Consider the following 143,193-nt stretch of genomic DNA (forward strand, 5'->3'; position numbering starts at 1 on the left):
CCCAGAAGCACAGTCTGCTGGGGAAGTTCTATTGCCCCAGGCTGAGCCCCCCACTGTGCTGATTAGAGGCTGCCCAGGCTGGGCCTCCCTGCCGTGCAGATTGGTAACTGCCCCCACAAAAGCCCTGAACTGCAGGATGTGGCTGCGGGACTGTTACAGTTTGCCTGCGTCACTTCCGGATTTGAGTGGTTACAGGCAGATCTCGTTGGGTTCTGGCATTTTTAGAGGACCCTCTGTTTTAGTCTTTAATTTCTCTGCCAGTTTACTGCTTTGTAGTCAAGGCAGAGCAGTTAGCCTATAGCAGAGTCATCTCTATAACTTCTCTAGCCACAGAGATCACCCTTGCCCCTGGTCTGCTCAGGATGCTAGCCTCTTGCTGCCTGTGCTAGTCTGTTCCTGGCCCCTCAAGACAAATCTTTCCTGGTGATCCTTCAGATTGACTTCAGCTGGTAAGCTGTAGTGCTTCTAATCTTCATGAATTTAAGCAGTGAAGAGCTATTTTTGAGACTGAATTAAATAGTTGGTTATGAGGGGAATGAGAGGAGCTTACAGAGTCATGTGTGCTTTCTCCGCCATCTTGGCTCCCCAGCATTGACTCTTGCAAAACCTTCTGTTCCAATTTTTCCCCTCCTTCCCCCCCACTCCCTCCCCTAGATGGCAGGTAGTCCAATACATGTTAAATGTGTCAAAATATATTTTAAATCCAACATATGTATACATATGTGTAGCAAGTTATCTTGCTACACAAAACAAATCAGATCTAGAAAAAAAGAAAAAAAAACCTGAGAAGGAAAACAAAAATGCAAGCATACAATAACAGAAAGAGTGGATATGCTATGTTGTAGTCCATACTTATTTCCCATAGTTCTCTCTCTAGGTGTAGCTGATTCTCTTCATTACTGCACAATTAGAACTGGTCTGAATCCTCTCACTGTTGAAAAGAGCCACATCCATCAGAATTGATCAGCATATAATCTTGTTGTTGAAGTGTCTGATGATCTTCCAGTTCTGCTCATTTAACTTAACATCAATTCATGTAAGTCTCTCCAAGCCTCTCTGTATTCATCATGCTGGTCATTTCTTACAGAACAATAGTGTTTCATAGCATTCATATATAACAATTTATTCAGCCATTCTCAAATTGATGGGCATCCATTCAATTTCCAGTTTCTACAGGCAAAAATATTTGTGAAAATTCCCAGGCCCCAAGAAGAGATGTTTAAATCCACCTCTCAAGAGTTATGAATCACCTCTAAAAGACCATATTGGCCTCCAAGAACTTTTCCTAATTAAAAGGTTTTAACAAATCAGGATTCCTAATAAACTTTGTGACTTTTAGAACCTAAAAGAATCAGACAAGGAGGAAGTCAATGTCATAAACTAAGAATCTCTCCACTGAAACACACTGATCAAAAAAAAAAAAAATGCTGAGCCAATTTTTAAATGATAAAAGTGCATAAATGTGTTTTGCTTTTCTTTGCTATAACTCCAGTAAATACATTCATTGGGATTAATAAAGATTTTACAACCCATTAACCTGTAATGGATGTAGCCTTTGGGTATGAACAAACAAATTTATTTATTAATGTATTATAAGAATTTGTGTACTATTCTTTAAACAAACTATTAAAAGGTTTTAAGCCAAAATAATAACAGCAAAAATAAATATCTGTGAATTTATGCATCAACCTTCCTAGATATATTATCTCCATATCCAAGAGAAATTGAAGAATAAAGAAAGATATGACCAGTGCAATCCACCATTGGATCAAGAGCATATGTAAGATCACAGATTTAGAGTTGGAAACAACCTTAAAAATCATCAAGTTTAACTCCTTCATTTTACAGATGAGGAAACAAACAAAGAGATGGTTAAGTGACTTGCCTGGCTTCACAACAATAATAAATGTATAAGGTATCAGATATTTGAACTCCAGTCTTTTTAATTCTTAATCCAAGATTCTACTACAATTCTCCAAAATGTTGCCTCATGCTTTAGAGCTAATAGCTAATAAGCCCTTAGGGCAGGACCATCCATTTGATGGTAGTCCTGGAAAATTGCCAGCACTTCAGAGTTGCACCTAATTTGCACAAAAGAATTATAGCAGGTCTATCATCCTTTAGGCACTAGAATGTAGAGTTTCCAAGACTAATCAGGAAATGTTCCAAGCCTGACTCAACCTGATGTAATACTCTTTTAACCTGATGTAATGGTCTTTCAATAAAATTGTGATATAGGTATAGTTTACCTCTACATCTCCCTCTTTCCCTCTAATGATTTCCCCTCCCCCTGCCAGGGCCATTTCAGTATTCCATCATGGGTAAGGGTTTAAAGTGTGATAATTCCCCGTTCCTAAGGACATTTGTATTTTTACATGGAGCTCAAGGGTCAAAGGAATGAAACTGTATTTGTGAAATGATAGTAGGAAAAATACTTGTTGGGTTGGGGAAAATAGCTGCAGGCAAGCCCTCGAACTGCATGACACAGTCAAATGACTCATTTTATTTACATGTCAGACTTGCCTGATCTCTATTACATAGAAGCAAGCTATAACGTCTTAATTTTCTTAACAGAGCTGTTTTCTTCTCCTCAGGCCCTAACAGAGAGAGAATATCTATTGTAATTTCAACCTGGTCTTCTCCCCCACAGGAAAATTGTAACGATCATAAAGACCAAAGGCTTAAGTTCTCATGGGTAGCATCATCCAATAGGCACAGCTGATCCATAAACTTGGTAGCAATGAACTCCACCCTTGTAGGTCCGTGGGGAATTCTAGTAGCAGAGTTTCAGATTCAGACACATATTCTGGCCTAGAAAAACTGCTTACTTTTATTATGAACCTCCGAAAGATTTGAGGGGGAGTAGGGAATCATTTGTAGGCTGTGTGTGTGACCCAGTTGCTTCAGTAACCATAGGATTTCCTCATCCTTCATCATTGCTATCTATAACACCCCCTCCTCCACCCCAACCAAAAGCTAGCATTTTCTATTTTTGTTTGCTCCTATTGGGCCTACAACTGGGTGATGTGCTCTGAATAGTCACATTTCACTCTCTATAACTTCCATGACTGGATTACTCCCCTCCATATTAATAGCACAGTAGAAAAAGAGGTGGGGATGTTGTCAATAGAGACATATTTTCACTGATTCAAAAATAGTGTAGAGGAAAGAACGAAATAAATTAAAGGACAGTACCACTATATATGTGCACTTGTGCTAAGAAAGTGGTTGTTTGATCCTTGTACCTGAGGGGATTGAAGCAGAAGATGAACCCCATGAGAAGATCACCAGAGTGGTGGTCTGAATAACATCGTTCCATTTAATACTGGGATGGGAGTGCTTTGGTAAGGCTTTTGCCACAAGAAGGAAGCATGATTTTGCTACATAAATACTAAGACTACAAAGGATAGAAACTTCAGGGAGGAAACTAGTCCCCTTGGAAATGATTATGTCAGGGCAAAGACCCAATACCCCTATTCCTGTTATTGTTCTGGTTATTCTGGTTGAGCAAACAAGTTGTTGGGATAGATACACAAGTTTAAGTTCATACACATCAGTGTTTACTAGGGATATCAGATAGATAGCCCTACTGCTTCAGAATGTCAGAAGAAAGTGAAAAATGTCCTTAGAACATTGGGTGGGACCCCCTTCACCAAACTTCTGAGAGAACATAGGCAAGAGTCTCACAAAATGGCCAACTATGTATGGCTTGTGATGTGAATTATTAAAGGGAATTCCTGAATCAATGAGATCACATTTGAGTAAGCTATATTTGTCCTTCAGCCATTTGCAATTTTTGTTTTGCAATTAATTGATTTAAAAAATCTACTTCAGACATATGAGAGATTTTTCTTTATGTTGGATTGTGCATAAAATTTCTAACATCATTTTGATCATATCAATCAATTAATAAACATTAAGCACCTTCTATGTTCCTACTACTTAAACTATCTATTGTCTTTGCTTACACTGGTTTCAGATGTTTTAGTGGATTTTCTCTCTAAAACAGATATTTATTCATCACAAAGCAGTATTATTTCACTATTAAAATGAGAGATCAAAATTGAAGTTGAATTCAAATTTTAGTGGAATTATTGAAATTTTCCAACAACTGCGTCTCTTGTCAATTATTTTAATCTTCTAAATATTGCAATTCCTTTGTACTTAATGTAATAATGTTAAGAAATATAACACTATGGAATTTTTAACTTCCACCAAAAGATCACTTAACTTCCAGTTTATATACTTCATGTTAACTACAACAAGCAGCAAGCTGTAGTTCTACAGTCAAGAGCTTATGCTGAGATTAAATGTGCCCTTGTACAAACACCTACTAAAATGCTACATTGATAGCCAACTCAAATGAATTCACTGTATTCATCTCTCTTTTGTTGACCTTGGTTTGAATTTTTACACTGAAAAACTTAGATGGATTTTTTTTTAATCTATAAATAATTTGGGCCAATTTTTCAGTATCACTCTCTGGGTGTTTTGATCTCCCAGACTGAGCATGTCCCACAATTTGGAGAACTTCTGCCTTCATTTAAAAAGTGTGTCTACATTGGCTAAGGGAATGTGGGGAAACTGGGACACTAATACATTGTTAGTGGAGTTGTAAACTGATCCAACCATTCTGGAGAGCAGTGTCTCTAACCCACATGGGCAAAAATGTTTGTTGCAGCCCTTTTTGTAGTGGCAAGAAACTGAAAACTGAATCGATACCCATCAGTTGGAAAATAGCTAAATAAGTTATGGTATATGAATGTTATGGAATATTATTGTTTTGTAAGAAACATTCAGCAGGATGATTTCAGAGAGGCCTGGAGAAACTAACAAGAATTGATGCCAAGTGAAATGAATAGAACCAAGAAAACACTGATGTGTGTTCACAGCAACAATTGGAGAGACCTGTGATGGGAGAGTATTTTCACCTTTTTGTTGTTGTTTGCTTGATTTTTGTTTTCTTTCTCAATTTTTTCCCTCTTTGATCTGATTTTTCTTGTGCAACATGATAATTGTGGAAATGTGTGTAGAAGAATTGTACATGTTTAACATATCTTTACTTGTTGTCTAAGGGACAGAGGGGAATGGAGGGAAAAAAATTTGGAACACAAGGTTTTGCAAGGGTAAATGTTGAAAACTACCTATGCATATATTTTGAAAATATCAGTGGCATAGATTTGAGGCTTAGTAACAGATTAGTATGAAGGACATCTGTGGACAGATGAGTCTTTTCCATTTTCTTTAAAGTTCATTATGTGAACTTACATACTATGTTTCTTGTAGATTGAGCCTTTTGGGCATACTCTGAAAAATATCCAAGTGTCAACTTCAATTTTGATCTCTCATTTTAATAGTGAAATAATACTGCTTTATGGTGAATAAATATCTGTTTTAAAGAGAAAATCCACTAAAACATCTGAAACCAGTGTAAGCAAAAACAATAGATAGTTTAAGTAGTAGGAACATAGAAGGTGCTTAATGTTTATTAATTGATTGATATGATCAAAATGATGTTGTAGAAATTTTATGCACAATCTAACACAAAGAAGAATCTCTCATATGTCTGAAGTAGATTTTTAAATCAATTAATTGGCAAACAAAAATGTCCTATTTTGTATTTAAATGGATCAAGGACAAATATAGCTTACTCAAATGTGATCTCATTGATTCAGGAATTCCCTTCAATAATTCACATCACAAGCCATACGTAGTTGGCCATTTTGTGGGACTCTTGCCCATGTTTTCTCAGAAGTTTGGTGAAGGGGGTCCCACCCAATGTTTTTTCACTTTCTTCTGATATTCTGAAGCAGTAGGGCTGCCTGTCTGACATCCCTAGTTCCTAATTATTTTCTCCTCTTTTTATATCCTTTCTCAATGACATGTTTTTCTCCTGTTCTAAGGACCTCATTACAGACTATGTGCTGCTATTTCTTTTTTTGTTGTTGTTGTTTTAGGCTTTGTGATTTATTTTTTTAAATAACTTTTTATTGACAGAATCCAAGCCAGGGTAATTTTTTACAACATTATCTCTTGCATTCACTTCTGTTCCAATTTTTCCCCTCCCTCCCTCCATCCCTTTCCCCAGTTGGCAAGCAGTCCTTTACATGTTGAATAGGTTACAGTATATCCTAGATACAATATATGTGTACAGAACTGAAGTGTTTTCTTGTTGCACAGGGAGAATTGAATTCAGAAGGTATAAATAATCCAGGAAGAAAAACAAAAATGCAAGCAGTTTATATTCATCTCCCAGTGTTCTTTCTTTGGGTGTAGCTGCTTCTGTCCATCCTTGATCAATTGAAACTGAATTAGCTCTCTTTATCGAAGAGATCCACTTCCATCAGAATACATCCTCAAACAGTATCGTTGTTGAGGTATATAATGATCTCCTGGTTCTGCTCATTTCACTTAGCATCAGTTCATGTAAGTCTTGCCAGTCCTCTCTGTATTCATCCCGCTGGTCATTCCTTACAGAACAATAATATTCCATAACGTTCACATACCACAATTTACTCAACCATTCTCCAATTGATGGGCATCCATTCATTTTCCAGCTTCTAGCCACTACAAACAGGGCTGCCACAAACATTTTGTATGTGCTCCTATTTCAACAAGCATTCGAATAAAAATCATATAGAATTCATCCATTAGTACACATACTGTACTGTACTAATAGTACAGTACAGATAGACAATGAGTTGGGTCCAGATAACATTTTATAGCTTATTCACACACATCATTGACCTCTTCATTGCTTTCTGTCTAATACCAACACTGGTAAAATACTAATATTAATAAAGTCTTTTGCTTTCACAGAAAGGTTGAAATCAGTAAAGGAGCTTTATAATTTTCTAAATTCATGTTGGCCAATTTTCCTCCTGTCCAAATCAAGTCTCCACTAATCTATCCTTACTATCTGTCTCAGATATATGTATTAATGGACAAGCTTTATATGGTGTCTATTCAAATGCATGTTAAATATGGACAATAAAATATTCCTCATACACTTGATCTTTCCTGTGTGGATATACAGGTCAAACTCTTTTTAGACTTTCTTTTCCAGAAAACTTTGTAGTTAAAAGATGCTGATGCTCCTTTGATCTCATGTAGGCAATATGTTGTTAAAACTGATGTTAGGGAAGATTTCTTGCTTTACAAATCTATTGATTAAGAGAAAATTTCAATATAATTAATGGATTTTTTTAATGAGAATAATATAACCTGAGAAAATTGTATTGGTCTCTGCATTGATAGAGCTCAGCCAATGTGACAATGAAATGAAGGTTTATAAACAATAGTTAAAACTGTGATTTCTTAATTGGAAAAATTGAATGATTTATAGAAAATCATCAGTATTGAAAAATATGAATAATTATACACAGTTTTTTCAAATCACTATATAATAATCAACCATAAAAACAGTTCTTTAAACAAAAACTACTTACAAAATTCTGTGACTATGAGAGCAGAACACAGACAAATTCTATGTTACTGCAAAACATAATGGCTTTCATGTGCTAAAGTATTCTGGGGAATGTTTGAATTGAGAAAATAAATTGTTATTTTCCTTATGGATTATAACAAAGATGAAGCAAATTAATTTAGCAAAAAAAATTCCTCCTCCCAAATATATATTTTCACAGTATATTTTTGAAAAAGTGAATAAATAAATGCAAGGTTTTTAAATTCATACTCTCAGTGCAAAAGACAAATTGAAGTATTTTTCTTTAAATTAGAGATATATGGATAAGTTTACAAAATTTTATCTTTGTATTTCCCAATATTAAAAAACCTGCCCTACAAATAAAATAGAAAAAATGAAAGACTTGTTTCTTAATCACTTGATTACTATATGAAAGCAATTCTCATTGACTTTATAGACTTTCATAGTTTGAAATATGAGTGGGTAAGGAATACACTTACCATAAACAATATGATACAATTTGTCTTATTCAATATTTGAACCTGAAAATATTATTTTGTTTGTTTTTGCTAGGATGGATGGAATTATCTGATTTATCAAAGAAAGTCATATAAATTTTTCCTCCATCCATTACATTCTGTTAAAATTTAAATATGTAATACCTTAACCTAGCCACATCTATTAATACATTTGTTAAGTGTTTTATTGCTGATCCTTTTCTTTTTCTATACCATTGTCACTACTTATTGATTTTACTCTCCCATATATTTATTTGTTATTTTAAAAACATAATCAAACAAAGCAAAGATATTGGCCATTTTTGAAAATGTCTACCTCACCCATAATTCACTGTGTCTCAGTTGAGCGGCAAGAACCTCCATTCTCATTGATCAGAGTTCCAAATACTTTCTCTGTTGCATTCTTTATGTTATAGTAGTTATTGTATATATTGTTTTCCTGGTTCAGTTTACTTAGCTCTGCATCTTTCTAAATTTTCTGAATTATTCATATTTTTCATTCCTTATGTACAATAATATTCTATAACAATAATATGCCAGAATTTGTTCAGTCATTCTGCAGTCACTTGCCTCCCAGTTCTTTCCTACTGCAAATAGAGTTGCTATAAATATTTTTGTATATATGAGTTCTTCCTCTCTGCCTTTGACCCCCATTCTGGGTATATTCCTAGCAGTGATATTGCTGGGTCAAAGACCATAATCACTTCCTCAGAGAAGAATAAACTAAGGAAATAAAAAATATATGACTTAAGTTTCAAAAAGAGGAAGAAGACTTAGTAAATATCAGGAAAAGGGCACATGTAGGGAAGGAGTTGTTGAACCAGGGAACAGGTTAAGGCATTAGGAATCAAGAGGCAGCATAGTAAAATGGGAGGAACACCAAATCTAGAATCAGAAGAATCTTGAGTTCTGACAACTAATTGTATGACCTCGGAACAGGTAGAACCCCTTTGTTCTATAGAAATGGAATAGTAATAATTATCTGTTGTGAGGATAAAATATCATAATAAATATAAAATACTTTGTAAATCTTAAAAAACTGCATAAATGTCAGTTATTTCATGATGATATGCTTATCCATTTTGTAGTTCTTTAAAATGAGAATTATTATAATTCAATTCATCTATTTTGTCTCACAATTTCATTATAGTTATGATTGCTAATTATCACTTCCCCCAGTTGTGTAAGATTTAACAATACCCTGTCTTCTAGTTTTTCTATGTGGTGTTTGAAGAATTGATTAATTTGATAATTATTATGGTTGTTATTCCTCCTTTGCACTGAAAAAAAAACAAACGACATCACAATGTTAGGGTCAAGTATGAACTGAGACCTGGGAAAGCTTTTATCTTAAAAAGTTCATGGTGTATCACTTCATCTGGGGCCATGACTTGTTGTTCTGATCTATGTCTTGTCACTGGACTCCAATGACTACAAGAGAGTGAGGATGATGACTTTGCCTCATTTAAATCCAATTCACTTTCAAGTCAAGCCATCCTCTGCCTGATGTCATTGGTCCTCTTCAAGAATGAAGGATGAACAACAATGGTTTGATTGTGGCTACCCAGTCCAATATGAACTCAGAAGACCCTTCCACAGGTTGAACACAAATAGTCCACACGACTATTTGGAGTATGTATCTCTCTAAATTTGAATAGCTAATGTTTCTTTTGAGCTACTGGAATTCTGTTTTGCTTAGAGGAAGCACTTTTCTTTGATGTGGCATGCTAAACTGGACAGTCTGCTGCCAGCATCTCCCATGTCTCACAATAGATACTAAAGTTCTTCAGAGAGTATTGTTGCATCACTTCTTCTAATCTCTATAGAAGCACCTTGTACAAGTTCTCTATAATATAATCTTTTAGGTAAATGTTTGGCATATATGTCGCCAGCTCATCATAGTCGCACTTTGCATTAGAGTTTGAATGCTTGGCAGTTCAGTTTAATAGAATATCTCAATGTCCAGTTCCTTATCTTGCCAGGTGATCTTCAGAATCTTCCTTAGACAGTTCAACACAACTTTAAAACACTTTCCACACAAATAAAGTCAGATTTAATCAGTTGGGAAAATATCAAGTGCTCATGGGTAAGCCAAGCAAATGTAATAAAAATGACAGTACTACCTAAATTAATCTACTTATTTAATGCCATTCCAATTAAACTCCCAAGAAATTATTTTACAGATCTAAAAAAAATAACAAAGTTCATCTGGAAGGATAGTTTGAATGGAAGCAGTTCAATTTCCTGGCATGGCATTGAACCATATTCTGTGTTTCACAGGCATATAACAACGAGATCAGCACAGTGACTCTGTAGACCTTAGTTTATTATTCAGTCTACTATCTTTCCTTTCCTACTACCTTTCCTTTTCCCCACGTTCTTTCAGACACTCCCAAACACTGAGCTGATAATGACAATATATATGTCAGCTTTATAATCAATATGGACATCCCTGGAGAGTATACTGCCAAGGTAAGTGAACTTATCTGTGACATTCAAAAATTCTCCATTTGCTGTACTAATGGTTTCATGCATGAGTGGTGTGATGCTGGCTGGTGGGTAACCTCTGATTTTTTGGTACTGGTTGTCAGGCCAAAAGTAGCACAAGAGGCAGGCAGAGAATCTATCCATACTCTGGTGCACCTTAGCCTCAGATGCTGCATTAAGAGCACAATTATTTGTGACCAAAAATTGTGCACCAACTCTCCCTCAACTTTAGTATTTTCAAGTTAAATAGTTTACCATCAGTGTAATAGTTGACATTTATACCATTTTTCTTTTTCCTGAAGACATCTGACAACATTTCAGAAAACATCGTGCTAAAAAGCATGGGGATCAAGCACACATCCAGGTCTTACTCTTTTGGTATCTTGGAAAGCATAAGACCATGACCTATTATCCAGAACTTATGCAAGCATGTCATCATGAAACCAACATAACACTGATGAACTTCTCTGACCAATCAAATTTTCCATCATCTTCCACAAGCCCTCACAACTGACAGTATCAAAAAGCCTTGTTCAGATCAATGAATATTGTATCCTGACCTTTGCTCTATTTCTGGCATTTCTTCTGGAATCATACACCAGAAAATACCATGTTGACTATTCATCGGCCTTTTCTGAAACCACACTGGCTCTCAGGTAGATAACCATTTTCCAGGTGAAGGATGGAACCATTAAGGAGGATTCAGATAAGAATCTTGCCAACAATAACTAAGAGAGAGACTCCCCACTCCCACCCCTGTGACTGTGCCTGGACAATGTCTCTTTTTCCTTTCTAGAGATCACCAATGGAGGCATCCTTGTTCCTCTGGGGGATGATCTCCTCTTGCCATATACCCTAGAAATTTTCTGCTAGTTTCTTTGAGTAATACTGCAACTTGTTTTGCAAATTTCTGCTGGGATAGAATCAGTGTCAGGTGCTTTGCCACACAGGAAGAGTTTAATGGCATTTAATATTCCTTCTTCTGTTGGAGATTCAGCTATGGAGTGATTACTACAACCTGAGGCATAGGGTCAGTGACTTCAGCATTAGTTGATGACAGTCTGTTGTCACTACGGAAATATTCAACCCATCTCTCCAGGATTAAGTCCTTATCACTGATCAGTTCAATCAGCACTGAGTAGTTGAGATACACCAAATCATCCACAAATCGTCTTTGACTTGTGTGTGAATTTAGATTTAAGTAAGGCAAAGGTGCACAAAGTTGTAAGCTCTGCTCTCTCTTCCAGAGTTATCTAAATGTAGTGTAAAGACAAAAATCAGGGCAACTTTTTATGGTCCAGCATATAGTCGGTGACTTCTACATCTTCAATGCCCTAAGCTCTAAGCACTCTACAATGCCTGCTTCTGCAATTTTCATGGTCCATTGGAACAAATTTTTCTCATCTGCCCAGTCTATCAGGGGAAGTCTTCACATGTTTGGGATAGACACCCCACTAGCTCACTGATTGGTTTAAGATCCCCTCGGTTACCCTCAATTTGGTTTAGATTGTCTGTTGAAAGGATTTTAGTAGGATGTGGTCACTGTGCATGCTACAGCTTCTTGTAGTCAGGTGAGAATTGGGTAATTGGCAAATTCAAAAGGTGGTTGAACAACTCTGAAAAAAGCTTAGCAGGCCTTCATACCAGAGGTCTTAGTCCTCTCTGAATATTTCAGAGACTATAGCATGAGATGTTGATCTATTCTCATTTTCAAACAAGCTCTAATCCAGTTTTTCCGATAAATTTATTAAATAATGAGGACACTCTAGTGTTTTGTGATCCTAGGACTGCATCTTATTCTAATTCATCATCATTTAACATGTTCCATTGATCTCCTTTTCTGTTTTGTATTCCAGCTATGTAGTATAGTGAATAAGCACACTGGGCCTGAAATCAAAAAGACTAAAAAAATCAGAGATTCTGGAACCAGGGAAATGGGAGCAGTCACTAGTTGGAGAATAGCTAGCAAATTATGATGTATAAATGTGATGGAAAACTATTATGCTATAAGAAATGATAAATGAAAGGAGAAACCTGTGAAGATCTGTATGAACTGATGCAGTATAAGATGAGCAAGAAGCAGAGAAGTGGTTGATAGTGGTGATGATAACAACATTATAAAAAATAAATAACTTTGAAAGATTTAGGAACTCTGATCAACAGAATGATTCCAGAGGACTCCTAATGAATCATGTTACCTACCCTCACACAGAGAGTGATAGTATATGCAGATTGAGACATTTTTTTTCTTGGACATGACCAATACTTTTCTTGTTTTGCATTTGTTTTTCTTTCTCAACTGAAAAACTGGACTCAACTGAAGGGGGGAGGGATATTGAAAAAAAATAAAATCTAATTTTAAAAAAGACATTCCAAAATATGCACCATTTAAATTACATAAAACAGATATACAAACAAGCAGACATTAGACAGGATTTTGCCTGACCTCTTCCTGTCTTCCTTCAGAATCAACACTAGTTCAAACTTCTGAATGGATTATGGAGTGACAAAATCCACTATTATTTGGAGTGTAAACAATTTTTCAGCATAAGTTATCTTGGAAGGACTTCAGGAAAGGTCTTTGTCAATTGGAGAGGGGGAACATGGCCCAGCTCAGGCACAGCACAGGGAGGCTTAGGGTAGAAAGCCTCCACACTGGGAATCTAGTGGAAGGCTCATAGCCAAAACACAGCAGCATTGGCTACTCTGTCCTCATTGAGAAGCCCAATGAATCAGCAACCTAGCTGTGACACTTCCAATGCAACTACAGAAGGCAAATATTGAGCCCCCAAACCCTAGTATAACAAGCAGGAGTTGGCCAAACCCATCCAGCAAAATAGGAAAATCTGTAGCACCACCAGTCTGAGAGCAGTCAGTGAGAAGCCCATTTTGCTCAGCAGAGGAAGTTTGGGACAATCTCCCCTGTCTCATAGAAGTAGACCTCAGTCTTTTAAAATGAGCAAAAAAGCAAAAAAGAGCTCTGACCACAGACAGCTACTATGGAAACAGGGACGTACAGAATCCAGAAGAAGACACTAAAAGCAAAGTGCCTCTAGATGAAACCTCAAAGGGGGACATGAAGTGATCTCTAACTCAAAAGGCTCTCTTGAAAGAGTTCAAAAAGGATCTTAAAAGAGAGATCTTTGCAGGAGAGTTTGGAAAAGGAAATACAGAAATTGACTAAAGAAAATAACTCTTTAAAAATACATTTGATGAAATAGAAAACGTGTGTGTGTGTGTGTATACCGAAGGAAACAACTTTTTTTAAAATAGATTTGATGAAATAGAAAAAGAGAACAACTTGTTAAAAATAGAATTGGTGAAATGGGGGAAAAATCCAATGAACAAAGCAACTTCTTTAAAAGTACAATTGGTCAAATTCAAAAGGAGGTTTAAAAAAAAGCTAACTGAAGAAAATAATTAACTAAAAATTAGAATTGGATGAATGGAAGTGAATGACTCAATGAGACATCAAGAATCAGTCAAACAAAATCTCCCCCAAAAAGAAAAAATAGAAAAAATACTTCATTAGAAAAACAACTAATCTGGAAAATAGATCTAGGAGAGATGATCTAAGAATTATTGGACTATCTGAAAATCACAATGAAAAAAAAAAGAACCTGTACAACATCTTTCAAAAAATCATTAAGGAAAACTTTCTTAATATCCTAGAACCAGAAGGTAAAATAGCCATTGAAAGAATATGCTGATCATCTTCTGAAAGAGACCCCAAAATGAAAACTTCAAGGAATATTATAGCTAATTTCCAGAATTATCAGAACAAGAAGAAAATATTGTATTAAGAGGCCACAATAGGATTATCCAGGACCTAGCAGCTTTCACTTTAAAAGATTGAGAAGCCTAGAACATGATATTGCATAAGGCAAAGAAGTTTGGACTTCAGTCAACAATCAACTACCCAGAAAAACTAAACATTATCATTCAGGGGGAAAGATGGACATTCAAAGAAAAGGGAATTTTCAGTTATTTTTGATGAAAAGACCAGAAATGAACAGAAAACTTGATCTTCAAATATAAGATTCAAAAGAAATATCAGAAGGTAAAAAGCAAAGGGGGAAATATTAAGTTTCTTAAAGGTTAAAATGTTTGCGTCCCAAAAATGGGAAGATGATATGTTTAACTACTAAGAGCTGTATCTTTGTCAAGGGCATATTTAGAGGGTATAGGTATAAGTTGACTTTGATGATATAAAAAAGACACTAAGGTTGGAAAAGGGATTGTACTGGAAGAATAGTAAAGGAAAGGTAAAATTGGGTAAATTACATCACATGAAAAGGCACAAAAGGCTTATTACAGTTGAGGGAAAGAAGGGATGAGCATTGTTTGAATCTTAATCTCATCAAATTTAGCTCAAAAAGAAAATATCATACATACTTAGTTTGGCATAGAAAGTTGTCTCACCCTGTAGGGAAGTAGGAGGGGGAAAGGGGAAAGGAAAGGGAGAGGCTAATAGAAGGGAGAGCAGAAGTAGAAGGGGGAAGAGTTAAGAAAGGGGAAGGGCTAAAAAAGGGAGGGCAGATTGAGGCAGGTGGTGGTCAGAAAAAAATTACATAAAGCCACTAGAAATAAGTGGTCATTTGGAGTTATGGAATTCCTTTTACCCTAGATCTGGCAATTGATATGCAAGTGTAAAGTATCCAAATGAGATGCCAAATTTGGAGGGAAAAGAATCAATGGGTCCTTTCCAGGTTTCGGTTTCACTTTGTGTTTGTGGCAACCAAGATATAGGCAGGTACTCATAAGAGTCCTTGTCACATTTTCTAGTTTTATAGTTTTGTATTGTAGTTATTTATGTACTTGTCTCCCCACACTAGAATATTTTAAGCTTCTTAAGAACAAGAACAGTATCATATTCATTTCTAAACAACATTTAGTATGATGCTATATTGGCTGAAGGGTCAGGGAATTATAATAAAATGAGTGAATGTGAAGTTAACATTGAGTTCAGATCATAGATAAAATAGAAAAACAGGACTGGACTGGACTGGACTGGAACACAAATAATGTAAGCACATAATTGTGTGTATTTATGTATGCTTTTGTGTACAATGCCACTTTTTGCTTGCTGCCTATCTTACTGAATATTATAAAGTGCACTATAGTATAAGGCCCCCCACCCTACAGAACTATGTGCATATATGATATAATGAACACCTGCAAAATCGTGTAAGCACAGGCCTCATACATGTGCTGTATATGATAGCTTGCAACACTTACCACAAGCCCAGCCAAGTCCATTTTTACCCTCTCAACCAATTTTGTTGCCCAAATGCCCTAAGCATAGACCTTAAAACTGAGGGATAAAGATAACATCTCAGAAGCAAGACCTTTCATGTATGAAACCACAGAGAGCAAGCTGTGCTCTGCCCACAGCTTCATACTTTGTAATGGTTGATGTAGCCCCAAATGATGTGCACTCTGGGAAGAGCAGGACAAATAATTTGGAATCCAGAAGCAGTCTTATATCACACTAAAGAGGACCTGGCAGGATGGCAGGCTTGGAGTGTATCTCCTATTTGAATTACTGAATAAAAGTGAAAATAGAGACATTTGATTATTTTCCTTTAGAAGAGAACTTAGTGTTCATTGCCATGCAAATTTCTGAGGTGAGAATCATTAACCATTTCCCCACCTTGGCTTAAGGTGATTATAGTATCTTCTCTACTCCTCCCCTACTACTGCCTGTCCAAACCAAATACTTTGCTCATAGCAGATGTCAAATCAATATTTATTTAATAAATTGGATGAAATAAGTGCTTCAGGAAGTCTGATTTAAGTCTTCAAATACACTAATAAAATATTTGAACTTATAGTATGTTTATATCAAAATGCAGTGGAGTTAAGAGAGAGAATTAGCAAATACGTCTAGAAAAGGGACTCTTAACCTTTCTTCAGTCATGGATCCCTCTGACAGTTTGGTGAAGTCTATGGACTCCATTCACAGAATAATATTTTTAAATGCATAAACTAAAATACAAAGATGTGAAAGCAATTCACAGACACCCCCCCACACACACAGTCTTTTGTGGGTTGGTGGACACTGGATTAAGAACTCCAATTTAGAGGGTATTTAGTCTTTCTTTTTGTGAAGGATATGTTGGTGGTGATAGTTTGGAGTGGATTTTCTTTCTGTTTTGGAATTCATGTAAATCCACATTTGCAGCACAGTAACTCTGACCTAAGAATTGGAAGATTCACTATATCTCAAAGAAATAAAAGAGGGAAAAGATTCATATATACAAAAAATATTTATAGAAGGTCTTCTGTGGTAGCCAAAAATTAAAAACTGAGGTATTTACCAATTCGGGAATGGTTGAACAACACATGCAATACATGTGTATATGATGTAATACTAAAAGAAATGATGAAGAGAATGGACTCCGAGAAACACAAGAAGCCTTGTATGAACTGATATAGAGTGAAATCAGCAGAACTAAAGAACAATTTATATAATAACAGCAACATTGTAAAGACAAACAATTCTGAAAGATTTAGTAACTCTAGTCAACACAATAGCCAACCACACAGTTCTAAAGGAATGAAAATACAACATGTTACTTAGTTTCCTGATAGAGAGGTGATGGACTCAGCACCGACTGAAACATATACACACACACACACACACACACACACACACACACACACACACACTGTGTACATGTATATAAAAATACATGTAAACATACATTTGTGGTCAATGTGAAAATTTTTCTTGGCCAGATATGTCTGCAACAGAAGTTTTGTTTTTCTTACTTTCTAAGCAAAGGAGTGCTGGAGGGGTGGAGGAAAAAGATAATCCCAGATCAGAAAATTAAATTAAATTAAATTATTGTCACAATATAGTGGGAAGAAAACTGAATATGAACATAGAATTTGGATCCCTGAAATTCTACTTACTATCTGTGTTGTATAAATCATGGGCAATTTATTTCTCCTTTCTAGGCTTCATTTTCTTCATTTATACAATACTGTTCTGAACTGCCTACATATTCTCAAGGACCCCTCCTAAATCTGACTCTCTCTACACTTTTTAGAAATTTACTTTAGGTCAAAGGAGATGAACAGACAATTTTCAAACAAAGTAATTAAAGCTATTTCTAGTCATATGAAAAAATGCTCTAAATCACTATTGATCAGAGAAATGTAAGTTAAGACAATTCTGAAGTACCAATATACACCTCTCATATTGGCATGAGTAATGAATTACAAGAAGAGATAATGATAAATGTTGGAGGGGATGTGGGAAAACTGGGACACTAATACATTGTTAGTGGAGTTGTGAACTGATCCAACTATTCTGGAGCATAATATGGAACTCAGCCCAAAGAGCTATCAAACTGTACATGCCCTTTGATCCAGCAGTGTTTTTCCTGGGTTCTGTATCCCAAAGAAATCATAAAAAAGGGAAAAGGACCTATATGTATAAAAATGTTTGTAGCAGCCCTTTTTGTAGTGGCAAGGAACTAGAAACTGAGTGTATGCCCATCATTTGGAGAATAACTGAATGAATTATGGTATATGGGTGTAATGGAATATTATTGTTCTGTAAGAAATGATTAGCAGGATGATTTCAGAAAAGCCTGGAGAGAGTTACACAAATTGATGCTAAGTGAAGTGAGCAGGACCAAGAGATCATTGTACACAGCAACAAGATTATGTCATGATCAACTGTGATGGATGTGACTCTTTTCAACAATGAGATGATTGAAGCCAATTCCAATAGGCTTGTGATGGAGAGAGTCATCTGCATCCAGAAAGAGGACTGAGGACTGAGTGTGGATCCCAATATAGTATTTTCACTTTTTTGTTATTTGCTTGCTTTTTAATTTTTTCCTTTTTGATCTGATTTTTCTTGTCTAGCATGATAAATGTGGAAATATGATTAGAAGACTTGCACATGTTTAACCTATATTGGGTTACTTGCTGTTTAGAGGAAGGGAGTGAGGGGAAAAGAGGGAGAAAAACTTGGAACACAAGGTTTTGGTAGGGTGAGTATTCAAAACTAGCTTTGCATCTATTTTGAAAATAAAAAGCTATTAAAATTTAATTTAATTTTTAAAGTTATATATAATTCATGTTGGGAGAGAAAAATCAGAACAAAAGGAAAAAATCATGAGAAAAAAAGGAAGGAAACAAAAAGGTGAAAACATTGTGATTTGCATTCAGATTCCATAGTTCTCTCTCTGGATGAGGATAGCATTTTGCAGCTAAAGTTTACTGGAATTGCCTTCTATCACTGAATTACTGAGAAGAACCAAGTATTTTACAGTTGATCATCCCACAATCTTGCTACTGCCATATACAATGTTCTCCTGATTCTGTTTACCTCATTCAGCATTAGTTCACATAAATCTTTCCAGGCTTTTCTAAAATCAGCTTGTTCATCATTTTTATACAATAATAACATTCCATTATTTTCAAATACCATAATTCAATTGATGGGCATCCACTCATTTTGCAATTCTTTGCCATCAGAAAAAGAGCTGCTATAAAGATTTTTGAACATGTGGATCCTTTTCCATCTTTTATGATTTCTTAGTGGCACTGCTTTATCAAAGTGTATGTACAGCTTTATAGCTTTTTGGGCATAGTTCCAAATTGCTTTCCAGAATGATTGAATTAATTCACAACTCTACCAATAATGCATTAGTATCCCAGTTTTTTTCCCATACATCCTCCAATATTCATCATTATCTTTTCCTGTCATCTTATGTTAAGGACCATGCTTAAGTGAAGAGGCAGGTCAATTTTCCGAGAGCCTCCGAAGCTGTGGATCATAACACTTGAAGGAGATGCAAAGCAGCCTTTGCTAATGCAGGTGTTCTTTGTGGATTGGGAATGAAATAAATTGGAGGCAAGAGGGAAGAGGAGAGAGGTGAGAGAATGCAACGACCTCTCAGTCTCCTTGTATCATCATCATCCACTCAAATGAAGAGATCCATTCTACAGGTCTAAGTTAGGCCTCCAACAGCTACTGGCAGGTAGCTCCTTATCACAACAATTTGATATGCCTCTATACACTTTTGATCCAATTTCTCAGACAACAAAAGACAATATAATTTGCATGTATGTAAAATTAAGGCCCAAATCACCACTGATACATTTCTTAGATGAGACACACCTAAATTGTTCAATGTGTAAAAAACAGCAACCAGATGGCTGCATCTGGTCTGATTAGGTGAAAAACATGATCATACCCTCTGAGGACTTCATAAAACTGAGCTGATTGGATTAAAAGAGAGAAGAGATTTGGCATCAGAAAATAAAGAGAACTTCCCCTGAAGAATTTTTGGAGAAAATCACCTCATCTTTGACCTTCATCACTCCCATACTCCCATGCTTCAATGGAAAACCTGATGAGCTTCAAAGGATCTGGGGAATTAGGGATCCTCCATGTTTCCATTAGGATCCTAGAAGCATCCCTGGAAGAGCTGAAAGAAATGACTTTATTGAAAGCCAAGGTCAGACAGGACACAAATTCAATGCTGTACAAAAAGCACAGATAAATAGCTAAATCATAACTAGCAGAAAGTTTTAAGAATATCAATAAAAGGACTTCTAGATGCTGTGAGCTATTCCTTTACTATGTGTGCTCTCTAAGCTTAGGTATGCCTACTACGACTTACTATTTACTGATGGAAGAAAGTATCAGACCTTTGGAGAGAGATACAGTAAAAACTGTTCTTACTTTATCACTCTTTCACACACACACCACACACACACACACACACACACACACACACACAGAGAGAGAGAGAGAGAGAGAGAGAGAGAGGACTTAATTTTCTCCAATCACATGTAAAAACAATTTTCAACATTCATTTTTTTAAATTTTGAGTTCTCAGTTCTCTCCATCACTCTCTCCCTTCCCCTGCACTCATTGAAAAGGCAAGCAATTTGACGTGTTTGTATAACTCTTTCTGAAACTTGATCTGAAACTAATTGATATTAACTGATAATCATTGTAGAAAATAAATTCATGGGGTAACTTATAAGCTATATAATATTGAAAAATAACCCTCAAACACTCAGACCTAGCCCTAAAGCCCTAAGATATTTTGGAATCCAACTCATTAGTTCAAATGAAAGTTCAAATATTGATATCTCAAGTGAAAAAATATTTGTAAAATACTGAGCACAGTACTTGGCACATAAGAGGGGCTATGTATATACTTGTTCCTTTCTTTTTCCGGATTTCTCTCAAAGCATGTACTACATTTTTAAACCTCTTTTTAGTCTTAAGAGGGAAATCTTAATAATAAAAGAAATTCAAAACAAAATGATACCATTCACCACATGTCCTGCAAAGTAGCAAAAATAAATCCCAAAATGACAATATTGCATGTTATAGAAAGACAGATTGTACAATGATAATGCACTGTTGGTGAAATTGTGAAGTGTTAACAATTTTATAAAACAATTGGAATTAGGTGAATCAAGTGACTAAAATATCCATATCTTGACCCAGAGATTCCATTGATGGGCTTATACCCTAGAGAAGTCATTGATAAGAATAAAGTCTCCATATATTCTAAAGTATTTATATCGACATTTTCTGCTATATCTAAGAACGGATGGGGAGGAAGTAGACGCCTGTCAGTTTGAAGAATGGTTAAACAAAGTGTGGTATAAGAATGTGATGTGATATGATGTACTGTTAAGAAATTATCTGTGTAATGAACACAGAAAAGCATGAAAAGATCTCAGTGAATTGATGCAGAATGAAGTAAGCAGAGCCAAGAAAACAATATAATCTATTTTTCCTGTCCCAAACTCTCTGCTGACCTCTAAACTTACATCTATGTCCCTTGAACTGGATATCCAGGAAATATCTTAAACTTAATATATCTAAAACAGAACTCAATATTTTTTCCTCAAACCTTCCCTCAACCTCTCCTATTTTCCCTATTACTATATAGCACATCTTCATTCTCTCAGTTCCTTAGACTCATAACCTCAGAGTCATTCTGGGTCCTTTACCATCTCTCACTCCCCTATGTCCCCATAACCAAGCTATTGCCAAGGCCTGCCAATTTCATGTTTGTTATATCTTCTGAATACTTCCCCTTCTCTCCTCTGACACTGCCACCATTTCACTCTTGTACAGTTCCTCAACTTATCACCACAATTACTGTTATAGTCTGATGGTGAGTCTCCCTGCTTTGAGTTTCCCCCCACTCCATTCTTCAATCTCCAAATTTTCCTAAAATGCAAATCTGATGGCATCACCCCTCTACTCAATAAACGCCTGTAGCTCCCTATTGCCTCTGGAGCAAATACAAAATGCCCTGCTTAATATTTAAAGCTCTACAAAATCTAACATTCTCCCACCTTTCCAGTCTTCTTACACTTTATTCCTTAGCACATATTTTTCAATCTAATGACACTGGTCTCATGCTTGTTCCACAAACAAGACATTTCTTAACTCCCAGTATTCTCTCTGGCTGATCCCCATGTCTGGAATACTCTCCTTCCTCCACTCTGATTACTGACCTCCCCATTTTAATTGACCTCTCTGGCTTCCTTTAAGGGTCAACTAAAATCCTTTCTTTTATAGGAAGCATTCTGCAACTCCTTTTAATTCCAGGTACCTTCCCTTTGTTCATTTTTTTCTATTTATCCTTTATGTAACTTGCTTTGTATAAATTTGTTTGCCTCTTCTTTCCCTTCCTCTTTGAAGGCCGAGACTGTCTTTTGCCTTTTTTTCTATTCCCAGTGCTTAGCACAGAGCCTAACATATAGCAGGTGCATAAAGTAATTGTATTGAATTGAATTGAATATAAATATCTATATGAATGATACGATCAATGAAAAGTGAAGTAAGCAGAGCCAAAAAAAATGTACACTAACTAAAAATGTAAGGGGAAAGTACAACTATACACCAAGAAATCAAAAGTAAATGTAACACATTAATAAAAATTCAATAGGACTTGAAGAAAGGGAATGAGAGACATCCCAAACCATCCCTGGGGGTGGAGCTGGGAGAACCATTTGTGTCTTATGTGGCACAAGTTTGGGACTTTTTCAATGCATTGATTCAGTCATGCTGAATTTTTTTCTTCTCTAAAAATGCTATTTGTTATATGAGATGGTTCTCTGTGAGGGAGAGGGAAAGGGATACTGTTGATAACTCTGACTAATATAAGAGACAGAATATAGATATCAACAACAACAAAAAAAAGAGAATAGATTTCTTGAAAAATTTGTAGGGAGAAAATAAAACTATCCAAGTTATAATATTTTATTAAGTTTTATTAATGGTAGCATGATGTAGTGCTAGATTTGTAGTAAGTGGATTCAGATTCCCCTTCTGACATTTAACTAATTGTGTGAATCTGGGCAAATCAGTTAATTTCTCTAGGCCTCAGTTTCCTAATCTATAAAATAGGGGTATAGATAGTTGTGCTCTACTCACAGGTCACAAATTCAACAATGTATGTAAAGCTCTTTTCAAAATTTAAAGTTCCATATAAATGTCAGCTATTTTCAGTAATGTCCTCCCATCCCCAAGTGAAGTTCTATAAGGTGTGTTTTTCCTATTCCTTGGAGAATTTTGAACTCTGTCTTTGTCAGCATAATATATAGCCAATATCCAACTGGTGAGATGAAAATTGAACATATGTGACACCTAACCATTGCATCAAATGTTGAAGAAATGAATGATAGGTCTTATCTATCATTTATTTGTCTCATGTGTACACCCAAGCCTAATACAGACATTTTTTATTTAATTATTCAGGAATTGGCATATGAGATGCATTATCCTATTCTCCTGGGGTCTCTCCCTAGCAGAATATATGCAAAGATCAGTGGTTACCAAGTACATTTTTGAACCTTGTTAAGGTGTTTTTGACCATATAATCTCACTTGAGAAGCTTTCCCATCGTCTATTTTCCATTCTAAATTTTGTCATATTTGCATAACTCAAATTTTTTTGAAATTTCAGGAAATCTGCATAATTCTATATTTTTAACAAGTAAAGCAGTATAGCTAGCTTGTGTTGTTTTAATAAATGCTGATTTAGACAGCCAGATGAAGCTAATTTTTTGTGCCTTTCTTCATCCAGAAAATCTGTAAACTAATGAAGTATCTAGTTCCTACCACAAAGTTTTTTGCAGGAGAAATAGTTTGATTTTTCTTATAAAATGGATAAATTCCTGAAAACCAAGAGGCAAGCCAGGAAACATAATCCCTGAAGATAAGAAACTTCCAATAGTCCTCCAATAGCTTTACCATTTGACAAATTCCATAATGTCTTTGGAGATATAAACACAGCTGGTTCAGAAATTTGCAAAGGAACCATATGCTATTGGAGAAACAGATTATTGCAGTGGTATGCATTCATTTTTTGCAGTCAGAACATAGATGAATTGTATGATTTGATGGAATTACTCAACTGTACAAATTGTTTTTGAAAAATCACTTCAGAACATTTAGAGAAAAAAGTTTTCTTCCTTTACTTGAAATTAAAAAAAAATACATTTTAAATTTGTCTTGCAAAGCTTATATTATCTGTTGTTTTTGTAATTTCTGATCTATAATTCTTTCATGGAATATATTATCTGTGGTTGTAGTGAACAAAATGGTTCAGCTATTTAAAACATAACAAGTCTCCAATGTAAAGGAAGATGTAAATATTTGTTTATAAGAGTAATTATGCTCATACAAATCATTAATTATGGACAAGATTCTAACTATTATCTTTAGGAAATTTAGGAATTTAGGAAAATTCAAATATAACTCAATTCAACAAACATTCGCTAGGAGTCTAGTATATGCCACGTACTGTACAGATACAAAGCTACAAAGTCAAACAGAAGTAGTCCCCTCTGAATTCTATCTAGTTATAACAAGTCTTAGTATAATCATTCATTAAGACTTCAAAACTTCTTTTTTGTAGATGTAGTATTTAGTCTAATATCAGATTTTCATATAGACAGATTTATACCTAAATGAAAAAAAGTCATCCTTTCCTCCCCACCCATATATCGAAAGGGATAGCTTCTGTCTCCTTTCTGTAACTAGAGAAGGAGAGAACTGGACTGAATGAGGTCATCAGAATACTATTAATCAATTCTTATCTTTAAAAAATTTAGATTTTGCTTGGGAGACTATATGAAACCCATTAGCATGTTTGTGACAACTTTATATATTATACATTTGAGCTCATGTACTGATTATAACCTTGAGTCTTTTTCATTTTCTCTGGTTCTATCTCTTACTAAATTTCTGTCCAGTTGATAACATTTTCTCTAAACCTTCCCCTCTTTTTTTCTTTTTATTTAATTTTTAATTTATGGAATAAAAGAAGCATTTCCATAACATAGTATAATGTTTAAAAGACAATTGCACATGAAACTGCAAATCTATCACATACAACTTAATATTTCTTTTTTTTATTTTTAAAGCTTTTTCTTTTCAAAATATATGCATAGTTTTCAACATTCACCCCTGCAAAATCTTGGGTTCCAATTTTTTTTCTCCCTCTCTTCCCTCCTCTTCCTCCCCTAGATGGCAAATAATCCAATATATATTAAACATATGTGATTTTTCTATATATATTTCCACAATTATGCTGCACAAGAAAAATCAGATCAAAAAAGGAAAAAAACAATAAAGAAAACAAAATGCAAGCAAATAACAACAAAAAACTGAAAATACTATGTTGTAATCCACACTCAGAACCCATAGTCCTCTCTCTGGGTGCAGATGGCTCTCTCTCTCACAAGACCATTGGAACTAGAGCAAATCACATCAATGTTGAAAAGAGCCACATCCATTAGAATTGATCATCATGTAATCTTGTTGTTGCTGTGTACAATGTTCTATTGGTTCTACTTCACTTCATATAAGCCTCTCCAGGCCTTTCTTAAATCATCCTGCTGATAGTTTCTTATAGAACAATAATATTCCATAACATTCATATACCGTAACTTATTCAGCCATTCTCTAACTGATAGACATTCACTCAGTTTCCAGTTTTGTTTTTTTTTTTTTTGCCACCACAAAAAGGAATGCTACAAACATTTTTGCAAATGTGGGTCCTTTTCCCTTTTTTATGATCTCTTCAGGGATGAGCTCAGTAGAGACATTGCTGGATCAAAGAGTATGTACAGTTTGATAGCCCTTTGGCACAGTTCCATATTGCTCTCCAGAATGGTTGGATCAATTCACAATTACACTAACAATGTATTAGTAAAATTCCCAGTTTTCCCACATCCCCTCCAACATTTGTCATTATCTCTTCTTCTCATTTTAGCCAATATGAGAGGTGTGTACTGGTACTTCAGAGTTGTCTTAATTTGCATTTATCTGATCAATAGTGAGTTAGGGCACCTTTTCATATGACTAGAAATGTAAATCTTCCCCTTTTTCTAAACAAGCACTACCATGTACAAAGAAATCAGTTGCTATACAAACCACAAAGAGGTATGAAATATTGTCCATGTCCCTAAAGATCATGTAATCTAGTTGGAGAAGTAAGACATTTATTAAGAACTTATTATGTGCCAACAACTCTGTTAGACTCTGGGGATATGTTCTGGATCAGGACTGATTCAGACTGGTTCAATACCTCAGATATGAAATTAGAACAAAATAAAATACTCAAAGAGTACTAGCTCTGAATGAAGTTTACTCAATAATAGGATGAAAAGGTTGTTTAGTAAGGATATGACATTGGTTCAATTAGAATCAAACTCCTTCATTGCCATTAAAAGTAAGGGGAGAACTCTATCATAGCTTTGCATTCCTCAAATTGTGGAATAGAAATGTGGCATCACGCTAGCATGGATTTAAAGGTTGGAGAGAATCTAAAACATCTAGGCCAATGTCTTCCTTTTAGAGGTAAAGAAATGGAGGCCCAAAGATATTAAATGATTTGTTCACAGTTAAACATTTCTCACAATGGAAATGGATTTGGTCAGAATGCCAGTGGACTCAAAGAGAAATGTGACATTTTTCTAGTCTAAGGGATGCCAATCAATAAGTTGGACTTTTTATTAAAAAAAAAACAAAAAACAAAAAAACAAAACTTTGATCATCATGAAGCTTCCTTAAAAGTTCGAACTTCAGTCCTCTCAAGCAGACAAATATCAGGGATGGTTTTCTTACCTTTAGAGAACATTATTTTGTTCTATCTCATCTTATTTTGCTCTATTCTCTTGTAGCCCAGCCTACTTAGCAGGAAGACAGGAGATGTTGCTCCTGCCACAGAATACACACAAAAATAAAATGGTATCTTCCCTCAAGGAGCTTCCATTCTATTTGAAGTACATTTCTTTGCAGGATTCATGTACAGAAATGAAAAAAAATTGCCAAGATATCAAGGTGATGGATGGGTTTGCTATTTGTGGCTGATAAAGGGGCTGGCCACATCAATGAGATCATGATTCCATCAAATAATGAAAGGGCTAAATGAGAGGACTCTAGAATTGGAAGAGACTTTAAACAACACGTGGTACAATTTTCTCATATTACAGCTGAGAAAGGAAAATTACATGGCTTCCTTAAAATAACATGAATACAGAAATTGGATATATGCCTTTTCTTTTTAGGAAATAAAAAAAAACTTTATAACAAGAAATGAAATTATATTTAATTCAACAAGTGTTTATTATGCCAGGCACGATGTTTGGTCCTAAGAATACAAAGACAAAAATAAAATAATCTCCCTGTCCATTTGGGGTAGCTTAATTCTACTCCTGATATATGTTATATAACAAGTATGCACAATCCTTTTTTATGTTCTAGTATGTATGTGGAAATGCCTTAAAAAGAAAGTATTGTAACAATACAAGAAAACATAGAACAAATGCCAAAGGATTAGTACAAACAGTAAGTGGTGTAAAAATTTTGAAGAGAAATTATTTACAGTTAATATGATCAAAGAAGAATTTAGAGAAGAGGAAGAATCTAAGTGGATGTTAAACAGTTAATCTTGGTTTGTGGGTGAATTGAGATTCAGAGAGGTCAAGGTAACAAGCATCTATTGAGTGCCTACTATGTATTGGGCACTAAGCTAAGCTTTGGGAATACAAAGCTAGTTGGCAAAGTTGATAGAATGCCATGCTGGGAGTCAGGAAGATCTGTGTTCAAATTTAGCCCCGGATATTTACTGGCTGTATGACACCAGGGCCAGCTCTTTATTTATTTAATCTAGCAACTCTGCAATCTATACTGCTATATTTAAGTATAGGGATAGCAAAAAGCCTTAAATGCCAGACTAAGTAATTTAAATATTGTCTAGAAAATAATGAAAAGCCATTGAAAGCTTTCAATCATGAAGAAGATACTGTTATAGGAAAATTGACTTAGAAATGGTGTTTCAAATTTATTGAAATAGGAAGAGGTAGGGAGGCAGAGAAACGAGATAGGAGGCTATTATAATAGTATGGCATGAAAGATAATAACTTAGGGAATAGAAAGGAAGAGAGAGAGTTGAGAAAAGGAAGAAACACAATATAAGGGAAAGAGCATCAAATTTGCTGGAAGGGAATATGGACTCAAACCCTAGCTTACTACTTTACTACATTTGATAACTTGGGCAAGCCATTTCATTTCCCTTTCCTCAAATATAAAATTATATCAATGCCCACAATCTCCAAATCTTCTCTAATTCTAGATACTATTATCTTATGAAGTAAAAATTAAGTATGTGGAGAAAATCAGTGATAAATCCTCTTTCATACCTGTTTATCTCTAAATGTACTTTGGAGTCATATCAGAAGTATATGACCCTTTGGAACTCCATTTGGGGTTTTCTTGGCATAGAAACTGGAAGGCTTTGTCATTTCCTCCTTCAGATTCATTTTATGCGGCAATCAGAGGGTGTCTGAATCTGAATTTGAACTCAGGTCTTCCTGACTCCAAGCCCAGTACTCTGTCCACTGAGCCATACATTATTATCATCATCATTATCATTATTGTTAGATAAACTATTAGTAACATTGTTGTTATTACTATTATTAGATATAGTCCATATTAGATAGAGTTCTCACTCCTTGATCAGATATGTTTTTCAGGGAGAGCTACATCCCATTAGAACTACACTTCTGTGTGTTTTAGGATGCAAAAGTCAAGAACAGGTAGGACAATTAGATGAACTTCTAGATGACAAATTTATTTATAAAGTCTCTCTTTTGTTCATATTCCTTTATTGTTCACACAGAAAAAGTGGAAATTGATTTAAGTTTCTTTTGCCTCATTTATTTTTTTACCTTCAAGATAGCTGCCGGTTACATGGCATGGTTATATTGTTTTCAAAACATTTAAAGTATTAATTCAATAGTTGAAGGGAACCATAGGTCACCCTCAATGCTGATCATATTGATATGTTATAAAAAGAACTTTGTGCTTATGGTATGTCCAACTAGACGACAAATGTTTACAAAATAGGAAAGGAAATTAGCACAATGCATTGCATATATGTATATTTCAATAATCTTTGATAATCTCTTCAGCAGTACAAATTGCAAAACATTCTGTTCCACTCTTGTTCATATCTTCCTACAAATACTCCACAAGAGTCCATCAAGGGATATGCTGATAAATGTTTAACTACCAGCTGTTCAGGAAAGAAAAAGTATTATCAACATTTTTATAAATTTAATCTGCATTAATATTTTCTTCATCACTTTCTTAAGTCTAGACAATCAATCAAGACCTAATTTATTATTTTTTGATTTCTGAGTTGTAAATGCTCACACTGAAAATTTAATATTCAACTCTCTCTCTCAACAATAGAAAATGATTCCAGCATATCCCAAAGTCCACTCAACATATTTGAAGTCTTTCTCTAGATCTCTTGATATATATGACTTGAATACCAATGAAGCTGTCAAAACATTATAAAATGGAGACTCATTGTTTCATGTACAATGCCCTCTTTTGTATTCTGCCATATATATGGAAATGCTCTTTTTTGTGTGTTTAAATTCAGAATTAAAATTTTATCTTTATTAAGCCACTTGATTGCATACTCAGAAAGGAAAAATATATAGGGATCAGAGATATGTTCTTGAAAAGTTGCCCATAAATATGATTTTTGAAAAGTGAATCATGTTTACTTGTAAAGCAAGGAAGAATCTTTCTATAAATAAAAATACTCTACAATAACAACAAAAATACCAGTGGAAATGTCTAATTATCCCCTACTCTAACTATCGGACCATTCTACCACTTCCCCACAAATATGTCTGATATTATTCTTAACACCTTATCTCTACTCTTCCTTCTTGGAGATTCAGGATAGTAAATGCCATCCATGATGCATTCTTTGCCTTTTGGATGGCCTTCAATTTCAATTGTTCAGAGACTATGACCATTTAGCATTATAAGAAGAACACTCAAATTAAAAATAGTAGCTTTTGTTCCAGACAGAAGTTTGACATCTTAATGCACAAGTTCTCAAGGAAAATTCTGACCACCCTCTTCTTACTATTCATTTCTGGGTCTAGACTATTGCTCATCCACAGTGTTAATTCAAGACAAATGTTGAGCTGTATGAGTTGTCCATACGGGTGTATAACATAGCCTTAGCAGTCAGCTTTCTTTATCCATTTCCTCTTTCCTATGTAGTTAAGTCAAATTTTTGAGTAATTTTGGATGTAAATTTAGAAAGTTCTGCAATGTTTCAAACTGCAAACTCATCTTCAAACATGAGCAGGTCAAAGACCTCATTATCTTTAAAGGATTCCTCTTTGTCTTGGACTATGCATTGGACTTCAATCATGACAGCAGGAAATACCACTTATAAGCATATATCTCCTTGTTTTAGATCTCATCAGGAAGAAAAAAAAAAAGATCTCTGCTGTTATTTATTTCACATAACTTTGTATGATTCTAGAAAAAGTTCTTAGTTGGAACCTTCACTAAGCTTTTTTCTAAATTTGGTTTTAATACATAAAGGTGGGAAACAATGATTATAGCCATTGTTTATGATAAAGATCTCATTTCTCAAATATGTAAAGAACTGAATCAAATTTATAAGAATATAAGTTAGTCCCTAATTGACAGATGGTCAAAGGATATGAATAGGCATAAGTTTTTAGATTTAAGTTTTTAGATGAAGAACTTAAAAGTATCTTTAATTATACAAAAAATGCTCTAAATCACTATTGAGTAAAGAAATGCAAATTAAAACAACTCTGAAGTATCACTTCATATCTATCAGATTGGCTAATATGACAGAAAAGGAAAATGACAAATATTAGAGAAAATGTAGGGAAATTGGAACACTACTGCATTATTGGTGCAGTTGTGAGTTGATATTAACCGTTCTGTAGAGTAATTTGAAACTATTCCCAAAGGGCTACAATACCATGCATACTCTTTGATTCAATAATACCATTACTACATCTGTATCCCAAAGAGATCATAAAAAGGGAGAAAGGACATGCATATATAAAAATGTCTATAGTAGCTATTTTTGTGGTGGCAGAATATCAGGAATTGTGGAGAGGCCTATTGATTGGGAATGGCTGAACAAGTTGTGGTATATAAAGAAATGATGAGCAGACAGATTTAGGAAAACCTTGGAAAGATTTATATGAACTGATACTGACTGAAATGAATAAACCAGGAGAATATCGTACACAATAACTGCAACATGGTTCAATAAACAACTATGATAGACTTAACTCTTCTGAGAGATACGATGATCTAAGACAACTCCAAAAGATGCATGTTGGAAAATGCTATTTATATCTAGAGAAAGAACTATGGAGTCTGAATGCAGATTAAAAGCATATAATTTTCACTTTTTTGTTGCTTTTTCTTTCTCATTCTGATTGTTCTTTCACAAAATGATTAAGGTGGAAATATATTTAACATGATTGTATATGTATAACCTATATCAGATATCTTCTTGGGAAGAGGGGAAGGAAAGAAAGGAGAAAGAAAAAATTGAAAATCAAAATCTATTAAAAAATGAATATTGAAAACTTTTTGCAAAGGCATTAGTTAGCCATACTTTCTGGATAAATGCATAACAAATTACTTTTCACTAAATACTGAAAATATTAAATTGTAATAGAAGATTTATAAGTAATAAGAGAGAGAATAATGGAAATTGTGGGAAGTAAAGTTAGTAAATTTGTAACTGACAGTTATGATCAAATCCTCTGTGAAATTGATGAGATTATGTGGCTGACAATGTCTAAGTAATTGTTTCTGATGCTATAAAGCAAATTGATCTTTCCTCTGCTTCCTGAGCTATGGAATTTCTGTTCCATTTAGAACTTAACACCAAATTAACTTTTGTAACAAAACAAAAGAGTACATCTTATTATTATCATAAAAGTCAAAGTAGAAGGGTTGATACTGATATAAAAAGTTACACATAATTGTTGGAATATGCAAGTTAATAATTCATTTAAAGCCTTTATTAAAGTTTGAAATGAAAAAAAGAAAACTGTATATGTAATTGGAAAAAATAAAATTCTATTAAGTGCAAAAACAAAAACAAAACAGAAAAATAAACTTGTTTCTTCTTCCCATGCTTCTTCCTGATTATACAAGATAGGCTATTTGTAATCCTCTATCTTTTCGCAACAATATATGAGTTGAGTTGCCCTTCACTTACATAACTCTCTGCTTAACAAGAGTTCCTGATTGTGGTAGTTTCTAGGTTCTTTTGGCATCCTTAATCTTATGGAATATTTACTCCAATTAAACTTCCTGAGGAAATAGTAATAGTTTGTATTGGTATCTGTTCTTTTATCCACTTCCCACTTTTTAAATCATGAATAGTTTGTCTGAATAAGTTATGTTGAAATTCTTTTATTTGGCTGTTAGGTCTTCTATTTATTCTTTCTTTTTATTTTTTTTTTTTTTTGCTATAACAAATTAGTGGGCTGACTGCACAAACAGCTGATTTGAAAATGACGATCAGCCATCTCCTATGTGTTAAAATATAATCAAGTGAGGACAAAGAAATAGAAACTAAGTGGGTACCCACTGACTAGGAATCAATTGAAAAAAAAATCTATGACACAAATGTCATGGGGTATTATTGTACATTAAGAAATAACAAATATAAGGTATTCAGAGAAAATGGGAATGATGTATGAAGTGACACAAAGAAATTAAGAATCAAGGGAGTGATACATACAACGTTAATACAATGTTGTAAACAAAAGGAATCATTAAGTTGAACTCTGAGCAACTGAAGAATCAAGGACAGAAAAAAATTACTGTCCAGAAGAATGGATAATGAAACAAACTGTTTTCATCATGAAAGAAATGCAAAGAGATACTAGGACAGGCTATTACACATGTGATTAGAAATAGTCATTATATTGGGTAGTTTTGCTTAACCATTTTTATCTGTTATAAATAGAGAGTTCAATCTAAAGGGGAAAGGAAAGTTTGTTGTTGTTTTTAATTTTTCTTTCCCAGCAATGATTTTGATATCAAGAAAAAAGTACATTATTAAAATGTGTTTTTAAAAGATATAAGCAATTTTATTATTTTATTTTATTTTATTTTATGCAGGGCTCACCAAGTCCAGCTCCTCCCAACATTTTTTTAATTGTTCATGATACACAGGATGTTTATGTCACAAATATATAAGTTTGTGCATAGTCTATAATCCTTTGGTCTTTCCCATTTCTTATTCTTGAACCTTTTTTTTAATCAACAAGTCCTTAACTCTTATCTTTCATTTCCACATTTGCACTGAAATTGCCAAGCAAATATATGTTGATTTCATATGGAAGGTGTTAAGATTTCACAGAATTTTTCTACTTCCTCCTCATCCTCTGCAACAGATATTGGCAATAAGCTACAACTATCTTCATGGTGATTTTTTGGCAAAAAATTATCATGAACACTGCACTATTAAATGACCATGTATCTCACAAAATGATGATGCTGTTATAAAACCAACTCCTTTAGGTACTTTTCCAAGAATAACCTGGAAGCCTGTTATTCTTCTAACAGTAACTTCTTTTCAAATGAATGAGTGAATAAATAAAACATTCATTAAACACTTATTATGTAAATGTGCCAAGAACTGGGATTATAGATACAAATTCTGTAAATCAGTCTCTGCTTTAAGAGAGCTCATATTTTTGTCTTTTACTAATATTTATAGTGAGAAAGTCAAAATTGATGTGATTTCCTTCCTTAACAGTATGTTCACTGGATAAAGGTCCTATATTTAAATTTCCAAGAATTAATATTTTTTACACAATTATTTGTATCCTCTGATACTTTTTTTTCTACATTCTTCCGGAAGAGAATTGTACAGAACTAAGGGGCAGGTTGTATTCGTTGTTTTATGAATAGCTATGATTGTCCGTCATGGACGGACTATCAAATAGTCCATCTATTTGGATGAGCCTGTCTACATTTAGAACTGCTTTTTCACCAAACAAATATAAGCTGATAGGTTTAAAATGTTTATTAATATTTTACTTTATAATAATTTCCTTATTTATTTTCCACAATTCCCAAAGATTCTATAAAAAAAAATTAACCAATGCAGCAATTGTGTGTGTTTTTGTTACATTTGGCAAAAGTAATATTCTGATCTCCAGAGTCATTATTGGTTATTGAATTTATTCTGAGCTCGATTGCTTTTTATGTTAATTTATAACATTATAATCATGTATATTCACCCTTGATTATATTATTCTAATCTGTATCAGGTCATACAAATCTTCCCATGTTTCTCTGAATAACTTACATTCATAGTTTCTTATAATACAATAATATATAGTTATACCCACACACAATTATTAAACAATTCTCCAATTTATGGGTACTCACTTCATTTTCATGTTGTGTTGTTGTTGCTGCTATCACGCACAAAAAAAATGCTGCCATGAATAATTTTGTATATGCCATAGCATTCTTTTTCATCTTTACCTTCCTTAAATCACATGCCCAGTTGTACGATCATTGGATTAGAGGGTATGAACAATAATATTAATTTTTTTTCACAAAATTCCAAATTGCATGCCAGAACAGTCAATACAATTGACATCTCCACCAATAGTATTTTAATATACCTAAGTTCCAATAGCAATTCCAACTTGGATTGCTTCTTACTTTTGTCTATTGTTGATTCCATACTTAAAACCTTTGAGCAAGATAAAACATTTTGAGACTTATGTTGTGCTGATATAGCTATTGAAAACTCAATTCATTTCCATGCCACAATAAGCATCATAGAGGACTTTGTGGGATTTTGCATATAATAGGTCAATAAATATTTATTGAATTGAATTACTAGATATTTTTAGCAAGCATAAAGAATGAAAATGCTTTCTTGGGGTTGTTTGCCAGTCCCTGTAGTTTTATTCCTTTTAAGAAACATTTTAAAATCAACACTAGATTTGTTCATTCATGTTATGTCAACATGGCATAGAAGAAAGAGACCTAGACTTGGAGTCTGGAAACACTTGAGTTTGAATCCCAGACCTTTCACTTAGCTAACTATGTGACAATGAGAAATAGCTGTAGTCTCACTGAACTTCCTTGTCTATTTGTAAAAGAGTAATAACTTGCATAGTACTCCCTCATAATATTTCTATGAGACTCAAATCAAATAAATCATTTTGTTTCAAGTGCAATATAAGCACCAATGATGATTGTAGTGATTAATAGTAGTGGTATCTTTTTTCCTATATTTGTAACTTGGAGAAAGAACTGAGGGGAAAAGGGAGCTCTAACTAATCTTAAATCCTATCCACTGGCCAATTAATTAGCCAAAAAAATGAATTACTTATACCAAATTGCAGTGGAAGATTTCAATATTGAAAGCATGGCATATTGCCCCAAATGTCTAGGAAATGGGGCAATACCCCATCATTTTACCAACAATGTCATTTAAACCAATGAAGACAAAGCAGAAAGGATCTGGAATACCAAGATATTGGGCTTGCAAAGAAGAATTATTGAAACCTATGAGACCCCAAATAGATGGTGATATGGAGAAAAGAATACCAAATATATATATTCCACTAGAATTAGCCAGGCCCAAAAAAACTGATCTTTAAGGGACAACTTAATTTCATTCAAATTTATGTAAAGTTTCAACTATTCCCAATTAATGTTGTCATAGTAGTATTGCAAAACTAATGGTTTGGAGTTGCTAGAAGTATAAGAGGGATACTGGAGGATTTAACCTATACAGTCTTTATGCCAACTATCTTCTTCATCATGATATTTAAAATGTTTTATCTTCCATTTTGTTTACATTATTTACCCTTTTCTTTTGCCTTTCTATAGTGTTTTAAACTATGTAGCATGAAAAATAGGAAATTTCTTGGTTTAAAAGATAAAATAAAATGGTTAAGTTGGACTTTACTGTCTATTTATTTCATGTTCTTGTCTACTTTATATTTATAGAATTCCAAATAATTCCATAGATGAGCATTTGACTTAGATGAGCATTTTGAATAACTTGGACTCATGTCCATTCTGCTTTCATTTTTAAACCACAAATAAAGATTCAGCATTGGGTACTTTTCTGGTGGAGAAGCCTGTGGTCAGACCAAGCATTTCTCTCAACTTGATCAGATCCTGAGGTTTTCAAATCCAATAGTCTGCAAATATAGAAGATTTATTTGACCATGAGCAATAATTAAGAACTCCAGAGCTAATGCAACTCTTCAGAGTCTCCTCCTATTGGAGATGACATGATAACCAAGTATAACCTTTTCTAATCTTAGGCTATACCACATTTGAGGTTGGGACAAAATAAATCCATCTTTTTTAATGTAAGTTACATTGGTTTGGGTTTTTAATTAACAAGCCTTCGTTTGCCATTATTCATATCATGTATCTTTGATTTGTAGTTAAATGCTTTATTTCTTCATTTTTATAACAACTGTCCAGCATCTAGAAAAGTACACACACAATTATTCTGTGAAGACAAAGGGACATTGAAATAGTCAACCAGACATAGTTATAAATGTCCATTGTATATTCATCCAGCAATGAATCTCTGAGGATTACATTTACATTCATAAGTTAGACTGTGGAATAAAAAAGAAGTTGTTTTCAACAGTTTTGCTGTTGGAATCATAAGCATCCTATAACAGGGGAAATTCTTACTTTAAATAACATTGAGTTCAGTCTACAAAGGACTGTGGAGTGAAGGCATTGACCTTAATTATGGGAAGTGTAAGATTACCTAAATGATACACTTAGCCTTTTAACATTGATCAGATTTGTGGAATAATTGCTTAATCCTCTCCCTTCACCTTTTCTGGGTAGTCTTAGCAATACTCTCTTCCTTTTGTTTGAGCTCAACTTCCTGCTTCATTTCGTAGAACATAAAACATAATATCTTTACGTCTATCAATTGTTTCCATTTATTCTTATTGCTTATTTTCTATCCATCTCCAGTTGGTGCTCTCCCCAGCTTTGAATATAGATATATAGTGATTTATTCCCATTAAGAACCTTTTTAAGAATTCCCGGGGGCTAGTAAAAAAAAAAAAAAGCCAATTATGATCTTATCAGAGAGCAATATTATACTTAAATGAAAATAACCACCCTCATAGAGGAAAAGTCCATCAGGGAGCTTTAGAATTATGACTATTTTTATTGTGGTGGGGTTTGGGGTTTGGGGTTTCCTAAACTGAAATGAATTTCCCATGGAGAGGGGCTGGTGAGTTAAGGAAGTAGTCATAGATGTTGGTATTTTTTGTTTTGTTTTCTTTAGGTGTAGATCTGAATGCTTATCAAAGAACAGAACATTGTAATGTCAAAGACCACCAAGGGGAAGACCGGAGGTGGCTGTAATCTAGCATTTCACAACCCTTTTGAAAAAGCAGCAGTTCACAGGAGGGGTAGCTGTTGTTTTTAGCCAAGACCTAATTAACATCAAGTTATTGAGAGGCAGATGGTTAAACAGAAGAATATTGACAGATTTTTTTTTTATAATGACACCTTTCCATCTCTTTTGAACTCCCACTAAAAAGTCAGATTTCTTTGCTAAAGTAGCCAATTTTACCTCTAGCAGTTGTAGTAGCCTTTATTGAGCAAAGAACTTTGAGTAAATACATTTTATAAGATAGTCAGTGATCACAGCCATTTCCCTTTAGAATTTATTTTTTCCCCTGTATTAATGGAAAAGACAAGCCTTCAGTCTTCATCTTTTAGACTTCTAAAAGGTTTAGACATAAACATTTGACCAAACACACTAAAATCCTCACATTTATTTAGATCTTAATACATAAAAGAATTGAAGTATTTATCTGGATAAGTCAGTTATCAAACTTTTTCATCAGAAATATTCAGATAATTGAAGTATATACATAGGCAGAAACAGAAAGTTTCTTGAATCAGCTAAGTAATTATTTTCATTCTTTACCCAGCATCTCCATGAAAAGTTAGAAGAATACTCTTGTTTCCCACCTAGCTAGCTACTCAGTTTGAGTGGGAGGGAATTTAAGAGTTCTGATTGTTGGGCTTTCCCCATCTCCTTTTGTAATGCTTGACTTTGGAAATGTGAATTCATATGCTCGATCCTTTTTGATGTGCAACTGCCTTTTTCAGAGACCAAACCAACTATAGAAATCTTCCTGTCATTCTTTCTCCTCCTTTTGTAAGAACCCAAGTAGAGGGGAAAAGGAGATGGTCTTACTTAGGGATTTCATTGCTTTAAAACATTCCCATTTCAGGTGAGCTAACCCTGTAGTAAAGTGGTGCCTACAATCCCACTATAGAGTATATTAAGTTTAGATAATAATCCAGATAATTTATAAAATAAGTATTTTCTTCTAACTACTGAGCTCTTTCTGGCTATAGCATTATTGTCTTTTGAACTATTCAAAAAATTGTCACCCAATTCCCTGTTTGACTTTGTACGTATAAACAGTGTGCTCTGAAGAATCAATGCAATGACAAGAAACATATTAAAAGTAGTAAAACAAAAAAAATAGAAATAGCTTTGAAAGGTAGAAAAGAAAGAATAAGGAATTGCCATGAATAAGGATTCTATAATTTTTATTATAAAAAAAAGTCCCAATTCACTTAGCATGCTATTTTGGTAAATCATTTGACCCAAGTTCATTGCAGGCAAATCCTGTTAAAAATATACATACTATATATTTACACACAAATCCAGGTAACAAGGCTAAAGTTGAGGTGTAAATCAATTTCTAAACCAGTTGTTTTTGTCCTTATAAAGTCAGCTACTAACTAAAAATGGATTGTATTTTCACTCAGGCATGTGGAGAGGTAGGAACAGCTTTAAAAGAAGAGACTTGTAGTGCAAATGTTAAGAATTTCATTGAAGCAGCTCAGCTCTTATCAATGAGATCCTTACTATCTTTGGTTAACCTATGAGGCCATGGTTGTTTCGTTGTCACATAAAACAAAAAACAAACAAACAACAACAAAAACAAACAGTTTGTATAATACAGAGGAGATGCAACACTGGGAGCATATAGGGGACTTGGGAAATTCTAACAATATTTAAGCCTCCCCTTTAAAACCCAGAATTGTGTAAGGCTTGTTAGAAAAGGTAGCAGCAAGGTTGGACTGGCAGCTAGGAACCAGTTTCCCTGATAAGACACATAAATAAGAGGTAAACAAGTTGCTTAAAAAGGCATCAAATTAAGACCAATATGCACACTACTTTGAGCAGAGAAATGATCACACTGTACTTTCTTTTAAAAAGCAAAACCCTCTCAGGGCGACCTTCTAGCCGACTCCCAAAGGAGCCTGGTAAACCTAGAGATGCTCCGGGTTAGCAGTACAGTCTCAGAGATTTTCTGCAGCCTCAGAGACTTGCTCATGAGAAAAGATCAAGTCAGTGCTGAGAGGCTTTCGAGTTCATTTATGAAGAAGAGTCTTTCGAGGGAGCAGGACTCTCTGCATTCTTGCCAGGCTTTGCAGGGCTCATACCTGACACAGAAAGCTGAAGAGACGTTACAGGTGATGTGCTGGCCAACAATCCCTCTCTTTCTCTTTTCTTCTGTTTCATTCTTCGGTTTTGGAACCAAATTTTGACTTGAGTGTCATTCAGCTGCAGGGAGTGGGCTATTTCTATGCGGCGAGCCCGGGTTAAGTACTTATTGAAATGAAACTCTTTTTCCAGTTCAGTAAGTTGCTTGGTGCTGAAATTTGTGCGTATCGTGCTCGAGGGGCTGTGTACTCCATACTCGGAGAGTTTGCCTGGAATGTATACAATGAATCAGTGAAGAAAGATTAGGAGAGAGACTAAAAGAAGGCATAAAGAAAACAAAAATAGAGGTCCAAAGTTAGCTATCAAACTGTTCTCCCCGAATCAAAGCCCTCACTCAAGGTGAACAAAAGCGTGAAGGTAAGTGAACCCTTATCTATAAGGAGTTTTCTCACTTCGATTTACTGAGAGCTCTGGCTACATTCTTAGTTTGAAGTTAATCACGAGTATCAATGTTGAACTTAGAGACGTATTCAATGAAATTCTCGTCTTTCATTGGCCTGGATGAGGTGAGACCTGGCTTCCCTAAAAAAGTTGATGTTTTAAGTGAATACTTAGACAACTCTTTGATTCAAGAGGGAAGAATGGGTAGCTAGAGGCATCAACTCCCAAAGTTAAGGTTTACTTACTTTTCTTGGGGGCGTTTCTTTTCACTTTCATCCATTCAAAAGTGCTAAGGGATGTGGGAAGTCCCGAGGCTGGAGACACTGACTTGGGGTAAGAGCCGGGCGCTGGGGAGACTGCCTGGAAGCCTCCGGCCGGGCTATCCATTTGCTCTTTGAGACCCTGAGGGAAGGGGCTGAGCTCGCCAAAGGCGCCGTAGTCCACTTGGCCACTGAGAATGAAAGAGCCACCGCCCGAAAAGACTGCCGAAGTGGCGTAGTGAACTTGGCCGGCCACTCCGTCTTCGGCCGGGGGCCCGAGGCTGCCAGCGAAGTCGTAGGCGGAACCCTGTGGCAGAAAGCTGTAGTCTGCAGCAGGTGCGGCTCCCGTCTCGTAGGCGCCTTCAAGGGTGCACGGAGCAAACGGAGGGGGGCCCGAAACCCGGGTTGGGGCTGGGGGCGGCGGCAGCTGCGGCGGGGGCGGCGTCGGAGTAGGAGGCTGGGGCTGGGGTTGGGGCTGCGCCGGGGCAGGAGGCACCGGCCGAGTCCCAGCCGCGGCGACGGGCAGGCAGTTCACAAAGGCGCCCTCCCCGCCCAGGGGAAAGGCAGGCTGCAAAGCCACAGGCCTGGGATCTGAGCGGCAGAACTTGGGGGAGAAGGTGAGCACCTCTCCGCACGAGATGTATTCCAGGTACGAATTCATGACCCAGTCTGACGGCTCAAGGGCAGCAGGTGGGGCCAGAGGGACTACAAGGCGACCCCGGAGGCAGCGGGACTGTCCCGGCTCCACCGTCTTGTCTTGCCTTTGACTGCCTTGCCTGCCTCGCCTCTGCTACACCAGCTTCTCTCGCTGAGCCATTGCAAGCGGTTTGGGAGGTAAATATTGCCCTAATATACAGCCAGGGGCGGCCACGTGCTGCCTACCGGCCAATGATTGTCTTCTCCGCAGAGCACACCGCACAGAGCTTGGGCGCTGCTCGCACGCGCTGCTGCCAGCCCTGGAGGCAAAAACTTTGCCAGGGGAGAAAGAAAGCCCTTAGCCAATGATCGTTCGACGGGATTCTGGAGACCCCCCAAGACTACTTGGGAGATCGACCCTTCATGGGTTCTGAGAATTTCGAAGGGAGGAGAGAAGCCGGTTACAAACTGAGCCTAGGACAGGTATGAGGCGGGGATGGGGAGGAGGGGAAAGGAGGAGGGAGGGAAGGAAGAGAGGAAGATGGGACAGGAGCTGGCTGGCTGGCTTAGTGACCAGCGAAGGACCAAGACTCCTGAGTTTTCACTAGACTTTTTTTGGATTGAGTGTGTGATGGCTGGGTTTGTGAGGGATTAAAACGAAGTAAGAGACTGGAGTCTAAAAGGCTACTCCCTGACACTACTAGAGGGAAAACAAAGTCACTCCTTTCTCTCCTCCCTTTTTTCTCTCCTAGTGCTTCTTCGCTTACAGTTTTATTGGCACCGGTGTTTTTATCCTTCTCCTCTCCTAAATCTGGACCAGATGTTGGGGGGAGGAGGGGGGTCCTACTTATGGGATGCTTTGCTATGGAGTTTGCGTACCTGGGCCTGACGTGGCATCAGCACATATTTCTGACAGCTGTTTTCAGCTTTTCTAACAAAATTTCCCTTTCACCTCTTTCCACTTTTTGTTATTGAGGTGATCTTCCAAGGGTTAGTAGGGAGTGTCTGGTTTTCACTTAGGTAAAAGTGTTACATCTGTTTGGAAATTCGACAGGTTCTCTATTCTCCTCTTAGACCATTTGACCACAATTGCACAAATAGTGGAGAAAGCTTTCTTGCTGGCAAAAGATCCACTTTCCTCTCTCCTCTCCTCACATCCGGGCTTCCTCTGTCAGAAGCATTGTCAATGCATCACAGCCGCATATGTTCTCTCTGAGGCGTTTGGCTCGAGGGCTAAAAGGCATCCTCGCCTGGTTCATATTGAGGAGGCTTGGATGTTCTTGGACCTCGCGGCAATTAATGCTCCTCTTCCATCAGATAAGTGCTGTGTCGTCTCCTGCGAGTGAAATCTGAGGGCTTACAATGTTAATGGGCTCAAGTCTTTCCCTAGATAATATGGTTTGTTTACTGAGTGGGGAGAGACGGGAAATAAAAGTACAATTGGCACCGGAAATAAAGGAGAGAAGAAGGGTTACAAAAAGATTTTTGCCTCATCAAACTTTCCAATTTCACCTCTTTTTGTTTTTAATTTTGATGTCCTTGAGCAACAGAGAAAGGAGAGAGATAAAATAAATTGACATCTCCCTTAAAAAAAAAATAAATTAAGGCTAGGGAAAGTTGTTTTCTTGTAGCAATGTAAATGAAACACGGAGGCAACTTCTTTTGGCTTATTCAAATGAAAACCTGGTCTATTACACACTATTGCTGAGGAAGGTTTGTAGGTTTTCTTCTTGTTTTACTGATCCTCTTACTGAGAAGTTCGTTTGAGCCCTTTCCTAATCTACCACTCTGTAGGTAGACTCTGTAGGTCTAGTAAACATTAAGGTGTCTGTCCAGACAGTCATTTCCATATAATTATTGAGATAATGTGTATAAACAACGAGGTTCAGTAGCTGCAAATGGCCCAGGGGCTATACAGTTGAGCTGGAACCAAGATGGAAAGGGAAAGTGGGGAAAGATTTAGGTATTCAGGTGGCTTGTGAAGCTAAATCCTCTTGGATTTGATTGAAAAATGTCTTGATTCTGCATTCCAAACAGAAAGACACCCATTGACCTTGAGCTTAGTGCTTTCAAATAGAAAAATAGAAAAAAGTATCCAAATAGAAAGTCAGAAAATAAAATTTTAAAAGAGAAAAGGATTCATTTCATGACCCATAAACACAAGAGCAGTGATAGAGAAATGTTCCTTCAGAGTTCAAATTCAAAAAGTCTTCTTCATCCCCCAACCCCTTTTGAACTCACAGATGCTAATTCAATATAGTTCCAAATGTCCCCACATTCACTCCAACTGTGACATAGCAATCATTTTGTGGGGGAAGGGAGAACCAACATTCACAGTACTTCATCAAAAAATTCTGGGATACTTTTAAAAGGTGCCTACACATATCAGCCTCATCACAGTTACAACTCAGTTCTAAGGGCTCTGGGGCATACTACTAAAGATAAACAAGAAAACCAATAGTTCTTAAAATGAGAAGGGGTAGTCACCAATTGCTACAGAAAGTTTAGGACAGTTAGAACATTTAGAGCTCATCAAATTGGGGGAATGTCTAGCCTATTGAATTGATACCTGTTCTTACATGATCAGGAAAATTGGACCAAGTTGAGCAATTCTTCAACTCTGGTAGGAACAAAGACCAAAAGTATATGGCTAAACATGCCCTAATTCTGGTTATGGATCAGATTCCTTTTATTATGTGGCTTTTTATGTTTGGTAAGAGGAGGAGGGGTGGCTGGAGGCTTCCTTGAAGCAGAGTATAGACATTTATTCTGTTTAGTTTTAGAATTTGGGGTACAAATAGGAGGAAAGATGGAGCATCAAAGAATAATATAAATATTTTAGTTTCACAATGAGGGGGGCAGTTAATGAAGATGCCATTTTTAGATGGCTGTTGGCATCACATGAGAAAATGATTTCATACAAAAACTAACTTTTCTTTTAGTCATTCTCTTCTCCAATACTACTATTAATAATAACAATAACCAGATGATGATGACAACGATGATAGCTTTGGGATCTTTTGATGAATCTGAGGATTGAATGAAATAAACTCTGTCTAGTCTTATTCCCCAAAAGGAGCTTCTATTGCAACAAAAACAAAATGTTTGCGAGCCAAACAAATCAGGGAAGCACTTCTGGCCTGAATCATTGAATCATTTTCTCTCTCCCCTTTCTCTCTCTCTGTGGTAAAAGGAATCTCTCTCTCTCTCTCTCTCTCTCTCTCTCTCTCTCTCTCTCTCTCCCCATCCCCCCATCTCTTCCCCCCCTCTCTCTTTCTCTACTCCCCCTCTCTCCTTCCCACTTTCTCCCCACCCCCCATCCTACTATAAAGCTACACTGGAAAAATCCCTGTTTGAAATTTTCCAGAGGGTGGGAGAGTTTTAAATTGGCTGCAAATGAAAGAAGGAAAGATAATGACAAATAAGTAAGATTCACAGAAACCTAAGGAAAAGTTGAGGTTTTCCTCTTAAATACTCAGAGAAAGGAATGACAATAATGGAGTGCCTTTTTCCAACTTAAAGATTCTCTGGAGCTCAGTTGTCCTGCTGCGTCCCAGTACTGAGGAGACTTCCTCTCAGTTGGAATTGACAGCATTGGGACTAGCCTCAAGTCCTGTTGATGTAGGAATGCTTTGATAACTCCCACTGCCCTATTCTTCATAGTTTCTACCACTTTCAGACATTAAGTGTTTTAACTGATTTAAAAGTGGAACCCTTTTTACAGAAAAGGCCAGAGAGATACAATTTCCTCAACCTTTAAGATTATTCGTAACAATTCGCTTAAAAACTCCTATAAGCAATAGCTTTATTACAAGCATGTCTCCCTTTTTCCCCCAGTCACTTGCATGATCAAACTGTCCTAAGAGAGATTTCCCTAAACCTAAGAGCAAGTACACATTGGGGAAGCCAAGTGTGTGTCTAATAGAAGTTTTATATTTCTGCTCTCCCTCTAAATCCTTCTTACCAAACAGACAAAAAAACAACAACATAACCCTAAACTATTTATATTAAAAAATGAGTACTGTTTTCAAGAAATCTGAAAATCTTAGCTGATGGGGGATGTAGTGAGGTAAGAAGTAGGGAGGCTGAAGCTATAATAATAATTTGCATTTATATAGAGATACAGGGTCAATAATGCTTTGGTCTCACAGCAACTTCTCAAGGCAGGCAGGGCACCACCCATCATTATTCCTACCTGTAGATTAGGGAACTGTTCTATTGAGAATTTACAGCTAGTAAGTGTAGACTCCAAAAATCTCATTCGCACTGTCTTTACACCAAAACTCTTTGCACTATAGCATGAGGGAGTAAAGGTACAGGCAGTCTAACCACCTAACCATCATTAAATTTAGGACCTAATGAAACAATTCCTATTGAGAGGGATATCAATTCATAGTTTAAGTAGTAGGGAGCAGTCTGATGAGTGTCAAAAATGCTGGAAAACTCAGAAGACTTGGGGTACAATCTTTTTATTACTTTCTAGCTATTTGGTGATGAACACTCACCTTCCCCAAAAATAGGGACATTTGCTCTGCCTACCTCACAGAACTGTTGAGAGAGATGCTTTTTATAAAGATGAATCTGTATTAATTGTGAGCCAAATTCAAAAGATGTTTGCTGCCTGAGGATAAAGAGAACAGGAGTCAGATCAGTAGAACTAGTTGAAATGTGAGGGGCCAATGGGGCTAGGATCAAAATAAGAAAGGGAGACAAGTAGGAGGAGTCAGAAGAGGAGAAGATCTAAAAAAGGGAAAAAAACAGAAACATTTGGAAGACCACTAAAGAAATTTTTGAAGCTACTTGTGTCAGGCCTCAAAGTAAGTAAGGGCAAAAAGAGCCAAACTGAGGACTTTTGAATTAGGGAAGTCAAGTTTTGTCAGGTTTTTATGTCAGAATGTAGAAGCAGATTGTTCTCCATACTTGTGCAAAACGTGTATTTAGCAATTCTGTGAGGTTAATGGAGTACTGTGTCATTAAACGTTTTCTCATCTCATTGGGATCTCTTTGGAGATGTCTGAGGCTCTGAGAAAAGAGAAAGGAGTAAGAAAGAAAGAGGGGATGGACAGAGATAAAGAGGAAAGAGGAGAAGGAAATGAATCAAGGAAAGAGGAAAAAATAAAGAAAGGGAGAGAAGGGAGAGACGGAGATAGATAAGCTCCATTTCAACTCTCAACAGTTAGATTTAGGTGGACTTTAGGACAGGAGATTAGCAAAAGGATTGATTTGAGTACTCCCATCTTTCCCTCTCAGTGTGTTGGCATAAAATTGGTCTGTGGATTTTCTGATCTGCTTTTGACATTTTTTTCTGCCTAGGTCCATGCCCAAACTAGAAGAAGAAAATTCTTTCCTCCCATCAGGGATCACACTGGTATGTTAAAGAAAGATTGAACTAGTTGGTTGTTCCTCTAAATTGCACTCTCAAATGTCCTGCCTTCAAGAAGAAGACTCTCAAAAAAAAAAAAAAGTAGGTGGCTTCCTTCTTCCAATCAATCTGACTCTGGGTATTGCTATGAAGCTGAGTGTGTGGACCCTGAAAATTTAATCTTGTCTTAGAAGCTGGTGGTGCAGTAGATACTATGCTGGGTCTAGTATCAGGAAGACCAGAGTTCAAATCTGGCCTCAGAAGCTTACTAGCTGTGTGACCCTGTGCAAGTCCTTTAAATCATTGTTAGTTTCAGTTTGCTCAATTATAAAATGGTAGTAATAACAGTACCTACCTCCAAGAGTTGTTATATCAAATGATATGATATTTGTAAAGTGCTTAGCTCCTTAGTGTGTCTAAATAAATACTCATTCTCTCCCTTTCCCTTGTCCTTGTTACAAGATGTAGAAATGAAAGACTTGGATTGACTCTTCAGTCCTATACCTTCCCCTGTCCAAAGGGTGAAGGAGCTCTTTTAACTTAGTTACTTCAGATCAACTGTCTGGAGAGACAGTGAGAACCCTGGAAAGTACAGCTTAGACCTTAGCTCTATGGGGAGAGAAGTTCTATTCCTATGAAGATGGGTCAAATGAAATCAAAGTTTAGGATTTACCTTCCCTAGAATTAAACTACGCCCTTGATTGTACATGTATAATCTATTACAGATTGCTTACTGTATTAGAAAGAAGGGAAATAAGAGAGGGAGGGAAAAAGAAATTGGAACATAAAATCTTATAAAAATGAATGGTTAAATTCATAAATGGTTAAATGTAAAAAAAAAAACTCTTTGCATTTGGAGAAATAAAAATCTCCTTGAGGAGATTCTCTGGTCATTACTAACTAAAAATAATATAAAAGTTTGGGTGAAAGATGATGAAAGAGAAAGAAAATGGTTTAGAGCAACCCTTCACTACAAATAGGAAAAGAACAATATTTCTAGAGAAAAGGTAGTATTCTTTTATTTTCCTTCCCTCCCTCCCACCTCAGTTCTTTACCTATCAAATGTCTGCCTATCATCATACTGGAAAGATTTGGAATTTTAGCCTTGTGATGGATTGTATATGTGTTAATCTGGTATCCAGCAATAGCTAAGCAGAGAGATGCCTATCTACAGAAAGGTAAACAATTATTTTTAACAGAATTTTTATGTGTTTGTCATTGTTGTAGAATTTATATTATTTTCAAAGTCTAGAATAGAAAAACAAACCTTAAGGTCAGAGAATTTTTTTTCCTCTCTTTATATCCCCAGCACAATATCTGCCAAATAAGAGATATTATATATAAGCTTTCTGATTGCTTTTTAACCACAGTAACTCATGAACACAAATCAATTAAGATGGAGCAGGATCTGTGATATATCTCAGGGAGTAATCCCTTGTATGAAAACAAATTCATGAAATTCAGAATTGGAAAGAACCTGAGAGATCATTTAATCCAGCCCAACACATATTTAACTAAGAACAACACTCCCCACTCCCACAACATTACCAACAGGTGGTCATCCGGCTTTTCCTTGAAAACGTCTAGTGAAAATGATCCCACTATCACCAGAAGTAGCCTCCCTAGAGAGTATTAAAGAAGTTTCTAGTCTGATCCTATGTACTTTAATTAATAATCACCTGCCATTTAGCTAATACCCTGCCAAACTTCCTCGGGTTCTTGTACCTCAGGAGGCAATGTTACTTCAAATAAGATCCCAAATTCCCTTGGATTCTTTTGGTGGGATTGGGAATTGCATCTTAGCCAAACTGGTTGCTGGCAGAGATAGAGACCTGCATAATTCCTTCTGGAATTTGAAGAGGATTAACTACAAGGCTTGGCATGATAGGGGGAGGAAAAAACGATTGATGTATCCCAACTAAGAACAGAGGAGATAAGGAAGGCACAAGACTGAATGTCAAAAATCCCCAGGGATAAGAATTTTAATCCAAACTATCAATAATAGTAGGTGAGATTAAAGTTATGAAAAGCTTTACACACTAATTGATTCTTTTTTAAATTTTTTTTCATTTATTTAGTATTTTATTTTCCCCAGATACATGTAAAAACATTTTTTACATTTGTTTTTAAAACTTTGAGTTTCAGATTTTCTTTTTTCCTCCTTCTTCATTTCCCCTCATTGAAGAAGAAAGCTGTTCCATATAGATATAGTCAGGCAAAACATTTCCATATTACTATGTTGTAAATATATAATAATAATCATAATAAAACATATACTCCTCCCAAAAGAAATCCTCAAAAAAAAGTTTTTTTTAAAAAGCATACTATGCAATCTCTATACAGACACCATCAGTTCTTTCCCTGGATATGGATACCATTTTCCATCATAAGTCCTTCAGAGTTGATTTGGATCATTGTATTGATTGAACAGCTTTATTGACTCATTTTCTACAAATCACCCAAAATCCTGTGTTGCAGTTATCATATTCATTTTCCAGATGAAAATACTGAGGCTCAGAGAGATTAAGTGATTTATACAATAATAAGTAGAAAAACAGGACTTAGAGGGATGTCTTGTGTGATTTCTACTACATTAATGCTTTTCAATGTGTGTTCTGTTTCATCAAATAAGTCATTTAACCTCTGTTTCTTGTCAATACAGAATTTATGAAGTGTAAAAGTGCATGACATTGTAATGAGCTTTGAATACTTCTTTTTAGGAGGAACAAGAGAGTGGTGGAAGCAAAGTAACCTTAGATAAGGTCCTTCTGCCCCACAAAGGAGATCATTAGATGAATCTCAGTGATCTGGAACTGAGGAAGACATCTAGCCCAGCCCCTCATTTCTGAAGAGAAAAACAGGTCAGGGAAGTTGGACAACTTTCTTGGGGTCACCAAGGGGAGTTGCCTTCAGAGATGGAGTTTGAACTTAAGTTCTCCCATTCCAAAGCCCTGCTAGTTCTGTGGTATTTCCCTCCTCCATCACCAAATAAGAAGAATGTATGTGTAAATCACAAAGGGAAAGGGGAAAAAACCTGAAAGTAGGTTTGTTAGAGAGGGGATGTCATTGGCATTCTGCTCTTTAATGGGTCTCCCTCCTCTCAGGTGATGTAACTAAAGCTTTACATAATTTCTTAAATACCTCCTAAGGAGGAAATAACAAGTGGAAAAAATAGGCTTAAACTTTCTGCCACCTAACAAAAAAAAAGAGTTTACCCTGCAGAAAGAAGTGTTTTGTTTTGTTTTTTTAATGGGCCCCTTTTGAATTTGGTTTATTAACCCTCTCAAATAGAAGAATCTTGTTAGATTTTAAGACCAGTTGTAGATTCATTTATGTCTTGTGAATAATAATAATCTGAGGGTCTAGCACAGTGTTCCTAGTGCCTAGGATAATGTCTTACCCAAAGAAAATGCTTAATAAATGTTTGTCCAAGCAATCAATAAGCACTTGTTAAGAACCTCCTATATTCCACAAACTGTGCTAAATTAGATTTAACTAAATGTGAAAGAAGAATTTAGAGATCCTTCCCATTCCCTCTCACCCTCCCCCTGGCCCCACAAGCATACACATTCACACATAAAAAAAAAAAAAAAAAAAGAAAGAAAGAAGCATCAATTTCATATTGGTAAATTGTTTTAATGATAATTTTGGCCATAAAAATGCTTAAGGTTACCTTCAAGTTCAACCACAAATTTCCCCTCCTTTTTCCATTTATATATATCTTTTGCAAGTAAGTTAGCTAACCAATCATTTTTAACTCTGCCCTTGAATATTGAACTTAAGTATTTTTTGTCGATTTTTAAAATGAATTACTATCTTCTTTGATTCTAATTTTTATATGCTCTTTGCAGAGATTTCTTTGCTGATGACTGAGGGAAAAGAAGAGTTGGGTGTTTGCCGATAAAAGTGGGGACAGTCTCTGTGTTTATCTATTTGTATGTCTCTGTCCTATGCAAGTGTGATGAAGAGTGGGGGAAATGGATCTGGATGTGTAGAAGAGAGAGTTGAGTAATAGCAAAAGTGGCGTTTGGCAGGGTCTCCCTGTGGGTGTTCCTTGGGTGGCAATGTTTGGCACAGGCAGTGTGACAGAGATATAATGGGAATGAAAGGCTAGCGGGGGGCTGGTGCGGTTGCTATCTGTGGTTACCCAGATAGGTCCCTTTTTACATTCCTCTTGTTACAGAGAAGAGGTTTGATCTCTACTCCCCTCCCTGCTGGAGCTAGGAAGCTGCGGGTTTCGCCCGTTAGCTCTGTCTCCTCTGCTTGTGGTTTCTGGTCGGTTCCCAGCTGGCCCAGACTTGCTCTCAAGTAGGAGGAACCGCTGTCGAGTAAGAAGTGCACATCGGGTGATTGATGAACTCTTAATAGAACCAGCCTCCCTCCCTTCACCCCCTCCCCACGCACACACAACACCCCCCTCTATCCGTCCCAAGCCACCTTCTTCCTTCTTACCCAGGTCTTTAATTCGGCTCCTTGCTGAGAAGGCAATGCTTCAGTCAGTAAGGCTGATTTACTCACCGTTTGTCTTTCAGGAAAAATTTCAGGTAGTATTTAGTAATATCCACCTACTACCCCTCCCCCAAGCCTTACATATCACATAGACACAGTCTATAACGTCGATATTTCGTGGTCACAAACAGATGCTAATGAACGTGGAGTCACGTAGGTATCCAGCCGACCAACCCGGGCTCATAGCTGCAGAGACGGGCCTCCTTTGTGCCTCTAGTCTGGGGAGGAGACAACTATTGTTCCCAATGGGGGAAGGAAGGACGCTTGGGTAGACGAGCCCCGGTCAGCTACAACCCCTCAGTTTCTCGTGTTTACCTCTCACCCCCGCGTCTCCCTCCCACCCACTTCCAGCTCCTAGGCCTTCCCTTCTAAGCCTTAAAAGCGCCTCGGGATGCTGCAGGGAGACTGGGAAACGTTTGCAACGAGAGGGTGTGGCTATTTCCTTTGTGTTTTGTCTGCAAATAGCTGGCCATTGCTAGTAAGAGACTGGGAATTGTCCTACTGCTGAGAAGGAGCTAGGGAGATGGTATAGAGATGGAGAGGAAGGAGATATTACCAATTCCTTCCCTTTGGACTCACTTGAAACCCATTTTATTCCCTAGCCCTTGCCCTTCTATCCATATTCCCAGTATACAAAAGGAAAGGATCAGAGAGCACCTTCTACAAGGGCTTTATATTAGGAAAGGAAGAGGAAATTACAAGGACTTTTAATCTTTACTATAATCTGGCAAATATACGTTGGGTGTTTCATCTTAAATCCTTATTGGAACGTATTAAGGCAAGTTCCTCAAATTTCAGACTGGTATGGAAGGTATGTTTGCTTCAGGTCTACGGCTTTCCTTACATCCTAATTTATATTGGTGTCTCTTTCAAACACTTTTTCCTTCACATACTCTTTACTTCAGTCCTACCTAGGTTTTTACTTCTCTGATATCTTGTGAGCTAGACATAAGTAACCTAGACTTCCAGTCTAAGTTCTTCTTCCCGTAGAATGCCATGCTGTGAGGGATTCTCTCTGTGCAAATAGTATCTTTTTCATGCCCCTGGAAACTGCTAGTATAATGCATTTAATTGATTTTACCTATGTCTCCTTATTGTTTCTGCCTGGTGACAACTTCCAAACTTCTCTATTTCTAGTGCTGGCATCATCATATTCAAAGTCACTTAGACTTCTAGCTTTGTTTTCTCTACTCGATTCCCCTCTTCAAACCATTCTTCATGTTGTTGCTGAGGTGATCTCATTAATGTATAGGTCTTATTAAGATCATCAAACTCCAAACTGTTCATGATTCTCTACCACCTACTAAATAAACTATGAACTTTTAGTCCTTACATTTAAGACCATACATAATGTAGTTGCAACCTACCTGTTTTGTCTTATACCATAATGCTTACTTTGATAGTCCAGCCAAACTATACCATTCTCTGTCCACCTCATTCTTGTCTGACCCTTCTGGTCCTTGTGTCTTTGTTCATACTATCCGGACTTCCTAATCTCTTTCTCCATTTGTTAAAGTTCTTAATTCTTTCCAAGCTCAACTATATCCTCTAGAAGGAAAGAGTGGCACTTACCCTGGACCGCTCCTTTGTAATTATCTCATTCACATCTATCCTATTTATTTCCATACATATATTTCCCATCACCACTATTTCCATAAAATTATAAGTTTCTTGAGAACAGTCATCAGCAATGTGCACATCTTGTGCTGAACAACTGCTTTCTAAATGCCTAAATATCTGTGAGTCAACGATTCTATTCCACTGGCCCTCAGACCATGAACTGCAATGCCAGGCTCAAGTACTTTTCTACTTTGGAAGCGTAGCAGTAGGGCAGTAAATGTTGACATCTTTCCTGACTCCAAATCCAACCCCAGATAATCATCTAAGTATTTGATCTTGATAAGCATTGTCACTTTTGATTTCGATGGGAAAAGGTTTTGAGGAAGCAGAAAGATGCAGCTAGCATGACACAGCAAATAACAACAACGATAATTATAATAATAAAAGCACTACACTTAGAATCACAAGCCATAGTTTCAAAACTGTCCACAACAATAGGGTGACTGAGGGCATTGAAAGTCAAATGTTTCATTTAATGTGGGGGCAAATATGTATTAAAGGCAAACCTTGACCTCAGGTTTTCCTGACTTCCTATCCACTTTCCCATGCTGCCTTATTATTACCATTATCACCTTTATTCTACCTTTGTTGTACCCATTCACCCACCAAATCCCAACTAAGGCTCTGAACATTCTTCTCCCCATTAAGCTTGCTCACAAAGGACCACTAATAAATGAATTACTAAAAATAATAATACAAGATCTCAGAGGGGTAAACCTCATTTCAATTCCCTTGTGTATCTCCTGTGTCTTTGGGATGAATAAGCTCCCTTGAATCACTATGCCATTCCTGTATCCATGGTGATGTTCACCATCATCATAAACTCCCTTGTCCTCTCTAAGATGGTTATGCTGTCAGCCTATTGGGTTACATTACCTTCAATATCTTTTAAAAATTCTGTTTTTCAGTTTTAAAGCAAATGACCTGAAGAAAACTAATAATTTCCTGTTGAAGAAGACTGCTGCCCTATATAGAACCCAAGGAGATTTCACAACCACCACTTTTTCTTGTAAAGTAAAAATAAGCCCTTTGGTTCCACAAAACAAGTCTATGCCATATGTAGTATTGGGAGTAAGGGATGAAATGTTCCTCTCATCAATGTCAGAAACGGGAATGGTTCATATTAGGATTCAGGTAACTTCCATCTGTGGCTCCCCCGACCTCTACCTTTTGTATAAAAACCCCAACAGATGGAGAGCTTAAACTCACTAACCGCCTGTCCCAGTATATTTCTTCTCAGGACCATAAGGCTAGAGACTGAGAAGAGAAGACAAGAGTAACCAGTATAGGTAATCACTATCTTTTAATATCCCTTACAGATAGAAATTCGAAAAATCTTGTTCAGCAAGGTTAGCAGCCTCTAGGGCTTCAGAAACCAATTCAGTTGATGTGCTTCTGCAAGGGTACAAGGCAAGGAGAAAAGAAAACAGAACTCTCTCTCTCTCTCTTCCTCCCCCACTCTCTTTCTTTCTCTCCACTCTCTCTCCCTTCTTTCCTCCCTCCCTCCCTTTTTTCCTCTTCCCTTCTCCTTCCTCTTCCCTTTTTGAGTTTCTCTTGGTACAAATAGATGATTGACTTCATGATTCTATCAGAGGCAGATTTTTCTCTGTCAGATCTCTGGATGAGATCAGGGTCTGAAAATCAGCCACTAGAATCTGAATGTAACAGCTCATTCTTTCCTAGTCTCCCTTTCCTAGGCTCATAACTGACACTAACCCTTAGATTTGTATACCCACACCAAATCTAATATGTAGTTGGACATATAGAGCTACATGGTCTCAGTTTCCTTGACTGCTGTGACCAACTTTGTCCCTTCTTTCATTTTTTCTGTTCAGTCCTATTCCTCTACCTTAATGAACTGAAAATGGTGAGTGGGTCGATGTGTTAGATTCCCTAACAGGGGTGCACAAATTCTCACCCCCAACTCCCACATCGCCTTTGCCTAGTCTTAGGAAGAACCCTCTGGTCTGACTTGCTTCACTATTCAGTCCCAGTGATCCTGGGGTCCTCTCAGGCCCCATCTCACCCACACAGGCCCACAGCTGCTTCCCTTCAACCTTGTCTTCAAAGTTGTTCAGAGAGATATTTCTCCTTCTACTTATCCCTTCGAGAAAGAAGAGAATAGACGTAGGAAGAGGGAGTGTCTGGAATCCCGAGAAGTGGTTCCTCCTCTTTGGAAAACTTGTGGAATCTTCCAGAAACCAGGGCCTAGGTTTAAGGACCATTCCCTTCTCTTGTAATCCCATTCCACCGAAACAGCTCTCCTTTGTCTGGTTCCCACAACGGCGATCCTTTAGAAATCGGCCAACACAAAGACGCTAGCTTTGCATCCCTTATCCCCAGCAAACCTCCTCCCACACCGAGCCCAAGACCTAGTCAACTCTGTAAGAGATCTCATGGGACTTTAGACTGAGTCTTTGAGTTTCGATCCAGCACCTCTTTAACTGATCCCCTCCTTCCCGCCCTCCTCACCAATCCCCAGCCTGCAGCGGGCGATGGAGGACTTCATTTGCTTTGTGTTTCTTTCGAAACAATGGCCAGAACCCAGCCCAACCATGTGTGCTCTATGGCTAGAATAACCGGTTTCTTTCCCAAAAATTTTTCGGCCAAATCACTGACAGAACAAAGAAGAGTTTCCAGGCAGTCTGGCCTCAAGACCCAGATTCATTCCGCGATCCCTGGGATTCTTCCGCTTCTCCTTCCCCTCCCCCACCATCTCTCCCTCTTCTTTCTTTATTTCTGAGAACTGGCAGTCGAAGAGGCGGTTTTGCGCCTCGGTAGATAGAGCTGCTTTTGTGAGCTTCTCGAATTAGGCTGAAAACTAAGCCTCTTAGGCGAAGTTGAGTCACGGGGGAAGTCTGGGATGGGGATGAAGAAGGCACGCTGGAGACGGGGATCAAACCCTGAGAGGTAACTCTTCGAAATAAAGGTTTGCAGACTCTTGCAGTTAAGGAGGGCATTTTATTTTGCTTGGGTTCTGATGGTTCATAGCATTAATTGCAAGTTCTAAAGGAGCTGAATTTATGATGGAGACCAAGGCGGGTAGTTTATAATTGATGAAGTTTTAAATGGATATGTGGAGAGTAGGGTAGGTTAGTATATGCCAAAGTTGCTGCTTATATCTGTTTGTATCCCTAAGTCTCTGTCTATCTCTATCGGTATCTGTCTGTAACACACACACACACACACACACACACACACACACATACACACACACCCCTCTGTTTCCATTCTTTTGTGTGATAATCTCCAAATGGCAGCATCGCTGCTTGAGAAACATTTCTTTTAATAATTCTCGACCGCTCTCCTATTTCTCTCTCCTACCGCTACTGCCCCCACCCTATGCGGTGAGAGAAGGCGAGAAGAAACCGAATTTACTTATCACATGATCCCTCACACCAATGACGAGAACTGGGAATTGAGAGATTTTCAAGCTTTGTTGGCCCTCTGAAATTGGGTGGGGGGTGGAGTTGGAAGGAGAAGGGTCCGGGAATCCCAATTTTCACCACCTGGATGGAAGTCAGGGTGGGCAAACCAGTCCTGTAGGCCCCAAGATTAAACCTGCTTTTTCCAATGACCGGGATACAGAAAAAGTAGATATGGTTAATAAACATGTATTTGCCTAGAATCTGAATGCAAGAGGAAGCATTGATATCAGCCAGAACAGATACCATTTAAAATCTAATCCATGAAACCCTAAACTAAAGATAACATTTGAGTCTTTGCAGATACCAAGTATCTGAGTAGACTCAGCAGACACTCCTGCGGTCACATAACACCCTAGAAAACGCCTGTGGCGATGATGCATTAAGTATTTTTTATCATTAGTTTATTTTTTATTATTAGTTACGTGAGGAAGAGGAGATAGGGAAAATAGTTGAAATCTAAATAATCTGACAATTCGTCTATTTAATATTTAGCCAGTTAGTATAAGGTTAATATAGTCCTTATAAGGCAATGTGCTTTTTCAGAGATTCCCTAATAACTTTAAAAATCATTTCGTTCTGAATAATTATAGATTTTGCCTATTGCTGCAGATTTCCATAGAAAATAATTTTAAGTCTGAAAGTGGGTAAAATATACCTTCATTCGAAGCTATTTATTCTTTTGGTTTGTTTTCACACATCTATAACATGAATATTGAAATATATGCTCCTACTTGGATCAAATGAAATGAGAATGCTTTTGTTTTCTCCAATCTAACATGTTATTTTCGAAACAGCACAAAGAAAGCAAATAACTAAATGTTATTTGAAGTCATTATTATTCAGCGAAACACAAACATCAAAGAGAAAAGATTGCTGTTGGACCAGAAGATGAGGAGTTAAAATATTTCCTACAACAGGCATTTCACCTCTTGTCACCAGAGGCTGGAGATAGGAGCTGCAGGATTTGTCAGACCCAATAGAGAAAGAAGAGTCGGAAGACTTCGCTGGAAATACTAAAGAACTGACCCGTATCTGGAGGCGTTTTCAAAGAACGCCCCTTAGAGAAGATGATGTCAGTTATAATGGGTCTAGCCAATGATATTCAATGATATTTACAAAATGTTCGCAAATCCAAAATGTCATGGCGTCTTAGGTGAAGGGGGGAGGGAAGAAAGGGGAGAAGTAAACGAAGTGTTTGTTGTTTTCGGTTCTATTAGTGAAACTTTTATTATTTTACATTGTAAGTTAAAGTTTGTTTTCCTTGGAAATGACCCACTGGCTACTACAAAAGAGAACGAGGTGAATCGTGAACAGCATCATCTAAATAAAAAGCTTCTGAGCACATTTCCACGGGATTTATGAGTGGTGGGCTGCGGTTTTTTTTTTTTTCTGTGCCTTGTGTCTTTTCTTTGATTGTCATTTTTCTTTCAAAGTTCCTTTTTTAAATATATTATTAATTAATGCACAAAAGTAAGCTTGAGTCTCCCAAATTGAAATGAAGTCTACAAAAAAATCGATTCCTGCCTAGTAGAAAGACGACGGTAGAAACAACAAAGGAGAGAGGCAGCAGCATTGTGAGTCCTTCCGGAAATCTCTAATGAAATCATCACTATTAAAACGGCTCTTAATTCCTGCCATCTAGGGTTTTCCTCCTCTAGTTCGAAAAGCTGGAATGTCGGAAAGTAACCCCCATAAAGACTTGGGGCTCTGGCTTCCCATCCGCAAGCAATCGTCAGCCTCAGAAGGGCTTTGTGTCCCTGTGTGTGTGTGTGTTTTTTTTTTTTTTTTTTTTTTTTGTTGTTGTTTGTTTGTTTTTCAGCAAGAAAATGGCAGCGTGATCTGCTCGCAAGGCTGCATTATCAAAACAGATACACTTCTAACTGAGAAACGTACTTTTTTTTATTCTAAGTATTTGTTCAAATGGTACCAGACAACTTGAAATTAATAAACCGTGTGTGGTGTGTGCTATGTGTTCAGAAAATGCAAAACCGCCTTTTCGAAATGTTCTGTGCCACTCTATTCATGAATTACAATTTGCGGTCTTAATTAATCCTCACATAAACTACAAACACCAGCCACTGTTACAACTGTTCAAAACTACTCTCTCAACTAGGTTCAGACCAAGTAGACTAAATAGGTGAAACGTAGCCACCGCGGACCTGAATCGATCTCCCGAAGATACGCTGAATAAACTCTACAAATATACACATAAATACATTAAGACGAGGATAAATAATCCGTGATACAAAATGACTCGCTTAAAATAATAAATACATATCATTTAGTCCTATGCAATCCTTACATTATTGAGGAATCATATAAATTAACGTCTCTGGAAATAAGCTTCGATGCAGGCAAGAAAGATCCCATCGCTCACACTTGGTCTACATCCCCTCTGCATGACGTGCTAACTCTAATTGATCTAAGACTTACCTTCCAGTACATCATTACCAGATTATTAGTCCCTTGGTTTGCAGTATATTGCACTGTCATGCTCACAGAGGATCCTTTTAGTTGATTTATGAAGAGTTACCCCAAAGGAGGAGCGGTTAGGAGAAGGGAGACCCCTCCACTGCTAGACTGTGGGCCCTTTGAGTTACAGGGACCAGGGAACGTCAAGGGAGTGGAGAAGAAAGGAAAAGGGTAAAACAGGCACACAAACAAACAAACAAACAAACAAAATGTTTTAAAAAGAAAATAACAAACCCAAACCAAAGTGAGGTAATTCAAACGTGAGTCCGTCGCTGCAGCGCCCTCCTACAGGACCGGAGCCCACTACAGATGTGTCAGTTTGGGGGCTTCTTGAATCCTTCCCTGAGATGTATGGTGAGACGTGAGATCTGTGTAGGTGGGGTGGGGGTCACACGGTCCGTGATGGTGGTTGCCCGGGATCTGGGCGGCGCAGCTGTAGTCCACGCTGGCCGACGAGGGATGGGAGAGGTGGCCCAGGTTGAAGACTGGACCCGAAGCCGGCATGGAATCGACAAAGTTCCCACCGACGTAGACCGGGCTGCCCTGCAGGTTGGCGTTGGCAAAACTCCCGTTGCTCTGCATGGGGTGGTGCTCGTACTCAGGGCCTGGGTATCGCTTCTGTTGTGGGAGGCAACTGCTGAGCGGCGCCGTGTAGGCGGCCAGGCCGTACATGTTCTGCTGGGACTTGGCGAAAGAAGGGGGCGAGGGAGCATCGTAGCCCAGCCCCGGCACTGGGGGGAGCTGGCCTGAATAGCCCACGTGGTTAGCCCCGCTCAGTGGAGGGCTGCGCTCTGGAGACTGACCCACAGGCGAGTGCATGATGCCCTTGGCCTTCTGGTCCTTCTTGTACTTCATCCGTCTGTTCTGGAACCAGATCTTGATCTGGCGCTCGGTGAGGTTGAGCAGGTTGGCCATCTCCACCCGGCGTGGACGGCACAGGTAACGGTTGAAATGAAATTCCTTCTCTAACTCCACCAGCTGCGCACTTGTGTAAGCTGTACGGACCCGTTTGGACGCCGGACCTGGTGGGCTCTTGTCCTCACAGCTCTCACCTAAGTTGAGGAAGAAGGGGAGAAAAACAGAGAAAAAAGTGGATGGGTGTCAGCCTCACATAGAAAGATTGAAGAATTGAGGCAACTGAAGATAAAAGGAGATTCCTGTATTCCCTTTCCACCTTTTCCCAGTCCTCCTCCCCATAGTTGCCATTCCCTGGTTTGAGCTTCCTGACGGGATAGAAAGAGAAGTTAAGGTTAAAAGAAAGACCACATCGGTCTCTAACTATTGAGGATATGGCTTTAGACTCTGACCATTCCCATACCCCCTGAAAGTAACATTTCCAAATTTATTTTAGACCCTAAGGCATTACTCTGGGAGGGCCCATATGTTCCCAGATGTTTGAATGTGGAATAGAAATAAATGGTGAAATAGAAATAAATGGTGAAATACATTTCACACCAACAGTCCCTTCTTATCCTTCTCAACCCCAGTTCTTTGGCAGGAAGGCTCAAACTAGTCTTCTGAGTACTGAATATTGTTGTGCTCACAAGTGTTATGAGGTGAGACTATTTTGAACAAAGAAAGTTTCAGGCGCTGGAGAACTAGTTTCCAAACTTCAGCTCATCTGCAGATTCAATAGAAACTCCACCCAGAGAACAAAAAACTGGGAAAGCTATTCTTGGTCTTTAAGGAGGCTCTTTTTGGGGGGGATGAGGGTGGGGATGGCACTTTAAATGATGCAGTTCCTCTGAGAGAAAGCTCACTCAAAATTCCCACTGGTGAAAGTACTAAAGAGAGGAGAGGAAAGAAGGTATCAATAGAGACACCCATGAAGATGCCCAGAGGTTATTCTTCTCCTTGGTAAGACAGGGAACAAATGGAAGGTTGAGTGTTTCTTGAACACTTTCTCAAGTCTGGAGGGCAGAAAAAGAAGCTTAGTGGTTAGTTGACCTTTCTTAGGGAAAAGAGAGCAGAGAGCAACAATAAAACTAGAAACCTGACACCAAGTCAGATTCATTGATTTCCCTAATGCCTTGGTCAGGAAAACTATGTTTACCCAATATTTGCAAGCCAAATTAAAGAATGTAGGACACCACAGAAGCCAAGAGTGTTGATCACAGATCAAAAGAGGCATACCCTGACCTACTCCTATTCTTTTAAAAATAGAAAGTCCTTTTTTTGTCCTTCATCACCAGACTATCATCTCTTTGTAGTATTTCCTACAGTACCTAGTACAGTAAACTTTAATGTAATACACGGTAAATATGTGTTGGATTGACTTGAACAAAAGACACTTTTCCTTAGTTCTGTTTCTCTCATGATTCTTCCTTAAGTGAAGGAGTCCCAGGGTTATCTATAGCTGAGGCTCTGCTGCTCTTTATGACACCCCCCACCAAAAAAAATTAAATGGTTTTTGGCCTATCTGACAAGGTTGGATGGGTTTGAGATGATTTGGGGACCATTCACTTGGAGAATAGGATAAAATTAAATAAAATAATTCAAAAGGCATAATTTCATCACCTACTGTGTGCAGAAGTGACTTCACACTAATAATGATTTCTATTCAATTCAAATATTTGAAGGAATAGAGATTTACTGTTGCTCTGGAGGAAGCAGTTAGGAATAGTGACTGGAAATAGTGGAGGTAGATTTCTGCTCAGTGTAAAGAAACATTTTCTTACAGGTAGAGTTGTCCAGTAATAGAATAGAGTTAAAGATATTGAATTCCCAAGTTTGAGGTGTTTCAGCAGAAACTATATATGAAAGAAGTACACCTGTCAAAGATGTTGGAGAGGTGGTTTCTGAATTAAGATCCAATGCGATTATATGGTGTTTCAGGTGAGCCCTTCTAACTCCATGAGTCTAGGTTGGATAGAATGTCCTTGGATAAGATGGGAGTTAGATTATGGGACCTTAAAGGAAAAGAGCAAATGGATGGTTACCTGAAGTGGCACAATTGCTCTTCTGCTTGGAGTTCTGCCGGGATTCCTTCATCCAGGGGAAGATCTGTTTGCTGATAGTAGCAGAGGAAGAGCCAGAGGCATTGGGGCCACCTTTGGCCTTCTTGACTGGGGTAGCACCACTAGGATTTGTAGGTGAGGATGGGGGCAGTGTAGGTGGTGGGGGTGGGGGTGGGGGTGGCTGCTGATCTGTATTCAAGCCAGGGGGTTGACTGCCACCCCCACCAGTCTGGCCACTCCCACCACCTGGACGCATGCAACTACCATTGAGCTCCCCACCTTTGTGGGTTGGGGCACGGATTGGTGCTGAGCTCTGGATGGAACAAGCAGAACCTGTATAATCAGCATCCAGGGCTGCAGGGGCAGCAGGGGGTGGGTAAGGCTGATGAGTAGACCCATAGCCATAAGTGTCAGCAGCTTTGCTGTAGCCATAACCCCCAAAAAGGCCCGTGTTCTCATAGTAGGCAGTCTTCTGCATTGTGCACTCTGGAATCTCTGGGGCCTGATGACCCGACTCAAATAACATTGACTGCCACCTTCTCCTTCACCTTCACTTCCAGCTCCCAGTGACTTCTTGGATGGGCTATGGTCCCCAGTCCAGGGAGCAACCTGCTGGAGAGAAAGAGAAGAGAGCTCAATGAGATTGTCATTGGCAAGATAAGTCAGTACAGAATAGATATTACTCCCTTCCACTCCCACTTGGGTCCTATTACAATCATTTTATTTATACACTTTATTTATTTATTTATAAAATGATGTTTTTGTGAAATTAAGGTTCTTGTGAAATTCAACTTGTCTAAACTCTTGTAAGAAAAAGATTGTTTTTTTTTTCTTGAAAAAGAAATGCATTACTCACTCTATCTCTTTCTCTCTGTCTCCTTCCCTCTCTGGACTTGCCTTCAAAGATGTTTTTATTTTTCCTCCAACACACTAGTGTATTTCTTAAGCCATGTAGAAAAATAAAGGTGGAGTTTCCCTTGAAAATATTTCTACTAGATGAAGCTTCCTTCAATGAGACCAATGAGACCCTTAGAATGACAAGATTTCCTATGGATGGTTATTTCTGAGTCTAAGTCATTCGTGGAACCACAGGAGTCATATAAACCTGAATGAGGTCTTAAGGTTAGAAAGGAAGAAAAATAAGAAATAAAAAATCTGTTAAAACTACTAAAATGGTCTCAGAATTACATCCAATGATTCCCTACTTTTATCCTCCAACAAAATCCTCTATTATTTCAAGGTTTTTTTATCTCTCTTTATAACCTGAAATGAAGGTTCTTTCTTTCCCTAATTGGAAAGTTGTGAGTCTTAAATGAGTGGGCTGAGTAAGCATAGGTAAGCTGGTTTTCAACTTTTTTAAAAATTATTTTATCCTAGATCTAGTCTATAAAGAATGGTGTTTATCCACCTTTACTTTGATATAGCATCTCTATGTATGTGTGTCTCTCTGTCTATGTTTTGATCTCTGTCTCTGTGTCCCTACCTCTGTGTTTCTCTGTCTCTTCCTCCCTCCTTCCTCCTTCCTTTCCCCTCTCTCTTGTTCTCTCTCTCTCTGCCTGTCTCTGTCTCTCTGTGTGTGTCTCCCCCTCCCTCCTTTCCTTTCTATTACTGTTGCTCTCTCTGTGTCTGTCTTCAACAAGAGAGTCACTCATGACATGATGGATGGAACCAGAATTAGAATCCCCCCCCCAATAAGGAGAATTCCACCCCTATTGTAACTCTTGACTCTTGATAGAGGCTTCTCTCCACATCTTCTACTCCTTCTGAAAGATTCCTAAGAAGTTAAAGTATAACTCATAGTATTCCAAAACTTTTGTTTGTATGATAAAGAAAATACATAGGTCAGCTCCCTTGCCTTAATTAATGATCAATTTCCTTAGTTTAAATCTTTGGATCTCTTCTCTTCAGACATCCCCTAAGCTTCCATGTAGGCAATTAAGATAACCTGAATTACTTATACAAGTTGCATTACTTAGCATGTTTGAAGCATTTATTGGTACAAAAAATTTCCTCAGTTTGCTTATTTCTTTGCCAATTTGCTGCTTTAAGAATCTAATATCAATCTAACAATAAAAAATTCTTCCTCAAACTCTAAAATTCTAAACTTGAAATCAAAATTTGATTTTGATACATATCTTAAATAGTTACTTGAGGAAAGACAGGCTAGTTAAGAGCACTTTGCAGATCAGTTGGTTGATCTGAAGATGATACTGAGAAAGCAATGCTTTTTGTGTTTGAATTTTCACTTTCAATACTTTCTTGACATTTATGCAGATAAACATTCTCCAGTTTTCCCATGATAAGCAGTAATTATCTATATGTATCTAAAACAGTTGAATCTTTATCTACACATTTCCTTTTAATGTCTACATCTTGTGCTGATAATTAAAGTAACTAAAAAGAAAAATGACAGCTATTTTTTTAAATCATATGACCAATACAGGGTTAGATAATTCATAGGAGTCAAACACTAGGTTTGAGGAGGCCTTGGCTGAGGAGGCTTTAGATTTTTCCTAAGAGTCTTCTTTTCATTCTTTAGAATCCTGGCATTTTATGCATCTAAAAGTTAATGGCTGAGATTCTGATCGCCAAAACTCAAGAACACTTCAAACTTTTCATACTGCCATTCATCTAGACAACTATTATAGCAAATAAACAAATATCCCCTTTCTTTTTGTAAGGTTCAGGAAAAAAAAATTATTTTCAGACTTATGCTATAAGCACATTAATCAAATTAAAGTAGCTGCTTAAGACAATCTTATATCTATAGGGGAAAGCATGTATAGTATCTTTCTATTTACAATATTATATGCTTACAGACTGTATGATATTAAACATCCATAAAGTATTTTCTAGAGGAGTTATGTGTTATGTGTATGAGGCCTAAAAGTATAGCACAAAAAATTCAAAATTCAGTACCTTGGTTTCCATTGTCTTAAAGAATTTTATGAGTACTTCAATTATTATTGGTTAATTGTACATTCTCTAGCAGTGTGCACGGGGCCACCACTTTTTATTGTGTAGGGCCTTGTATATAGTGCTTCCAAAAAAATACTTCTTTAAAAACAAGAAAATGAGAATATTGCTGAGGAACTAGTTGTTTTTTTTTTTTTTAATTCTATTTCTTTTCAGAAATCTTTACTCCTTATGAACTCTGCTTGAACCTAAAAAGGAGGAATGGGTCATAAATCACTTGGACAATGGTCAACTGTTCAGTGGCTCATCTTTTGGATCCCCCCCCTCTTAAGTTTTTTTTTTTTCACCCTTTGGTACCTTAGTACATTTGGGCTCAGCAGAAAAATGCCTGGGGTAAGACCATATATGGGGGAGGCACAGAAAAGCTGGGTTTCTGCAAACAGGCTGCAGGCTCGTCCCAGGAGCACGACCCTGCAAAAAGGGCTGGAGGCTAAAGCCGAATGAACCTTTGCCATATGTTGCAGGCAATAAAATCAGTTTGACCCACCCATCCAATATCTGACTTCAGGCTGCCCAATCCTAAGAATGTCCTCCAACCCAGAAATGGGCCGTGTGTCTTTTCTTCCTGTTCCCAGGGAAGAGCCTAGCCTGCTTGGTAACTCCAATCCTTTTAGAAGTTCAGTTTGAAGGCAAGGGAGGCAGCAGGAATGTGGCGCCAAACGGTCACCCCCCCCCATCCCCCACCCCCCCACACACGTACCCACGTGTAAGAATACAAACTTCTCTCTTGACAAGTTCCCGGCCTCCCAATTGCGTTCGATCCGACGTCCAAACATATTCATATGAAGCAGCTCGGTACTAATACTTGCTCACTACACTTAATTCTGTTGGGGATCAATACCTAATATGATACCGAATAAATAAAAGGCAGTCAGAGCGGCCAGTGGATGGGGTTATTAAGCAGCCGGAGCTCTCGCGGTGCATATCAATGCACCTGTCATTGCGCCTTGTAACAAAATTTATGACTGCTAGTACGACGGGCAGTAAACGCTTCAGTAAGGAATGAAAAGGAAAACACTTCCCAAGCTCTCTCGCACTTTTCAGAAGTGTAAAACAGCCTCCGCGTAGGAGGGAGACCAGCAAAAGAATTCCCGACGCCGCACTTTTTCCAGCTTGGCCAACAGGAAGGGGAGATCTATATAAAGTGGTCCGATCAGTCCCCCGTAGCTCTCCTCCGCCAGGACTCAGACTACATCATCCCAGGGCCCAGGGACCATTGTTGAACCTTTATTTCTCTCCAAGGACGAAGAGCACTTTTTTCTACAGGGCATTTTGGAATGGAAAAAGTTCAGGGCACCTAACGGATACTACTCTACCCTGCACCTTGTCCTACCCAGAAGAACTCCGAAATACGGACTCTTTCTTATTTGTGGTGCAGTTACAAGAGGGGCTGCGATGGGGGAGGGGGGCAATCGATGGGATTTGACAAGAGCCGCCATTGTTAGTAAATTACGTTCTTTTTATAAATTCCATGTAGGTCTAGAGGGAAGTGGGGATGGCATATTGGTTCCTTCTGCTCACCCTCTGCTTTTGATAAACAGGGATTAAGAAGTCTACTGTGCATATTTCTTTTCTTAAACATATATGTTCTATGACTTGGGTGTGTGGCTTCACATGCCCTTTTGAGGAAAGACTGCTCCCTCTCACTCCCGTTAGAGTTGTCTAATATTTCTAGATCTTCAAATTTTCTCCCTGCAGTTTCAGCTCCTAAAAGTTAATTGTTTTATAAGGCAACATTTTCAGATATTCTCAAGTTCTTTTTCCCACTTGGTTATTATAGGCAATGCCAATGCCAATTTCTGGGCTAGCAGTTTTAAAATCACTTATTTAAAACAGATAACTCAAAACCATAACACACCCTACATTTAAGGCATGAGAATTAACGCCATTAAGTAGCAACATATTGTAAGATTGGTGATTGGTTATCATGGAATAATGCTACAATTCACATCAAGATCAAAGTTTCTGTTTTGTTTTACGTCTGTGATGTAGGAATGCTGGGGTCATATCCCTAAGTGGTAAGGTGGGTGGAAAATATGTGGAATTAAAGAAAACACTCACCACGATTACGTTTTTTCCCCTTGAATTTTGTCTTTAACTCTTTTTGTAGGATCTTCAGGTTTCTCTTGATAATCCGAGGAAGAGGATCTGGAACAGAATGGAAAACTCTCAGCGGAAGCTGTCTCTTCTGCGCACTTACACACTAATGTGTCGAGAGCCTTTTTCCCCCTTTAAGAGCTTCATAATCTCTGTGTGTGTGTGTGTGTGTGTGTGTGTGTGTGTGTGTGTGTGTGTGTGTGTATTACACTGTTCTAGCCCTAATTCAGAGGGATAGATTCAGCAAAAGGAGAGGAGAATTGGTTTGGTTTGGCGATGAATAAAACTAAAACCTTTCCTACAGAGTACTTTGGCTGAGGGGAAAGATTGGAGGGCAAACTTTTGCCGCGCCCTGTCAGATTTGTTCGACAATGAAAGTCCAGGGCATAAAGCGAAGGAATCTTGGAAGTTCTGAGAACAAAAATCTTGAGATTTCATCGCCCTCGCAAATTCGGAGTATGGAGGGGGGAAATTGCACCCTCTCTCTTCTTCCTCTCCCCTTTCTCCTAAACCAGACTGCTGGAATAAATGCCTAACTTTCATAGAGGCCTAGGGTTAACCACAATCCCAGGTGAAGAAAGGAGCTCTGTGAGAATGTACGCTAACCTCTGGGAGCAGACACGTGAAAGAATAGATGCGCTTGGAAGGGAACTTTGAGGTAGGGAATAAGCAGAGTTGGAGATCCATAACTAGAAGGAGGGATGGGGAAGGAAAGTGGCATATGCCTATTCTGGGCCAAAAGATAAAACAACTGCTGAGCTCTCCAGTGCTTCCATGGCTCCCCTGAGGAGGCACAGAAAGAAAAAAAAAAAAAGAATGGAAATTTACTAGCAAGCTCCCAGATGCCATTATCCGGGACTCTTGCTTGATGTAAAGAGGTGGCTATCTTAGGTCTATCATAATAAACAAAGCCCTGGAATCGTTGCCCACATCCACTCAACGCCTGGACTTCAGTTTGGCGGGAAACACCCTAAGAAATGAGAATGGTTCACAAATACAAGAATCGTTCAAACAGACCACCCCAATACTACCGCCTATCAAAGCCTCGGGTCTAGGGTGAGGGTGAAGGAAATTTGATAAAATTAGGTGAAAGGAGGAATTTCCCCCCTGGCATCCCGATTCTGTAATTTGTTGACTCAGTACTTTGAAAACATTAACCATGTTATGGGGGAAAAACCCACACAAAGCATCCTGGCATTATAAAGACAAGATCTCGCAACCATAAGCCTTTGAAATGACCTTTGGCTCGAGTAGCAATAACTCACCCCTTAATGAACACCCAACGGAAGCGCCTCCAAGAGATCCCAACACCACGGGGCTCCCAACTTTGCCACCAGTTCCTCTAGGTCCCTAGCCAGTGCCTTCTCGAAATAACTTGGCTTGGGGCTGGTCACAGGAAGAACAAACGGGAATTTAGGGGAGTAAGGGGAGCTGAGTGTCTAAAGCTCCATTTTTTCCTAAGTCCTTGGTCCCGGGCCTATCCCAATAACGTTTTATATAATATATTCACGTGGGCGGACATCAACTTTAAGTGTTTTATTTATTTTTTTCATTTTTAATGCGGTTCATTAAGACTAGGAGCCTTTCCAGAAGAAGACATTGAAAACTGAAAGGCCGTCAAACTCTCCCCATTCCAGCCGCAAGAGATTTCAGCATACCGCTAACATTTTTTTTTCTTAAAAAAAAAAGGTGGGGGGAACAAAACCCAAAACAAAATCCTTCTTTCTTTTTAATTTTTTTAAACCAACGGTTGACTAACTAGGTAAGTTTTCATTTTGTATTTAATTAGTTATCGACCTGGGATCCCCATGGCTACCATTGAGAATCTTTGTAGTAGAAGCTGATCTAGCTTAGTCTGAGGGACGGGAAAAGGTAAAGCTAGATAAAGTTGGCCAAGGTCTAGACTTCAGGTACCCAGCACCCAAACCTCCATCTTCCTTCTGGCCCACCCACCGATGAGGAAGATCCCAACTTGGTGATCTCAAAAGATCAGATGCTCCTCGCACTGGCTGTGGGCCATCCGACTGTAGCATCCTTTCCAGGAACAAGATGTGGAAGCCCGAATTCAAAGTTGTCAGGAAAACAATTCCCGTCCCCAGCCCCTAAACCTCCTCCTCTAGCTCTCACTACCACCCTCCCCGAGAAAATCTTTAGGATTACTCAGGCATAGACCCGATCTTGGCATTATTGAAATTTTCGGTGAAGTTATAAGTGACTGCATCTATGGGGCCAAATGAAATGCTGGTGGCGGTAATTGGATTCAGCTGACTAACTTGGCAGACTCACAGCTCCGAGGCATAGAGCTAAGAAAAATGTCCAGCGCCTTTAAGTTCTGATCAAGCCAGGCACATGCAATGGACAAAACAACTTTGTTGTCTCTTCTGATTGCTGCAAACGGCAGGAGGGGACCCATCTAGAAGGGTATCACCTGAAAAGGTCTTTCATACCCTTGGACTGTGGGCTAGTTTGGATCGAGTCATCTCCCCTGTTTGTGCTGAAGATATTACAAATATAGAGGGAAGAAAGATGAGCTCCCCCCTCTACCTACGATCCTAAATCTCCTTCTCAGCAAAAGTGGGTCTTCCCTACCCTAGACCACAGAGAAGAATCCAGAGGAAAAGCCTCAAAGACAGTTTCAGGGTTTTGTCTGAAGCTGAGAACCAAAATAATAATATAATAATGTTCAAGCAAAGACTAGGATGATGAAAAAAATATAGATGGTTTTCTATTTAGTCTAATTACTTTGCGGAAGCAGTGAAATGGGGTGAGGAGAGAGACCCAGAATCACCTAAAACCTCTCTCAAGATAGTAGTCACCAATAAAACTGCTGAAAGAAAAGGTTAGAGTCCGTTATTAAAAACACTTCTTGGCTTATATTATTTTATGCTCTTAAACATGTTGGGGGAGGAGTGGAGAAGATACTTTGATAGCAATTTCATACAAAAAGAAAAAATATTAGCCCAACAGTTGAGAAAAAAAAAAGTCCCATCCATGCATGTGGAAAGGTTTATAGAACAATGCATAGAGGCTACATTGCCACTGAGTTTATTTAAATACATATAAATCAACCTTCTTGCACCCTGCCCAACAGCCCAAGACAAGGAATTAATATGACATTCCATCTTACTTTGTCAGTGACAGCCTTTAAAAAAAGTTTCTTTTTTTTTTATTTACTTCATTTTCATCCTCTTTTTCGAACTACAGTTTGACCCCCACCAAGTCCTTCCTCCAGCTTCTCCAACCCCTCCCCTAAATTCATCCCCCTCCCTTCCAAATCCGCCACCCCACCAGCCAGTCTAAGAAGGAGGTGAATATCTTCTCCTAACCTTTGGGAACCCGGGGAGCTCCCCCACAAAGTGCATCTCATTACGATTAATCATCGTCCTCGATGTATATGTATAAGTGTATATAGGTCTATGCGGGCTAGCTAACAAATTGGCAATAATCAAGATCACAGATTACACAAAATAAATCATATTTAGTATCTCGCTAAAGGCAGCAGCGTGCGGCCCTGTGCTCAAAGGTTTCCATTTGTTTGTCATGCAATTGCTTACCTGGGTCTCAATTTATCATAAACCTGGTCTCCTCAGTCTCAATAAGTGCGCCTGCAGTTGTGAGAATATATCCTTCACCCTTTGTCTGCAGACAATACTGTCCTAAACCTGATCTTGCGGCTTTACAGACATTTCCATATACCCATGCAGACTGTATTCCCGATAGAATGGAACCAGGCTGAGGTTCAACGACCAATAAAGGCAGGAAGGATGGAGTTCTCAATGTGGGATACAAACCCTTTCCCAATGCCATCCGCCGCCCTCCAGCGCTGAGGTTGCCTCGGGTGCCTCTCTATCCCCCACCCTCCTCTCCTCTACACCCCCCCCCCCGGAGTCTGGGTTTGTTTTGATTTCAGAACGTGGCCCTCTATGAATTTGGAGCGAGCCCCAGAAACCCCCTCACGATCGGAAAATACAAGCGCTGCCTTAAAACGGGAAGCATATTTGTTCACGTGATCCCGAGAGCAGATTGTTCTGATTGAAGCTGAAACTTTCACGTTGTCCATCCCCGGAGCACGGGCATGGCTGGGGGGTTGGGGAGGGCTTGGTGGAAGGAGGAGGGTCTCAGGAGGTAGTGGGCGCGCAGGCACCCCGCGGCTCCAATCCCCGGGGTGGGGGTGGGGTGGGGGTGGGAAAGGAGTAAGAGGAGAGCACCGTAACCACCTTGCAACTTTCCGGCTCCCTTTTGAGGGAAAGGAACCAGCTATCTTGGGGGAGAGGGAGAGAGTCTTCTTTCTCTGGCCACTCAGGTCCCTTGGGCCAAAGAGGCCTGGTGGTTTCCAGTGATTGCAAGACTGTCTCTTCACTGAGAAATTGAAGGGGTCGATCAGAGTCGAGCCTTAGAGAGCTTGCCCCAAACCAGCTCTCCTGCGACACAGACGCCCAGCCATTCCGTTGGCTTGCATTGTTTACTACGGCGCTTCTCTCCCTCTCTCTTCCTTGTGGGTAAAACAAACACATAGGGTATTAATTAATTTGAATGGCAGTTTTGCCAGGCTTTGCTGATCAAATAAATGATTAATCCGCCACCGGTGAGATGGGGAGAAAAGAAGAGAGACTTAATTCTGAGTTGATGGGGGTGGGGGTAGAGGAGAGACGAATCTGCACCCAGCAGCAACCCCAGTGCCTAGATTGAAATGTTTCTCTTAGAAACATCCTCTCTATATCTTCATTCTTTCTCTTTCTTGCTCTCTTTCTTTCCTATTTTCCCATGTGCAGAGGAGATTTCCTGGAGCAGCAGAGATTGAAGAGCCCTCAAGAAAAGCGTGATGTGGGGCTGAGACAAGTCGTTTCCCCGGGGGTGGATGCGTGTGACTAATGTGTAGTGTTTATCTACAGAGATTCTGAACTTCTCAAGCTCTCTCCCCGAATATCTTCATCTCCTTTGTTTCAGGTTTGCCGGTAACTGAAGCCCCCAGAGCTAGGGGCAATGGTTGGTATCTGTCCTTAGGTCCCTTCCCGAGCCCCAGCCCGAGGCCTGACAGTAATGTATGACTTTACCTTCCGAACTAGAAGTGGAATGTAGCATTTATCTAAATTACATTGCTTTCTATGACTTTTCAAGTCAGTTATAAAAAGATTGGAGTTCAATTATAAAAGGATAATAGGTTCCGTGTAAATAATTGTTAGCCGATTGTTCTTGTTGGCTTGTTTGTTTTTTTCTTCCCACGATTTGCTCTCTCTCTTTTTGAGGAGGAGGAGGGTGGTTTTAAACCACCCACTGAAAAAGATATCGTGGACTCTGCCTTGAAATACAAATGCCTAGGAAGAAAAGACTTTCTGTGTGTTTTATTTTCTGCCAGCCTTGACAGTCATACACGAATCTGTGTTTATTCACCTAATCACCTACACATAGACATGTATGAGGAATGTATTATAATCCATCCCATACACATCCTCTATACACTCGATTTATTTATTGTAGACAAAGATATACACACATATGCTGCTTCAGTCCATCTCTTGCAAATGATTATGAATTTCAAATCTTATATCTACATTTCAATTAAAATTCCTCTTTTCGGAGTGTGTTCTTTGTACATGCATAAACAATACATAATTTGGACAGAATGAGAAAGCGCACAAATTTCCTCTCTCCCCTCTGAATATTTTTTTAATTGGGAAAAATTAAATGGAAATAGATGAGGCAACAACTAGCACACCCACCCACCCCTACCAAAAAGGTGGGGGGAAGAAAGGGCAAAAAAAAAAAAATCCATCAGCCTCTCTTCTTTTGTTTAACTTAGTGAACCTCTTCTCAAAGTGAGCTTTCTTGATGGGCTTTCTTTCTGGACCCAGTAGATGGGTCCAAAGCCATCTTTTCCTCCCCTCACCGAATTCCAGTCTTTCTGGGGAGGAGCGGGAGCAGACGGGGAGCAAGTGTTAATCCGTAGTCGGAAAGGGAGGGCAGCTTTGCAGGGAATTTGTCTTAAGGAAAGGATCTAAGACTTCTTCAATCGGAGCATATGTTCATAGAGCAATAAAACGGAAAGATTTACAGTCCTCGCCCGGCCCCCAACAGCCTCGCACCCTTTCAAGAATTACTTACGATGATTTATCACAACAACCCGGGCAATTGTCAAACTGATAAAATATCCCGAGCCCGGTGCCCAAGGAGCCCCGTTCTTGGGAGAGTAGTGGGATGAGGCGCGAGGGTGGGGGATTGGGGGGGGGAGGAAGAGGAGAGACTGTAGTCCAATCCGGCATTTTGCAATATTTTCCCCTCTGGATCTAAAAAGGAAAGTTGGGTGATTAAGAAGTGGAGAGATAAAGGGGAAAGTAAATCTTCATTGAGAAAAATATCCGAGCAGTTCCTGATAAGAACCAAATCTGTGCCTGAGTCACCAGCAAAACACATAAACATTTGTCATGTTTGAATAATTGAATTAATGTGTTATTGTTTGAATGTATAATTCATAACGGGGAAAACTTTGTCTCCGTCCTGCCAGAAAAAAAAAATCCACCAACACACGTATTTAAAGAAAAGGAGGAAAAAAAGGTGGGGGGAGACATCAACAACCCACGGAAGTCATAAAAACTCCCAGGGAGGTATCTGAAACAGGATTCCTGAGAAGACTCTATTAAAGGGAATTCCAAAGCAAGAAACAGAATTTTCTTTCTCAGAGGAAAAGCTAGACTTGCCTGGAACTGAAAAGGTGCTTCTCTCCCAGGCCCCCTTTGAAATGTTTAAGAGCAGGGGATGGATGGATGGATCGAAGAGAGGTGAAACACCGGGCCTAGGGAGAACCAGCATTGCCTCCCAAAAGAAGGTTTTTGTTTTGTTTTTGGTTTGGTTTGGTTTTTTAATCTAAAATTATTTGTGGAGAGGATAAAGTCTCTTTTTCGCTAGCCCCTTTCCCCTCTTGTCTTCTCATGCTTCTCCCAAATGGGCTATCTGTCTCCTAAAGATAGCCAAATCTCCACCACGAAAAATAGATGTTTTTTTTCCTTCACTTTATTCACTTCCCCCGTTCTGGAAAATTGAGAGGAAAAGACAGAAAGAAGAGCAAAAAAAAAAAAAAAAAAATGCCTACCCTGAGTGAGGGAAGCATCAATGCCTAGATTGGGGGGGGGGGGGGGGAGTAAGCAACTCGGAAATCATTATCTGTTGGTTAAAACCTGCCTTGGGTAAAATTTCAACTCGATTTTATAGCCTTCTATTATGACGCAAAGAAAAATTTACGACCCTCGCTTGAAAAGAGGTCCGGGGCCTTTTCTCACCGGTTTAAGAATAGGCAGCAGATGCCCTGACAGCGAGCATTGTTCCCAGTTACACCAGTAAATCTAAGCTCCATTTCAGCACACATGCAAACCCCACAGCCTTGCCATTTTCTTTACAACTCTTGCTATCGCCAAGCAAAACGTGCGCGTACATACACATGCACACATATAGAACCTCTGGCCGCTCTCAGCAATTTTTCAAAAGTGCAAAGCTTTTCTGAATCAAAGGTCACTATATAAGCCTCTAACAACTTCTCACTGTCGTACAATTCCAAATCAGGAAGCCAAGGGAACTATTTGTCAACCCCCCTGACAGCTAAGTTCATTAAGGATTTAAATCCGAAGAAATAAAAGTAGTAAAATGTTTACATACCGAGCTGCTCTTTCTCGCCTGCTACAGAGGGTTAGGTGTGCAGAGAAAGAGTCCGCTCCCTCCCTTTGTATATTATATTCTTGGGATCTCTTCAGTTTTCAAGTCTGATAGAGTCCTTTGCTTGGCAGATTAATGACGAGTCCGTGTTTCTTAAGGGACGTGCTGAATTAATTATTTCGCAAATCACGTGGTCGGGACTTGTAGAAATCTATTCTTATCATCTTCCTTGCACTTTGAAAATTCTCCCCGTTATGAATGGCCCTCCCTAGGCTGCTGGTGATCCCTACGATCGCCCAGTTCAGGGGAAAGGGCTGACAAACATGGCCGTTGGAGGCTGTGTGGAAGGGCTCTGCTGGGAAGGTCCTGGCTTACTGTACTGTACAGTGAATGGTGTTTGCTGTTGACTCTGCTTTTCCTCCCCATTCTTTCCTTAACGACTAGTGGTGATATAATATACAGAATTTTATTGATGTATTGGTAGTAACAGGAGGAGCCATTAAACAGAAAACGGTCAAAGTATAATCATAAAATGTGTCTGAATATTTAAACTTATGTCTGTGCACTTATAAATACACATGTACACGCGTCTCTGCCGAGCTCTTCCATATATTAAGCACACATGTCTTATTTTATGCATTGTGCTCATTTCGTGTCTCGAGCAAGCACCATCTATTTTTGGACTCCTGCCTTGGCTACTCTTCAAGGAAAGACAAGTCAAATATGAAAAATACTCTCGATAAAAATAGCGCCCGCCACTTTTTATAGCAAGGGGTGTTTATTGTTGCCTATGGAGCTTCTATCACGGGAGAGACAAGGAGAGAAGGGGACTGGACTGGGCAGTCTCAGAAAAGTTTTTCTCCAAATTTTTAGTTTAAGATGTTCAAGCAATTGATACAATCAGCCTGCTAATAGGGTAGGTTTGGGGGTGAGGGGTTATTTTTTGTGTGTGTGTGTGGGGGTTTCCACGATCTAGTCTCTTCCTTCTAGTTGTCAATTAACAGCTTGAACTCTATATCCATCTCAGAATCCAGTGCTCTGTGGGGCTCCAAGGTTCAAGAAGAAGGTGGGGGTGGAGAGAAGTACTTTCCTGACGGTAATCAGGTGGGAAACAAACTTGGAAACCAGTCCTTTAGTATGAGCTGGTCAACTATTTTTCCCAAAAGAAAATAATCAGACAGTACCTGGGTAACTTATTCTAACCTAAGGCTCTTCCCCAGCAACAGCATTCCAGTCAAGGTGATTTGTCAGATAGTTTAAAAGTAGTCTGGTGAAAAAGGCTGTTAGAGTAGGGCACCCCCCCCCCAAAAAAAAGGAGGGATTTTTTTTAAAGGTGTACTTTGGTACTCTGTTTTTTAAAAAAAGCAAAACTAAGGTAAGTCCAGTTTACTCCTCTACCCCCATTATTGCATCATTGCGGGGAATGACAAATAAGTAAATAAGTATGCAGATAAACAAGCAAGTAAACAAGCAAGCAAGCAAATGTTGAAACTTAATTTTCAAGACTTACAAAGACTGCTTCTGTCAAAGCAACAAACAGAATAGGTTTCTCTACACCTTTTATTATTTCAAATATATATGAACAAATTACATCAAAACTACAGGCAACAATCAGTATAAATAATACTTTAATCAGTGGCAGCAAAACCATTGGTAGATTCTATAAAAGCATCTTATATGGACAGATATCATAGGTGTTGCTTGACGATGTCATAACAAAAGGCTGCAAATACATATTGGGATGTTTGAGGAGCAGTTTCTTCAAGAAAACATTCCTCTTTCACTTTCAGTCACAGAATCACCCCCACCAGAATTTAAAACAACAATAACAACAACATAAACAAACAAACAAACAAAAAAAAAAAAAAAACACTTCTGGCTCATATTTTCTGGAACAAAATGGGAAAAAAAATAATAGCAAATGGGCCATAAAGCTCATTTTTTGTCGAGCTTCCCTTTCAGTAGGAACACAGATGGAAACTCTCTTCTTACTCATTTTGGCTGGAACCACAGAGAGGGTTTCCTGAGGCCACTGGCCTAGTGTGGGCCTCTTCCAGCAAGCCCAAATGGATCCTTGATCCCAAGATGAATTTAAGAGTTGGGTCTGCCCTCACATTCATCCAGTATATATTAACATTTCAAAAGCCCATCACTTGAGCCATACAAGGAAAGTTGAGACTTATAAACAAAGAGGTTGTTTCTTTGATTAAGTTACTTTCCAGAGTATTAGCTCTAAGTAAGAGAAGGAGCCTTGGCTTTTTTCCAAGAAAACATACTTGTGTGCTTTCTCAGCCAGAGTAAGGGAGAGTTGAGTTAAGCAATTGTGACATTTGGTAGAAAGCTGGGTCTAAGTAACCTGAACTTCTAAGGGGGTGGGAGGAATATCCCTGTGGCTGGACATCATGCAAAATAGATATTTCACGGAAAAGCTTCAAAATAGGGATGTGAATTTCAGAGAATAGTGAGAGCAATGCCCAATTTGCCTAAGGAAAAACCTTTACAAATGCTGCATCCAAATGGTCTCCATGTCAGAAAAGAGAGAGGGAGAGGGAAGGGTAGTTAGAGTCCAAAAGGTTAAGGGTTTAGAGGTCAGTCCTCCCGGCTGAAATACAGCTAATCGAATAGAAAATTTGTCCTCTGGATGAACCTGTTTCTGTAATTTAGCCGAACTTCAGTAAAATACCTTTTCAGCTTCTCAACGTGAAGGCGTCAGAAAAAAGACGTCTTTACTATGTATGAACTCAGTGCTTTTTGTCATAGAAACAATGATGCAAATAATGCAGGAATATCCATCTTTAATATCACGACATGTAGATATTCAAGAATTGCCATGTGCAAGTCTGAGAATCAGGCTCACCCCAAGGAAGAACAAAGAATTGTCTCCAGGATAAAATACAAAAGACCAAGTCTTGGAAAAAAAAAAAAAAAACTTTAGAGGAACCTATTTTCAGCCAAAGAACTCAAATTAATTAATACCTGCTCCCAGCTTTGGGCATGAACCGTACTGAGAAGCAAACATATGCCTTGAACTGACATTTTCTCCATTTCAGCCTATTTTTAAATTACCTATAGAGTTTTCCAAAATGTCTGGAGAAATAACACAATTCTATGATCTCTCTTTCTCTTAATTCTAATCCCTCCTCCACATTTTCTCCTTCCTTTCAATTCTGTAATGGCTCAAATAACTTTATTTGGTGATTTTATTTTAGAAACCGAGAGAATTGAGGATGAGTGTGTGTGTGTATAAAACATGAAAAGCTTGGTTTCTAACTAGCTTTGGAAGAACCTTTCCATTTTCCCACTTATATTTAAAGGGTTAGTGTTTAAAACACGCACATACACATACACACACACACACAATTTCTTTTTAAATCCACAAACCTCTCTTAACAGAGAAGTATAAGAAAAATGGCAACAAATCTCTTTCCCGTGGTTTGAGTATTTTTCATGTTATTCTCCTGCCGAACTCAAGGTGAGACATGATTTGAAAACGTTAAAAGGGTGCAGTAGATCACCCAAGACTAGGATATAAAAGATTCACTTCTATTTAGCAAAAAAGGCATTTTCTCCCCTCCTGGAACTAACTTCCTTCTATTCTTGACCATTTGATTCAATTTGCTTGCCTTCTTATTTATTTGGACAGCATTCCCCCAACCCCACCCCCAGCCCCAATATGTTTTCCAGATTTCTGGTAAGACAATACTTTGCTAAACAGATTGGTGTGCAAGGTGAATTGTGCGTTGGGAATCGAGTTAGAAGGTAAGAAGATCTCTACCATGGCACCGAAGAGTGGGGTTATTTTGTTTGGTTTCCCCACAATGAAAATGTTTGACCATTTGTTCCCTTTTTAAAAATCCCACAAAAGCGGTTGTGAGTAGAGCGAAGAACCAGTTGTGCAGTCTAAACACATTTTAAAGAAATTGACTTTGGGTCGATATGTATTCTCCCCCTCCCCCCCTTTTTTTTTTCTCTTTATAAAAGGGTTAGGGCATTTCTCCCACAGAAGATAGGGAGGAGGAAGAGAGTACTAAATGCCTGGTAAAGTGAGAAATCTAAGCCGTACAAATTCTGTATGATTTTCCATAAGAAGGAACCTTGAGCTTCAGCTCCTCTGCTTAAGACTTTTGGCTTAACGCACGTATTAATGTGTGTGTGTTCCTCTAATCGACAAATAAATAAATACGTAAACACAATCTGAAAATAAAATAACCCGTTTCCACTTCTTTCCTAGGTATTTCTTTGGGGGTTTCTGAACATGAACGGGGGCTTTAAATCATAATCCGGCACAAGAGAGAAGACCCAAGAAGTTCACAAATCCTGTACCCAGCTCAAAGCCCTTTGCCCTGAACTCTCCTACATTCCATAAGCCCTGAAACTGCATAAGGTGGGGGATGAGGGTAGGCAGAACATCAAGACTGATACTGGCATAGAATCAAACCTTCACTTTAAAATTGAAAACCGAAAAGATGCAATTTCCATTTGTGTTTAATGACTCGTCAGATTTTTATAGACTCAGTAGCTCCTTCGATATATAATTATATATACATACATACACACATATATAATTATATATCTCTCTATATAATTTTCCCCTAAACTTTCCACTTCCTGCCTGGAGAGTTTGGGGGTTGTGCTAGTATGAAGAATGCCAAGAAAGTCTGAAGTACCCTCAGCGAGTCCGCTTTGTACAGCACAGCACCTTAAAGCAAGCTGACAGCCTGGGGAGGCTTTGCCTGCTCCATGCAGGTTGTGTTTGGATCATATCAGTTCTACACACAGCACAGTTCAGAAGCAAGGGATGAAATTGGGGGGAGGGATGGGAAAGATTGGAAGGGTGGGGGTGGGGGGGAGATTTCACCTCCTCTATAAAGTCGTCAAGTCAGTGTGATGGTCCTTGGACACGGGCTGTAAATGCTGATTCGAGGCAGCCGAGGAAGACCTGCCCTTCGTATTGGGCAGTTTGTGGTCTTTTTTCCATTTCATCCTACGGTTCTGAAACCAGATCTTGATCTGGCGTTCAGAGAGACAGAGAGTGTGGGCTATTTCGATCCGACGACGCCTCGTCAGATACCTGTTAAAATGGAATTCCTTTTCCAGTTCTAGGACTTGCTGCCTTGTGTAGGCTGTTCTGGATCGCTTGGGCTCCCCTCCGGTGTAATTAGGATTCACTGAAGGGGAACAAAAGAAATACACGTAAATGTAAGCTACATAAGAACAAGTTTAGTGCAGTTCAATCTGAGCTTACACTCCATTATGATTTTTAAACAATCCTCGGGCGCGCGCATAGACGCGCGCGTGCACACACAAGCTTGTAGTATATGGGGTCACTAAATCCCCACCAAAAAACAAATAAACAAACCCAAACACCAACAACAAAAAACAATAATTATGAATGTTGGAATCTCTAAATTTTGTAAATTACACTCCTCCCCTTCTTTCATATATATTCTCCTTTTAAAAATGGAACACACCCCACCCACCCCATCTCCCCACCCCCAGATACAGCCAAGAAACCACATGGCCAACGGCCTATTTCCTCAGCTATAAAAATTTATGGGGAGAGTAATTGCGGCATCCATTTAACACACGCTCATGCACACACATACATACACACACACATACACACGTATTCGGACATAGTCCACAACTCCTAGCTGGATCTAGGAAAGCACTTGGGGGTAACAACCTCAGGGATGGTAAAACTGGGGTGGGAGGTGACAGAGCGATTGCAGTCAGAAGAGGAACCTTACCGGAATTTACATGCACTTTCTTCATCCAGGGGTACACCACAGCGGGTTGTTTGAGGGCCGTCCCGTTGGGAGGTTGCTTGAGGCTGGCCGGCTGGCTGCAGGCCCGGGAACTGGGAATTGGAGGCGGGGGACAATGCTCCCCTTGGCCCGGGTAGTGACTCGCCGGGCCCGATGGCTCCTGTCCATGACCCCGCGGAGGCACCGTAGAGCCTTGGGCATTGCTACAGCTGAAGGGTTGCTCGCTGTAGTTTGACCGTGGGTAGACTCCCTGATGCTGGAAATCCGAACCCTGAGAGCCACTATAATAGTCTGAGCTCTGCTCAGCTAGGTAGCTATTCTGCAAATATTCCTCACAAGGAGGAAATTTGGGGTCCACATACTTAGAGTTCACCATATACGAACTCATGGCCATTAATTTCTGAAGGTAGAAAATACTAATTTTTCTCGTGTTGTCTTTTTTTCTCCTTCCATAGGGCCCTCCTACTTGCTGTCAACTGAATAAAGTTAGGGGGCCATGTGACCGCCCCAGCCAATGGCGAAGGAGGAAGTTTATCACCGGATTTGTGAGCATCTCATAATTTTCACAAATTTAACTAAATAATATACGTGTAATCAAGTGACTCCACTCTATGCATTTGGTCTTCCCAGCCAGATGCTAATATGGTAGGACGATTCATCACTCCAACCCCCATCTCCTTTGCCTCTCAGGTAATCCGAGCTTTTGTTTGAAACTGACTTTTCTAACCTTCCATGCCCTTTCCACTAATCCCCCAGAAATCATTCCCCGGCCTTTCGCGTTACAGTGGTAAATAAAACAACCAGCCAGAATATATAACTGTATGCTAAAGGGATTGAGTCTGGGAATGGGGGGTGACAACAAGACATTGGGGAAAACGTGCAGAAAGAGAACTGGAAGAAAGATTCCACGCCCAAAGAAAAGCCATCAAACAGAAGGGGAATATGATGTACAATAGATGTGTCTTGGCTTTGTCTCTCCGGGGTCACCCAAAAGTTACCAGAATCTAGTTCGGTTGAATAAAATTAGGCAATCAGTAACTCCGAATGCACTTAGCAGGTCCCCATACAGAAATTCACACAGAAAGCAGGGCAACTCTCGTTTGTGCTGAGAGTTATCTCCCCCATTCCCGCCCTCCCCACTTCTTTACGATTGAAGTTACAAGCAGTTACATTGAAGACTGCGTAACACCATCCCAGGAAAGCATCCCAAATTTAATCATATAAACTTCCCCCATGCCCATCCGTCTGCCTTGAGAAGTAAATCCAAGCTGATATCTCTCGTGCTACTTTGCAGATAATCCAGGAGCTTAAAAAAAAGTAGCCAGGAAAATTCTTCACATCTACCCTCTCAACTCTTTTTTTTAAAAGTGCTCTTTTTTTAGAATTATTCATTTATCAAACTATTTTTCAGATCGTCCAGACCTACCATGTGACTCAGTTTTACAATGACCAGATTTTTTAAGCTTATCTATAATTCACCAACATTAATCCATATTCTCCATGTCCTAAGATGTCAGTAAATAAGACGGAGCTAGCATGACTTGGATAAATCTCCAATAAAGTAGCATGCATTTCATTTCGGATCCCCAGACATTTATAATTTTAACCATTTGCAGAAATGTGAAGTTTTTGCATCGACCATATATTCCCCTAGAATCGAATCTGTGACTATGTAAATACCACACAAATTCGGTTCTACAGGGTATATATAGACAACGTAATAACATTCTGTTAATCATCTACCATGTAATCTGCCAGGATCACTGCATTTTTTTTTCTGATTTATCTTACTTTCTAAATCAAAACTATTCTACACTGACCAAAGGCTGTCATCCTTCATTGAAATTAGTCTAAAACTGACATTCAGGTAGTCTACAGTTTGCTGAAATACTCTTTAAGACTTAAGAACAATTTACAGCGACTAATTCAAATATCCTTCCTTCTCTGCCTGAGGAAAATCTGAGTGGGATTTAAAGCCTCCATGGAGCTCCTCTAAGGAAAAAAATGAAGAAAGAATAATAATAATGATATTAATAATGACGACCCATTCTGGAATTGACAAATTTTCCCCTACTCGTGGCCATCCGAATAATCTCCTTAAGTAACATTTTCAGAAAGAAAGCAGACACTATTTGGAGAGATAAGAGGAAACCGAGAAGCGCGTCCACCAGCCCCTTCCCCCTAGTTGAAGAAAAAGCTGGTTTGGAAGCTAAAGTTAGTTTTCAGAAAAAGAAAACAAAACAAACAAACAAAAAAAAATGGTTCCGTTTACCTTCGCGTCATTAGAGTGCCTTTCTTTTATCCTGTCCAACTTCAGGCAGTAAACCTAGGGTCGAATGCTTTGCTCAGGCAAATGTCCTTAGGTTTAGTGGGTAGCGTTTATGGTGAAGGGCAGGGCTAGGGGTCATTCGAAATCATTTACAAACATATCACAAAGTTTCATTATTTTTGCTTTGTCGACAGCAGCACACAAGAGTACAAAAGTTCATGAATTGCGCCTGCCCCAACTTCTCAGTGCTGTCCAGGGATCAATCCCTCAGCTCCGGTCGGGTTTTCAAGTAGGGAAACAAGGACATTCAGGAGGATGAATTTCAGAACAAGAAACATGGCCCATCCTTCTTGAATTTTTTTCTATACAGGGTTATAAGCACGAGATTTTTCTTTCTCTTTTTCTTTTTTAAAATCTTTGAAATATATAAAACACTGCACTTGGATGGGAAAAGGGAGTAAGGGTTAGGGGCGAGAAGCAGTTGCTAAGACTATTGCGCTGTTCCTACTTGGATGAAAACTGTCCTCCACCTACTCTCACCTCTCTCTTTCTCTCTCTCTCTCTCTTTTTTTTTGTCTTTGTCAACTAAGTATATGACCTTAGAATCTCTTTGTTTTTGCAGTTTGAGGGATTTAATGGTGATGATCCTTCTCTTCTGCTTAACGTTTCTGAAGAAGGCTCTCCGCCCCCCCCCCCCACTTCACTGAGCCAGTCTGATTTCTCTTAGGCAACCCCTCCTTCCCCAATCTCCAAAATAAAATAGAGTGTCTACATTTGACTCCTTTACTGGGCAACGAGGGTTCTTGATCTCATCCAGAAAAACCGAGAGAGATGGACCCAATGGGCTAGGCAATAGGAGAAATCCGGTACATTTTCATATTTGTGAGACGCTGTGACCTGCATTTCACCTTACTGCACGACTTGCTCAGACAGGTCAAAGCCAGAGAGTTATTGATGAACAAAAGCGTTAAATAGTCACCTCCTGTTCAAATGCCCACACAAACGCTTTTGATCTATCAGGCTTTTTGTGCTAGTATTCATATTCGGTATGCTAAATGTAGATTTGGAAAAAGGGAAAAAGTGATTCAGAAATATAAGGGAAGCCCAAGCCTCATCTGCCAAGAGCATAATTTGCAGTTCAGCATGGAGGAAAGCAAGGAAAAGGTTACCTATGAAAGAGAATGTTAAACCACAGAGCAAAGAGAGTCATTTAATTTCATCAAGGACATCTTGTAAAACGGGAAAAATCACAGAGCAGAATTTGCAGCGCAAGGATAAGCTTGGCGTGATTCCTGAAAACAACCCGATTATCAGGAAATCTGCCTTTCTGTGGGTTGTGAAAACCTGTGTATATTATACATTTATGTTGATATATAATATATGTGTGTACATATATATATATATATAATTTCTTTGCTCTATATTGTCAAGGATAGAAACTGTTTTAAATAGAAAGAGGGGTATCTGAGAAGAATTTATCTTCTGCAAACTTCATTTTCCTCTTAGACAAAAATTAGCAGGAATTTTATAATGAAATCTTAGATTATCAAGTCTGCATTCTCTTTCCTTTTCCTTAAAAACAGAAATAAAACCCTTCATCCTAATCTAAATGAAGATTTTTTAAAGAAGACCTAAGTGGAGGCCTCAGAAATTCTGGTGATCTCGTGTGGAATAGCCAACCCCAGGGCGACCAAAATTACAGCACCTAAACCTTAACAGTGATTGCCCCCATTCTTTCCTTACATTCTATTTGGTCCATTCATTTTTCTTGAAGCATTGGAAGTATCTTCAGTTGCTTTATGGAAACTGGATGGGCAGTCTAACAACATACCTGATAATAACAGCCACCCCGCCCCCTTGCATCCCCAAATGTCTATAAGCCATATTTATGAAAAGCCCATGAATATATTCCTCCCTCTGCAGATGTGTTTCTAAACCAGGAGAGCCCGACGAAAGAGTAATAGGGACTCTTTTAAAGGAAAAGAAAGGCAGTTGGGCGTAGGTTAAAGGAGGAGTGGTCGGGTTGTTGTGAAAAGTCTATGATTTAATTCTGTGATTACAGTGTTCGCACAGGGAGGCGCTGCATCACTCTAGCATGTTAACAGGGTAACACTGTTAATTAGTTTCAAGCACTTAAAAAGGAGTTTAAGATGCCACCTACCACCTGTGCTGGATGGTAAGTGCTTGGAAGAAAACTCAGTTGCAAGTTTCCTTGTCATAGGTGATTGCTAAAGAGTCCAGTAACAACAGGTTCAAAGCAGCTCATGCTCCACGATTCAAATTACCCTATTTACCCCAATGCAGGAAAGGCAAGCTTCATTCCTCCTCGCGGATGTATTACTCTTCCAAAAGCATTTAACAGTTCACATTTCTAGCAATTCAAACTTTGGTGAGGAGGTAGAAACAAAAGGGTACTTACAGTAGACGTCTTTCCATTGTTTCGAACCTGTTGCAATAAAAACGTGGGAGACTGTTAAAATTCTATTTTTAAAAAGCAAGGTACTTTTTCAAGACTGCAGAGCAAAATATCAAAGGCCTATCAGGTGTCCTGCCCAAATAAAAGTATGTCTCCCACCCCTAGGCTTTCCGAAATATAGAGCACCTGAAAGTTTCCTTCCAAGTCAGAACCTGCAGTCCCATTTGGGATACACTTGTGTAAAACAGTCTGAATCCTCTTGGGCCGCTGAATCCCTCTCTGGTTTTCCTTCACTGGCTCAAACTACTTGGAACAAGGTTTCCCCACTGGAGTAATAGGAAGCCATAGGGCCTTTGTGTTTTGCCTTCTGTGTTTCAGTTGGATCCATCGGTGGCTGTACGTCTGTTCCTGAGAAGGTAGATGCTATAATTTATCCCTTCCACCCTAATCTGAGTCTAGAAGCTATTTTGTTTTCTTATCAATGCATTCAAGTTACTTTAAAATTTACTTTGCGATTTCTTTCAATGCTTGGAGACCTTTGCTTCTCCATTTTCAGGCAGGAATGATCTGGGATCGAATGCCCAATCCTACTTGAATTCAATGATAAAGATCAAGTCAAAGGAAAATGAGAAGTCAATTCAAGGTGGAAGTGCAATCAATAGGTGTAAAAGTAAACTGCATTGCTGTAAATTGATGTATCTATACTTATATCATAATACCATATCAGTTGACAGCATTGTTTGCTTGAGAATTCTTAAGACCCAGAGCAATTGTCTCCATATAAATGCCAAGCCATTTTTAAATTGTATTCCACACAATAGTTTATATCTCCTAAGCACCAAGAAATCTCAAGAGTTCCACATACACCTCAACTTGATTTTACCCCATTTCTTTTCCCTCCCAGCATATTATAACCACTTTCCTATCTCAATTAGATGTACCGTAATACTAAGAAAAGAGACAGTAAACTCTTTCCTCCTAGTTAAACCTAATGAAGGGCTATTGACATGCTATCTTTGTATAAGTATGTGGAGAAAGGCAGAAAAGACTAATTCCTTCTCTATTCGCTCATTCTGAATTAGACTGATTTTGAATCAACTTGATTTGTGTTTCTTCCCAACTCCTCCCCTCCTCCCGCAGGATTAACAAACATCAGAGAAATTCTACAAAGTCTTTAGTTGTATCATAGGTAATCAGGACTTACTGTTCTTTCCCAGTGGATAGGGGAACCTAAGAGCAGAAATATCTCGTTCAGGATCAAGCCGAGTGCTCCTTGCTAACACTTTCCCTATTACTGCTTCCAGGAACCAAAGCATCTGCACTTGTATGCTCTTAAACTAATTTATGGTGGGAATTATATTTTGGCTTGTCAACTCTCAAGCCATAAAACAAAGTTTATTGGAATCACGTGCTTCTAAATAGCCACTCAGGACCTATCTCTGCGGAACCATAAATAACCTTCTGCTTTAAACTTTTATTCACTAAATAAAGGTTCACTGCAACTGTTCTATCAAATTTAAATAGTTCCAAATATTCAGGATGCATGGGAGGCTATATTCATATCAATACCCGGGTCTTTTCAAACAACACCTTTTCAGAGAAGGTTGTTTAAGTTGAGAGATAGTGCTCCAAATTTTCAATTTGGGAAAAGGACTGTGGGCATTTCTTACGGTTCTTTCGCTGCGTTCGCTGTGAGTACCATTAACTCCTTTATTTAAATATGTTCTAGCTCTATAGTTTTAAAGGAAATAAAGAAAGATAAGATACACCGCATGCTTCCTTAGCTTCTTCCCTGGAAGTTATTCAGCGTTTGGTTTGAGGATAGACAGAGAGGTGGGGATTAGGGAAAGAGGAGGTGGGGAGAGAATCGGTTTGAATGAATACATTTGCTGAACAATAATAGTTCAGGATGGACGTAGTAAGAGGAGAAGGTCGTCACTAGTATGGGGATTTTTATGATTTGCTGAGTAAGAGTAAAACTGAATAAGAGACCAAACTGCTTAAACCAGAAAGGTTCTGGGTTGATAAAGTGAGAAGTGGCTAAATAGCCCCAAAGAATCTCTGAGAACTGAACCTCTAAGGGTGGCTATAAAACAATAAAACAGTCTTGGTGTGAAGGCAACAGGGTGTGAGGAGGCAAATGAGAATTTCAAGGATTCTGAGCACAGGAAGTCGAATGTCCCAGCTCACTTGCCACTGAGATTACTGGGCTTAGAACAGATTGGGAGCAAAAACTAGGCACAAGGAAATTAGAGGAGTAGGGATCTCTGCTCAAAGGGCATAGCTCTGCTCAGGGAACTACCGAGTGATTCAGTAAGAAGGAAATTTCTATTCTCCTTGGAGACTCATGATGTATTTTTGATCTGATAGCTCATCCAAAGGAGAATATTGAATTCTCTGTTGTTTGGAGCATAAACTCACAGATCACTAGAAGGAGTTAGAAAGAAAAGAGAGAAAATTCCCTTTCTCCTCTTCCATCCTACTTTAAAATAGGAGCAAGTTTGTGTTTCTATAAACTCTGTGTAAATCTGGGGTTACATTTAGCCCATATAAATATAAATGAGTTGAAGCGTCCATTTTAAAATCAATCTCTATATAAATGATGGATGTTTTGTGTACACATTTATATGTGCGCACACACACATAATTCTAAAGCAAAGCAACTACTTCCATCAGCACTTCCTATCAAACTGAGGAAAGCTGCTCTGGAAAAAGATATTTCTTTGTAAAAGATATCTTTGTATCTAAAATTTCCTCCCATTTTATATGCAATTAAAAACCCTTTCCTGATTTGACTTCCATTAAATAGAAAGCATGGGACTTATTGGCCTGAAAAATTACTAACATTATCCTCTTTATTTCCTTATTCTCATAGTTGCATTCTCCTTCTAGGCCCACTCCTTTTTATAACCGGAGTCAAAAGGTTCAGAAACTGGATCATCCTGTAAAATCGGTTCCTATATCTCCTAGTATTAGATTATGTAACTTTAGACCCCATTATTATTAAGTTGATGTACCATATTCAAAGTTTAGTGGAGGTCAGGATTTGGGGGAAAAATCAAATGTAAAGATTCCAACTAACCAAAGAAAGATACTCATTCCCCAAAGATGTAGCTTGTAACTGCAATTATAAACAGTTTTTAAAAACCCCATAGAATTAAAGAACTGATAGTGTAGAATTTTATTAGGGCCTTCAATATGTATGGAGAGAGTGACAAAAAAAAAAAAAAACACTGTCTAATATGTCTAACATTATATATACATATATAAATTAAATGGGGAGAAGAAACATTTTCCATTTTTCTTGTAAATATCCAGAAAAAAAATGACTAGTGAAAAGGAAAAAACAAAGGCAGCACTATTCTCTCTATCCTAATAGAAAGTATATATGAGAAAGGGAAAACTTGCAACGCTCTGTGTGAAATGGTGTAGAACTGGGTCAGAAAGCATCATATGTACTGAAAGATTTCCAAAGAATCACCGAATCACCCCTAGTACTGGACACTTCAGGGTAGAAGACACCATATTGAGGAGAGGAAGCTGAATGAAAAATCTACTAGGAAATAGTAATTTTCCTTTTGAAATGAGACTTGGCTCTAAGAATTTTCATTAGATAAGAGAACTATCACTTCTGGTTTCATTCAAATCAAACAATCCAACAACAATGAGCTGTACTCTTCAGTAGGTTGGCCTGGTGCAGAAAATTCATGCTTGCTGTCAGTAGCATTGTATAGGGAAAAAAGTGGAGGATTTGGATCCAAAGGAACCTCATTCAAATCTCACCTCTACTATTTATCAGTTGTATGGTATTGAATACATTGCCTCATCTCCCTAGGTTTCAATTTTTTCATTCATAGAAGTAAGGGCATTGGACTCTATGATGTTTATGTTCCAACTTCGAACATTGTGCCTTTTCCTAAACTCAATATCTTGAATATACCACTCCCTTCCCCAACAAAGAAGAGCTAACAGATTACATAAACATAGAAGGGGGAGTTGAATTAGGAATGCTGTGTGCTAGGGCCAAGGAATCAGCATATTCTAAATTTAGTCTAATCAGAACCTTATTTGCTCCCTAGTCCTTTTGACCCCACAAACTAAGAACTCAAGGACTTTGAAGCTATGTATAAAGGAGAGTCATCAGAAGTGATGTTGAGCTCCTAAGGAGACTCTGAAAAAAGGAAACAAGTATACATATGACTTTCATAGTTAAAAACACCTTTATAGGAAGATGTGATCTATATTTTGAAAAAAAAAGATAATGACAAGTCATGGATTTTACTTGAATTATGGATCATATGGTGGTAGAAAAGTTGCCTGATCCAAAAAATGTTATAAATCCCAGGACTGAAAGAAATTCTACTCCAGATTTCTGGCAAATTTTGAGAATGTTCCTAAGCAATTCATATTTCCCTGAGAGGGGAAAAGTAGTTCGACTAATGATATGGAGTTTGAATTCAGCTATCTAGAGTTCTAAAACATTGCATCTTTTTTTAATTGTGAAGAAAGTAATAACATTGTATCTTTTAAGAAGAAAGACACCAAGAGAAAATGAAAATGTGAGATGAGGCATTTTGACAGGATGGCATCATGAAGAGAATATTAGATGGCAAAGACAATAAACTGGCAAATACTCTTCAGTTAAAATAGAACTACAGTTAAGGAGAGTCCCCGACTTTAGCAGAATAATCCAGTTTACCATAAAGAAATAGAAGAAGTGAAAGAGTGTTGGAAAATGGACATACTAATTTTTATTGCAAGACAAGATAGTGAAAGGAATTAGATTCTCAGAAGAAAATACCTGGAAAAATTCGAGGGGAAATGACTTTATGAAGAAACAAAAGAAAAGGCCAGAGTTGATGACTTCCATGAAACAAATTTACCTCTGAAGAGAGAGGATCATGTGAGATAGGGATAGGAGGAGAGCACTGTAAAGATAGTGGAAATAAAAGTTATAGTGCCTGAAACTTGGGATTCAATGTGATCTCTTCCTGTATTCCACTGGCACCTGCTTCTGAATTAAAAGGAGATTCTAGAGAGAAGAGATAGAAGGTCACTTCAAATGTCATTTTTTTCTCTTCTAAATTATCTTTTCTCATCCTTTTACTCTTCACTCTTCATTCTTAAACTCCACTGGGAACTTTCCTCTTCAGATTTGAAGAATTTGAAAAGAGAACACTTGCCCAACAGTTTTTAGCACTACCAGAGAGGTTATCTCAATCCAGATTCTGTCTCGGAGGAAAGAAAGAGAAGACACATTGACAAGGTAGACTTGGGTTCAAATGCTGAGTTGGTGGTGAGTGTATGCCCTCCAGGGTCTAAAGCCTTAAACTCCTCTTTCTCACCAAGAACTACCACAAAAAAGAAGCCTGGATTGGGATTTTTTTCAATCAAACTAACATCAAATGTTTATTAATGTGCTAACTGTTGAGGGTTCAAATACAAAAAAAAAAAAATCAAGCAATTCCTTATTGCAAGAAACCCACAATCTAAAGGGAGAAACAACAAGTACATATATGTGAATATATAGAGTAACTACTAAGAGAATAAATACAAATTTAGAAAAAGTAGCTAAATACAAATTCATTGTAGATCTGGGATTTTTAATATGAGTAGTTAAAGCATTAACCCAAAATGTGTACAATGTGTCATCAGTGTCTTAGACTAAATAATCTTCAAGTTCCTTCTAGCTCTTTCTTATCTTAACTCTTTTTTTGGGGGGGGGCACATGGTTTGCTTCAATTTTCAGAGACTTTCAAGCCTTTCAGACTGGTGAAAGAGCTGGTATCATTTACATCCCACTGATGTCAGACTTCTATAACCATAGAAGGCTTCAATTCCTCAGGACTCCACAAGCTCTGTGGGTCCCTAGGATATGGACAATAGACTGAGAGAATCTGAAGCTAAAAAGGAGGAATGGAGGGGTAGGATCTGTTGCTTCTTCCCTTCATTAGGCCTAAAAGACAGAGATACCAGAACCTGCTTGCTGAGCAGGAAGAAAATGTAATCTCAAAGGGAAAGGTAGAAGTAAGAAAGAGTTAAAATGGAAACATCATAGTGAGTGGTGAATCCTTCTGAAAAATTTTACTTGGGGATGGGGCATAAGGAGACACAGAAATGGAGAAAAATTACTCTTGTTTTTTAAAAAAGTTTTCTTTAAAAAAATACTCCCAGTAAAAATATCCTTTTTTTTCTTTAATATTTCTCATTTCCTATTGTCTCCCCATCTCTTTCAAGCAAAACAAATTGGCAATATTCCTATCTGAAAATGTGTATCTCATTCTGCACCTCTAGCCCTCTACCTCTCTGCCCAGAAATAGGGGCTACTCTGTCTTCTAAAATCATCATTAGTCACTGCATTAACCAGAGTACTGATCTTTTTCCAAATAGTTTTCCTTTATATCTTTATATTATTGTGGTCATCATGTTCTCCTGCTTACTTTGTTCTGAATCAGTTCTAACAAATCTTCCTAAATTTCTCTAAATCCTTCATATTTATACAGTGCAATAATATTCCACTATATTGATATAACACAATTTGTTCAGTCTTTACCCAATTGATGGGCCCCCACTTTGTTTCCAGTATTTTGCTACTTTTATAAAAATGATACAATAAAGGTTGAGGAAATTTATGATTCAGAAACCTGGGTTTTCTCATCTGCAAAATAAGTAGCTTGGATTAAATAAACTTTAGAGTCCCCTCTACTCTAATACTCTATACATCTATAGTTCTATGAAACAAACTTTAGAGAAAAACCAACTTCTCTGGAAAATTTAGAACAAGATTAATTCTATCTTTTTTTGATAGTGCTATAAATTATATCATCAGAGAGATATGTGGTGGGTGGAGGATTCCTTGTGGTGGTGATAACAAGAGAGTAAGAGATTACCTATGAAAGAGGAGAGGAAAGGAATTTATTAAGCATCTACTACATGTCAAGTCCAGTACTAAGCTCACATTTTATCTTTACAACAACCTTGTGAGATAGATAGTATTATTGGCCCCACTTTACAGCAGAGGAAACTGAAGCAGACAGCACTTAAGTGAAGTCACTTCAGAATCATAGAGCTAGGAAGTATCTGAAGCTGGATTTGAACTCAGGTCTTCCTGAGTCCAGGCCCTATCTCGGGCATTCTATCCACTGTGCTACTTCGCTGCCCTAATAGATAGCTTATGTCCTCCACTGGTCATCATTCAATAGTAGGACATGTAGAGGAAGGTGCCTTGCAGGTTGAGGGATTCTCTTATAGAGTATTACAAGAGGTAGTGGACAAGACTCAAACTGAGAAGCATTGGAATAGATATATTGTGATTCTATATTACTAAAAAGAATATCAACATTGGTGAGATGCACCACTATATCAAAGAATTTGTTTCTTGTTGAGAGGAAGTCTAAAGACAAAGTGGTAATAGAATGTAAAGGAAAAGTCTCTAACTTGGTATTGAGTTCTGCTGCTCAATTTTAGTCATTAAGTAGATGTGTGAACTTGAGCAAATGCCTTCACTTTTATAAGCCTCAGTTTTCTTACTGGTAATGAGTCTGGATTATATGGTTCCTGAGATCTCTTCCAGCTCTAATACTTTCTAATTCTCTGACCTACAGAGATCCAGGCTATACCAGGCAGGAGAGGAATAGGGAAAGAAAGGGAGAATGGCATCAGAGCAGGTTAAAAAAAATATAAGCATAAACATGTTTCTTAGGCTTTAGTCAAATACTAAGGACACACACTCATAGTACATAGGGGTAATGGATTTGCTGTTTTGCCCCAACTCTGTTGAATCCAGGATTTTCCCTGGAACATTGAATAGAATAGCTCAAATCAATTCAAGAGCTTTTCACTTATTTGTCAAGCACTACTCTAGGTTCTTATAGAACTGAAAGGAACCTTAGAGATTTTCAAATGTAACTTATTTTATAAAAAAAAAAAAAAAGAAAATCAGGTTCAGAGGGGTGGACCTTGATGATTTCTGAATTCCATTCCAACTATGATGCTGTGGCAAAGCTCTGAGGAAACTCTGGTTTGAGGAGACTGGGAGAAGTTAACAAATCTATCAGGCCTAAGTATCATGGATATACACTGTCCTAAAGTAGAGATAGGATGGAAGTTGTGAAGAAAGAGGACTATATGGTGGGAAATGATAGACTTCGATTAATTTCTTTGCATGCAATTTAGAAGTATCTGTGCCATAGGCTACCAATGTAGAGTATATAAGAAAACTTATTTAGGAACCCGAAACCCAAGGGAATCTTGGTGAAGGACTGGGCATAGCTTTTAAGATGAGTAGGGGAATTTCCTGGGGAATTTCAGAAACCATGTTAGGTTTGGTTTTAATTTTGTCCCTTTTTTGTGCTTAGTCAAGAAGTCACAAGCCTAGGAAATTACTAACAAATGGCACAGGGTAAGAAAAAATACAGACCTATTTGTTTGGGGATTTTGTTTCCTTTAAGTTTGTAAACTGTCCTCACGCCCTCCCCGCCCGCCCCTCCCTTTTCAGTTTTGGTGTGTTGATGTTAAAGGCAAGTGGAAATAACTGGCTGGTTTGAGGGCATTGGGGCTTGCCGCAGGAAAGCACGCCCCCTGTAGGAGGGCGAAGGCAAGGTAAAGATAGATCCCTAGAAATTGCTTCTCGGAGCACAAAATTTTTCGTTACTCTAATGTAAATTTTCTCTACCTCTTTCGGGAAAAGGAGGAACCCATAAGATGAAGATATCTGTATGCATGCAAACCCTTCGGTTTGCCCAAATCAAACAGAAGAGATTAAGCGTGTGGGCCCAGCAGGTCAGTGACTCTGAGCACCCTCCTTCGGATCCCGCCAGCAGGCAGTTGGGCAGAGTCCGGATACTTCCGTGCACTTGCAGCAGCTTCTGTACCGCTCCAGGGAGAGAACAGGAGGGTGAGTCACGTGCCCCTCCCACCACCCACTCGACCGCGCCGCCCCCAACTCCTACTCAGGGCATTTGGTGCAGAGCTGGAACTCGCGTGAGACTTGTCCTACAGCGCCTTCTCCTGGACAAGAGGCCAGACAGCAAAAAAAAAAAAAAAAAAAAAAAAGGCAACCCTTATTCAGAAACCATCAAAGGCCTATGCCTTTTTCTAATTGGAAGAATGCAGCTACATTGAACTGAAGATACTATTCTCTTGTCGGGAAAAGCTCCTGGTGAATCAAATCCCTTTATTCTTTCACAGTATTCCCAACAATTCCCCATTTTTGTCTTGACCACAGCAACCAGTTTCCAAAGACACTGGGACCATAGCAAACACCTTCAGGAAAATATCTGCAGTTTGTTTATTCGTTCTATCGATCTCAACGAGCTGTATCCTTGCCTCCTAAAGCACTGCAATTCGCTACACAGCGAAAGTAAGGGTCGAGAAGATCAGAGCTTCTGAGATTGGTTTTAGGTGAACTTGGGTCAAGAACAAACCCATTTTTCCCAAACTAGATGAAGCAGACATAACAAGCCCATAAATTTTTGAAGGGTCCCATATATATAGTTTTTAAACACCTGATAAGAAGATTGTGTTTCCTTTGGCACCAAGCCTGTTCTGGGTTTGTTGTTGTTGTTGTTGTGTTTGTTTGTATGTTTGTTTTGTTTTGTTTTTTAATTTAGGTTTGCAGTGAATAGACTAGGAAAAGGGATATTAAAATGATTGAAAGTAACATGACTAAGTCATGAGAAAACCAGTGGGAAAGAGATTTTTTTTCTATAAATGGAAGTCTGGAGTTAAGGAAAGATGAATTGTAAATACTCTCCAATAAATAGAGGGAAAAGATTAAGTTTAATTTTCTTCCTGTCTCTTTTCTATGTCTTTCCCCTCCCCCTCTTTCCCCTACCCCGAACCGGGCTTGGCTGGCTGATTATTTCACTGCGCATGCGCTTACAGCTTTGTGCCCTAGTCGTGGACCTGGTTTTGGTGCAAAGTTCTGCGCCTACACTGTACTACAATGGTAAATGGGGCAAAAAAAAATCATATAGGCTTGATGTCATTCATTACAATTGAAACTGAAATTAGCCCAAGAAAGCCAGGAAAGAGCCTTTCCTTCCACTACCCACCGAAAAAGAAAGAAAAAAAATTTAAATAATCATAAACCCAGTCCTTCCCGATTTACATTTCCCTGTAAGGAGAGTCGCAGTCTAACTCTAGCCTCCCATTTATAGAGAAGATCTAAAGTCTAACACGCAGCTTCCTTGGAGCCTTTTTTTTTTTTTTTTTTTTTAAATTAAGGCCACATACTCCTACTGAGGTGAATTTTTCTCCTCTGGATTCCTCCATTCTTTACCAAACATAAATGACCATTGCTGAGAAGGACTTTCCACTGGAAAGAGAATTACATGTTTTAAGTTGGATATAAATTGGTATTGGGACCATTATGATGTTTTGCGTTTCCTTTAACTTCCTGTCCTCCTCCCCTCCCGCCCCCTTCAAACTCTGCCTTCCCTGCCGCACTGCAGCAGAGCTGTAAATACCTTTAACAGCTGCCTGCCAACCAAGGAGTGAAATACTGTCTTTGTTCAGATTTTCCCTGCTTCTAAGACTCAGAAAGCAGAACTCATGCGAAATATGCTTATTTGGAAGGAATTTTGGCAAAGAAATAAGCTGAATTTTGTATCCTGTGACTTAGACACGTTTATTTTCTATTTCTCTTTTTTAAAATCCCTTTTCCATTGTGTTGACAACGTTAGTGACACCCCCACCATCCCTTGACACTACAGAGCACTAGAACACAAATTCATAGGCTATATATAGACAGAGATTTTGGCCAAGCACGAAGGGAGTTTTTTACAAAAGCAGGCAATTGCTTTCAGCTTCCAGGCATTTTTGGTTTCGTTTCATTTCAACATTCATTAATAGTGGCTCTTTTGGCTGCAGCATAGGTATTAAATGTGTTTCTGATTGACTTAAGAGCTTCCATCCAACACGTTTTAGGAATTATTCATTTCCCTAAATGCAATTGGTCACTTACTTTTACTAAGCACTTGAAAATATATTGTGGCATTTGGAATTATCTCTAGGTCCACCATGTCTGAATCCATGACATCATCCTCAGCTGCGTGAAACCGTATGCCTCCATCACTGATTCCTCTTTGGATGCACATCTATTGAGTTCAGTGATATTGTATAACGGAAACTAATACAATAGCTTTAATACTTAAGACATATCTATGAAATATTTCTTTATAGTTGCAACTTATCTTTCTGGTCGTCTTATAACTTATTAAAGATGGAAGAGTGGAAATGGGGGAGGGGCAGAATGTGAAATGACATAGTTCAGTGGCTTCTTTATAACTAAAGGATTATATTACAAAAATTAAAGAATAATATCAGTGTTTGAATGTTTCTCAGAATAAGAACTGCTTATAAAATAGGTCAAAAGACTCATTATTTCCGGAGGTTACTGAACGATGACAGTCATTTCTCTTCAGCCACCTCACTAACAAATTGTAAACCTCCATTTTGAAATCAAAGCGATTTTGGTGTTAATTGCTAAAGAAAAAAAAATCTAAAAAGATGCTAATTCTTCCAAGGTTTAAAGGGAAATGTCAATGCAGATATTTAGGGAAAGAATAGTATTAGGAAAAAAGCATAGTATGTAGGCTAGATGAAAAAGTCAACTTTGAAAAATCCTTTACGCAATGCAGGGTGTATTTTCCATAATTTCGAATCCTTTATATTCGTTGTATTATTACAAGTTTACCACATAAATTTATGACTATTGGATCCGAAAATCTTTTTTAAAACTATGTCATTCCTTTCGGTAGTAAAGATTTGGGAACTAACTGGAGTAAGATGAGTAGGGAAGGCTGCAATATTTTGTTTAATGTTCAAGAACTCCAAAACAGGTTGAGTCTTTTTAATCTTATAAATGGTGGCTGCTCTTAAACTAAATTGACAATATATACAGAAAGCAAAAATTCCACTACACATTGAAAAACAAGAGTTGTTTAATCATAAAACTATTTAGCATTTAAAAAATCTATTGACCCTAGCAATTCCCAAATCATATTTTCGTTATTAGAAGAGAATGAACTTTTGTAGGCTGAGTTTATAGAATAACTATTTTCCACTTACTTCTTCTAAGCACTTGGAAATATACTGCATTACAAAATATCCGTGGAAAACCTTTGAGGATTAGTAGGAAATAGGGAGACAAATATTATTTTCGGCCCATTTGAAAGCCACTGTGCAAATACATGCAAAATTTTTGAAGTCCAATTCATTAAAATTTAGCTTCCAAAACGTTACAGTGACATTCATTCTTGCAAATTTTTAATGACACCCCCACACCTACCAATTTAACCTTTAATCTGAGCAGAAAACACCTGTTAACCTTTCTGGTTTGAGACTGACTTCTCAGAATCACGGACAAATCACAAAACTTCGTACAATCATTCAATACGTCGAAAGGCCTTTATTACACCCAAAACCAAGCTTTAGACTTACAGGAAAATCTCCGCACCCCGTCTTCCAACGCGCGCCAGCGAGGGGTGGGGGTGTCCATTCTGCCGCACCTCCACTCTCAACATGCGCAGCGCCCAAGGCCATTCTGACACCCTGGACTATTGCTCTACAGGCCAGGCTCAGCGCCCTCCTCTGCCTACTTTATCCAAAGAAAGGAAGTAACCTCTGGGACAGGTGGTGGAGATTAGGGTCTTTTTGGTCTGGGGTAGAGGGGGCGGGGAGCTGTCAATTAGGTTTCGGAAACTCTATGTCTGGGAGCTAAAGACAGACCCTCAGGCAGGCAGATCCAACCCAACAAGTCACTTTTATGACTTTTTCTCAAGTCATTCTCCAGCAGCTCCCTGGCGGGGAAGCACCGCAGTGGGGCTCCAGGGTTAAGGGGGTGGCGGTCAGAGAGTGGGGGAGGGGACGAAATAAAAATTGAAAAGAAAGAATAAAAACAACTCTTACCCGATATTTGGAGAGGAGGAGGTGGAGAAACACCCCGGCTGCTGCTGTAATCCATTAGGCATTGGGATGAATATAATCCCATCACCAGAAACCAAATAATATCTTAAAAAAAATTTTTTTTAAAAAGGATAAAAGGAGGAAAGTAAAAATAATCGAGGAGCAAACAGGTAGAGTCTGGAGTGGACTAAAAACCCTGGACTGCGGTGCAAGCTCGCTATAGGCGCCTGGCAGGCTGGTTAGCTGCTAGTCACCGGGTGGCGAGATGCTCAGCAATAGATTCTTCTAAGAGCTTGGAGTCAGAGAGAGGCAGCCAGAAGCTGGGAGCGGGAGGGATTTTTAATGGTGCTAGCCGTCCCGAAATCAGCACACACGCATCCCAGCGACTAGAATACACCTCTGCGGAGACAAAGGTTAGAAAAAAAAGAGGGGGTGAGGCTCTCGGAAGGCAGAATGCAGGGGGAAATTCGCCAGGGAAATCAGGAAAAAGGCCATGAAGGCGAGCGGAGCCTGCACATGACCAGCCGCAGCCAATGACGACCGCAAATAGGTCATAAAAAGGTCTATTACCAAGTTGTAAATTTTCTTCAAACAAAAAGGAATTTACTGCAATTCCTTGCGGATTTTGCACATACAGCTCACAAGCGCCATGTTTTCTCTCTCTCTCTCTCTCTCTCTCTCTCTCTCTCTCTCTCTCTCTCTCTCTCTCTCTCTCTCTCTCTCTCTCTCTGTCTCTCTCTCTCTCTCTCTTTCTGTCTCTTTCTCTGTCTCCTCCTCACTCCTCTTTCTCTGTCTCTCTCTGTCTCTCTCTGTCTCTCTCTGTCTCTCTCTCTCTCTCTCTTTCTCTTTCTGTCTCTTTCTCTGTCTCCTCCTCGCTCCTCTTTCTCTGTCTCTCTCTCTCTGTCTCTCTCTCTCTCTCTCTCTCTCTCTCTCTCTCTCTCTCTCTCTCTCTCTCTTCTCCCACCCTCTCCATTTTCCTCTCCCTCTCCCTCTGTCGCTCTATGTCTCTGTCTCTCCTCGTCTCTTTGTCTCTCTATCTCTCTATGTTTCCCTCTGTCTCTCACCTTTCCCATCCCCTTTCACTCTATCTTTTTTCCCCCTTCCTTTTCCTATATTTTTCCTTTATTTCTCTTCACCCTTCCCTTCTTATGGTTTTCTGTTTGTTTGGCCCAACATTTCTGTCCAGTTGAATAATGTCACAGCCCCAGTAAAAGATTTGAACTCGTCCAATCTAGATACTAGGGGGAGGAAATTAAATTCATTGCATCCTATTTCTCCTTCCCTCTCTCTCTGCCTAAACTCCCTCTATTTTTCTCCTTCCCCAAGGAAACCACTTGACTGCGGAATAGTTTGTACTTACTGCCCTCAGCTAAAAGCAATGATACCCTCCATTAGGTTCTCACCCAAACCATAGCTCTATAAAGAAAGAAACCTTCCCAACCCCTTATTTTAAATTGGGATATAAGAGAAGTTGATATTGTGACCAAAGTGTAGAAAATTTTAATTTTTCTGGTAAAACTATAAAAGATATTAATTTAAGTACTCACTACAGAAACCTACCTCTGTGCTTGTCTTAAGAAACGTCAATATAAACAACTTAATATTTAAGGATGGAAAAGTAGCTGTGTCTCTTATAAAAAGATGTGTATATGTATGCGTGTGTTATGCCACACTAATATGTTTTTACTGAGGGTAGTAGATCTCATGCCTACTTAATTTTAGTCAAATAATTCTATCTCCCCCACTCCCATTTTCAATCAAGAACAACAAAACAAACCTATAACACTGCAATGAGAGAGAGAGAGAGAGAGAGAGAGAGAGAGAGAGAGAGAGAGAGAGAGAGAGAGAGAGAGAGAGAGAGAGAGAGAGAGAGAGAGAGAGAGAGAGAGAGAGGCTCTTTTCTCCCTTTTAAAAATAATCACCATTAATTCTTTAAAAGTCAACACCAAATAGATTCTTCCCGTTTTAATTACAAGAGACATAAATCCTTCTGATTCTTAATACAAAACATACACAGATACTCATATAGGGGTATATGTGCATATGTGCATATACTTCTAGAAGAGAACTTGAGGCTATAGCTTTCATGAAGCAGTCCTAATGGTTATTAATGAAAATTTCAAGCTGATTTTGAAATACCTCACACATAATATGTCCCTTTCTTCCCATTTCCATCCCCAACTCTAGTAGTGGTGATTTCTCTTAGGTTATTATTATGAAGTCTATAGAAACCACCATGCTAGATGTGTCTTTCATGTGCAGACAGCCACCATTTATGTATGCACACCCAATGAGCTTAAATGTATTAAGCTATGCACTTTCAATACACATTTATGTGATACTCCTCTGTAACATGTCTATTTTTCCTCTCCCAAGCTGGGTTGACCTTGTATTACATAGATTTAAATCATTTGTTTCCATCAGACATGAAATCTCTAACTCAAAAAAAAAAAGAAAAAAAAGAAAAAAAGCGTGCCAACTAACAACCTTACATATTGGCTGAAGGGACTTGAAGAGGGAGTAATTACAGTTACAGGCATTAATTTATTAAATAACCTTTTCCCTTTCTCCTTTTTATATACCTACAGGATTCAATGAAAATTGGCAGTGTGATGAGACTATTCTCCAACATAAGAACACAGAGACCACCTGAAAAAGAATACTTTTGGTCATTCAAATAAATGGAAAGGGTTCTTAAGAAGGCTTTCAACCCTCTGACACTGGACTATATAATATGCCAAAATTAAGCACCAAAGTATGATTATTTGTAAAATTTTCTGAGAAATAATATCAAAGACCAGTTCATCTACTTTCTTTTGTGTTGTTAGTCTGGTATTATCTATTAAAAGAAGACATTTATTTCCATCTGTCTTATTTTCAGATTATAGGGCAATTCTTCCTACCAAAAAATGTATTCATAGTTGCACATTTATTTCTGGGAAGTGTTAAGTAACATTCTGGATTGCATAAGGCCTTACAAAGTGTCTGTTGCTGAGTCTGCTTTTCAGTTAACAATCTTTATGTTTCCCATTTGCCTTTGTGCCTCTCTAGCCCTTCTGTTCATCCTGATATCCTAAGTAGAACTGAATCTATAGCATTTAAAATATAGTGTTAACATTATGATATATTATTAAACAAATAAAATATTATTGTATAAAATTCTCATAGGAGAGTACTGCATCTGAATTCTACTAAGAACTATTTGGTAGCTGCGGATTCTCTGAAGGTTTATGCAAATTTCTGCGGCAAAATGTTTGCTCGATAGCTTGCCGCAGTGCTCTGATGTTTACAGATTCTAACCAATTAGAAGTGCTTCTTGAATGTCTGTCATTATGAGTCCCTCCGAAAGAAATACCACTGTAGGTGCATGTCCAAGGGCAACCTTCTGCATTGAGAAAGAACGTGATGTGTATATGAATGTACACATATACAGAGTATGTAATTTCTTTCAACTTATTTGTGTACATGGGGGCAATCACTCTTCCTGTATACTTATATACGTATCTAGTATCTATTGATATATATCTGCATGTACATATTCATCTGTATACATATCATATGGATATGTATATACAATATATGTATATGCATCATATATAATATGGATGTGTATATATATACATACACATATAGATATATTCCAATATTTCTCCAAAATAGCCCACTAACATGATTTTTTTGTGAAATCAAAATGGACTATTTTATAGTAGAGTGGGAGGGGTTTTGTAAAAGCAGTGCTTAGCATGGCACATTAGATTCAGATTGGCAGATTGGATTGTTAGAAAATAGGTACATTTTGACCTTTCCTTCCTATTTTAGTGAGACCCTCTTATCCAACTTTCTATGTTGGATAAAAAAGAGGACTCTTTTTTAATGTGGATTCCTGGTCCCAGTCAGTTGCTGGCCTAAATCAGATTTTTTTTAGGTTGGGAGAATCATTAAATGCAACAACTTAGTGTTCTTCAACATATGAAGCAAAATCCCTTAAACACTGTGCCAGTTGGGGTCTGAATCAAAGAAAAATGTGAAGAAATTCTCATCTGTGAAAATTCATCAGAAAGTTTTTTCTGTTCATATCGAGCAAAATCTGGCACAGTTAATAGAAAAAATGCTCATAAATCCACCATAATGTGTGCAGCTGTCTCTTTTTGTACAAATGTTTCTTAAACTAGGGTTCGACCATGACTTAAACTTGTCTTTTCCTGGGTTTAGGTCAATATGCCCCTCAGTCTCTTTTGCCTATTAGGATACTCATGTCCATCTGCTATCAATACAAGCCTTTCCCCACGAATAACCTAGATTTTTTTCAAATTTAAAGATTATACTAAGATCCAAAGCAATGGAAATTAATCATAGGGAAAAATTTTAAATGCAAAAAATAAACTATGGCTTACTCAAAAAGTAAAAATAGGAATGCCACATAACTTTCCTTTTTGTGTAAGTGGTAGTTTTGTTTATTTTAGATAGACATGCCTTCACACTCTTGAAATTTTCATCCTAAAATTGTAGTTCGTGTATAACTTTTGTTGTATCAAGAATTCAGAACATTTTTAGGTATGACTCAGGCAGCTGATAATGTATTGTTTAGGTAACAGCTTTCATGGAATCTTAGAAAAATTACTTACAGAGAGAAGAACTGGAGACATCAGACAACATCATTCTGGAAGCTTGTAGTGTGTGTTTTGTGTGTGTGTGTGTGTGTGTGTGTGTGTGTGTGTATGTATGTGTGTGCAAAAAATAAAATATATCCACCAAAATGAACTTTATTTTGCTTTCAGCTGATACGTTGTGGCTTAAGAGAAAGTCTTTTCGGCGCTACAAACACAGGCTCAGGGAAGGAGATCCTTTCTGTTTGGTTTTGTTTTTATTGAAGGGATAGATATATTCTATTAGCGGGTGTTACACATGCATTTTAGATATTTGATCACAGTGTTCATTTCAAATAGGTGGAGGCATTGTTTTCATGGATGAAACTTGAAGACGTACCAGCCAACACAAGTGGAGTCGTAGTTTTCAGTTAGCTCAAGATGATCTCATTAACAAAATGCAGGTAATACAAATAAATATGGCACCTACTCTATAAACAAAGAAAAACCATGGAGTCGGTACAAATAAGTGACTTAGGGAAATTACAACAGCGGTTCAAACAGAAAACAGAAGGAAAATTGAGAATGAAGCAGTATTTTACCGTGCAACTGGCCCGGCATGAATAGTGATCAAGAATGATATCATTTGCTTTTCAAGTATTCATTCATTAGATGATTTAGTTGCCATAATTTGCATGGAATTTAACAAAAGATTAATTGTCAACATTGACGTTGCAGTAAAACTTTTGTCACCGGTACAGTTTCCATAAACTTAAGTGCTTTTTCAAGTCCCCAGACTATATATAGAGTGCGCTTTTGCAGTTATATTGTGCTTTTAAGATATTTGGCCCAAACTTTTCCCCGAGATATTATATATATGTATATAAATGCCAAAAAAAAAAAAAAAAGCTCTAGAAATAAACAAAAGGCAACAAAGTCATTCATTACAAAAGCGATAAGGGGAAAAACATAAATAAAACATTTTACATTTATTTTAATCAAATAATATAAAGTAAATATTCTGCTGACATAATTTCTTCATAAAAACTAATAGATTTCTTTTAATTTACTCACCACAAGAAAAAAAGTTTTAAAATGTTCAAGTGCACTTGTTTCGATTAATAAAGCATTTTAGGTTCAACTATTCGTGCTTATCATTAGGAAGTTTATGTTGTTGAGGCAAATCATCAGCTTAGATATTGAAAATTGCAATTTAAAAATATTGCTACAAAGTCAGTATCAAATTTCCACACACAAAAAAAAGCCACAGCTAATTGTTTCTATGCTCTGATTTTTTTTTTAAACTCAAACACCTCTTAAAGCATAGAAACATCTAGAGCAGTGACATTAGGGTAGCTTGAAATACAGGAAGAATCCTTTACAACAAAGAAAACAGGTGGTGTTCACCAGCATATGTTGATCATTATTTTTAATAGTCTACGGTAAATTTTTAAAGGCATAAGTTAATTTGTCTGGCCTTCAGCTCTGTCCTCTTCCAGATCATGTGCTTCTGTTTTTGTTTCCCCTTCTTTCCCCTCCTGCCTGGAAACTGGAAATTTGTCCTTGTTGTTCTCTTTTTTCCATTTCATTCTCCTGTTCTGAAACCATATCTTTACCTGCCTCTCGGTGAGTCCTAGAGCGTGGGAAACCTCAATCCTTCTCTTCCTGGTCAGATAAGGGTTAAAAAGGAATTCCTTTTCCAGCTCTAGCGTTTGGAAACGACTGTACGTTTGTCTTCCTCTCCTCCTACCAGGAGCTGCTGATTAAAACAAACAAAAAAGGGAAAAAAACAGTTTTTAAAAGCACAGAGTTTATTGGTGCCTCTGCATATTGGTAAAGATTTATCTTATATATGGGGAAACACCTATATTGCTAAGTTGTAGATCCGTAATAAATAGATATGTATGTATGGAGGAAGAGAAAGTATAACACAAGTTATGCTGGCAGCTGTATCCTTACGCTAATCTATTTTCAATATATATGTGTATATATATACTGTAGTACTTTATAATCAAAAGCCATTGCGATTACAGAAAGTAAAAAGGCAGGGAGGGGGAAAGAAGTTTAAAGCTAAAACGTGAGATGAAAGTAAAATTTTCCTCTTTCTCTCACTCTTTCTCTTTTTTAAACTGCATCCCAACCTTGTGGTCTCATCCAGGGAAACATTTGAGAAGGAGACGAGCTCTGATTTAAGTGGTCTGGGTCCTCGCCAATATTACCACTGGACGATTTACAGTCAGGATATTGTACCAGCTCGGCCTCTTGCTGGGTCGTAAAAATCGGCTGTCTCTGTAAGTTATCGTATCCGTAAAATTTAGCGGGCTCCCCGTGACAGGCAATCCCACTGCAGGGGGGAGGCGGCGGCGGAGGAGGCGGAGGCGGAGGAGGAGGATGCGGAGGAGGAGGGGGGGCCGGTTGGTAGGCAGAGGCCGGACTCCCCCCGGCGGGATGGTAGTAGTCCGGGCCCCCGCCGCCGCCGCTAGCTGGTCCTGGGTGAGGCTGCTGCTGAGGTTGCGGCGGCGGCTGCTGCTGCTGCGGCTGGTGGTGGTGGTGGTGATGGTGGTGATGCTGGAAGCCGGCGGCGCTGTTACTATACAGCTGTAGGGCGGCGGCGGCGGCGGCGGCGGCGGCGTGGCGGCCGCTGACATCGGGTGCAAAGTGACAGTCGTAGTATGTGGGATTGATGGCCTCGCCTGCAGCCGCCGCCGCCGCCGCCGCCGCCGCCGCTGCCGCCGCCGCCTTGTACTTGGAGTACAGCGGGTTCACAAAATAGGAGCTCATCGGGGCGAGTGGCGCGCGCAGGGGCAGGGGCTGGGGCGGCGGCGGCGGCGGCGGCTACGACGGCGCGAGAGGGCGGCCCCGGGCCGGGAGAGGAGTGCGCGCGGGAGGAAGCTCGAGGGAGCGGCCGAGTGCCCTTTATGCTGCTGCTGCCGCCGCCGCCGCCGCTACGTCGCTGCAACCTCCGAGGGCCGGGAAGCCGAAGGGCTCTAATCTTGAGCGCTCATGACCCCACCGCCGCGCGCCTCTGTGGCTTTTGCGCTCGCTCTCTAGATCTGGGCCCCCCGCGCGCTACCCGGCTGCGCCCAGCCCCCGCGCGCCCTCTTGGTTCTGCCCCGCGCGCCACTCGCTCTGCCTCTCCGCGCGCGCCGTGGCCGGGGCTGCAATATAATCGGCGGCGCCCCGGGTGACCTGCCCCACTGCCTCCACTGTTTCCTATTAGGCACAAGGCAGCCCTGAGTGTATCAGGGGAAAAAAAAGTGCACCTAAGCGCAGGGGGGAATCTTTGGCTTCAGTTTACATTTACCGCACCGGAGGCGAAAGAAAAAAAAAAGGAAAAAAAGACTTTCACTGCCACCCCTCACCTCCTCCCTCAAATAACCCCCCCGCTTTCCCCTCCCACTCTCGCCGCCGCTGCGGCTGCTGCCTCTGTGCGCTCTGGCAAGGCATTTTTGCACTACGCCACTGAGCGGAGAGGCAGAGAGATGGGGGCCGAGATAACCATCGCGGAGTGATCCAGTGGTTTCGAGAGAAGGCTACTGAAGCTCAACGGGACGGCTCACTCCCTACAAAGGGATACTTCCGCTGGCCTTAAAGGGGGCCCATAAAGCAGCACTGCCAAGGGCTTATTGTCCCTCCCTGATGGGATGGGAATGGCAAATCCCCAAGGCAGGAGAAAGGGGAAAGGCAGAGCCTTACACTTGGGAGAAGAGAGTAGGTCATTCCCAGAGGGCACAAAGTAAACTGTCCTCTGAACTCTCGGAACACTCCATTGAGAACCTTCAGTTTAGTTTGTACTGTTGTAAATGAAAAAAAAGTAACTGAATATATAGCCCAGAAACAAATATGTATCCGAGGGAATGGGCACATTGTATCCTGTGGATATACGTTTCTGCTTGGAAATTTAAAAGTAGTTTCATTAAAATGCACAGAAGCAGTCTAAAATCCAGGATGTTATCAAAGCGAATCAAAACTATTTTCCAGCCCAGCAGGTCGTTTGGAAATGAGATGTACATTTACCCTTGACGCATTGCATGCATGGCTGAAGCTCTCAGGTTAATTGATATTTAATGGAAATCATGCCTATGAATATACTTTCCATCATTTCATCCTTGGTGGACGTCATTCTTCAGGCAAGTTGGGGGGGGGGAGGCGTGAGGAGAGAAAAATATGTGGGTAGAAATTAGTTTTGCTTGAGGATGGAATAGAAAATAGGAAAGAAATATTCTGAGAAAAGGAAAAGAAGAACTCACATTCCAGCTTGTTGGTAATTCTCCAGGTACCGGACTCGTTGCTCTCAATCCAGCTCAAGTGCAGAACTCTAGCATAGCTGAGCTTTGTTTCAGGCTGAGTGGGGTGCCTAAAGTTTTCCTTAAATCCCCTCCAAAAGAAACAGAATGGTGTGATAAAGTTCTGGAAACAAAAGGGATTAAGGTCCCTGTATTTAGGATCCCATTAATTCCAATTTGCTCCCAGGAAGTTTCTCATTTATCTAAAATTTTAGTTCCTCCTAAGTCTTTATGTACCGCATATAAAAATATATGGATTTCTTTCTTAAAAAGAAAGGGGGGAAAGAAAGAAAGAAGAAGAAAGGGAGAAAAAAGGAGAAAACATAAAATAAAGGAAAGAAGGGAAGGAAGGAAAGAAAGACGAAGGAAAGGGAAGGAAGGAAAGAAGGAAAGAAGGAAGGAAAGAAAGAAGGAAGGAAGGAAGGAAGGAAGGAAGGAAGGAAGGAAGGAAGGAAGGAAGGAAGGAAGGAAGGAAGGAAGGAAGGAAGGAAGGAAGGAAAAGGACGAAAGAAAGAACGAAAAAGAGGCAGAAAGAATTCTGGACTGTGATCTAGGCTGTAAGGAGAAGCAGCCTGGGCCATGTGGCGAAGTCTGGTGTGAATCCGCAAAAATATTTATGATTCCAGAAAACACACTCCAAAGCTGATTCGCATTACAGTCAACCCCCTTCTCCACCCACCTCCCTCTCTTCTTTTTCTCTCTTCCCCTTTTAAAAATGTCCAATAAATGTAATGGGTGTTCTCCCCCTCTTTCCCCCTCCCCCCAGTTTGTCTAGGTTACCAAGCAATTTTTTTCCGTGGTATAAATTTATGTTGTAATCGCTTCAAGCTGACCGTCCTTTTAAACAGAAATCCAAGACTCACCAAAACCACCACGGAAGAGTTTCCATTTTAATCTAAAATGCATTCAGGAAATGTTGCAAACTAAAGAAGAAAAGTATTTTAAAGCAGAAGATGATCCCACATTGACCTAAGGGAAATTATTTCCAAGTATATAGATACTCCTTTTATGTTGGTCCACATTGCTAGCAAGGAATATTTGATTCTATACTTTGCAAGTAGATAAAACATGTTCAAAAAAATTTTAAGTGTTTTAATCATGTAATTTTATCTAAATTGACATGATATGAATGCACAAGTTATAAATAATGTGAATTTTGTTAATGTTGAGGAAGAGAGATTTAATTTTGAACAGTAATCATTCATGTATTTTCAATGAACATTGAAAATCCTAAAACCTGATTCTGACATTTACCAATCTGTAAATTATTTCAGCAAACAAATTCAGAAATAATTTTCAATTAAAATGAAAGGACTTAGAAAACCAGCTATTTTCTAAGAAAAGCATGCATGTATTTAAACCTCACAATAAATCAATGTGCCCAAATTAAATTGGAAGCATACATTATGGAAATATTGCATTTCGGTACTTTCCAGGAGTTCGGAGTTTCTGGGAACTGAACTGGAGTCCCATGGAATTCGTTTCTATACAATCAGGCCTAATTTCAGAAAACATTTCAAGGTTTTCATTTATACTTCTATCAGAAAACAAACAAACAAACAAACACTGACACTTTAAAAAAAATCTATTTTAGGCAGAATAGAATATAATTCTATTAGCTTTGTAAGTAAATATATGTTGTTTTATACATTTCTATTTTGATAAAATATAATCCTGTTTTATAGCTCCAGAAATGAAATTTCCAACTTTTAAGAAATATTGACTGAGTCCAAATTTTATTTCGAACAAATCTGGAGGAAGGATTGAACGGTGAAGTTTGTATATTTTGGGCTAAAATCATCCTAATTTAGGATTGAAATAGCATTATAAATACTTTTAATAAAAATATTTCTAGGCAAGGAATCCGGTGCTTTATGAGTTCGGAAAGTGGAGCAACAACGCCCTCTAGTGGCCAAATGAAATCTATATCAGCTCAAATGTTGGTCTCACATTTATTTAAACCAAGTTGAAATTTTCTCTCGTCTCTGTCTTTATCTTTTTGTCTGTCTCTGTCTCTCTTTCTTGGCTAATAATGCTTTGTCCCTTTGATTGTCAACAAGTAAAATGAAGTAAATAGAGAACTAATTCAAAATAAGGAGGGATTGAATGGAGATTGATTTGAATTCGAACTTTATCTAAAGCTCTGACACAGTTCTAGAAAGCATTAAAGTTTCTCATTTAATATTGGCCCCTCTCAATTATACTTATCAACTGGGTATGATAAATTCTACAATCTTCTAACTACTGGCTGCAAGAGGTTTTTTCCTCAAGAAAACTGGCTGAGAACTACCACTAATTATAAACAAAACAAAACAAAACAATCCTTAACTCTCTTCCTTAAAGATAAGGTAGTCAATAATTTATTCTATTTTAATCCTTATCATTTTGCTTCCTTGAGCTTCTTTTGCTGAAAGATTTCTTGTCCTCTAAGCTAGATTTAAAATGGTTTTCCCCCTAATATTGAACTGATGAATAGCACAGCTGAATAGCTCCATTCTCCTATTTGCATGTTTGGATTTAAATGCATAACAATATGCTTTTTGTAATAATTCCAAAAGGCACAGATGGAATTGAAATTATATGCAGTTCTTCTTGGACTTGAAGAACAAAAGCTGTCACAAGTTTCAATATTTTCTATTAGTTAAAACATTTTCCTCTTAATCATTAAGAATAAAAGCTAAATAGATATCAGAGTATTTAGAGTATTTTACTTGAGAAGAATCCAAATTGTGGACAAGATCTTTCTAGAGACAGGAGACTATACAATTATTCAATACAGGCTGCTTGTCCGAGGACTAGCTGACTTTATTTTTAAAACCAAATCAAACAAAAAACCTCAAGTTCACATTAGAGTTACATCTTTGAAACGACTAAAAATATGTTAAATTTATATGTATCAGCATTATGCTGGCAGTTGTAAAAATATAGGAACTCCTGATGGTAACTGTTTTAGTAATAAAGTCATTTTTACAAAAAAAAAAAAAAAAAAAAAAAAAAAAACGAAGCCTCCAGTTTCTTCCATTTCTTTTTTCTTTTCCTTCCCTCTTTATTTATTTATCTTTTGGTAAGTGTCCTTACCTCAACGTCAATTTTCCTTAAGTTGTGTTATCTTCATCAAACTCTAACTTATTTATTTTTTATTGTCTAAATTTTAAGACCTAGTTTTGTCTACATTTCTTCTTCCCCTCTAACAAACACAAACATCAAAATAAGATGGTTTCAAAGCAAAGCGCCAGGCATATCGTAAACTCATTAGGTCCAGACGTCTAGCCATCTCAATGGCTTTATTATACCTTGGTTCTTCCTGTTTTAAAAGAATTATAGGTATAGGATTGACAATGAATGGGGGATGCAAAGCAACACCTTTTGCTGCCCTCTGGGCCTTGGCTTTTACCCGCTTCTTATTCTTTTATTATTATTATTTTCTTTTTTCCCAAGAAGAAGCATCAAGACCTCCAAAATTTTGGAACGATTCTCTTCACATTGGAAATAAGCAAAATTAGAGACTTACATCTCAGCGCTTTTGGCCTCTTCCATTCAATGGGTTCCATTCTGAACAAAACCTTTTTTTACAATGAACTTCATTTCAGCCAACTGAATAACGCCATTAGAGCATGGCGGAACTAGGGGCTAAACATACACTGGGGCTGGTGGAGGGGGTGGGGAGTGTTGTGGTGGGTAACTGAGAGGCTGAGTAGGAAAGACTTGACCATTTTTTATCCCGAAAAGGTCAATTTGGAACTTGTGTGTGTGTGTGTGTGTGTGTGTGTGTGTGTGTGTGTTGTCTGTCAATGTGTGCTTGTGTATGTGTCTGGGGGGGGGGAGCAAAAGTGAATAAAGAAATAAAGTGAAGATTTTAATCAATATCATTTATGGAATTTCCTTAAATTGTAGAAAGGTTTGTTTGCTTTATGGAATTTTCTTTCCAGGGGGTAAAGTTATCAACAAAGAATTATTCTGATAAGAGTTTCTAGAAAGAGTCCCTTTGCAGGAAAGCCCTGAATATTGAAAAGCTTCTCTCTGAATTTAACCTTTTTCATTACCTTGAAGACACTCCAGGGTGCTTAAAAACAATAACAAGCAAATAACTATAACGAAAATTCCTTTTTATTGGTCTGTGAGAAATTAGGTTCGAGATTTATAGTAGGATAAAAAATCTTGAGTCTGATTTCTTCTGGAGTCTTTGTCCTGAATAGACTTTCAGTCCCCCCCCCCACCACCACCAAAATAAGAGGAAACACACTAGATTTAGTTTTGGAAAATGTTCTGTATTCGGAGTACTTTTTACAAATTCCCTCTACGGAGGGAATGCACAAATAGTGTACCAAGGACAGCCATGAGGAACCAAGACTGGGAGGGTGGTCTTTTTTAAATAAAAGAAAAATCAAAATGGAGAAATAAAGAAAGCGCTCACAGTTTTCATAGCTTGTGGATGGTTTTCTTTTGGTCAATTCAAGCTTTATTGGTGATAACTGACAACATTTACAACTAGTCTTCAGTTAGAAAAATAAGAAGGCAAATACAAGTGACCAAAGCTCTTTTGGGCCCAGTCCAGAATTCTGTCAGGCCCAAGACAAACCCTTTCAAGTATGAGATGACCCCTTAAAAGTGCAGAAGAAAACAAACATACACATACATACACACACCAATTTTAGGCTCTCCTGCCCTGGCGCTGGCACCTAATGCAAACTAAGTAAATGCAGAAATCCCAAAGGCAAAGCTGAGGCAGGGGGAATGATTTCTTTGAATAACTGTGAACAATATTGTACTGCCATCGATGGAAAAAACTGCGCCTTTACTATAATTTTATTATAAACATGATTATAATATATCCTCGCCTTTACTCTGGCGAAAGGGGAATCTAGACTACATCACTTCAGAAACATGTCAGACATTTACACATTAGAGAGTTCCTCAAAGCTAGCGTGCACTCACAAAAGACAATTTCCCCGAGAAACCAAGACCTGTTCGGAAGAAGGGAGGGGGAAAAGGAGGATCAAAGCAACTCTTTACACACCAGAGAGAAAATAATCATGTTCCCCCCAAAAAATAGCTTACAGAGACATTTCACTTCTACCTAAAAAGACCTGGTCTGTGAAGAATTTCTGGAAAAGGAAGGGGGTAATAAGCATTTTCAAGACCAATTCATTTCCAAGGGGCATTAGTCTCCTTTACTGCCCTTTTCCTTGTTCATCTTTTTCATTTTCATTCTTCGGTTTTGAAACCAGATTTTGACCTGTCTCTCTGTGAGGTTTAGAATCCTAGCTACTTCGTAGCGGCGGTCTCGGGTAAGATACATGTTAAAGAGAAATTCCTTTTCCAGCTCCAGGGTCTGGTATTTTGTGTAGGGACAGCGCTTTTTCCTGGTGGAACGTGCGTGGATCCAGTTTGCTGCAGGGTTATCTGCAAAGAGGGGAGTTTGGAACAAGGGAGAGAGAGAGGAGAGGGGAGGGGAGTTAGGGTGGGAGAAGAGAGGGTGGGGAGGGAAGAGAGAGGTCGTTAAATTAATTTAACGAAGGATAGACGGTTTTCACAACTTTGGGGGAATTATCATAAAAAGCCTTAATGCCCCCGCTCTGTTTACTGTACAAACTGTGTGCGGATGGTAGGTGGTTATGTGAACTCTCTCTTTCTCTCTCTCTCTCTCTTTTTATGGACGTTTGTTGCTCGCTTGCGCTAGGGTAGGCGTCTAGACGTTTTTATAGGTTAGTAAAACTATCAGTTTTGCACATTCGAGCCTTACAGGTTTCGGCAATAAATCAGGGGGCAATTTCTTTTTTACTTACTTGGGTCAAGTTGCTGCTGCTGTTGTTGCTGCTGCTGTTGCTTCTCCTCCTTCAGCTGGCTGCTCGGGCTGGGGTGGTCGTTGCAAGCCGAGGGCTCCTTGCTGTTGGCCACTCCAGCAACTGCCACTGCTGCCGCTGCCGCTGCCGCTGCCGCCTTCTCCCGGGGCTCCTGCAGGAAGGAATTGCACGTGTACTCGGGGACACTGATCCCCTGGGATTCCCGGGACGAGGAGCACTCAGTCCTTTTGGTAGAAGAGGTGGAGGAGGTGGAGGAGGAGGAGGGACAGGAGGAGGAGGAAGAAGAAGAGGAGGAGGAGGAGGAGGAGGAGGTGGAGGAGGTGGCAGGAGCTACTCCTGTTTCAGGCTTAATTCCGTAGTGGCGTCCGGTGGAGGACGTGCCGCCGCCGCTGCCGCTGCTCCCGGTGCCGCTGCTCCCAGTGCTGCTGCTGGGGAAACTCGGGAAGGGCTCGATCCAGGAGCGCACGTACCGACTGGGCTCAGAGGCTGCTAAATGGGGCTGATGCACGTAGGGATGGTAGATCCCTGTCATAGCTGCAGAGGACTGTGGGGGCACGGTGGGCCACGAGGCGGAGAACACGGTGGATTTGGGGGCAAAGCTACAGGAGGAAAATTCGGCCCCATCGGCCACACCTGACGGCCTGGCGGCAGTGCTGTGCCCCGCCTGTCCGAAGCGCCCGGCGTACACTTCATCGCTCTCGTGGCCTATGAGAGAGTCCACATAGTAGTTACTTAAGGTGCCACTGGACGACATTTTTAGGCTCCCCTCTCCCTCATATAAAAGGTTACACTGTTAACTGTAGCGGCTCCCCTCCCTGAGCGCAATCCGAGTATTTTGCAGGCTGCAACCCGCCACCATTGGTCGCGGGGCCCACGTGATCATATTTACCAATACGGGGAGTAAATCAATCCGCTAAACTGGGGGCTGCCGTGATTAAAAAAAAATCATCATCATCAACACCACAATTAAAAAAAAAAAAAAAAAAAAAACTGGAGCTATGGGGAGGGCGCCGGCGGGGCGAGCCCTGGCTCCCTGGCTTCCATCCGGTGTGAATGAAGCCTAAGCAGGCGTGGTCGTGCCGAGGAGTCCCGGCAGGAGACAGTGGGGACTATTTCTTCACTTCTTCTCTGTGCTTTCTGCTAATCGTTCGGTGCCCCCCACTTCTACCCTCTCTGGAGACTCTCTGGATTGCGGCCTCTACCTCCCTTCTGTCTCCTCATCTCAAACTGGCGGCCATGGGGTAGAGGACGAGAGGGCAGGGCACTTGGCAGCACGAGGGCTGGGGGCATTCGATCGTCAGCCCAGAGCGACCGAGGGAGGATTGGATACCTCCCCATTTCAATGCATATGCTTTTGTTTTTGTGGAAATTAACTTCCAAGACGAAGGAATTTTCTTTTCCCTTTCCCTCATTTCCCCTTCAACGCCTCCCTCCCCCTACCCAACAGCACAACAAAAAATGCTTGTCGTGTTGTTTAAAACAGGTGGAAGACCTCTGTAATGATATTATGCCTTTCAATAAAAATTTTATGAGGTGTATTTGATTATAGATTAATGTGTCCCTAATAAAACGGACGGATGGAGCAGCTCCAACAGCTTCTCCCCTCCTACCCCAACACAGACATTTACACACAGCAACGACATGTTGCTCTCTCTACTCATACACAACTACCCCAAAGGTGAAACTTCGGAGTTTCCTTTCCCTACTTGGGTCGCGCTGCGAGGTTTAGCTGCGGTGGCTTCTTCCAAATACGAAGAGAATGAAGTTTACACAAGGCTTTGCAGGAGGAAGAGGTGCTGGTCTAAACTGGCAAAACGCAGATGTTCTCCTGGTGAGTGGAAGAGAAAGAGCTGCCCTGGAAGAGAGTATGGCAAACAATTGATAGTGGACACAAGTGCCAGCCTCCTCATTCGGGCCAGTCCTTTCCCTTCATCCTCAACGTGCAAATTGGGGTAGCTGGTGAATTCTCTGTCCCCTATATTATTGAAGGAAAAACGAATATTAGCATGTGTTGAGGAAGGGGAAAACTGTTGTTACTACTGCTAAGACGATTTAGGGAATATTTCAGAAATATTGGCCTTTTACCTCCCCGCCTCCCCCATCAGCATTTCCTTTTTTTTCAAAGGTGACCCTGAATAGCCTTGAATCTGAGGGAATTACCAACTGTTTCCCCAAATTCATTATATAACTATCAAAATGTTACTTCATTGCGTATATGTTCAAACCTCCCTCTATTCTCTATACTTCTGTCCACGAAGGTTGGTGTCTACAGACGTTTTCTTCATGTTGGAAATGCATTCTACATAAACCTATAGGAATATAGAAAGGCAGGGGAAAGGTAATCACTATTTAATTGATAGTTGCTCAACTTTTTCTAAGGCTTTCTCATTTTCTTCAAGATTCTATGAGGCTGGGAAATTTGGGCTAATTTTTTTCTTCATGTACTAAACATTTTCTCCCTCCTTAGCAAAGAGTGTTCACTATTTCAACAAGCACCCTAGAAATGATTCGTTTTCCCTTAGCTACTTAAAGGTGGCATGGGGCTGGCTGGCAGATCCCAGTTTTCATAGCTATTATGTTTACTATTTCCTATAAGAGGGCCCTTTCCCTCTCCAAATGAAGTTTCAAAAATATTAGTACTTTAAACTGATGAACATTCCTGATTCTTGAAAGTTTTTTTTTTTTTTTTTTTTTTTAGAAAACATACATAATTGCAGATTGTCTAGAATCCTTCACTGAATGAATACAAGGAATTAAAGTGCTTAAATGGATCCCCCCCCCCCTTTTCAAGGAAAGAAAATCGAAAAGGAATCGTCTAGTGTAACCGATGATAATAATTTAAAAACACACACACACACACACACACACACACACACACACACACACACACACTTTAAATCTGCAGCCAGGGCCTGAGACAACGAAATATTTGTAGTTTCTTTCCAAGGTATATTCTTGTACCCTTTCTAAAGGATGGTAGTTAACTATGTTGGGAGTTCTCTCAGAGTAGAATCCTACTTGAATAGGACCCCTAAAGGCTACACTGTTTTCTTTCAAACCCCAGCTAGAGAGCGCACACTTATTCGAGCATTGGACTTCAATGTGGAGTCATGTTCATTTGCAAATCCCCTAAAGTTTCCTTTTAGTGGGTTTACTACCGCCTCATATATAGTAACTCTGAGGAGTATTTTGCAATTAAGCAGGAACTTCGCTCTCCTCTTCTCTTTTCTTTCTCTCTCTCTCTTCTCTTCTCTTCTCTTCTCTTCTCTTCTCTTCTCTTCTCTTCTCTTCTCTTCTCTCTCTCTCGCTCTCGCTCTCGCTCTCGCTCTCTCTCTCTCTCTCTCTCTCTCTCTCTCTCTCTCTCTCCATGTAGACACTAAAAAGTAATCACTACACATAAAAATCCCTTCTCCAGTAAACAACAACAAAATGGTTTCTGCAGAATTCGCTTTCCTAAGCTACATTGTAGGGTTTGTATCTGGCCATTAAGGGAGGGAGGGAAAGAAGGAAAGAGGTCGAGTTTAAATGTTAAGCAGCTTGCTATAACCTCCAGTTATTAATGAAAACTTCAATGAACTCTCACCCCACCGGGTCATAGGAAAGATTGGTTTCGAATCTAGATCCTTACAAAATACAAATTAAACCTTTCTAAGGATACAAAAAAAAAAAAAAAAAGCATTTTAAACTACCAAAGGTCCAAGAAAATGGCTCTTGCAATATTGTAGGAATAAAGGGAAGAAGAGATCTGGGGGCACTCACCAGTCTCGAGTTGGTAGGAAGCAGGAGTCCGGGTTAGGTAATGATACTTTACTATCCTTGTTGGAGGGAAGGGGGAAGAGATTCTCTTTTTCCAAACTGTGAACAACTGTACAACATTTCCCCGATTAATCATTGGTACCACTCCTTCCATTTCCCGGGGGCCTTTCCTTTTCTCTCCCATCTCTGACTTTCTCCTCCACCCCACTTCTCACTCCTGATCCCCTCCTCCCCCTTCAAAGAGTCTTTCAGGCCGCAGCTGATATTCCTAGTGAAGGCTCTCAAATCCAGACTGATGATCTTTCCATTTTAGACAACAAAAGGGGCCAGTATCGTTTACAGAGTTTATTGCATTATACATGCTAACAGAACATGCACAGAAAGGACAGATTGTTGTTTGTACTTCTAAGATACCACATATGCACCACAAGAACATATCTACAATGGATAAGTAGACAAGAATCCATTTTACGAAAGACAATCTCTAAGTTCATTTGCGAGGATAGTTACATTGTCATGTGCTTCCCCCCCAAAAAAAGGTTGTGGGTGATCTTAATATTGTTAAAGTATTGGATGTATTCAATAATGCCATGGCTAATGTGAAAGCCACACGCACAAACCATATTTGTGAGTAAAAACATGAAAAAGTCACATTGCTTGGATACTCCACAGTTCCAATAAGTTAAGACCAAATGATAACTCTCAGTAATAGTTACCCTGCATTACGATGAAAAAAAATAAATTACACGTGCTAGTTTTCTTTTATATATATATATATGGATATGGATATATATATACATATATATATATACACACATATATATATATACATATATATTTCCATAGGTATACAGATTCACTTGCAGCACTAAAATAATGACCCCAAAGTCACATTCTATCAGGATAAAACAAAAACAAAAAGGAAAGAAAAATGAAGATTTTGTGTTTTCCAAGTCTCTCCTGCATTTTGCACCCGGGGAATGTTGTGCCGAATATCCTCACTGTTTCTGTCCCCGTGTTAGGGTCTAAGAGAAGGTCAGATTAGCGGTCAGTTCTCGGATTCGGTTCTCCCTGCTCATCTTCTTAAGCTTCATTCTGCGGTTTTGAAACCAGATCTTGACCTGCCTGTCAGTGAGGTTAACGCTCTTACTGATCTCTAGGCGGCGCTCGCGAGTGAGGTACATATTGAATAAGAACTCTTTTTCTAATTCCAGTGTTTGATGTTTAGTATAAGGACACCTCTTCTTTCTGCCACTCTTTGCAGTTAACCAATTGCTGGTTGGAGTGTCGGACTTGATTTCCTCTATCAAAATCAAAAGAAGAAGAAGAAAATCAAAAAAAAAATTTTTTTTTCTCAGTCTGTTACAGTGTACCCTTGGCCATGACCCCTCTTCTATAATGTCTGGCAGCTCGCTGAAATGCTGGTATTAAACATTACTCATACGAGGTGTATACACTGGAAGGGATTTCTAATTGTTGTCAGATTAGTGCTAAATAGTTCCAATGACATGATGTGAGGGCACCCTCCACTTTTGAGCCTCTGTTTTGATTTCTCGCTAAAGTTTCCAACTCACACACAGCATTTAAACAATATTTAACCTGCCAGGGTCTCCCCAGTCACATTTTAACGGGGTTGCTCGTGACAACCTGAGACTGAGCCACTGCCTAAGAAAACCAGTCAGCTTCACAGTATTCACACATTCTTTTTTGCATTATTTTCCCCTTGATCTCTCAGACTTGGAGTCCCATCCACCTCAGCCACATTTATAGATGTATAAGCACATTTTATTCTTAAGAAATTATCTCTTGGAAGTGAAAACCTCTCCCCACAATACAATCCCCACATTTGTCTGTGTATTATTTCTTTTAGAATGCTTCCTCCCATGCCACCCCATAAAGACATTTGTTGAGGGTAAATATATACACTTCTGCCTCCTGCAATATTCCATGAATGAGGATAAAAAGAGAAGGCGAGGGAGAGGTTGCAAAGTCCATTTTCACAAGGTGAATTCTTGGGATTTGGTCTCTTCACCCTCTGCCTGTTCCCAAAGGCAAACTCTGGCTCTTCTTTAATGGAAGCTATCATCTAATTCCATAATCTTGAAAAGACACTTTAAGAGCCTGATATCCTTTAAAAGAGAGAGAGAGAAAGAGACAAATCCAAGGTTATTGGAAACAGCTCAGGAGAGCAGCCGAGTCCCATGGAAAGCCAGGCGGGTTGCTGCTACCCTGGGTTCCTAGCTTCAGTGTTCGGCCTCCAGAAAGATTTAACAAGCTCTCAGGACATATCTCACGAATATCTGGATATCACAGCAATGTTTCTAAATGCTATAAAATCATAATTGGATGTAATTAAAATGTTTAATTAAGATATTACTAGGATAAAAGGGAATAATTGGTTGTGTTTACAACCTCCAGATCTCCTTCTCCTCCTTTTGTTGTTTTTTTCGTGGAATAGACTAAAAAAAAAAGAAATAAATAAAAGCAACCTCTTCCTCCCTCTCCCCATCAGCCTGTGTAGAAGGTAAACACAATAAGAGAAGGTAAAACAGGAAAAGAGATGGCTGCACTCTATGGGGACTGATTTTTGCTCTCTTTCTCTTCTTAAGAGCTCTAGAGAGCCAGCACCTGCAGCCCGATGCCTCCTTATCATTAAATGTTATGGCTGTGGTGCTTGTTAGTATTTTATACTGTGTTTTATGATGCTGCCGTGTTCAAGTTACACCACGCTACGGTTTAAACTTTGATCATACCGACCTTTACTTTCCTTCTCTTGGACTTCTGGGCTGGACACGGACACTTCAGCTAGGCAGCTCCTCTCCTCTGGCAAAGTGGACTTGGGCTCGGGGCTTTCCACTTGAGGGACTTTAGCTGAATCCTGGTTGCTGGGGTTTTCACTCATTTTCTTTTCCATCTGAAGGTGGGCAGAAGATAGCTGCGGTTTGGCAGAGCCGCGAGGGTTTAACTGTAACATTACAGTTGAACTCGTTTCGGGGCTGTTATTGTACTCTTGGGTTTTCCCAGTGGCGTAGGTCTGGCTCAGTCTAAAATATCCTGGGACAGGAACCTCGGGATTTTCAATGGGGCATGATTCAGAGACCAACCTCTGGTAAGAAGGGACGTCAGAAGAAATTAGTTTGGTTCGCTTATCGGAATACATGCAGCAATTGGTTTCTTCCTTAATATTGGTAGTGAAGGAGCAAGTAGGGACTTGCTGTGTAACAGGTTGCTCTATTCGACAAGATCTGCTCGGATCTGTCCAACTCTCTACTTGAGGTATATAAGGATGCACATTCATACCCATATTTTGGTGATTAACTTCTCTTTTAGCCAGAGACGGGAGCAGTCCACAGGTTTGCATTCCATAAGTCCCCATGTCTGTGCTGGGTGGTGGCATGTACATGCTGGCGCTGCTAGAATAAAAACTGTCACTCCTGCAGGCACTGATCAAGGAATCTACTAAAAAAGTATTAGCAGCAGGAGAGCTGTTGGGAAAGGACATTTTGGGGAGGAATTTGAAGAAGAGAGATTGTGTCCTTTGTAGGCTGACATCTCTAGGAAAACATTCCCTGTGTAATTGTGGATGCCTCTGCCCGACCACATGACAACCAAGCCAATGAGATTTGAAAATGGCCTTGAGCCGCTGCCTCCTCGTGGGTCACGTGCTCCCCGGGCCCGGCCGGTCCGCCAAGCAACCACGGACAACAGCGACATCTACAACGCGCAGGGGATAGTGCGGGGAGAGCGGGGCGCTCCTCTGAAGCTGGTCTCGGGCAGACAGCCCTGGCGCACTGCGCCCAAGGCAAACAAGGGGCTTTCGGCAGCCAGGCAGTCCGGCGGCCGAGCGGGAGGGAAGGAGGACAGGAGGGGAAGAGGAAAGAAGGAAAGAGAAGAGGAGGGAGAGGGGAAGTGATGGAGGGAGATTATGTATTATACATATATACACATATATGTACTTATGCATGTATACATACAGAGATAAAGACAGATAGATGTGCCAGACAGACAGAGGGGGGCTTGATTTATTTAGGACTGGTATTCCCGGAGAGGTGAGTCCAAATTCCTTGGCATCCTGAGTTCTTGGCCCTAAGCTAAAAAAACGATTTGATGTGTGGTTGTTGTTGTTGTTGATGATGATCCTTGTAGTAATCGTGGGAAGGGAAAACAGAAAGGAAAGGGAAAGGGCAAACAGGCCAAGGGATCTGGATGTGAAGTCTAGAGGAAAGTGGTGCAGAAGTAATGCCCCATTCCCCAAGCCCTCTCCATCCCAAGCTCAGGACTCTGTTTACTATAGGGCTCAGCATACACATTTCTCCCCAGCGGAAAGAGAGAATTTCTCTTGACCACATGCACTCTGGGACCCTGTGAGGTTTCATACAGGAGACAATTATTTGCCAGCAATGTGCTGTCAGAGAAACCGCCCCTCCGGCTTCCTACATAAGAATGGAACTGGGATCTTCATCTCCACACTTTTAAAATTAGAGGGGGGGGGGGGAGGAGATAGTGGCGATAAAGAAAAGAAAAAAAGAAAGGAAATGGATGGGGGGGGGATCAACAAATCCCCCTGGCAATCCAGACTTTGAAAGTTTTCCGTAACTGGCTGGCTAGAGGGGAAGGGAAATGCTAAGGTGTCATTCAGTTATTATGCAAAGAAAAATATGTTTTCCTTTTATGGATTTTGTAAAAGCATTGGTTTCTGACAAGTGCAAGGTACAAAAGGTTGTGGAATTTATTAATACATATTAAGAAGAATCAGGGCGATCAATAAAATTCTCATCTACATTCTTGGGCTACTTGGTAATTTTCTTGCTTCTGAAGGTTTTTAAAGAGTTATACCCTCTGTTGCCACACACGGGAAGATATTTTATTAACAAATCAATCGAGACTTTGTAAAGGATAAGATTAATAGTTAAGATTTAGCATAATGGCGTTCGCGTTATGAATTATTGAAAATTATACTATTGATTTTTCCCTTCGCTACTAACCAAGGAGGTCAATTTTTGTTTTAACACAAATCGTCAAATATTAAAAGCTATACTTTTGTCAGAAGTTGAATTTTATAGTTCTCGGAGATTCCTAAAATTATTTGATGAGAGCTTTTGTTTTGTCAGGAAAAAAAAAAAAGAGAGAAGGATAGGAGCGGAGAGGAAAGGAAAGGAAAATCTCAATCCTGTGTTTTCCTCTCGTTAAGTGAAGTCCCACAAAATGGACTTGGTCTTGAGCTATAGTCGTGTATATTTAGGTGGGTGGGTGGGAAACAACAACAACAACATTGCAGAAACTCGGGGTTTTATGAGAAACTGTTCTGGCAACTTCCTTCTCTGGCTTTGAGAACAGACAGCCTTGATCCCGGCCACTGTCTCCAGCTATATAGAAAGGCAACAGTAGGACGCTTTAAACTTGGGTTTCCAAAGACTTGTCTTAGGAGGCATTAACTTGTCCTCCCCTCCGAAGCTACAGTCCCCTATCCTGCTAAGAGTAAAAGAGTAGGGGATAAAGCACGGAGAGAAACACTGACCGTGAACCAGTTCCTGCTTTCTAAGGGGTTTTCTTTTTCTGAATCTCTCCTGAGGAGGCTCCCTGGACTTGGATTTCAGAAGGATACACTGAACTTGTGGATAAATCGTGTTTCCGGTTCAGCTGAACATTTCTTTGGGGCCTGAACGGCTTCAAAGCGCATTCAATGCTTCTGTATTATTGGGGATGCAAGTTAGATGGTGCCTCGCAGACCTCCACATGAAAAGGCGATTCAAATCTCTCTTTCCAACAAACCACCTCGTCCCCCTCCCCAAATAAATCTCCTCTGTCCCTAGCAGAAGTTAGAATTTTACATTATTTTCTGGGGTGAGTTTGTTTTCCTTTCCCCTATAGCCTGGTATTGTCAGAAACAATAACCCTATTTAAAATCTCTGCTGTGGCCATGAGACAGACCTTTTAAAACCTTATCGCAGCTGTTCAAATACAACATCATTGTCAGGTTAAAAGCCCCGACGCCTTTAACAACTAGTCTAAAGCTCTGTGTTGGCCAGAGAGCTTTAAACATTACCTTTATGGAGGAATAGCTGTTTTAAGCTATGAACAAATAAATAAGGATCTAAGGTATATATATATATATATACATTTGTTTACATTCTCCCTTCCATCCCTGCCTAAAATTGTTTTCCGTTACTATTTTAGGGGCAGCTAGATAGTGGACTCGCAAAGGGCATTTTCTTCTAGTTGAGATCATTACCAGAGCCAATGCTAGGTTTTGTCCAAGTCACAAAGTGTCGTGGACTTCACGTTGCTCAACACTAAGTACAGTTATTTTGTTTTCTAGAAATCCCTCTATCACCATCTCCCCCTATCTTTATTTTATACTAATTCGGGACAACCCACAGAGTGCAAAGAAGTCAAATACTATTTTCCTGGGCTCAGGGTAAGCTCCGACTGCTAAATCTAATCAGGAATTTTATGCCCATCAGATGGTCTTTCATAATCTTTATTTACACTTGAAGAAAATAGAGCAGTCAGAAATATCCGATGCATATTTTTTAGCTGACATCTGCCTGCGGATTTCGGAGAGATTCCCCTAAAACAAGAACTTGAAGTCTTATTCTTGCATTTGGGGTATATCGAATATTTACTCAGGTGGCTATGAAAGACCCAGTCACTTCGGAGTCAGCTTTCATTTTCAATTTCTCCTCAGCCCTCTAAAAATTAATGTCTGACATATTATCAAGTAAATTCAACTATTTTTCCTCTTCCTCCCTTCTCCCCCACTCCATTCTAACTTGAAACAATCTGTATGCTCTAAGAGCAGATAGAGGTTTTTGGCTTTCTCTATTTTGAAATTAAAAATTAAACTAGAAATAGTAAGAACGAACTGGGAAAAGAAAAAGAGACAAATGATTAGGAAGCGGAGACTGATCTGTACAAGGAGAAGAATGAAAATGTGGCCATATTGGGGAGCAAGTAATTATTTTGCTTATGAGTATTTAATGTAAGTATTGTTTTAGATCATATTTAGATAGGACAAAGTCATTAACATTAATAATAAATCAATATTGAGCCATAAATGAGATATGCACCCTACATTTATACGGAAAGCTCGCTCCCCAGTGCTATACTATGTTCCCGGGGAAAAATAAAGGAGTTGCTTTACAGTTAAATTAGCATTTGTAATCAAGGGGGCAGGTTGTCTCCTCGATTTCCTGTTTCAAGGAAAATAAGGAAGGAACCCCGTGCTGAGAGGAGACTTTTTTTTTTTTTTTTTTTTTTCCCCGACTGGGATTGCCGAGGATTCTAAACCCTAAATAGCCTCTAGTCTTCGGGGAAAGTTTCGAGGCTGCACCAATGTTGAGGCTGTCTTCCGGCCTTTCTCTCTCCCCAACTCCCTTCTCAATTCTCTATTCTTCGGGGTGAGAGCTCATGGCCAAGGGAAAGAAGGACTAAAGGGGAATTTAGGGAGCTCTTCAAAGGCACAATTACAAAGCGCAGGGGTGAGAGAAAATGATTTTCAAATATCCAGAAAGACCAAGGAGCATGTCCTTTTTCAATCACAAAAAAGGAAGCAAGTCGGTTCATTTCTCCTCCAGATAGAAGGAGGATATTACCTCCTATCAATTATATTCAATATCCGTGAAAACAGGAAATATTTTCCTTTAGATTAAAAGAGATCATAGTTTTTTAATCTTCTTCTCCCTCCCCTCGACTTCTTTCCCTTAAGACATTCTGTAGGTCACTCGAATTTCTACATCTAATGTTCGACTTTGAGAGAGGCAATAATTCGTTAACTAGCTATGCTGTAGAATTCAGAAATCCGTACAGATCCTTTCTTTCTACCAGGCATCAAGCCAATGGAGCTAAACTCTTCTGGAATGGAAATTGGGAGAGTCTGCCTTGAACAGTAGCTGCCTCTCTGGCCGCAGTCACCCAGCCCAAGGCCAAGGAGCTTCTAGCCATCCAGATGGGTTGGCTGAGTCTCCAGTCTCACTGCCTTAATTCGTCTACCTTACTTGGAAGTCACTACCCAACTCTCAGTGTTCTTTCCGGGTCTTCTCGAATCACCCAGGGGTCAGAGAGCGAGCTCTGGGACACTCCGAGTCACGCTCCAACCCTTTCGAAACTACGGGTGGGGGGGTGGGGTTGTGCAGTTGGAGAACTGTGGGCAAGAAAGACAGAAACGATAGTTTTTGTCATACCCATTCCCCAGTCACCTCTCGGGCAGTTCTCTCAACAAAAGCCAGAGGCAGTCAGCCAGATGGAACCCCGATGTTTCTCGAGCAACAAGCCAACGTCTCGGATTTGCCCTCCTCGATCAAATTCGAAAGCTCCAGTTCCCGCCACCCTCTCGCCCTCTACTCCCAAGTGGAGTAGCCATGACCAGTAACAAGAGTCCTGAGGGACAAGTTGTCAAAGGCGGGAGAGGAAGGATATTCTAAGAAAAGGTTCACAAAACCCGATGGAGCAATTTAGATCACCTCTGTGCCTCCCTCTCCCTCCCGCAGCCAACCCAAGCTGTTTCCTTGAGCCAGGGTTAGAAAAAGGGCGTCCCCATTCCTCGCGCCTTTGACCAAGGGCCAGGAAGGATATGGAGGAGGGACTGGCAATAGGGGAATCACCCTAATGAACAGAGACGGCGGAATGGCATTTATTACGGGAGATACTCGCTACGTTAACAATGAACTTCGGAGGGGGGTGGGGAGGGAAGATTCACTAGTCAATCCGGTTATACTGATAAAATCCCAGTGGTCCGTTATATACTTCTGTCTGGATTAGCTCCTAGTAGATAGGCGCCCAGGAGGCCAACACCTCCCCTAAGGCTAAGATAATTTTCTCTTTCCTTCAGCACCTCCAAAGGGCAAGGCGTGAGGCCGGGTTCTTTGGGAGGGAGGAGAAGAGGAAAAACCGCTGAGGAAATCGACTGACTTTCCCCAAGGCTGCCCAGCAGATTCGAAAAGTTCACGGGAATTTTCCCACAAATATGAGATACTTTGTTTCCAAAACTCTCCCTAGAATTATATAGAACGCACATTTTCTTAAGAAGTTTCTGAAGATATTTTATTCCTCCTTTCTAGTTTTATTCAATTTAAATAGCCAACCTACCAGCTTAATTATCATCATAAGGTTTCAAGTTGTTTTTGGTTTCTTACTCTCACACCACAAATAAATTTCTCAAATCTAAGGATTTCTATATATTTAGTAAATTTGAATCTTATCTCATTTGATGGCGTCATAGTCAATTCCGAACAAAAGCTCCATAATCTCTAGAAGGCTGAAGAAAAGAAAGGATGACGGGCTTTTATTTTCATCTCTTCATTTTCCTCTCAAGATTAAAACCATATTTTCATCTATTTATAGAATTTTATAAACGACACCTATCTTTTAAAATATGCAAATATTGGTCTTTAAGATCTCTCCTGCGATCTATCAGGTTATAACAAAAATAATTCCTTTTTAACATTTCATTGCTTTGAAACCGTTAGACATTTCAAAAATTTTGTCCTCTGCTCACCGCCGTTCTCCTCCCCTCCATTAATAAAATACTTGCATCTTATTATTACAAGATAAAGCAAATTTTTTATAAGAATACTGCTATTGTGGCGCTATCAATGAAAATTCTTATTACAGTATTTGGAAGAAAATGTACTGCAGCAATCGAATCAAAATGAGATTTGTAGAACGTGAGCGCGCCCTCGTGTGGCTTTCTCTCACAATGCAACCTGGAATTGGTTTCCTTCAACATTTTCCCTTCCAGGAACAAACTTGCTACATTTAAACCACGGAGCCGGGGAAAAAAACAGAAACAAACCACTGAGTAGTTTGGCATTTTGGAGTGATCATATAAGGGCATTGATTTTAGGAACCTTCCAATGTCAGGAACAAAGCCAAACATTCAAAAAGCTAATAATTCGATCGTGGGCTTTTCTCTCTAATTCACTCTTCTTCCCCTTCCCCCCAAGGGTTGAGAGGTTTTTCAAAAATGCATATAGAAATTCTATTAAATCCTGTGGTTTAATATTATTGAAGGTGCAATAATTTATTTGACAGGGCGACAAATTGGTTTAAAATATAATGAAAGACTAACTGTCTGGAAATAACTTCCCCCTTTCAAATGGCTCCTTTTCCCCTCCAAGTACATTGTATCATTGGAGGAAAGATGATAGCGATCTAAATCCCTCAAAATAGTGTTTCATAACTGTACTGGAGATATTGTTCTGAGACATAATAGTCAAATAGGGCTTTGCAAAGAACTCTTGTCATTATATCTACAGAAATATTTGGAGGGAAATTAAGAGTATTGATCCTGAAATTAGGAATTTGTTTAGAGATTTATGGCCATTCGCCTGATATGATTCTCTGCAAAGTCATAAATGCGCGTGTGTGGGTGAATGTGTGTGATAGTGGGTGGTGGTTGAAAATAACAGAAGAACCTTAGGGCGCCTAATTATTCAGAAAGGTTAAAGGTGATGACCTTGACATTTTGGAAGTTCAAAGGCATACACTTATGTTTTTGCTTCTTGCAAAAGACTTTGCCCTTTTAATTTTATTTTTCCTTTAGAGATAGCGTTCTCGGCTATCTTTTAGTAGGTTTTAGTGCTGTTGTGGATTCATTTTTCGACTTTGGGCTTATAAGAAGCCAGAGTCATAAGATTTACTTTGTCTTTAAAAAAAAAAAAAAAAAAAAGACAACCCTTTCTCACTCATTTTATTGCACATTGCGGAAATTTTTTTTTTTTTGGCCCACCAGAAGGTGTATAATATAACCCAATTAAGCTGTTTAGAACTTCGGTTTTTATGGTGTTGTCTAGACAGTTCAAGGTTTTGTAAACAGCTTAGCCAGGTCACGCAACATAAAGTGCAGAGAAGACCTCAGTTACATTCTTTCACTTTACGAAATAAAGGCTAGGAGATCTTTAGCACTGGGCTATGAGCAGGGGATTATCTTTGTCTACTTACTTTATCCTGCCTGAGAAATAAGCAAAACTACTTTACAGAGAGCACGATATTTCTTGAACTTTTTAGGGTGGTGACTTTAATTTTTTAAGGGATCCTTGTTTCCTTGAAACTATCAAAAGGATCTAGAGTGAATTTGCATTTCTCGTACATCTACCAAAAAAATGGGGATAGAGGGTTCTGTTTTCCGAAATTCCAAATTTCCCAAGCTGGAGGAACGAATTATTAGCTCTTTAGAAATCCCTGCCGCCTGTCCCATCACCTCTGATAGAAGGCAGAAAGCCATCTTTGGTGTCTCACACCCTGAAGGGATTAACTCTGAAAGTTACATAGAAAAAGAATCCAGCTGGGGATAGAAAGCAACCCTGATTTTAACTCAGCTGCAAATGTTCTTCTTCCATTTTGGCTGGGGGATGGGGGTAAGGGGTTCCTGCCAGTTCTCTTTGCTCCCTCAAATGTCCTGTTCAGACGCTAAAGTTCTTCAAAGAGGAAAATTCATACAGTGCATTGAGGATGGAACCTTCGTTTTACTAGAAACCATTTATTCACATGAAAAAGACAGTGGCCCATGCGTTTATATGACAGTGGAAACTTAAGAGAGAGACCGAAGGTACATTTCCCAGAGTTTAAATAATCGCCATTCTTTTAGTGAAAGGAAACAGTTGACTCTAAGCTCAGAACAAAACACCTTAAAGCAACACGGCCAAACGCACTACAGGTCCATCTGCATCACCACGAAGACTTAGGGAGGGGAGAGGGGAGACCAAAAAAAAATAATAATAATAATAAAACCCAAAAAACACTTTGGTGGTAAAATTGTAAACGGATGTTTGGATTTACCATTTTCCCCTTATTAGGAATCCGATCCGCCAAGACACCGGCATCTTCTGCAGACATTGATCGCTGGGAAGTAACCGACTTGATCGAGTTGAATGTGGAAATGAAGCTTGGAGTTCCGAAGGGAAGATGAGTCATGTAAACCCAATGACTTTTTGCCTCCGGCGGGTAGGCTGAATGAGGGGAGGAGGAGTGTGAGTATGAGTGAGACTTGGGGGAGGGGGATAAATTTCTTGATCTTTCAGAATAAGGGATTCCCAGTGAAATATTGGAGTCGATCTCTGTTCAGTTTCTTTTCTTTCATTCTTCGATTCTGGAACCAGATTTTGACTTGTCGGTCAGTGAGGTTGAGCATTCGAGATAGTTGTAGTCTTTTCTCTTTGTTTATATACACGTTGAAGAAAAATTCCCGTTCCAGTTCTCGGATCTGGTATTTGGTGTAGGGGCACCTCTTTTTCCTCGATCTCTGGGGGACCACTGAAAGGAAGGGGGAAAAAAGACTGGAGGACTAAGTTGAGACCACCCAGCGTTCTCCTTCTCTACCCAGACCCAGACCGCAACTTCGAGCTCTCTTGTACTTGGCCAACTTGTGCACTGGCCTCTGGTTAGTCCCTCTACTAGGGGAAAGGGACCAGGGCAGGACACTGGACTCCTCTTCTATAGCTTGTGACATCCCCTCATTCTCCTGAAAAGACCTTGTGTCTCTATAGAAATGATATATGAGCCGGCAGAAATTAGAGTGCAGACTTGTGTAGATCAAATAGGTGTATGCGTAGATATATATATACACATGCATATGGAGGGACATATATTTACATATGTATATATGTACACATATATGCACGTGGAGAAAAAGCTGTTTGGATCTCTGAGCCTTTCCTTCAGTTGCTTGGATAAGGTCCAGTTTAATGATCAACCTCCCCCCTTCCTTCCTCCACTTAAAAGAAACGAAGATGGAGCGAAGATGCCATTAATGACCCTGCTAGCAACTGTTGCAAGAAATCTTTCTCTCTTCACCAGCCCCCCGTCCCCCCAAACAAAATCCTCTTTGCAACAATTAATATCCTCCTCGAAGAATACCTTAAGCCCACCTAAATTGGTTTCCTATCGTAAACACACTTTACTACGGGTAGAGAAATCTTATAGGATATATAAACTCCTACGAATGCTTATAAAATGGCACATAAAACGTCGGCTGCCAGAGGGTGGGCCCGGCTCGGCTGCACCCCCCCCCCTCCAGCCTCCTCCCCAACCCTCCTCCTTCCCCCCAATCCAGGTCCCTACCTGCGCCTGCACTCTTCTCCGCCCCCGTCTCCCCTGGGGGGGCTTCGCCACTGGAGCCGCTCTCCGCTGCCCCTTTGGGCTCCTGCCCTGAGGGGGCTTTGCCGCAGGGACTCGCGGTGCCCGGAGACTTCAGGCCGCTCTTCTCAGTGTCCCCCTCGGGCTCGCCGCTGGACTGAGGCGGCTGCTGTTGCTGTTGCTGCTGAGGCTGCTGAGGTTGCTGCTGCTGCTGCTGCTGGTACGCGGGTCCAGGCGCCGCCTCGTAAAACTGGTCGAAGCCCTGGGGCAGGATCCCATTGCGCCCCACGGTGCTATAGAAGTTGGAGGCGGCGCTCGAGGGGCCGTGAGGACCGCATACGGGTTCGGCAGCCTTGAAGAGCATATCAGGCCTCCGACTCCCGGGCGGCAGCAAGTCCCTATGCATCACCTCCTCCGCCGCGTAATAGGGAGCGTAACTGCCCCGGTATTGCCATTTACCACGCTCCAAACCGTAGTCGCGGAACGCCACTTCGCGCACCGGTTGGACGTGAGGCAGGTTGGAGGAGTAGGGAAAAGTCATTTGACAAGACGACGTCTGCGACAGAAACGAGGGCTTGCTGGAGAAATCCGAGGGGGCCACGTAATAAGCGCAGCCCGGCAGATACATATTGGCTGCGCTGGGGCTGCAGTCGTCAAACTCGGTCATGTCTTCCTCTGGGCGATGGTGAGCGACCGGGAGATTTCCGTGCCTTGAACAAGATCCATCTATTGCACAAGAGGCTTTGGACAGGATCAACTAAGAAAAAATCCCCACCGTGTGCTGACGTGCAATTCATCTTGATTGATTCTGGTGGTAATTATGTCACGTGACTCCATGGAGAAATGTCCTTATATCTATATCAGTCTTTCACCAAGACTTCCCGGGATCTCTCCTGGCGCCGAGGCAGGCACACATTTGGGGGGGAAGGGGGGGAGTTCCAGGGGGGGAGGAGGGGACGGTTTTCTCCGCCCAGCCCTGGGAGGCGAGGAGGCATAGGTAGATCCGGAGGCGAATCACCTGAGCGCCGGCGCCTATTCTGGGCTCTGTCTTCACATTGCTAGAGAGACAGCTGGGTGCATCTGCAGTCAGCCTCTACCCCCCTCAGCCTCAGCCGCCCGGGTTCCCTCCTTCCCTGCTCTGCTTTAAATATGCGGGGGTAAGAGGAGGAGAAAAGTCCGGAGGAAGCGTAAAAACGAGGTGTGAAGGTGTGAGACTCTCAAATCTCTCTTTAAAAACAACAACAAAAACAAAACAAAACCAAAAAACCCCAAAACCAAAGCAACCCCTACCCCCGCCCAGCGTCCCTCACCCCCAGTGACCACCACCCCTTTCACAGTTTCACTCAAAGCTTGTTGCTTCTTGTTTAAGGGGCGTAACTGAGGAGCAACTTACTGAAGCAAGAAAAGCCCTGATTTACATGTTAAGTCTGTTCTGCGAATTCTCTTCAGTCATAAGACCTCCACTAGCCACCACACAAAGGTTAGAAATAAAGCAAGGGCCAGCCTGCCCTTTCAATATATCGCACCGTGGAACTCGAACTAGTATCTACCCACTACTTCACTCTGCTCTGTCTCTCTGACTTTCTGTCTGATTTTCTTTGTGTCTTTCTGTCTCTATCCCTATCTCTGTATCTGTCTCTCACACTCAAGCGCGCACGAGCACACATACACATACATACACATCCCACCACCACCTCCACCTCCACCACCCTGTACACCAGCGCTCTAATGCAAAGGGTGGTTGCTCAAACAAACCCGCCAAAAGTGCTTCTCTGACTCTGATGGTTTTGGAACCTAGACGTTCTAAAGTTCAGAAGGAACAAAGGAATGAGGAGTCCCAACTCATAAGGTGAAGACACTTAGGTTTTCACCCCGATTACTCAAGCCCCCAAATTAAACCTCAAGTCATCTTTTCCTACCTCTCCCGCTTCCTTTCGGGGGGGACACATCCAGGGCCTTCTCAATATTCTCAGACTTATGCCAACCCGCATAAATTCTGGGTTGGGAGGCTCTTTGGAAATCAATATTCACGTTCTATCGTCAAAATCTCCCCCCACCCTGAACCTCGTTACCTAGCCTTGGAAACCATTATTCACTCTGGGAGCCTGGGCCCAAACCTCTTGGTCGAGGGTCGATAGAATTGTAGCCCTGTGCTCTTGCAGCAAAAGCAGAAGTGCTTTCTAATTGCCACCCCAGCGTTTCTGATCACTTAGTTTTTTCTTCAGAAGGCTGGAGCTGGATTTGCTCGGCCCAGAGACCACTCTGTCCTTCGTACATGAGCTTCACCTCTTAGGGTGTTTTCCAAAGCGAAAGGGGAGAGAGAGAGAGAGAGAGAGAGAGAGAGAGAGAGAGAGAGAGAGAGAGAGAGAGAGAGAGAGAGAGAGAGAGAGACCAACCTTCCTCTTCCAAAAGAAAAGAAAAGAAAAAATCTTGATTATTAAATCAAAGAGGAACTGGGTGGCAGGAGAGAAACTTCTGACTGGGGATCTCCTCTCTCCACCTGATCTCACCCCAAAACGCTGAGGCCTTAAAACTCCGGTAAACGCGGCGGGGAGTGGGCAGCAGCTCCTGGGAACTCACGGAGCTGGCCTCAGTACCCATCATCTCTTCTGCCCACTATACTGAGAGCCAAGGAGTTAAGAGGTGGTCGAAGCTCATATCTCATTTCTAGCCGATATCTCTCTCTTCCCCACCCCTCTGTTCCCTCCTTCCATATTCTTTCCTCCCCGCCCCCTCCTCCCTCCTTTCCACACACTGCGCAAACAGGTCGAAGGAGAGTGAGGCTGGAGGGCATAGTGTCCTCCCCCGAGGCAGAGCCGCCCCCTGGGGGTGTCTCTGCGGTATCCCCCTCCCCTCCCCGACAGCTCCCACCCAAGTCTTCCTCTGCCCGCCTCTTCTCTCTACCGTCCCTCCCCCTCCAATCTTCCTAAACTCAGACCCCCCCTTCAGAGAAGGTAGTGATCTCCCCTATTTTTTAGCCTCGTCCCAAACCTTCCCTTCTTTGGACTCTTTTGCTGCATCCCCGACCTAGTTCCTAAAATGGCTCTCCAGATATTCGGCAACCGAATAACAGCGAACTCTGAGTCCAGGGCGGTTTCTCCGGGGATTCTAGGAGATTCCTTTCTGACTGTGAGAAATCTAACCTCGGGTCCCCAGCTTCTCTGTGAATTCCTCTGGTTGGGATATAGGGATCCCGAGCTTTAATTTGAACACTCCAGGTGTCTTATTCCATCACTCTCCCTTTCCCTTCGCCTCCAAAATAGAAAGGTCGCTGAGCATCGCGGGAAAAAAAAAAAAAATTCGACAAGAGCGAGCAACTCAAGTTCAACGACATGGCGACACTGGGATTAGTTGAAACCCGTGTTTTAGGCGAGGAGGGTGCGCCATCTGCAAAGGCTGGCATAAGGGAAAGGAGAGGTGGTGGGATCACACTCGTCCTCCCTAACATAGAGCACCCCATGGCATCCGTTAGAGGGGTGCAATCCACCTCGAGCTTCACCTTTCATAGTATTATTTCTCTGGTTTTCTCTCTCGGAAGCCCCCCAGCTCCCCAATCTCTAAGCGAGGGGACCACCACAGCTGCCGCAGTCCCTCTCCCTGCCTCAGGCCCTCACAGCAACCCCCTTGTAAAATCCACTGCTTTCTAACAGATGCGAATCGCGGACCATACCGTGAGGATCCTGGTTTCCTTGGCTGCGAATCCGCGGGAATCGACTGCATCCTAATCCAACTGGCATGTCCGCTAGCCCTCGGGGCGAATCAAGGCTTCCCGCAGTTCTCGCAGAGCCGACGGTCTCTCTTTTCTTCCTGGACAAGATGCGGTATTTTTGTGCCACCCAAGATAAGACACTAACTTGACCTTAACTTTGTTATGGCGCCCCTAGTATCTGGAGAACGTGAACAGACACTGTCTGGCAGCTCTCGTAAAAACTGACTGGGGAAGAGATTCTGAGTCATTTCATTTATTGCCACTACAGTTCTGCAAGAAAGCTTTTCCTCACTGCCAAACTTTAATTATTTATGCTCTTTTAGGAAACGAAAAAAGAAGATGAAGAGAGAAAAGCATCCAAAGCCGTTTAAATCCATTTTTGTGCTTTTGGAATTGTTTATTGAGTTAAACGAGGGGAAGAGACAATATTTGGTGCAAAGATAATCTTTTATGTCAACTGGTTTTCTATCTGAATGCAAATATGTTTATATATGCTGTTTCCTCCATCTTCCCCTCCCCCCACATCAATTATTTTAGATCAGCTTTGACTAGCCCCGAGTTTTTGTGACTGGGTGCCCATCTCCCAGAGGAAAGACTTTCTGATATTAATATTTACTTGCTTTAAGCATTGGGATCCACTACTTTACACACAGTCTAAACCCGATATCTATTTATGTCAAGCGGCCATAGTTTCGAGTTGGAGGGATTAAAGAGTGCTGGTTTGTTTATTTCTTGGTTTGTTCTCAACCTCTTTAGAGATACTAATCCTTTCTCCGAGTCCTGAAGCCGCTCGGTGGGTTTTTTAGGATGATACTTACTAAAAAAAATAATCTGCCTTTAAAAAAAATTAAATTAAAACAAAACAAAAAGACGCCAAAATTTCTAAGGAGGGAGTTTTTCATCGTGTTTGGGAAAAGATTAAAAGCCAGATTGGCCTCATTTATCAGATTTCATTTGGCAATCTTTTGTTTATTATTATTATTATTTATTTGAAATTTGTTCCAGGCTTACGGAGAGTGAGTATCCAAGACTGAAGAGAGGACAGTTTTGTGGACTTCGCTGAGAAAAAGAGATTTGAAAACGCACACTCACACCCATACCCACACAAAGAAAGAAATCCAAACCAGACAAAAGCCGGGCTTTGCATTTAGAATTGTTTCAAACACCGTTTGAGGTGGGGTATGTGTGTGTGGACTTGTGGAATTCCACAAGATGTGTATTTTCAGTGTCTTTTCACACATGCACACATCCCTCAAGAATCTAAGAGGAAGCTGTTTTAATTTTGGAAATTATTACCCCCCCCCCTTCCTTCAGGAAGAGGTCCTTGTTAGCTACGGGACTAAGATTAGAATAAATCCATGTTTCCATGTCTTTTCACAAGTGCTCTCTCTCTCTAAACTCAGTACATTATTGTCTGCTTCTGTCTTTGTTCATTTGCTCTCCTTGTAGGAAACCAAATAATACAGACAAGGAGTAATTGGACGCTTGCCTCTTCTTGAGCGCTCTCATTTGGCCTTTATTTTTGCACTATGAAAATATTCCTGAACCGGGTTTCCTTCAGCCATTTTTCTTCGACATTGTGCACACAGAAAAGAAAATAGTTTTTAGATATATCAAATGAACTTAAGAAGGAAGTGGGAATGGGAGTCTGCAATTTATGTCTTCCATAACAGGAACGCTTGATTTTGCTAATCTGTTCTCTTGTTAATATATCATTTCTATGTTCTCCCCGAGCCTCAGGACAAAGTAACACAGAATTGGGTGTGATGGTACGTTAATCTCCGTCAGGATTTAGATATTCAAAATGTTTTTCCTATTCAGGCTGCGGCTAAGAGTTCAGTCCCCTTTTCCCCAATGTAAATCTTATGATCTCCTCTCCCCCCTCACCCCCCCCCCCATTATTGGGAATGTATATTGTAGCAGAATATGCCAGTCAAGCTTAGCTTTGTGGCCTGCCATTGTTAGAGAACAGCTTTGCAAGGGGTCGGGTTCAGAAGTTTCTTATCCAAATCCGAACCATATTAGAGGATAGGAAGCCCATCTCTGGGTCCCTCTGGCACCAAAGTGACCAGTAAACATTCAAGAAAAGTCTAAGATTATTCTATTTATGTATCTAAATATCCTGATGTTCTTCCTTTGTCTAGATACGCTAAAAAGCTGTATGCGATTTCCCTCCTATTGACATTTAATATTCATCTTAATATATAGTTTCACCAATGGCTTGGAAACCATTTTCACGTTCAGTGAATAATAAACACCCGCCTCCAAACCATACCCAAAGAATGAGTCCATGAGTCTGAAAAATATTAAAAGGGAATCAAAATCCGTTCGAAATTAAAAAAAAAAAAAAAAAAAAAAAAAAGACAGCAGCCTGTGAGGGGCTCCCCTTGGCGCCATGTATTTCCACTGGAAATTTTTTATTCGTCCGGTTAAATACAAGCTATTGTTTCCGTTACAAAACATGCAAAACCGCTACTAGATAACTAAAACAAATTAAACTATTCTACTTAGGCAGCTGAGGTTATTCACAGATTTCAGAGCGTTACCACCCCGTTCTCAATGTATTTGAGGTTAACATTTAGGCAGCTGAGTAACACGTTGAAAAATCATTGGACCATTGGAACGAAGCTCCTACATTCCATTAGATACTTTTCTTCCTCCCAGTTGGAGGAAAGAGAGTTTGAGAAGGTAAGGGAAAAGAAGGAGGCAAAGGGATAGAAGTGATTTTCTCCAGCCCTTTGGGCCCAACCCCTGCTAAGGCATAGGTGGTTTCTGTACAGTTCAGCAGAGGTGAACTGGGAAAGGACATGGGATGGGGTAAAGGTAACATCTGACTGTTCATGTAGTTAGGGAAGAAAGCCTTTCTCTACAAAGAGAAAACGGGAGTTATTATAAAGAGCAAGAAATTTCCTACAAAGAAAAAGATCAGAGAGAGAGAGAAAGGGTTAGGGCCCAGAGTCAGGCTGCACTACTGGTTTGAGGCAAGTGGAATAGTGGGAATGGGAGACCCACTGAAAGAAAACTCAGCTTGGGCTTGATGGAACCCAGGTTTCTTGGGACCTGTGAACAAGGAGGTAGGATGAGTGGGCAATGGGGATTTTGCTGGGGTCTAGTCAAAGTGTTCAGAGGTCTCATTTACATCTTCCTGGTTGGAGAGGCTTAATTTCTACATCTCCACTCAGTAACCCATTATAGTGACTTAAGAAAGAAAGGAGACACCTTTCCCCAATGTAACTGGAAAACCATATTTGCAGTTAGAGCTGATACTCTTGGTATCCAAAGGAATGGAACAGAGGAGCAGCGCTCTAGAACAGAGCCCACAAATAGAAAGGGGCTGGACGACTTTCCTTGACTTACAGGCCTGGGTTGCTTGAGATTCAGTGTAGAGGGATGGGAAGGGAAGAAGAATAGCTCTCTTGCCAACTGGGACTGGACATTGAAACGAATTTTTCTAGCCCCAGGCCACAGGACTCTAGAAGAAAGTGGCTAATAACTTGCGGTTCATCAAGGTCTTACCCGCAAGCACACGACCTACACACACACACACACACACACACACACACACATCTCAAGAGCTAGAAAAAGAATCTAAAGATTCCCTAAATATTTCAGGTATTTTGTTTGCTTCTTCCCACCCATCCCCCATCTACCCCGCCCTTGACTCTCTCTCTTGATCCCTCCCCCACCTCCCCTCGGACCCGCCTCTGTCCTGCAGCCCTTAGAAGACCGAGGGAGACTTTTGTGTTACTAACTGGGCTGGGTCGGACCCGAGGCGGCTGGGAAGAGAAGCTGGAGTTTCGAGGGCCGGGCCTTCTCTGCTCTAACAATTCAAATGTTCTGCTCACTCCCCTGCTTCTCCTTCAGCAGGGGTCTCAGGCTCTCGGGAAGGGTAGGATCTTACAAGGAACTCTTTCTCCGGAGAAAGGCTTTCCCGGTTGGTTTTCTTATGTTCAGTCGTGGCACCGTTTGCTGCCAGGTGGGAAAAAGGGAGGAGGGAGAGAACTGAATAACTCAAAAGCAGGTTCCTGGTAGAAATTCCCAAACCCGTGATTTCGCCTGATCACGGTCCCCTTATTTTAGTGTCCACCTCCAATCGGAGGCTGACCATCTTTTCCCTCTCCATGTTCCTACCTCGAGTAGCCCTTCAGCATAACCATTTAGGGGTAAGATAAAGAGAGGAAAGGCCAAGCTTGGGCCAGGCCAAGACCCGTCCAATTTCTAGTAGTGGAGAATTGAACGTGAAACGTCCTTACAATCATTCGAGGAGGGGGGAGAGAAAGAGGTGAAATAAAAAATTCACTACCCTCTTCCTTCCCATATCCATCCCCACCCAACCTCTGAGCTGAAGTGCTCCCAGCCTGGGCCACGTCCATGGCGGGAGGCGGCCAGGGCTAGTAGAGAGTGAGAGCCTGTTCTCTCAGCACCACTCTTTTCTTCTTCATCCGCCGGTTCTGGAACCAAATTTTGACCTGTTGATCACTCAGATTCAATCTGTTGGACAACTCCTTCCGCTTCTGACGATTGATGAACTCGTTGAGAAGGAATTCGTTTTCCAGTTCTGCGATCTGCTGCTTAGTGTAGGGCTTCCTTTTCTTGCGGGATCTCCCCTGGGCTGCCCCCCAGGGCAATCCTGCAACACAGTCCCCCAGCATAGCCCCGGGGCCATTGGTTATCACCTGAGGAGCCCTGGTTCCCCCATCTCCACCCCCGCAGCCTACACTGTATCTAAGCTGGTCCCAGTCCTACTTGATCTTCTTTCATCCTTCCTTCCCCATACCCTGACACTAATTATGTAATCGCCATTCATCTTTCTCTCCCCAGCCCAGTTTATGACCTAGATCCCAAGGCGCAAGGATAATCTGGGTACCCTGATCTATTAAGAAGAGAGGAAAATGGGGAGCGGATCCAAAACAATTTACCGTCGGGTAGCGAAGGTCGAAGGCAGGAGGCTACGCTGGCCGTCTGCACTGTCACGTTCAAGTTGAGCGAGCCCTTGGCGTCGTCCTTGAAGCCAGCGGCACAGGGGTTCCCTTCCAAAAGAGCCGCTGACCCGTGTACGCTCCGCGCCATGCCTGAGTAGTCGTACTTGGCCGGCTTAAGGCCAACGCCCGGAGCCAGACTAGGTTCATTGGTGAAAGCTGGTCTGGGACGACTGCGTTCCTCCGGCCTCGAACCAGACTCGGAACCATAGTATTTGCTTTGATCTTCTGGGCCTTCCTTGCTGCCCGGAGGGTGAAGGTTGAGGGGTACAGAGCCAGGGAGGTAGGGCTGGGTATAACCACCAAAGGCAGCGTGGCCTGGGGGCTGAGCGGCGCAAGAGCTGGCCGCGGACCAGGGTAGAGAGCCTCGGGGGTAGGAAATGGGGGGCAGAGCCGCCAACTGGCTGCCATTCGCCCGAAGGTTGGAAAAATAGAAGGAATCCGGCGATTGCAAATTCAGAAGAGACCCCACATACCCGGATCTGTAGAGACTGCGATCGCACATCTCCAACAAAGGACTTCAGCTGGTCTTACAGCAGTATTTAGTTACAACAGGGAATAAGAGGACAGGCTCAAACGATTGGACGAAACTTTGCGTTACAGGTTCTTCAAAGCCGGTCATTTCAGCACCGCCTACATCCCCCTGACCCTATTTTTTTAAAAAGAGTATTATGATAACACTTGGAATATTAGATATTTCTAATACTTCTGAGGCAGGAAAAAAGGACATGAGGTTTTCAGAGGTAGAAAGGGAGGGTTCTGAGAGTCTCCTCTGGGTCTCGAGAACCCAAGATTGGGGTGTAAAAAAGCGAGCCCAACCATTTGCCCAACTTTCCATGAGGCACTTTCATTGGGCTCTCTGATTGGCGTTATTTTCTCTTCATCCCAGTCTTGTTACTTTGAGCCTGGATTTCTTTTCATTACTTTCTCATACTTTTTCCTTTCCTGCTCTGTTAAAAAGTGTCACAGGACCCTGATCCACAAACCATTATTTGTGGCATCAAAATGTGCTGGACTGAGCTAATCGCCTTACTTTAAAAGTCACCATCTGCACTTTTTTTTTTTCCAGAGATTCTGGGAAAGATCGATCTGGTCCATTTTCCTTTTCATTATCTAATGCTAGGCAGCATAAAGTTAATTAATTTAAAGGCCCAAACGATCGTCCTCTACCCAGGATCATTAGTCTGACCAAAGTTTACAGCACATAGTTAACGATGCTTTTTAATGTTGGAAATAGGAACTTGCATTCCTCTATTTGAGGATTTCTTTACTAAACTGGGATTCTAGGAATATTTGAAGCTTTCCCACTGTGGTTGGAAATATCTCTGTTACCCCAGCCTCGGAAGTAAATTCTCATCATTATAACTACACAAACTCCAGGAACTCCTTTGGATTTCAGAGGGGGAAAGTGACTCTCAGGTAGGTCAAATTTAAAAACAGAACCAGAGAATCAAGTCCTCCAAAGCTAAAAACTCCAGGGTAGTTTGCACAGATGACTGATGGATTTGCTAATTGCTCCAAACGGCTTCATTTCCACCTTCTGCTCTGGGCCTTCCTCTCATCTTGGCAGGGCTGGAATTGAAAGCTAAGGAAACTATGAGATTGGGTGGTCTTTAGCTTGCAATGGAAGATCTCCTGAAGCCAGAATCTTCAGGGATGAGTCCTCTTGCTTGAAGGTTTGGGATGAATGAGATTCGGAGAGCTCTAGAAATAAGAGAGACTGGGGATGACCAAATCCATGGGAAGCATCCAGGAGTGGAATACTCCAGGCAGCGGCATAGTTCAAGCTAAGGGACAGGGATTGCATCTTGCTTGGGTTGATGGAGAATCGAGGTGATCAGAATGGGTATCCGGACAGGCGTTTAGAGAAGGTGGCTGGAGGGTAAGAAGTCAGTCCAAAGGAAACGGAGCCCCGTAGTATCGTGGGAAGAAAGGCAGTGAACTGAGGAAATTCAATTTCAATATGTTCTTTCAGCGATACAAGGTAGTTGACTTTGCATGACATGGAGTTCGATCTGCAAAACCAAAAGGTGCATCTAGTGCTTGGGGTTGGAGTATACATTCTTTTGTAAACAAATGGCAGATTTGGAAATGCCCCCAGTTGGACCAACATGCTAGTAGGGACTAATTTCCCCAAATAATGCCCCCATGTGTCCCTGTTTGGGGCCAGGAAGGAATAGACAGGACCCAGCAAGTCAGAAGGAGATCTATTCTAGCAGGAAGAGGAATCTCCTTATTACAAAAATACCCCCATCCCACCTTCCTTTTCAGCTTCCAAGGGCTCAGCTCAGAAGCTGGTGCAGTCCCGACAGCTTTCTCCTGGACCTCCTCTCCAGGCACAGCTTCATCAGGAAGCAACCTTGAAATGGTTAAAAGCTCCAGATGAAAGGCAAAGACCACACAGGAGTTGCTGGAGGGCACGGTTGACCACTGTTCAGCTCGTTTATTGTTTATTATGTCGACCAATTGGGCAGCTCTTGGGAACTTACTGGTTTCCTCAGTCTCCAGGGCCTGGGTGATGCCTGGCCTAAAATGTCCAGGAACGCCTTTTAGATCTTTGCAACTAACATTTCCCTTCCTCATTTTGCCTTTCTTCATCTCCCACGGTGAGGGAGCAGGAGCCTTAGCTCAGCCATGTTTTGCATGTTTTGATATGAAATGGCTTGGAAACTCTTCTTATTCAGAGAAAGGACATCCTTCCAACTTGCTCTTTTAGCCTCAGCTTGATAATACGGACTGTGGAGCCTGGAAGGGAAGGATAGTCAGGATTTCTTTACAGGCCTTGAGCCCATGTCCTCATAATGAACAGGCCAGCCTCAGCTGCCAAACCAAGTCCTGGCTTAGGTGTATGTTTGTACAGAGCTTCAGGCCTGCTCCCACGAAGTTTGGGATTAGAGAAGTTTGATTATAACTTTATGAAATATGTGTAAGAGTTTAGCTCCCTAAAAGATAATGTTTGAAAATTATTTTTTGCAAGAAAATGAAATTAGAAGCAAATTTACAGATTTAGGAAAAAAATGACTTTATAGCTACGGAAACTTCTTTATGAGATCGGCAAATAATCCTTTCCCCCTCACTCCCGGTCCCCCTCAATCCTCGTCTGTGTTTATTTTTCGTTCGAGTTTATTTTAAAATAATTTTTGCAGGTAGAAAATAACGTTTCTTTCTTCCCAGAAAAGAGGAGATTGCGTAGGTCCCGGGGTGGGCTGGGGAATAGGGATAAAACCGAGTTACACTACAGTGAGTCTTTGGCAAGAGAATTGTATTGCTGAACTGAACTCCTTTCCAGTCAATGCCTTCTATTGTCCAGGAGGTGGCAGAATAGCTCTATCTCATTGCGCAGTCGAGAGGTTTAGCAAAGAGCCGGTCAAGATCAATGGTAAAGGGCAACGCAGCTGTCTCACTGTCGGAGACGCAACTCGGCCCTAAGCTTTAGGGTCTACCATTGCATTGCTGAAAGGAGCAAGGGGAGGGGGGGAAGGTACTGGAGCTAGGAAGGAAAGCTCTACGCTGGCTAGAGGAGCCCGAAGTTAGTTAGGAAGGTGGTAGATAACCTATTAATAGCCAGAAGGTTATAGAAGCAGAAATTCAGAGTTTTTTGAAATCCTTTCTGAAGCTGGTTGTCCCTGTAACAGTCATATATATTAATTATTAGGTCCATATGTATAAAATATAATCTCTCTCTCTCTCTCTCTCTCTCTCTCTCTCTCTCTCTCTCTCTCTCTCTCTCTCTCTCTCTTCCCTCCCCCCCATCTCTATCCCTGTCTCTGAATCTCTCTCTGTCTCTGTCTTTCTCTCTTCCTCTGTAGCTTCACAAACTCAATTTCCCTTTCCTCCTCCCATTGTAATTCAGGGTATAAGAGAAAAGCATATAAATAGCAAACACTTCATCTGCTATTGATTTAGACGTCAATTCAAATTTCACTTTAGGAGTTTTGAAGGCACTTTTAATCTCAGACAAGCCTGCAATTCAATGTCAGGCTAAAGTAAACTGAGATGCAAACTAAATATCTTGAATAGAAGTGAAACTGAAACCTAAAGCTAGGCCAAAAACTCTGGGAAGTAGGGAAAAAAACGAAATAGCATTTTTTTTTTTTAAAAAGGATATGTGCTATGAACACTGTAGTTTAAAGATGAAGAACAAGTTGGATTGAGGATAAGAAAAAACAAAATGATGTTAAGATGAAAACACATTCCCTCAGTGGAAAATACCAGAAAAATGTCTTTGAAGTTTCAATCAATGGCCTCTCTCATTGGAAGGATTGGATCTAGAACAGCCTTGCTCAAAAGCCAACAGTGTTTACCCAATACTGTTTACATATCTGTATGTATTTATATTTATATGAATGTATTTTTTCCAAGGACTCAATGTTTGACAAAAGAGATAATTAAGCTGTCTGCCTCCCATTTGTTTGAAATCAAGAGAATGAAATGAGGGAAGCAGTCAAAAAGAAAATGAAAGTAATTTGTTTTTCATGGGCACTTTGCAGTGTTTTGTTCTTGGGGGGGGACCTTAAAAATCATGTGTAATTAAAATAAATAAGGAAACCAATTGATTTTGTGTCTGGTGCTTAATAGCTAAAGGGCATCAAGTTATTCCTAGGCTGTTTCCCTGAATAATTAATTACTCTTTGGCTTAGAAGAGAAAGTTGTGTTAATGCCCAAAAACTGAATGTCTTTCTTGGGTAGTGAATTATGATTTCAAACTTCATTGGCCATTTGTAGGCAGAAATTGACCTTCTATATTTGCAGTCAAGTATAATTCCCTCAATTTTGAGGGATATATAAATATTGTCTTTCCAAAGTAGGGATATTTTAAAAGTCTTGAATATTCATACCCACCTTTCTGTCCAAATTAACGGTCAGAGAATGTTTTTATTTCCAGATAAAATCTCTATTTGATGAAAATAAATACAATCTGAGGTCATGGTTATGATTGAAATAGAAGAAAATTTTTATTGGAGATGTTTTTGAGCTGGTTTTTTTTTCTTTTCTTTTTCTTTCTTTCTTTTTTTAAAAAGAATGTCATTATTAAAAGCAAGGTAAGTTTGTCTGGTATTTCAAACATTACTTAAAGTTAAAGCTGAAGGGGGGGTGGGGGTAGGGGGGTATGAGAAGGAAAGGGAAGGGTAGCAAAAATGAAGAGGAAAGAAGAAAACACAGTAATTGATGTGATTCTTCGCTCCTTACACTGATGATCAACATGTTCAGAGAAATAGGCCATTAAAATAAATATGCATAGTTTGAAAGACAACATGGTTTTATAATAAATTGCAGATTTTATAGAGTAAAAATTTATAGAAAGTAATGTTTTTTTTTTTGTTTTGTTTTTTGTTTTTTTGGTTTGTTTATTTGTGAAGTTTCTCCCTAGGAGTAAACCAATTACAATGTGTCTGAAGTACTGCATTGGTATCACAGATTATAATTGTTGTTACTTAAAAAAATAATCTCTCAGCTATATAAATTATGCGATCTTTAAAATTCATTATTTATTGTTACTTTTCTTAACACCCATTTATTCTTGGAAGTTAAAGAGTTTGGGGTTTGTTTGTTTGTTTTTTTCCTTCTCCATTTTGTTAGAAGCTTTGAACCTGTGAGAGGAGGAAAACGTTTGTTCAAACAGCCTTGTTAATATGAGGGTGTATGATACTTCAGATAAAAATACAAGTATATACACACTTATTATACATATTATCCGGCATGTCCTATATCCGAATGATGGTTAAAATGCCTGCATCTATATCAACTGAATCAATCTTAACTATTTGGAAGGAATAACCGTAGTGAATATTAGCAAGATATAAAATCTAGAAACTTCAGCCCTTTAAATCACTGTACCTGATTCAGAAGAAACAAAGGCCTTTGTAAAGATACACTACCTATTTTAAGTTAAAAATCACGGAATTAAGGATCTAC

At 39.7% G+C, this 143,193-nt stretch overlaps 9 protein-coding genes and 1 long non-coding RNA gene across 12 annotated transcripts in view; 1 reads left to right on the plus strand and 9 right to left on the minus strand.

The window, feature by feature from the left end:
- Positions 1 to 38,398: 38,398 nt before the first annotated feature.
- HOXD1 (homeobox D1) lies at positions 38,399 to 40,821 on the minus strand. Its single transcript, XM_051986160.1, has 2 exons — positions 40,006 to 40,821; positions 38,399 to 39,588 (listed from the first exon to the last, which is right to left on the minus strand). Exons 1-2 carry the CDS (start codon positions 40,679 to 40,681, stop codon positions 39,251 to 39,253), a joined length of 1,014 nt encoding a protein of 337 aa, XP_051842120.1. The 5' UTR covers positions 40,682 to 40,821; the 3' UTR covers positions 38,399 to 39,250.
- Positions 40,822 to 56,769: 15,948 nt separating this feature from the next.
- HOXD3 (homeobox D3) lies at positions 56,770 to 61,533 on the minus strand. The gene is made up of 2 exons (XM_051986156.1): positions 60,987 to 61,533; positions 56,770 to 59,099 (listed from the first exon to the last, which is right to left on the minus strand). Exons 1-2 carry the CDS (start codon positions 61,528 to 61,530, stop codon positions 58,351 to 58,353), a joined length of 1,293 nt encoding a protein of 430 aa, XP_051842116.1. The 5' UTR covers positions 61,531 to 61,533; the 3' UTR covers positions 56,770 to 58,350.
- Positions 61,534 to 66,041: 4,508 nt separating this feature from the next.
- Positions 66,042 to 81,210, minus strand: HOXD4 (homeobox D4). Of its 2 annotated transcripts, XM_051986168.1 has the most exons (3): positions 79,472 to 81,210; positions 78,580 to 78,889; positions 66,042 to 66,128 (listed from the first exon to the last, which is right to left on the minus strand). In XM_051986168.1, the coding sequence occupies exons 1-2, from the start codon at positions 79,881 to 79,883 to the stop codon at positions 78,585 to 78,587; spliced, it is 717 nt and encodes a 238-aa protein (XP_051842128.1). In that variant the 5' UTR covers positions 79,884 to 81,210; the 3' UTR covers positions 66,042 to 66,128; positions 78,580 to 78,584. The 2 variants fall into 2 exon arrangements, with proteins under 2 accessions (XP_051842128.1, XP_051842127.1); XM_051986167.1 differs by lacking the exon at positions 66,042 to 66,128 and having other exon boundaries at positions 75,264 to 78,889; positions 79,472 to 81,207.
- Positions 81,211 to 85,388: 4,178 nt separating this feature from the next.
- Positions 85,389 to 100,182, plus strand: LOC127554547 (uncharacterized). The gene is made up of 3 exons (XR_007952006.1): positions 85,389 to 85,865; positions 92,864 to 97,496; positions 99,672 to 100,182. It is a non-coding gene; the product is annotated as an uncharacterized LOC127554547 (long non-coding RNA).
- Positions 100,183 to 101,928: 1,746 nt separating this feature from the next.
- On the minus strand, positions 101,929 to 104,459 carry HOXD8 (homeobox D8). Of its 2 annotated transcripts, none has more exons than XM_051986162.1 (2): positions 103,811 to 104,459; positions 101,929 to 103,425 (listed from the first exon to the last, which is right to left on the minus strand). In XM_051986162.1, the coding sequence occupies exons 1-2, from the start codon at positions 104,448 to 104,450 to the stop codon at positions 103,133 to 103,135; spliced, it is 933 nt and encodes a 310-aa protein (XP_051842122.1). In that variant the 5' UTR covers positions 104,451 to 104,459; the 3' UTR covers positions 101,929 to 103,132. The 2 variants fall into 2 exon arrangements, with proteins under 2 accessions (XP_051842122.1, XP_051842121.1); XM_051986161.1 differs by having other exon boundaries at positions 101,929 to 103,428.
- Positions 104,460 to 110,202: 5,743 nt separating this feature from the next.
- Positions 110,203 to 114,557, minus strand: HOXD9 (homeobox D9). The gene is made up of 2 exons (XM_051986159.1): positions 111,742 to 114,557; positions 110,203 to 111,358 (listed from the first exon to the last, which is right to left on the minus strand). Exons 1-2 carry the CDS (start codon positions 112,511 to 112,513, stop codon positions 111,117 to 111,119), a joined length of 1,014 nt encoding a protein of 337 aa, XP_051842119.1. The 5' UTR covers positions 112,514 to 114,557; the 3' UTR covers positions 110,203 to 111,116.
- Positions 114,558 to 116,359: 1,802 nt separating this feature from the next.
- On the minus strand, positions 116,360 to 121,834 carry HOXD10 (homeobox D10). The gene is made up of 2 exons (XM_051986158.1): positions 118,273 to 121,834; positions 116,360 to 116,818 (listed from the first exon to the last, which is right to left on the minus strand). The coding sequence occupies exons 1-2, from the start codon at positions 119,015 to 119,017 to the stop codon at positions 116,541 to 116,543; spliced, it is 1,023 nt and encodes a 340-aa protein (XP_051842118.1). The 5' UTR covers positions 119,018 to 121,834; the 3' UTR covers positions 116,360 to 116,540.
- Positions 121,835 to 126,190: 4,356 nt separating this feature from the next.
- Positions 126,191 to 130,886, minus strand: HOXD11 (homeobox D11). Its single transcript, XM_051986163.1, has 2 exons — positions 128,575 to 130,886; positions 126,191 to 127,767 (listed from the first exon to the last, which is right to left on the minus strand). The coding sequence occupies exons 1-2, from the start codon at positions 129,254 to 129,256 to the stop codon at positions 127,532 to 127,534; spliced, it is 918 nt and encodes a 305-aa protein (XP_051842123.1). The 5' UTR covers positions 129,257 to 130,886; the 3' UTR covers positions 126,191 to 127,531.
- Positions 130,887 to 136,689: 5,803 nt separating this feature from the next.
- Positions 136,690 to 137,782, minus strand: HOXD12 (homeobox D12). Its single transcript, XM_051986166.1, has 2 exons — positions 137,218 to 137,782; positions 136,690 to 136,928 (listed from the first exon to the last, which is right to left on the minus strand). The coding sequence occupies exons 1-2, from the start codon at positions 137,780 to 137,782 to the stop codon at positions 136,690 to 136,692; spliced, it is 804 nt and encodes a 267-aa protein (XP_051842126.1).
- A 4,425-nt stretch (positions 137,783 to 142,207) lies between these two features.
- HOXD13 (homeobox D13) overlaps positions 142,208 to 143,193 on the minus strand; it is a 3,655-nt gene continuing 2,669 nt past the window's right edge. The window contains exon 2 of the mRNA XM_051986157.1: positions 142,208 to 143,193. This exon is cut by the window's right edge and continues 957 nt beyond it. The gene's annotated coding sequence lies outside the window, so the exon portion shown is untranslated.

Source organism: Antechinus flavipes, chromosome 3 (genome assembly GCF_016432865.1).
Source record: "Antechinus flavipes isolate AdamAnt ecotype Samford, QLD, Australia chromosome 3, AdamAnt_v2, whole genome shotgun sequence".
NCBI classification, from domain to species: domain Eukaryota; kingdom Metazoa; phylum Chordata; class Mammalia; order Dasyuromorphia; family Dasyuridae; genus Antechinus; species Antechinus flavipes.

Excerpts from the sequence above, each read along its gene's own strand:
- HOXD1 (XM_051986160.1), bottom strand. The coding sequence starts at position 40,681 with ATGAATTCGTACCTGGAATACATCTCGTGCGGAGAGGTGCTCACCTTC. Across the intron at positions 39,589-40,005 it reads AAGAAACGCCCCCAAGAAAA|GCAAACTCTCCGAGTATGGA; the intron begins GTAAGTAAACCT and ends TATACATTCCAG.
- HOXD11 (XM_051986163.1), bottom strand. The coding sequence starts at position 129,256 with ATGACCGAGTTTGACGACTGCAGCCCCAGCGCAGCCAATATGTATCTG. Across the intron at positions 127,768-128,574 it reads GGAGAAGAGTGCAGGCGCAG|TGGTCCCCCAGAGATCGAGG; the intron begins GTAGGGACCTGG and ends CCTTCCTTTCAG.
- HOXD9 (XM_051986159.1), bottom strand. The coding sequence starts at position 112,513 with ATGTCGTCCAGTGGCACCTTAAGTAACTACTATGTGGACTCTCTCATA. Across the intron at positions 111,359-111,741 it reads GCAGCAGCAACTTGACCCAA|ATAACCCTGCAGCAAACTGG; the intron begins GTAAGTAAAAAA and ends CCCTCTTTGCAG.
- HOXD4 (XM_051986168.1), bottom strand. The coding sequence starts at position 79,883 with ATGGCCATGAGTTCGTATATGGTGAACTCTAAGTATGTGGACCCCAAA. Across the intron at positions 78,890-79,471 it reads GAAAGTGCATGTAAATTCCG|TGAATCCTAATTACACCGGA; the intron begins GTAAGGTTCCTC and ends GTTCCCCTTCAG.
- HOXD8 (XM_051986161.1), bottom strand. The coding sequence starts at position 104,450 with ATGAGCTCCTATTTTGTGAACCCGCTGTACTCCAAGTACAAGGCGGCG. Across the intron at positions 103,429-103,810 it reads TCCCTGGATGAGACCACAAG|CAGCTCCTGGTAGGAGGAGA; the intron begins GTTGGGATGCAG and ends TGTTTTAATCAG.
- HOXD12 (XM_051986166.1), bottom strand. The coding sequence starts at position 137,782 with ATGTGCGATCGCAGTCTCTACAGATCCGGGTATGTGGGGTCTCTTCTG. Across the intron at positions 136,929-137,217 it reads TCGACCTTCGCTACCCGACG|GATTGCCCTGGGGGGCAGCC; the intron begins GTAAATTGTTTT and ends ACTGTGTTGCAG.
- HOXD10 (XM_051986158.1), bottom strand. The coding sequence starts at position 119,017 with ATGTCCTTTCCCAACAGCTCTCCTGCTGCTAATACTTTTTTAGTAGAT. Across the intron at positions 116,819-118,272 it reads CCAAGAGAAGGAAAGTAAAG|AGGAAATCAAGTCCGACACT; the intron begins GTCGGTATGATC and ends TGATTTTGATAG.
- HOXD3 (XM_051986156.1), bottom strand. The coding sequence starts at position 61,530 with ATGTTATTTGAGTCGGGTCATCAGGCCCCAGAGATTCCAGAGTGCACA. Across the intron at positions 59,100-60,986 it reads GAGCAATTGTGCCACTTCAG|GTGAGAGCTGTGAGGACAAG; the intron begins GTAACCATCCAT and ends TCCTCAACTTAG.